Below are 144,179 nucleotides of genomic sequence, written 5' to 3'. Positions count from 1 at the left end.
AATAAGTGCCAGATATGATGGCATATGGTAGTTTACACTTGTAATCCTGACTCTTTGCAGCTAAAGCAGAGTTGTGAGTTTGTGACGAACTATAGAAAGAGTCTGTCTAAAGACGGGGTTGCTCAGTAAATAGATGTGTATAACACTGAAGTTAGGGTCTTGTAGGCTTGTCTGATGGAATTAATGCTGCATCTGCATGTCTAAGCTTGTTTTGCTTTTATGAGACAGGGTTTCTTTGTGTAGTCCTGGCTGTCTTGGCACTTGCACTGTAGACCAGGCTAGCCTCAAACTTACCTGCCTCTGCTTCCTCAGTACTGGCATTAAAGTCATGCACCACCACTTCCCAGCAACAATTTAGAATCTTGATAAGGGATTTAAGATAGAACGAGCTAAAGATCTGCTCTGACCAGAGAGATGAGTTGATATGATATTCTTGCCCGAGTGCCAGAGTTAGCATGATATTCTGGAAGGTGTGCTCAAGACATGTAAATAAGATTGCTGAGAATGGGGAGGAGGGGGGGATTTCCAGTAAGTGGATGGCTCTTTGTTTGGCCGAGAACCCAGGCACATCTGAGAAAGTGAGAGAGCATTGTGCTGTTTTTAAGCTCTTCCCACTTTAGCACCGGATAGAGTTGGGTGATGAGAACAGACAAATCCATGAGGGATTTTCCTGAGGTGTGTTTTGTACACCCTTCTTTCTACCTGTTGAGGAGAGGCTGCTTGTTCCCAGCTGCCCAGACTCCCAAAATAATCACACAGAAACTGTATTAATTAAACCACTGCTTGGCCTATTAGCTCTAGCTTCTTATTGGCTAGCACTTAAATCTTTAATTAACCCATTTCTATTATTTTATACTTTACCACAAGACTTGTGGTTTACTAGCAAGTTTCCAGCACATCTCTCCTGTAAAAGGAGCCTTGGTTCAATCCATAGCACTGCAAGAAATAAAAATAAAAGTCAATCTCCAGCCGGGCTGTGGTGGTGCACGTCTTTAATTCCAGCACTTGGGAGGCAGAAGCAGGCAGATCTCTGTGAGTTTGAGGCCAGCCTAGTCTACAGAAGCTAGTTCCAAGACAGGCTCCAAAGCTACAGAGAAACCCTGTCTTGAAAAACAAAACAAAACAAAACAAAACAAACAAAAAAAGCAAACAAGTAAAAAAAATCAAACTCCAGCACAATGATATTGGGTCCAAGAAGATAAGATTTTTTTTTCCTTTTAGTTTTTTTTTAATCTTATTTTATACATATAAGTGCTTTGCCTATAAGTGTATATGTGTGTGCCTGGATGGCAGAAGATATCAGGTCCCCTGCAATGGAGGAACCAAACCCAGTTGCTCTGCAAGATCAATAAATGCTCTTAGTCTAGCTCTTGAATAAGAATTCTTGAAATTGTACCATGTAAGCAAAAGTTTCATAAGACTAGGAATTTGTTATAAGGATGCTGAAGTTAACTTCTCTCTGTAGTATAAATTCCCCAAAAAAGTTGATTAATAAAATCCCTATAAAAGAATAGAAGTTAAGCAATTCTACTCATCTCTAGGGAGAAAGAAAATTAGATGAGCAAAATTTAAATGTGGGCCTTTCCAATATATGTCCCCATTTGACCTCTCCATCTTTGGCATCCTGTATTGAACTTGCGGTCCCCTAGGACTTGCATCTTCCCGGCCAGCCCTCATCCAGCCTCCACTTGTTCCTCTGAATATCTGTGTTCCCTTTCAGACATGGAAGTATTCTCAATTAAAACATCTTATACGCAGGGCATCTCATTTAACTCCCATAATTTGGCCAAATTACTTTCTAAAGTCCCTGAGATTCTTCTAGATCCCCTTCTTCATTTGCCAATGAATTAACCAAGAGAGATAAGGTCCCTTGAATGGCCATGAAGAATCACTCAACAGGCAATAGAGATGTCGTTCTGTCAGATAAATTCCAACAAGAACAAATTATGTCTACAAAACGAGGTTATCCAATAAATCCTATGATACCTAAGGATCTGTTTCGATTGGCAATAGAAAGGGTGATGGGGAAATTCAAAGCTTTGGGAGAACTGCTTCACTCAGATGGCCAGAGGAATAAGAGTGGCAGACCTGAAAGTAAAGCAAGTGAAGCTGCCTACAATGGCAATTCATGTGGGCGTAAAGGGAAGAAACGTGACATAAGGCAGGAAGCAGTGGCGGCATCTGAGAAGGAAATAGCAAGGCTGAATAAACACACGTGGAGCTGACTGAGTATCTACACCTGTACCCACACCTGAGAGCATTTCTGCCTCAGGAAAGCCGGAGTTTCTGTCAGCAGTACCTCGGCCTTACCCTTTCCTTCTGTGTTGAGTCTTACACTGTTGTACTTCCACAGCGCTCCAAGCCTTTCCCCTGAGGAGCTGATTAGGAAACAGAACTCCAAGGTCCAAAGGTACGGAGCATAAAATTACATTGGTGCAAGAGGTCAGTTTTTTTCTCAGATTTATTTTGTAAATTTAGACTGTTTACCAAATGAAAGTAGGGATGACAATGAGGAAGGTCACCAGAGAGTCAGTTACTGTTTGTTGGCAGAAAGAACAAGAGGGGGGAATGTGTTCTTTTTATCTCAGTGTTACTGTTATCTCACTAACAGCTTTAAATTTTCTCAGCTTTTCTTCATGCCAAATCTATTCCCAGCAGGTTTTAACTTCCGAATGTTTAAAAGAGAAAGAAAGAAGGAAGGAAAACCAGATAATCCTCGACTTACAATGACGGTTTCATCCTGGCTGATTTATAACATGTGGAAAATACCATAAATTGTTTACCACCCCTGACTTACCAAACAATAGAGCTGATCAGCACCATTGTTTCTTTTGATCACATGGCTGCCTGTGCTGGTCCTTTACAGCATCCTTTATCTGGCCAGCCTGGGGAAAGATCAAAACTCAAAGTCTAAAAGTATGATTTCTGCTGAATGCTTATCTCTTGTGAGCCACAGTCCAGTTGAAAACTGGAAATTAAGCCATTGTAAGTAGGGAATCGTGTGTACTGTTTCACAGAGGGGAAAATACAGAATCTTGTATTATTATTTACAAGTTAGTTTCACCTGATAATCAATTTACATTGTTTCCCAACTCTTTAGAATGTTGATCAGCCTTTGTAAATATAGCAGCTGCATCTCAGCTTGTGAACTTGATCGTGTAACAAGGCGATTTTGCAGCTCATTTAAACAATGACGTAGTTTTCTTAGTTTTCTGTGTTTACTCACACATACACAAGAAAACTTGTGTCTGTGAGGCTGGAGGTAATACCTCTGTAGATCACATGCTTAGCAAGCCTGGGGCCTTGCACTTGATCCCCAGTGCCACCAACAAAAATAGTGTAGAATCAAATCAAATATGACTATAGTCTAGGAACAATAATGAAAACAGATGTGCTCTTGTTCCTAACACTAATATTGAGATATCTTAAGCGGAGGGGGAAGACTAATAAAATAAGGTATTTTTGGACTAGCAAGAGTGCTCAGCAGCCAATTCTGAGGACCTGAATTCAATTGCCTGGATGCACAAATTCTTGAAAGCTTTCCTCTGACCTTCCAGACAGAATATTCATGAGAGGTCAAACAAATGACCCTGCCCATGTCAAGCTCAGTGAACTAATGAGTTTCCTGGGGTTATGTAGCATGGGTACGAAGGTGGCTGCATCACTGAAAGGCCCACTGTACATGGATGATGACTCACAGAAGCAGCATCCCCAGACATCCCTGACCAGCTTGCTGGGGAGCCCTCTTTGCTTAGCAACTGTTTGCTATCTTTACAACTTCAATGAAGAGCCAAGTGAGCCTCCGATCTCCAAGCTTTCTGAGTCTTCTAAGCCTCCTTCGCTTCCTGAGCCTTCTTCTTCCCTCCACAGAGGGAAGCGTTTGTTCAGAGGGAATAATGACACATCATGCAACAACCTGATAGTTCTCTGAGCCTGATGAAGTGCTGATCTACTCAATGGGGACTCTGCTTTCATGACCTAATCACCCTCTAATGTCCTACCTCCTAGTTAGTAATGTACAGGGGCAGGGTGAGTATTTCAACACAGAAATTTGAAATTTGAGGGTTAGGAGATAAACATGCAATCTATAGCAAGACTGTTAGGAATGAAGAAGTTACATATATCGCATGTAACTTTAACCTTTACTTTCAAAAGACTTTCCATTTTGTAAGTTAATAACTCCTTCATGAGACAAACACAAATAATCTAAGAAAAATTTATCTCAGTTTCTTCATTGATATATTTGGTGATTTGGATGAGGGACATTGTAATGGCTAATACAGATCACCTGTTTGATAGGATTTAGAATCAGCCTGGAAATAAACCTTGGGCTTGTCTGTAGTCGGACTGTTTCATTGAGACCACCTGCTGCCCAGTAATGACATGGAGACTTATAATTAATTATAAAAGATTGGCCACAGCTTACTTTTGTTACTAACTAGCTCTTACAACTTAAATTAACACACTCTATCAATCTATATATTGTCACATGGCCCATGGCTTTACTTGTCTTCCAGCTATCTTGCTCCCTCTGCGTCTCCTCGTGATGCCACCTTTCTTCTTCCTGGCATCCTCTGTGTCTGGCTATCCTGACTATATCTCCTGCCAAGCTAATGGCCCTTTACCTGTTTATTAAATCAATAAGAAGTCATCTTGGCAAAGACACATCTTTACAGTATACAAAAATATTATTCCACAATGCATGCCTATGAGAGAGTTTCAAGATTGCAATCATTGCAGTGGGAATACCCATTCTAAATGTAGTCGACACCATTCCATAGTATCCTAGACTGAAGAGAAAAGAGGACATGAGCTGAGCACATGCTCTCCTCCCTCCTCCCCTCCTTCTCCTTCTCCTGATATGGACAAACTATGACCAGTTGCCTCATGTTCCTTCCACTGTACCCTTCCTGCCATGATGGATTGTACTTTAAAACTGTGATGCCAAGTTAAAACCTTAATTCCTTAGGTTATTTTTGCCAGATATTATAATTATGACAGACACCTAATAGCTGTGGGACAATGGTTTGTACTCTGTGAATTATATTTTAATAAAACACTGATTGGTCAGTAGCCAGGCAGGAAGTATAGGCAGGAAAACCAGACAGAAAGTAGAGGCCAGGCAACAAGAACAGGAGAATTCTGGGAGGAAGAAAGCTCATTCTGTAATTGTGATTCAGCCTTAGAGGAAGCAAGATGTGACTACCTCGCCAAAAAAGGTGCCAAGCCACATGGCTAACATAGACAAGAATAATGGGCTAATGTAACTTATAAGAGTTAATAAGAAGCCTGACCTAATGCACCAATCGGCTTATAACTAATGTAGACCACGGTGTGATTTCTTTTGGACTTAACAGCTGCAGGACTGGGTGGGACAGAAAACCTCAATTAATAGAATAGCGCCATGTAGACAACTGCATCCACATAAAGCCTTAGAGAGCTTGGGGAGTTATCCTAGATAGAAAAGTATAGAGTTAAGCATGGCTTCTTGATAGCAGCATTTTCTCATGTGGACTCTGCTTGCTAGAGGCAAGCAGTCTCATTTAAGAGAGGCTTCCTGACTCAGCTTTAGCTGCAAAACCTTGCAGCCCTTTTAAGAGGCTCTGCCACAAAACACTTAAATGGTGTCTATGAATAGCCTACAGCATGCTTCATGGTGGTGGCACGGACTTTGAAATGCCATAGAGTTGTGGCAATAAACATGGCTCCAGCCGGTACCTCCGCCATGAGGTTGGAATCTCAGAAAGCTAAGGAATGGGCTGGATCCAGACAGCAAAACTACAGTTTTAATCCTAGCCATTTTGCTTGGCAAATTAAAGACTCATGTAGTCAGAAAAAGAGAGATATACAGTAAAGATAGATTCAGAGACAAAGAAAACCTCTAAATGGTTTATTGTGTTTTTAAAAATATATGTAGGCTTGGAAGGAAAAAAATAAGCATAAAGTTCTAAAAAAGAAAAAAGAGAGTAGTTGGGTGTGGTGGCACACACCTTTAATCCCAACACTTGGGAGGCAGAGGCAGACAGATCTCTGTGAGTTCAAGAATAGCCTAGTCTACAGCTGAGTTCCAGAACAAAGATACATAGAGAAACCCTGTCTAAAAAGCCAAAAATTAAAAATACAAGAAATAAAGTTTAAAATAAAGCCACATAAAGATGGAAAACACACAGAGAATCTGGATACTGTATGTTATTATATTCTCTTTGAATTGTTTGAATGCTGAGGCAGGAGCAACAGCTGCTAAAATATTTGTTTATAAATGCTGCTGAATTAATCTAAGATAAGTATTTTAAAAATACCTTGACTTCAAAATTGAGGTTGAAAAGTTATTACTTTGGAGAAGAGGTTTTGCTTTTGTTTCCACAGTAAATGAGAATCTGTGGATTCATTCTGAGTTAAGAAAAATCAGGTTTGATCAAGGAAGACCACCTAAGAAATCTCCAGTAGAAATAGATGGCCCAAATATCTGAGTTTTACATCCAGAACAGATTCAAGACTGCTGCCTGAGATGAACAAGCCTCACAGGATACTCCAGTCATGACTTGATCATAATTCTAATTTTTTTTTTAGGTTCCTATAAGATTATCAGTGCCCACAACCAGCAGGAAGAAACCTGGAAAACTATGCCGACATTTCCAAAATATGGGCTATGGATATTTTCCTTTGTTTAGCATGTTGGTTACAAGTTGTTATGGATAATAGTCAGGAGAAAAGCTAAACAAAGGATGTTATATTTAGAGTTCTTGTTTTTAAAATAAAAAGGAGGAGGGTGGTGCTGTAGGACAATGGTTTGTACTCTGTCATTGGTTTGTACTCTGTCAATTACCCAGTAGCCAGGCAGGAAGTATAGGCAGGAAAACCAGACAGGAAGTAAGCAGGGCGATGAGGACAGGAGAATTCTGGGAGGAGGAAAGTTCATCCTGAAGTTGTGACCCAGCCTTAGAAGAAGCAAGCCTTACCAAAAAAGGTACTAAGCCACATGGCTAATATAGACAAGAATAATTGGCTAATGTAAGTTATAAGAGTTAATAAGAAACCTGAGTTAATGGGCCAATCAGTTTATAACTAATGTAGACCTCTGTGTAATTTCCTTGGGTCTTAACAGCTGCACGACCGGGTGGGACGGAAAATCTCAGTCAACAGTATGAAACTTATGAACTACTTATAAACAGTTTTCATGCAAATTTTCATAGCTGGAAACCAGAAGTTGGCCAAAATCAGGAGCTGATATATAGCCCAGTCTACAAAATATTTGTGATGCAAGCAAAAGAACCTAAAGTTGATTCTAGAACACACAGAAAAGCCAGACATGGTGGCTAGCACCTGTAATTCTAGATATGGGCGGACGAGACTGAAGGATCCCTGGGGCTCGGTGGCCAGTCACTCTAGCATAATGGTGAGTTTCAGGCCAATAAAACACCCTGTCTTGAAGTAGATAGATGATGTCCATGAGAATGACACCTGAGTGTGTCCTCCTGCCTCCGCACAAATGTTAAGATTTTTGAAAGAAATAGTCAATCACTATATTTTATCTTATTTATAAAAACTTTTTAATGTTTCTTTATCTTACATGTGTATATTTGTAGACAGAGACCACTTTCATTCCCTGGCCACCCAGATCCAAATAATCATACAAAAACTATATTAATTATAGCACTGCTTGGCCAATCAATGGTTCAGGCATATTCCTAGCTAGCTCTTACATCTTAAATTAGCCCATTTCTATTATTTTATATTTTACCAAGGTGCTCATGGTTTACCAGTAAAGTTCTGTTGTCTTTTTCCTCAGAAACTATATTGTGTCTTCCTAATTCTAACATCTTTCCTCCTCTATTTCTGCTTGGATTTCCCACCTTACTATATTCTGCTCTGCTATAGGCCAAACCAACTTCTTTATGAACCAATGGTAATAAAACATATTCACACCATACAGAGGAGTTTCTCATATCATATGTTTGAGGTGGGCTGCCATGTCATATTGTAGGGGTCAGATGAAACTTCAGGGAGTTTTTTTTATCCTCCATCATGCGGGCCCTGGGAGTTAAACTCAGGTCATCAGGTTGAGCAGTCAAGTGCTTTAAGCTACTGACTCATCTTGCCAGCCTCATATTACATTACTGAAACATATGACTCACAAATTCAGATCTCATGGCTCTCATCATAATGGTAGGCCCATGCAAAACTAAGTGATTCACTCCAGGAACTGAGACCTATGCTTCTCTGTCACTCTCACCGTGGCCACCTTCCAGAGTGCTCTTGCGGTTTATGTGCCCACTATTTGCAATTCTTCAGTCTTCTTGGGACTATCAGGTAATTGGCTGTCACTTCTTCATGCAGTTGCTGCTCTAAGCAGTGAATGATGTAAATGAAAATCTCTTGTGTAACTGTTAATGCCTAGTAAATATGTATGCAGTTCTGGGCTCCTTTGGCCTACTGTGGGCTAAATAAAACCTGGTAACAAAGTTTATTATAATTGTGTCTTAAAGTAAATAGATGAGTGAGGGCCTACGTGTCTGTGATTTGTAAACTGACTTATTGCCTGAATCTCATGACATCAATTCTTAAATAGAGATTAAAGGAATTTTTCTTAGTTCTGGGTTCTAAATGTGAGCTGACAGGATAGGAGAATTTTACATCTGTATTATTCTGAAGAAACCACCTGTCTGAATCCACAGGGCCGGGCACCAAATACATAAATAAATATCACAGATCAGCAAAGGAATAAACAGTTTTCCAACTCCAAGACTCTCTCCGACCCATAAATTGAAGAATTAACCTCACCCTGCTTTGCAACTTAACGTGAAATTCTTTTGCTCAGAAATTTAAGTTTGCTGATCAAGGTTAGAAATTCAGCCAAGGAAAGAGATCTATTGTTGTAAAAAATGCACCAGAATAATTTGTTTTTAGCTACCATCTTAGCAGCTATGCATTAGAATATGTAATGATAAGGAAGTAAATGTGGTCCATAATCTGTCATCATCCACTCGCTGAGAGAGACCCCCTCATTTGCCTCTGCATTAATTGCATACCTTTTAGATCTTCCCTAAATCAACACCTTTGCTAAATTACTAGTCCAATCAAGACGGGGCTTAAGTCTTCACCCCGCCTGTTCTAGTCAAAAAGCTGCTGTCTGGTCCTCAGTTCTGCATCACTCTGGAATCAACTGGAAGCTGTTGACTGCCTTAGCCCCAGCTGCTGGCAAGCAAACCCTCATGCAACAGCTCTCTCGCATGTATTAAAAATAGCTAATAGGATGTGCTAACACGTCCTACACGAGTGACTAGGACTAGACAGCAGTGCCTGGGATTAGGACAGCAGAGAAGAGAATGTGACAGAAAAGGGCACAGTATTCCAAAAAGACTATTTTTCCTCAAAAATACTCTTAATCAGCACAGACAAATTGTGCAAGTTTCTGAAGTACCATGTGACATACTATAATGCTCGGAGCAGGGTAAATTTGTATGTCTATCACAGTAGTACTATTTATGTTAGGAATATTCATAGTCGGCCTATTCCAGTGGTTCTCAACCTGTGGGTCACAAACATCGGAAAACACATATCTCTGATGGTCATAGGAACTGAGGCATAGCTCAGTAGCAAAATTATACTTGTAAAGTAGCAACAGAAATAAAGTTATGGTTGTGGGTCCCTAAGACCATTGGAAGTCCGTGTTTTCTGATGGTTGCAACCTAGAGGTTGAGAACTGCTGTGACCCACTCCGTATTTTGAAGTATATTAATTGCTGTCAAGCAGAAAAAATACTCTAACTTGATTTTTATACTCAATCTGCCACAAGCATCCCTGCCCGTAAGCCCAGCAAGCTAGTGATTCTATCTGCCACGGAGTGGCCCTCCCTTGACCGGTTTGCCTGAAAAAAGCGCATCTTGAGACCCTGGTTTGGCTTGCACTGCACACTCATGCTTCTTCCTAAGTCACAATTTTCAGAATAATATTGTAATAAACTCCTGATTTCAAAACTAGTTTTTGTCAAACTTTTCTAACTTGGCCATATGGAATGTGCCTTTTCATTTATTCATTCTTTCCTTCAATTGAATAAGTCCCTTTATTTCTAATGAATTTATTTTTTATGCTTACCATTTATTCTTGCATGTGTAAGGTTTTGCACACAGTAGCAAGCCCTCTACCACTGAGCTGTATTCCCCAGGTGAATGAGTACCTTCTGTGGTAGACAAGGCCATCCTATTTCCCAGCCAGTGAGAACACCTTGCTAAGTACAATACCTGGACTTATTTGCCAAGAGAAGAAGTACAGGGAATCCCCGAAGTTATTTATTTATCAAAGGAGTTAGAAAGGCATGTATTACGTAGTCTTCCATCCCTGGACTTCCAGGAGTGATTAAGAAATAGTTTGAAAACAAGGCTATGGTGCGTTTGTTATTCATTCATACCTATTATTCATTCATTGGTGATTAACCCAGGCTTATGTTTTTCTTGGCCTCCATGAAGTAGCATTCTAGGTGTCTGGAGACTTCCTCTCCCTCCCCCATGTAAAACTAGTGTAGGCACAGAACAGGTAGAGATTCAAAACCAGATATAACCTGAGCAATAAAATATGCCTTCGTGTAAAGTTTCTGTCTTGTAAAAGCTGATAGCATTTATCAACCAACGTGCTAAAGTCCAACTCTACACACCACACAGTGTAGCAGACAGTATAAGCTTTGTGATCCAAGAAAATCAAGTTTGACCATTATGATCATTCCTTTTATTTTAAATCAAGCAGTGATGATAGAAAATTCTTTTTCTTTAACATAATTAAACCCAGAGAGCTAGAAAAGTCTCCCCACAAGATGTCTATGTATTATCATTTCTAAAAAGATAAACTCTCCTTTTAAAGCAATTATTTTCCTAAGTGACCTGTCATTAACTTTCATCTTGTCAGACTTTTCTAGTATGTGACAAAATTACTTCCACCTGTTGGATCAGAAACATGTTGCAGTTCAAGTAAAAAGGATTCTACAAGCAGAGAAATGTATTTTAATCTGCCTTGTACTAGCTATTAAGCAGCATTTTATGTTATACCTACTTGTAATGTGTATTGTCAGTTTGTGGGAGGGAGTGGCATTCAGAATCGTCAATATTTCACCCTTAGAAATACTATTTTAAGTAACCCTCACTGATGCTATTCTGTCTTGAGCTCTGGACAGAGAGTGGAGACAAAGACGGACAAGGCTCTGTCCACTTTCCCTAATCACACAACCCGAAAATGACAAAGAATAGAATCCAGAGGCAGATTAACAGACATTGTGACAGTGGATTAAATGGCATATCTTGAGAATGTGGGAAGATCAGTTCTAACTTGGGAATTAACAGTCACATGTGCATGTCAGAGGAATGAGGAAACAGGGAGTCAGTCTAAGGGAAAAGGAGTTTGGAATTTTTGAGAAAGGAGGACTGGTTGAGGAATTCAGGCTTGAGTCTTGGGAGGGGACATTCTTAGAGTCACATTTCCTTAAGGGCTCCCTGCTCCGTTTTCTACATGGCACAATCGGACATGCACTTTTTGAGGTCTGAAAACTCTCCCTGAAACCCTGACATCTGCTGTTGTCTTCTGCTTGCCTTCTTGACCCCGTTCCTGTAAGAGGAGTTTCACTTCCTCACTACAGCCTCTCTGACCTTCCACCTGTCCTATGCCCCTTCTCTCAAGCTTGGACACCAGCTGGGATTCTTCCCTTTTCTTCTCTAGCTATAAAATTTATACACTCAGCACTTACTTAAATTACATGTGTGTGCATAATATATAAAACAATATATAAGTATATTATACACACATATATACATTTGATCAGTCATACATTCATGCTTATTATAATCCTAGCACTGGGGAAGCAGAAACAGGGGCGATCTACTTAGGGTTAATGGGCCAGCCAGCCAACCTACTACGTAAGGAAAGTTTAAGCCAGTAAAACACCTTGCCTCAAACAGAGGAGGATGTTATCTGAGAACAACAAAAGGTTGATCTGTTCCACATATATCACAGGCCAGCTCCTGCACGTGAGAGTATGCGCACACACACACACACACACACACACACACACACACACACACCAAACAAGCAACCAAACAAAAAACATTATTTGAATTTTTTCATTATTTAGCATTCTCTCAGTTAAATACTGTTCAGTACCTTCAGAGCAAGGATCTCAGTTCAGCTTTCTTTCTTATCTAGAGAAACAAAATGAAGTGTTCAATGTTTCCTATATTATTGATGTTGTGTGTATTTTTTGATCTGCAATTAATCCTTACAAAAGAAGCTCACAAGTTGAACACAGTGGTATAAATCTTTACTCTCAGCACTCAGGAGGCAGAGGTGGGCAGATTTTTGTGAGTTCAAGGCCAGCTAGGTAGGGCTACAGAGTGTGCACTTGTTCTCCGAAATGAAGTTCACAGTAACTTTTATAATTTTTTTAAAAAAAGTGCTGCAAGATCCCCAGAGGCTGTAGGCAGCAGAAATGCTGTAGGTCCCAAATGGTGGTAGCGGGCCATGTGGCGGCAGACAGTGGGCCCTGGGAGCAGCCAGTCCCAGGCAGAGAGAGCTGCCGGTCCCTGAGCAGTGGCTGGTCCCAGGCAGGGAGACACATGTCAGGCAGGCAGGAGACAGAGACATGGATAGACACGACATGCAGAGTGAGGTTGAATATTTACTCAGGGGATTATGAAGGGGGAAGGGAGAAGGGGGAGAGACAGAGACAGAGACGGAGACAGAGGAGAAGAGGAGAGAGAGAGACGGGGGGGGGGGGCGGAGAAGTGGGGAGAGAGGCAGAAGCGAAGCTGCCTCTTTGAGAGGAAGATGGAAAAGAGAGCAAGCTCAGGCCAAAAGCTGAAGATCAGCCTGCCTCAGCGAATGGGGGAAGGAGTGGGCATGGTTTGTCTCTTAAAGGGACCAGGGACCAAAACCATAACAGTAATTTTTCAACATAGTGGGCCAGAGTGCTAAGAAGCAGCAAGTTCATTTAAAATTTATTTCCTCAGAAATCACACCACAACGTAGTTGCTAAGAAAGCAATCTATTAATCTGATATTATATATTCCCAATACTGGAGAAAAAAAGAATTCTTAATATAATTTGGAACAAATTACTTCAAAAATAAAGAATAGAATTTTAAATCAGGTAAAACATAGAAAATCACTACACTGTTCTAACTATTCTTATTTTTATACTTAAATCATTTAAGTGAAGTGTAGAAACTTGGGAAAAAGAGAGTAAAAACTAGAAGGAAATGCTCATAGGATCATGAACAATGATACCTTTGAGTGAGCTGGTTAATCGTCAAGCAGCAGTGAGCATCCCAGGTCCCACTTGACATTCAAGCCTTTATTCCCACAATCACCATCCACTGGAGGGGTTGGTGCTCCAGGATTTGCCTTAAACAGAAACAGCTGACCCAGGACCTGCCCTGCCTGATGACTGCCTAATGGATGAAAGGGAAGATACAGTAAACCCCAAAGTAATGGTTCCGTAGAAGCCGTCTTACATCCAACCCCCATCTCGGAGTGCTCCAGAACATACACTTGAGACAGCTGGGAATATAGCACTGATTAGACAACCACAGCAGAGAGGTAACAGCAACATAGAAGAGGAGGGCTTGTTATGGTTTAGATGTGGAGAGGCTTTCCGAAAATTCCCATATGCTAAGGTATCAATCCCCACAGTAGTGCTATTAGAAGGTGGTAGAACATTTGAGAAGTGTTGTCTCATGAGCTAGAGAGAGGTCCTTGGGTCACTGAGGTGTGCCCTAGATAGCGACTGCAGGATACAATCTTTCTTTCTACCCATGGTTCATTCTGTTATGGTGCCCAACCATTGTCACACAGTGTACTCACCCATCCAGTAACAGGGTCACCCATGCTGAACTTGAACTTCCATAACTGTGAGATAAATAAACTTCTCTTTACTTCATAGATACCACATATCAGGTATTTTACTTTAGTAATAGCAAACTGGCTACTAGACACATATAAGTTGAGAAAACAACAACAGAACTGAACTCAGCCAACAAGTATTCTTGCAAGCATGAAGACTTCAACTCTACTGATATCCAGAAACTATTAAAACAAGAACAAAACAAAATCGTGTGTGCCAGGCAGTGGTGGCACATGCCTTTTAATCCCAGCACTTGGGAGGCAGAGCCAGGTAGAGCTCTGTGAGTTCAAGACCAGCCTGGTGTACAGAGCTAGTTCCAGGACAGCCAGGACTGTTACACAGAGAAACTGTCTCAAAAAACCAAAATAAGAAAAAAACACATGTGTGTGTTGTTACAATCTTGTAATCCAAGTGTTGAAAAGTGAGGAAAGGAAAATTCCCCTGCTCACTGACTGGCCAGCCTAGGCTACCTGACAAGTTCCAATCCAGAGAGAGATCTTAATTCCAAAAATAAGGGAGGCAATAAACAGCACCAAGGGTTGTCTTCTGGCCTATTTACACACATGTGCACACACACATACACACACTCACATTGTCAAGCATGCACACAAATACACACAAAGCAATAATGACAACCTAAGACAGGCAGGGAACTATAACAATAAGAGAAAGAGAGAGATTATGCCAGAATAGAAACTTGTATTCCATACCAAGGAACTGATACTTTCTGTGGAACAGGGGTTTTCAAGATAGATCAAAAGTATGCTCAATAATGTAGAAAATATTTTTATATTCATATTTTAACAATGGTATATTTTCCTGCATGTTTTACAAGATATACATTATATTGATAGGTACATTATTTTAAGTATACAGAGAACTTTCATATATGATCTATTTTTTTTAAAAAACCAATACATATATTCAGTCAAACTTTAGGACATTCCAGGAGTGGTAATGTATGCCTATAACACCAGCACTTGAGAGGCAGAGATGGGATTATCATGAGGTTGAAATCTGTTTGGACTATACAACAAGTTCTAAACAAGTCTAACCTTCACAGTGAGACCTTACTGCAGACAACAGGAGCAGTGATCGGGTCTTTTCAGAAGTCTTTCTGTGAAGAACAATATTGTGTATGTGTGCTGCTGGATGACAAAATATACCATGCAGAGAGAGCTTGAGTGTGGAGTTTATTTAAGAAAAGGGCATTAGAGGTTGTGGGGGAGGGAGGGAAGGGAGAGATACAGGGGTGGGGAAGAAAAGAGAGAGAAAAGAGGAGAGGAAGAGGCCAAGACAAGCTTGCTTAGGTGGGAAGAGAGATGGGAGATGGGTGGACCTTGTCCCTTAAAGGGACCTTTGCACAGTGGAACTGCTTGCCATAAGCCGAGTGGAGACTGTGCCCATGGGGCAGGGCCACAGTGTGCCTGGAAACTAGCATTGGTCACAGCATGGAGTGTATGTGGAAGTCCAAGGTCTGAAGTCAGTTCTCTCCTTCCATATGTCAGTCCCAGAATCTCCAGTCTTCAGGCTTGTAGTGTCTTCACCCACTGAGCCGTCTAGCTGGTCCCAAGCAACCTGAACATATCAAGTGGGAGCCAACAGAAAATATCGTTTATGAGGATACAGCCCAAACTAATGGAATCAGCTCTCTAGGATGAGCCAGCATCAGTATTTTCCTTGATTCTAACTTGTCAAGTACAACCGAGCTGAGTTAGAATTGTGATGTCTGAGCTGGAAAATGAAACGTAATTGTTTATTATCTCAAACTAGTCTAGGGTGTCAAAAGCCACAAGTGAATAAAGACTTAAGGATCACTGTAAGAGTAGAGTGTGAATAATAGTTTTCTCTTAACTTTTTGTTTTTACTTCCTTGTGATCCATGCCAGGCCCTCACTGCGGGGGTGGGGGGGGGGGAAGTAATGAGTAACTCACTCATTAAACGACCTTTTACACCGTCACTTTCTTATCTGCTGGAATTTGAGCAGGCTCCCTGAGCCGCTCAGCTTGTGTTCCCAAGTTTACACAATAACAAAACCCACACAATAACCCCTCTTACTCTTCTCTTACCAGCCCATTATTCAGTACTGATTAGCTTGGAAATGCAAATAGTCCTATCAAATAGCGAGCGCTGGCTGAAGCTGCCCGAGGCCGGCCGAGTGAAAGCCAAAACCACTCTAGGTAAAGACAAAGTTGCCCATTCCAAAGGCCCCTATGAGAGCTCCAATATTTTCAGGATTAGGGGCAGGATATGAAATCTTCGTGCTGACTTGCAGATAATCTCTGCCACATTCTTAAGTTTCCAGACTGCCAATCTGCTTTGACTTGTGATTAACCCTTTGTTAACCATTGAACTTTCAAACTCGGTGTGTTTTCAGCATATATATATAGATATATATAGATATATATATGTATATATCTATATATATCATGCATGAGATGAGAATTACCACTATACGTTTATTTTGTTGTTGCTGTCTTGTTTGGTTTTGGTTTTTGACAAAGATCTCATCTAAACTATTACACACATTACAAACAATATTGGCTTTTCTTAAGCACAGAGTAGCAGCAACAGAGAGTACAAAAACCTTTAATATTACCTAATATATGGCCTTCAAAGGTAGATAAGCAAGAGGCCTGTGTGTGTGTGTGTGTGTGTGTGTGTGTGTGTCCTGGGTCAGTTGGGCTGAAAGAAAGAGAAAGCTGGCTTTGGCAGACACACGGGGTTAGAACAGCTGGAAGCTTGGGATTGAAACCTGAGACTTGACAGGAGTGAGAAGTTGAGCAAGGTTTAAGGCCAGCTCCAAGTCTTGGACAGATTACTTAATGCAACAAAATTCCACGGGGTTGCAGTAAGTATCCAAGTCCAGGCAGTATAGTCTAAGAAAATTGAAACAGAAAGGTACCGCCTGACACCAGTGATAGAAACAACATCCATTTCCTTTCTCATTAAAACTACCTTTTATCAGAAAGATGACTGAAAAATCTTTCTGTATTTGGGATTGGTAGTTGTTAGCATTCAGGCATTTCGCTGGCCTATCCTCAGGGTCCTCAGTTGCAGCCACTAAGAGCACTGCCTGTGCATATGCACTTGTTAGGATCCAGAGGCTGGTCTCTGCCTTGCTATCCCTCCCACTGAGTACTGTTGTGTGGTATGACTTTCTTTGCCTCTGGCCAGACAACAGCAGTACTTCCCAATAGCAGGTGGAAGGAAAATATAGGGCTTTCCAAAGAGGCATGATAAAGAATACCAAGTTAAAGAATTAAAGGCAGGAAAAACCTCTGAAACATAATAGGTAGCAACAGACAAATCCCAAACACCGGTAGAGAGAATCAGCAGTTGAAGCAGGCTCAGAGAGAAAAAGATCCTCCACAAAGTAGAGGTGGTCAGTTTGGAGAAAGACAGAATAATTGATGGGCCCAGAACCGCTGTGTGACATACCCTATTTCTACCTTAAACTTGCAGAGCCAATCACCTAGCCAGGCCCTGCTGGTGGGAGACAAAAGCCAACAAGGCCTTTGTTCAGAAGAGAAAGTCAGCCATCTTGAAAATTTGCTACCATCTTTCTTTTTAATTTAATTTATTTATATTTTGTGTGTAAGTGCTCAAATGTACACCTGCATGCCAGAAGAGGGCATTAGATCCTATTACAGATGGTCGTGAGCCACCATGTGGGTACTGGGAATTGAACTCAGGACCTCTGGAAAAGCAGCCCATGTTCTTAACCAGTGAGCCATCTCTCCAGCCCAAAATTTGCTACCTTTGTTACCTAGCCATGACCTCCTCCCTAACTGACTGTCTACCAAGAAGTCAGTCTAACTCCTAGTCTCTCAGCCTAGATTTCCACTTTGGGAAGATGAAATGATATCTGCACATGGATAGTAGCAATGGTTGTATTACTGTAGCAATAAGGACCCAATAAAGGCAAACACCTGGTCAAAAAAACAGAACTTCCATTACAGTTGGGCAGATCAATACCTAACCAATAGACCACAACTAGGAAGGAGGGAACTTCCCATAGGAAGGCCACGTTGTTATGGTTTTGGTCCCTGTCCCTTTAAGAGACAAGCCACGCCCACTCCCTCCCCCATCCACTGAGGCAGGCTGATCTTCAGCTTCCTGCCTGAGCTCACTCTTTTTTCCATCTTCCTCTCGGAGAGGCAGCTTCGCTACTGCCTCTCTCCCCACTTCTCTGCTTCCCCTTCTCTGTCTCTCTCTCTGTGTCTCTGTCTCTCTCTCTGTCTCTCTCTCTCTCTCTTTCTCTCTCTCTCTCTCTCTCTCTCTCTCTCTCTCCCCCTCCTCCTTCCCCCTTCATAACTCCCCTGAATAAATATTCAACCTCACCATGTCTCTGTCTTCTGCCAGCCCGCCACGTGTCTCCCTGCCTGGGACTAGCCATTGCTCAGGGACCAGCAGCCTTCTCTGCCTGGGACTGGCTGCTTACAGGGCCCACTGTCTGCTGCCACATGGCCTGCTACCACCATTTGGGACTTTATAGCATTTGCTGCTTGCCTACAGCTGCCACCTGGGACTCCGTAGCATTTTTAAAAGAACACAACACATGTTATAGCAATAGGCTATCTGGGGTGATTTCCACAATAACTAGCAACAAGGGTAAACAGATGTTAGAAGCATTTTTATCATGAAAATTTAGGGAAAAGAGATTCCTTGTTTTGGATCAAGGGGCAGGTAAGCACAATGCTGGCAAAGTCTAAGAACAGAAATACCCATAAGGAGAGGTACTTGGTGCTTTCATCGTGGTGGGGGTTAGTAGCCCAGCTCTCGTTGTGGGTTCTGGCAATTAAATTTGGGTCTTTACACTTTCAAGGCAAGCACTATAGCAGGTGAGCTATCTCCCCAGCCCCAGGAAGGTCGATTATAAATGAAAAGTGAAGTTTGGGTTCATACAACGTTCTCCTGCCATTTTTACTAACAGCTCCACACCACGTGTTTCCCAGCATGGTGAGAAGCTTTGGGGCACAGCCTGGGATGAGGACTGGTGAGGAGTTTCAAAGAAGTCTGAACCCAGAGTGAAGAAAGCAAACAGAGAACTATTTATCTTCCTGGTAGGTACAGGTTTCCCAAGGTTCTCTCTGAGCCACTGCTGAGCGTCTCCGCCCTGATGGTCACTCAGTGTCAGTGCCTTGGTTTTCACGTGTATCTTGAACTGTGTGGGGTACATATTTACACTAGAGAAGCCACATAGTCTCAGTTTTGTTTCCTGTGGCTGTGACTAAAGCAACTTAAGGGGAGAAGGGTCACAGTTCAAGAATATAATTAATCATGGCAGGGAACTCAGGGCAGCTCGGCTTGAAAATGCTGGAGAGATCACACCCACAATCATGGATCTCTTCCCTAGGCGATGGCCCTGCCCTCAATTAGGACAGATCTTCCCACAACAATTAAATGTATCTTAGATAACCTCACACAGCCTGCCTGTGAGGCCTGTTTCCTTGGTGATTCGAGACCAAAATAACACTAACCGGCACTCTAAGCCATAACTATGCACAAAACTATAAATCTGCATTCCAAGACCTGCTCATTCTACTCATCGGAAATGCTATCCTCATTTTTGTTTCCATTTATTTTATTTACTTTTTTTTGTTTTTTATTCTTCAAAATTCATTCTTGGAAAGACTGACTAACAAAATTTCTCCATGGACTTTGTGGTATCATTCTTGAAGCCATGCTGGTCACTTTTCTACCCACCTCACTGCAGCTATTATCAGATATGATTGGTCACTTCCAATATGAAAAATAATACCACGAGGTCAGTATTGGTTGAAAATGTTCATCCTGAACATGCAGTCATGATGTTCCACAAACAGTGTCTGATGCAGAGGACAATGTTCTTTAACTGTTCTACGAAGTCAGATGGCAGTGGTTCAAATTCCAACCTTGTCTTTCTCTAGGAATATTATTCCCAATATAGTCTCACATGTAAGTCAAATAAGACTTTTAATAGCCCTTATCTCAGAAAGCTGTGGTCATAATTGGATGAATAACACATGCTAATTTCTTGGTGAACGTCTATGGGATAAGTGCTTATAAACAAAGGAAATTAGTAGTCTTGCTATTGTTGACAAGGATATAGTAGAAGATACTCTGGGCAGTTCAGGCAATAAGTTACTTTTCCAGGTTTTAATCTATCGTTGTGGGCCCCTAACTTTATTGTTGTGAGAGAGGGCCTGCTTTTGGTGCCACTCTAGTAAAAGGAGCAGGTTGCATCCCAGCCACCCAGCTAGCTTAACCCCCTGAAGTAATCACACAGAAACTGTATTCATTAAATCACTGCCTGGCCCATTATATCTGGCCTCTTTGTGGCCAACTCTCCCATCTTGATCTAACCCATCTCTAGTAATTTGTGTATTACCATGAGATAGTGGCTTACCAGAAAGGTTCTAACCTACGTCCATCTCAGGCAGGAGATTCATGGCATCTGCCACACTGCCCTTCTTCCCAGAATTCTGTTCTGTCTTCCCCGCCTACCTGAGTTTTGCCCTATTAACTAGGCCAAGGCAGCTTCTTTAATAACCAATGAAAGCAACACAAATACAGAAGGACCTTCTACACCACTTTATAACTTATAATAACCCAGAAAGAAATTAATGACATATAGTGCAATGCTTGAACAAGTCTTCAGCAGAGACCCAGACTTAAACCAAATAGAACTTTGGTATCTAAGTGTTTAGGACATCTACCCACTTTATTAATTACATAATTCTGCTAAAATAATATTTTTTGCCTTCAAGTATCCATTAAAATTAATCAGAAAACTGGACATGGCATCAGAGACTATAGTATAAACACTTAGTTGGCAGAATCAGAACTGCATGTCTAAAGACAGCCTGGGCTACATAGTGAGACTCTGTCTCAGAAAAGGAAAGAAGCAAATAAGCCCTAAAATTTATTGGGAATTTTGCACATTGTTATGGAGGGCCCCAAAGGCATAGTATTCCATATAATGCCTGAAATGTATAGCAGGCTTTTTTTTTTGGGGGGGGCCACCAACCAGCTCCCAAATCACACAGTGACTTAAGCACTTTTCTGCCTAGCTCCTTTAACTTAAATTAACCTGTTTCTCTTTATCTCCCTTTTGCCTTGGGGCTTATTGCCTTTCTAACTTCTATTTATCATTTTTTTAACTTTGTTTTTAAATTTATTTTATTGAGCTATACATTTTTCTCTGTTCCTCTCCCCTCCCCTTCAACCCTCTCCCATGGTCCCCATGCTCCCAATTTACTCAGGAGATCTTGTCTTTTTCTACTTCCTATGTACATTAGTTCCACGTGTAGCTCTCTTAGGACCCTCTTTGTTGTCTAGGTTCTCTGTGATTGTGAATTGTGGGCTGGTTTTCCTTGTATTATGTCTAAAAGCCACTTATGAGTGAGTAATATGATATTTGTCTTTCTGGGTCTGGGTTACCCCACTCGAAATGATGTTTTCTAGATCTATACATTTGCCTACAAATTTCAAGATGTCATTGCTTTTTACCACTGAGTAGTACTCCATTGTATAAATGTACCACATTTTCTTAATCCATTCTTCAGTTGAGGGACATATAGGTTGTTTCCAGGTTCTGGCTATTACAAACAATGCTGCTATGAACATAGTTGAGAACATGTCCTTGTGGTAAGATTAAGCATCCTTTGGGTATATACCCAAAAGTGGTATTGCTGAGTCTTGAGCTAGGTTGTTTTCTAATTTTCTGAGAAATTGCCATACTGATATCCAAAGGTACTGTACCAGCTTGCACTCCTACCAGAAATCCAGAAGTGTTCTCTTTATCCCACATCCTCTCCAAGGTAAGTTGTCATCAGTGTTTGATCTTGGCCATTCTTACAGGTGTAAGATGGAATCTCAGTTGTTTTGATTTGCATTTCTCTGATGACTAAGGATGTTGAACATTTCCTTAGGTGTCTTGCAGCCATTTTAGATTCCTCTGTTGAAAGTTCTCTGTTTAGGTCTGTACTCCATTTTTTAAAATTGGATTATTTGTTCTTTTGATGAGCAATTTCTTGAGTTCTTTGTATGTTTTGGAGATCAATCCTCTGTCTGGTGTGGGGTTGGTGAAGATCTTTTCCTATTCTGTAGGCTGCCATTTTGTCTTGTTGACCATGTCTTTTGCTTTACAGACTAACTTCTATATATCTTACTAACATTGCCTCCCTATGTCTGGCTGGCTGGCATCTGCCTTACTTCTTGCCCCTGACATGTCCTTCGTTCTCCTTCTTCTCTCCTCCTTTTATGAGCCTAGGTTTCTCCTCCTATTTATTCTCTCTGTCTGGCAGCCCTGCCTATCCTTTCTCCTGCCTAACTGTTGGCCATTCAGCTCTTTTATTAGACCAATCAGGTGTCTTAGGCAGTCAAAGTGAACAAATGCAACACATCTTTTATAATTAAACAAATGTAATATGAACAACAGTAACACAACTTTATACAGTTGAAGTAATATTCTTCAGCATAAAGAAGTATAACACATCTTTGCCTTGTTAAAATAATGTTCAACAACAGAAATGTCATTGCCAACATATCTTTAGAATGTCATGAATTCTGGGGATTCATTTTACTAATACATGTACATTATGCAATATAAGTATGTGAACAAAGATGCTTAGTGCAGTGAAGGGTGTGTGTGTGTGTGTGTGTGTGTGTATGTGTGTACATGTGCATGTGTTCCTGATCATGTTCCCAAGGGTAGAGGAAATAAAGCTACTTCATTTTATTTATTTATTTTTAAATTTAATGGAGGCGAGGTCTCATGTAAGCCCATGGTGGCCCTCAATTTAGTATGAATCCAAGGATGGGCTTGAACTAATACTCCTGCCCATGCCTCCTTGTTGCTGGGATATCAGGTGTGTGACACTATTTCAGGCAAAGAAGATACTTATTTGTGTTGTTTCAGATCTGAGACAGAGAAAAAAATTATTTATTGATATTATGCACTTTTCTCAATTTGGTTTTTCTGACCAAATCTTGCTAGACTATATATACAAGGGCCATGACTTATACAAAATAAAATAGAACATAGTGGTACCCTATAATCCCAGAACACAGGAAACCGAAGCAGGAGGATAATGAGACTGAGGCAGGAAGACTATGACATAATAAACACTTGTTTTTTCTTTTTAAAAAAAAAACCAACAACAAATCTTAGTCAGGCATTGTGACACATGCCTTTAATTCCAGCACTTGGCAGGCAGAGGTAGGTGGAGGTCTGTGAGTGAGTTCCAGTACAGCAGGGCTCTTAGACAGAAAAAGCTTATCTCAAAAAAACAAAACAAAAAATGAAAAGAAAACTCTTTTTATAAGCTGGTAAGATGGCTCAGTGGGTAAAAGCACTTGCCACCAAATCTGCTGGTCAAATTTCATCTTTGCAACTCATATAGTGGAAGGAGAGAACCACCTCCCACAAGTTGCCCTCTGACCACATATGGTACACTTGTATATGGGCATGTGGTAACACAGAGAGAGGAAGGAGAGAGAGACAGAGAGAGACAGAGAGAGACAGAGAGAGACAGAGAGAGACAGAGAGAGAGAGAGAGAGGAGAGAGAGAGGAGAGAGGAGAGAGAGAGGAGAGAGGAGAGAGAAAGAATCTAAAAGTAGCTTTAAAAGGCTGTATGATTGGCTGGGCAGTGGTGGCACATGCCTTTAATTCCAGCATTCAAGAGGCAGAGGTAGGCATATCTCTATGAGTCTAGGCTAGCCTGGCCTACAAATTGAGTTCCAGGACTGTTACACAGACAGACCCTGTCTTGAAAACAAAAACAAAATAAAACAAAAAAGCTCTATATTACTGAAAGAGGTTGTGGTGGTTTGAATGGCCCCATAGGCTCATACATTTGAATGCTAGTCTCTACTCTGCAGAGCTGTTTTGGAAGTTTTGAAAGGCGTGATCTTGTTGGAGGAGGTGTATCACTGGGGTTCCAGAGCCCATGCCAGACCTGGTCTCCGTCTTCTCTGCCTCCAATTTGCAGATTAGGATGAAAGCACTTAGATATTGCTCCAGCACCTCCCTGCCTGCATGCCCGCCAGCCTGTGGCATACTCCTGATCATAAAGGTCATGGACTCACCCTCTGAAACCATAAGCAATCCCCCAATTAAATGCTGTCTTAGTTAGGGTTACCATTGCTGTGTTCGAACACCATGACCAAAGCAACTTGGGGGAGGAATGGGTTTATTTCATTCACAGTTCTGTATAACAGCTCATCATCAAGAGCAGTGAGGGCAGGAACTCAAACAGGGCAGGAACCTGGAGTGGGGACCTGATTCAGAGCCTGTGGAGAAGGTGCGGGGGTAGGGGGTGCTGCTTACCGGCTTGCTCTATACAGCTTGCTCAGCCTGTTTTCTTATCGAACTCAGGACTACCAGCACAGGGTGGCACCACCCACAATGGCCTGGGCCCTGCCCTGTCACTCACTGGTTAAGAAAACACTCTACAGCCTTGCCTACAGCCTGATCTTATGGAGACATTTTCTCAACTGACATTTCCTCCCCTCAGATGACTATAGTGTGTGTCATGCTGACATCAATCTAGCTAGCATAAGTGTTGTTTTTTGTAAATTGCCTTGATCATGATGTCTCTTGACAGCAACAAATGGTAACTAAGACAGAAATAATCATAATTAAAACAGAAAGATAATGATAAAGGTTAAGGTAATTGGAAGCCAGTCCTGGTGGCAAACAACTGTCTTTCCAGATACACCAAAGTTTGAAGCAGGAGGATCACAGGTTCTCGATGCAAGTGTCATCCTCCCCTGTCCTTGGATCATTCCATGGGCATAAGCCGGTGGCCATGACAAGGCCAACGAGAGAAGAAATCAAGACTGTGCTCTCGGTCCCACGCATGAGTGAGCCTTTTCGAGGGAATCCTGTGGCCCTATAAGCTGTGGGGCGACTACAGCCCTGGCCTGCAGCTGGAATCCAACCTAAGGGAAGACCTTGGCAAGATTGTGAAGTCAAGTCACTCCCGGATTCCAGATCCTTAGGAACTATGAAGAACAATAAAGGCTTGTTGGAATAAGTGGCTGATATTTCCAGTAATTCCTTTCATCCAGATAGATAAATAAAAGTCCTTCAAAAGGGAAATAGAATATGATCCAAAAATAATATATATTGTGACCCAGGAATAATACACTCAGATAAGATGTTATTCAAAAATAAAAACAAATATTTTCTTAGGTGAAAAACTTTAGGCGTGGCAAGATCCATTAACAAGACTACTGAACTTGTTAAGAAAACCAGCCAATTAAGACATACATCAGTTTTTAAGGAGCACTCATAAGGAGACTTGGTTATAAAAACTGACTCTTTTCAGTTGGAAAGAGAGCCCTAAGTTGCTATGTAAATTTTATTTATTTATTATTGGCTTTGTAAATTTTAATACTGAGAAGAAAACAAGCATTAAAGGCCAGACAATGCATGAGTAAAAATAATGTAAAGAAGAAAGTTAAGAATGCTGTAGGAGTGCTAAGTCTCTACATTATTTTCTAAAAGGATTTTAATTTTTTTCAGCTAACCTGTAAATATCTCATTAAATATTACGCAAGAGAAGTTTTATTCTTTACTGTTGATAGGAATTTGGACTGGTATAGCCAGTATGAAAACCAGCATGTCTCAAGAAAACAAAACAAAACAAAAATGAATAAATAAAATCAGAATGTAGCAAACTTTCATACGACCCAGCTAGCCTACTCTGGGCATAAATCCAAGGGACTCACTGCCAGTATACTAATACGATTGACATCTGTGATAGATAGGAAATGGATTCAGTCTAATTGTACATCAAATGATAAATGGATGAAGACATGTGGCATATACAATGGAATCTTAGACAGTCATACATAAAAATGAAATTGTGAGATTTGCAGGCAAATGAATATAATTAGAAATCATGTTAAGTGAAACAAAACAGATTAAGAAAGCGATACTGGAGCTGGGGAGATGGCTTCTGTGCTATTTTAATGATAGGAGCTGAAATTTTCTCACTTTATCTTTATACTTCCTTCTGTTTCATGTATACTTCTCTTAAGAAGCTCAGGGTTAGGGTAAGCCTCGGTGGGGGGGGGGGGAAGGGGCCACAGCTTGGTGCTTCCTTGGATCCAGTCATTTGCTCTATGTTGAATCCAGCTCAATCTTTCAAAATCATCCTGGGGAGAGTAAGAGACTTTTCCCATGACCAATTTGATCTAGTTCACTTTTACTTTTACATATGCATTTAATGCTTGCATAACAACAAGTGACTGAACGATTAGAGAGTGTTAAAAGCCCTAGCTTTGGGTTTTCTCTAAAAGGAAAATAGCAGTAAGTTCTGTGTAAAGTTAAAGGAAAAAAACATGCATTATGTCTGCAGTGCCAATACAAAAGTAGAGGTCAGTATACGATGGCTGTCTGTGTTATTCTAAAGCGCTGCATATACCTTACATATTTTCCATGAGTCCCGTGCAAATTACTCTTGTCAGGAGTGCTGTAGACAGATTTATGGAGCTGTGGATTATGATGGTTCTAAAGAGTGCTAAGGAAAATGACACAACACAAAATGACGTGTGCTTTAGCAGAAGCCACTTCCTGTTGTTCATGCCCCACATGTGCCTCCTGAAGCTGTTATTTGGATTTGTCCCGGTCAACTTCCTTTTGAACCTTTGCTATGATATTCACTTTGGAAAGAGGAGGACTGTCCGGATGTTTTTGGTAAATCAAACTCTGGAAATGTATTGGCATGAAAGATCTGATTAATGAAGGCAAAGTTAGAATGGTTTAAAATTACACTGATAGCCACATCATTATCTTGTGATGCTTTCCCCTTTGCATAGAAAAAAAGGAAGCCAAAAGGATAAATAACTGGGTATCCTCATTGATGTTTAACACCTTGGACCACTCAGCCATGCTTCCGCCCTCACTGGTCTTCAGATCATTACTAACATAGAGAATTAATTCGTTGCAAATGACACTATTTGTATCAAGTCATTGTCACATCCTCGCTGTGGCAAAACCATAATGTTGTGATGGTTTGAATGAGAACAGTTGAAGGCCCCATAAGCTCATCTATTTGATTCCCAGTTAGCGGGACTGTTTGGGAAAGTTTGGGAGTTGTCAACTTATTGAAGAAGGTGTATCACTGGCTTTCAGGTTCAAAAAACCCATGCCAAGTCCAAGTCTCTCTCCTCCCTCTCTCTCTCTCTCTCTCTCTCTCTCTCTCTCTCTCTCTCTCTCTCTCTCTCTCATCTCTTCCCCTCCTTCTCTCTCTTGCTCTCTCTGTCTCTCTTGCAGATCAGATGCAAACTCTTAGTTTGCTCCAGTACTATACCTGCCTGCTTCCACAGTCCTGGCCAACTAACACTCTCAAAGCTTGTTCCCTTGCATCCATAGTAGTCTTGGCACAGGTGCACTCACACATGTGCACGATACACACACACACACACACAAATAGATAAACAAACAAATAGCTTTTGACTGGTGACTCAGTCTTTTAATCACAGCATTTGGGAAGCAGAGGCAGAGGCAGAGAGGGGCAGATCTCTGGAAGTTCAAGACCAGCATGTTCTCGTAGCAAGTCTCGGGCCAGCCAGGACTACAGAGTAAGACTCTATTCAAAAACTAAATACTTACTTTTTTTTTTTAAAAGAAAATTACATTAAAGTAACTTAAATCCAGCACTTTCGTCACTCAAGAATTCCCTGTATTTATGCTATGTGAGGGGAAGGGTTTGATCACCTGGCCTATCTCCAATGTGGGCATTCCTGCCCACAATCAAGGCAGGACATTTTCTACTATTGGCAGCCATGTGCCCTCGGGTCTTCACTTTTGGTCACAGTACCTTTTTGTTCCCAGGAAATTGATCTTGAGAGCTATTTCCCCAAGGTCTGATTGTTAGCCCCAGGGTGAGGACAGGAGCATTTATACTCACAGGCCATTCTGTGCCAGCACACATTAAAAAGACAAAAGTACCCTGTCTTTTACTATAGCTTTTGTTCTATGTGATGCACAATGATGACTTCTTTTGTTCAGTTCTGTAAACTGAACTATGAGAAGTCACTGAATATAGCTCCAATTTTCAGTGCCTATATCCAGAGTAACTGTACAGAGATTGCTATTATTAGCACTATTGGCATCAAGCCCTTTGAACTGTGAAGTAAGGATCAGTCAGAAAGGAGCCACCAAGATTGCCTGCAAGCCTATCAGTCCTGCGTGAAATCCAGGATTCACAAGGTAGAACTGACTCATGCAAATTGTCCTCTGACTTCCACACATGCACTGTGGGATAGAGGCACCCCCCCACACACACAATAAAGCAAATTTCAAAAACTGTTAATAAAATAAAATTTGAGGTAGATTTGTAAGTGCAGATTGTAGGAGGAGACTGCTCTTTCACTTCCCAGCCACCCAGACCCAAATAATCACACAGAAACTTTATTAATTACAATATTGTTTGGCCAATAACTTAGGCGTATTTTCTATTATTCTGTGTATCGCCACGAGGCTGTGGCTTGCTGAGTAAGGTTCTGGCTTTGTCTGTCTCCTTCAGCAGCTACATGGTGTCTCCCTGAATCCATCTTCTCTCTCTATCTCTGTTCTAATATCCTGCCTGGCTTTACTCTACTAAGTCATTGTCCCAAACAGCTTTATACATAAACCAAAAAGCAACACATATACAGAAGGACATTCCCACATCAGGAGATATTTCCAGGTTAGCACTGTAGGTGTGTGACTCTCTTCTGGCCCTCCAGCCACCATTTCCTGAATGCTGGGATTACAGCTATGAGTCACCAAGCCATTTTATGAAGTATTGTGGCTTGAACCAGGATAGCATTTACCATCTAAGCTGTATCCCTGGCCCTATGCATTCTTTGGATTATTATTTTTTATTATTTTTTCAGTGCTGAGGATCAATGGCAAGCATTCTACCACTGAACTATAACACTAGCCACCCTCTGATTGTTAGTACTTTGTTTTTAATTCTTTAATCCTTGTATTATGCTGCTATGAAATGAACTAACCAAAAACAGTTTTTAAAACTGCCAACTAATTTTAGCAAAATTAGTTGCATCTCTGTAAAAGTTAGTAAGTTCCCCTACTCCAAGCTTAGCAATATTTGCAACGTAAATAATGACTGATTGCTTGTGTTCTGGTGTGTATGTGGAGTGTTCCTACCAAAGATTAATGTGTTGAAGATTTGATTTATAGTTGGGGAAAAGTGATTAAATCATGTGGGTCTGACCTGATTACTACATTAATGGACCAAAATCTCTTGGCAGTTTTGGAGATACTGAAAAACTTTCAGAGTAGGGTCTTACTAGCAAAGGTGAGTCTTGAGGTATATTATATTTTCTTGAGCTCTATATCTTTTCCTGGGCCCCTCTATGTCTTTCTTTGTTACCATGCTTTACCTCACCACAGGTCTGTGGGGGAGGTTTTCATCCTGCCCAGTCCTGTAATGAACATACAGAAACTATGTTATTTGCAATACTGTTTGGCCAATAGCTTAAGCATATTTCTAGCTAGCTCTTATATCTTTGGTTAGCCCATATCTATTAATCTGTGTATTGCTACATGGCTGTGGCTTACCAGCAAGATTCTGGTGCCTCTGTCCTGGGCGGTGGCTCCATGGCTTTTCTCTCACTCTGCCTTCTTTCTCCCAGAATTCAGTTTAGTTTTCCCTGCCTAGCTCTACTCTGCCCTATATCAGATCAAGGAAGCTTCTTTTTTTATTAACCAATAAAAACAGCACATATATAGAAGAACCTCTCACATCATTTCCCCTTTCTGTTTAAATAAAAAGGAAGGTTTTAACTTTAACATAGTAAAATTACATATAACAAAACAGATATCAAGCAAGAATTATAGTTACAATATTAATATCTACTTTATCTTTTATTATAACTAAGGAAAATTATAACTATCTATTTTTCAACTTCATCAAAGACTTCAGAAGGATATAATATTACCTAAGTAAATAGGAAGTACATTGTAAGTAACTTCCAAAACTCTAGAATTGACAGAGACATCCAACTGCCTGGACAGTCACCAAACTTTTTCTGTAACATTGGATCATCCATTTTTAGCCTACAGACCCATAGTATCTGGGAGACTTTTCCATGAAGCAGGAAATTTCAAAGATAGTTCTGCCTTTATTGGCAGTTTATCAGTCACTTTCTTCTGTGTCTGGCAGTCTCTTTCATGAAGCAGGAACCCAAAAGAACTCTCACCTTTTTAAGGCAATTTCAGCAGTCATTTTTCTGTGGATCCTGCATTTCCAGTTCATACAACATAACATCAAACAGTTCAGGCAAGAACAGTTTCTTGCCCAAATGGCTAACTAATGCCATAAGGAGCCTCTTTGGTGCCCATCATCCTCTTGCCGCCAGGAGAAGATGAGTCTCATTGTCATGTAAAGACCTAAGTTTTTAAAATATTTTAAATGCCATATTTTAAAGGTCTCTGAAAGATTTAAAGAATACCTATCTAACTGAAATAAATATCTATATATCTAGAAAACATAACTAGCATAACTACAAGCTTAACTATTATAGATGACTCTCTATTAACCTATATTTTTAGTTATACATTATATTTTTAAATGAGCTGCACAAACACAATACCTTAATCAAGAGCAGAAATAGACATGTAACAAAATTGACCTAAATTTTGTATCAATAGACCAAGATCCATACCAATGCAAAGTATTCATTTCTATATAATATCCCCTTTAAATATAAACAAACATTTATAAACAATCACTTAGGGAATTTGAGCATAGTTCTCTCCAAACTGCTTCTTGTTTTTTGTTGGGCAAAGTGTTCACAGCGCCATTTCAAGGGCTCTTGGTCCATCAAACCTCATTAGTCTGGAAATAATCCACAGGTTCTCATCTTTTGTGGAAACAAAAGAAGAACCTCTTTTCCAGAATAACATATCCTTAAACCCAAATTCTGAAATCAAGATATCTTTAAAATATCCATGATGGTTTAGCTTAGCAGCCTGTACAATGAAATGTCTCTCTGTACTTAGCTCCTTCACAGTCAAAACCTTCAGAGAAAACACAATAATACACATAATACAGACCCTCTGTGTATATTCCATCTTTACATGGCTTATTTTTATTTACTCCTTTTAATCTATGACTGTACTCTATCTCTTTAAAGACTTCGTTTTATTTTTTAAATGATGTTACTTTTTATAACTCTATACTCTTTTTATTCTCTTTCTTAAGCCTACATACCTTCATCTAACACTGTGACTCATTTAGAAGTCTTTTTTAAAATCTGAATCTCTCTTTATTGTGTATCTGTAATTATTTTCTGACCAGAAGCACTCTTTTTTGTAAATGCTAAGTGGGCATGGCTCAGGCCAACATGGCCCTGCCTGCTTGCTCTGCCCTGTCCAATATGGCAGAGGCATGTTTGTTGCCTCTGAGAGCCATGTACATCGCCCCATTTTTAGGCACACAGTGGGTCTATGTTGCCATTAAGCAAGTTGTAATAATCTGCTCAAAGATCCCATTTAAATGCTCCGTAGTTGGACCTCCCAAAAGAGTTAGAGCCATTTGTGCTGGTGAACCAGAAAACCACCTCTTTTTCTTTTTTAAAGAAGCTTTGCAGTTTTTAACTGCACCTCCCTTGAGAACAGAGGCTATCTGAAAAAAAATACTGTTGCTAAGAAGCTGTGCTTGGCACCCGTTTTTGTGGATCTAGGAGCCTTTTTTTTTTTTTTTTTTTTTTTTTTTTTTTTGGTTTTTCGAGACAGGGTTTCCCTGTAGTTTCTAGAGCCTGTCCTGGAACTAGCTCTTGTAGACCAGGCTGGCCTCGAACTCAGAGATCCGCCTGCCTCTGCCTCCCGAGTGCTGGGATTAAAGGCGTGCGCCACCACCGCCCGGCTGCCTTTATTTTTTTTTAAAGGTCCACATCATTGAAGCCAGCCAACCATGGGCAAAACCTCTGTCACTGTGAACGAGCCTAAACCTTTAACCCTTCAAATTGCTGTTCAGGACATGTTGTTAAAAAGACAGAAAAGCTGATAATAAATCTCGCCTCTCATATTCTCTGGCTTATTAATACAAAGACAGGAGAAAACAGCCCATGGTGACTTAAAGCTACACAGAAGAGGACACACCAAACTAAATATACAAATCGGGTACTTTATCCAACAAATCCAGGAAGACTTGAAAAACCAACCAATTCATGGTAACTTCTCAAACCGGCAGTCTGTATCAAAAGCATAAAAGTGGAGGCAGGAAAGCTGTTTTCTCCACACTACCTAAATGAACAGTTCAGAAAACAAGTTTTCAGGAGCAATGTAGCCATATTAATAACAGTAAAGGAACATCTATGGAACACTATGATTTCTATATATCTCTCCACCAGCTCCTGGCATCTTAGGCGCATGTAGACTGAACATCATATTGCCATAGCCAAATTCATAGACATCAACTATTATTTTTTTCTGTACTCCTCTTGTAGTAGATAATTAACTCTGGAATTGAAGTTATTTAATCACAGAAACTGGACTCAGTTTAGTATAGTATCGTTTTGGATGCTTCTCATGGCCTTCTAGCTGAGGGCCACACATTACCACAACCTGGCCAATCACAAATGCTCCCTGATTATTGCCCTTTGCCATTACTTCAGTGACCACCTCCCCGTCCTGGAATACTGAGATCCCTGTAGTCAATGGTGTCTTGTAAAGGCTAATTCTGATTGTCAGCTTGATTGGATTAAAATCAGGGAAACACACTCCTGAGTATGTTTGTGATGACAGCCTTAAATGGGTGACTGGATTCTCTGATGATGCTGAGTATGAAGGGATTATGGTGAAAGGTAGGAACTGTGACTCTGTTGGAGGAAGTAGGCCACAGAGACCATGTCCTGATGACCCACTCTCTCTTTCTCTGTGTAGCTTTTGGAGCCTGTCCTGGAACTCATTCTGTAGACAAGGCTAGCATCAAACTCACAGAGATCCGCCTGCCTCTGCCTCCCGAGTGCAGGGATTAAAGGCGTGCGCCACCACCGCCTAGCTGATTATGTCTCCTTTTCATCAAAAAGTAAAGAACAACACACTCCACCACCCACTCTCACTACTCGACGTTGCACCCAAGCGCATAGCACAGGCCATGAACTGAACCCATTCAGAGAATACATGATCCAAAATAAATCTTTGAATCCCATGAATTCATGATCCAAAATGAATTCCTTGCCAGGTCTTTGTTCACAGTGAAAAGAACGCTGACTCAAATAAACCTCTTATGCTCCATCACTATTAAAAGGACCACTTGTCACCCTGGTAACCAAGAGTTCTTGGATAACTCTTTGAATCTCTCCTTTCTTTCCGATATCTAGGTATGCCAGGAATCCTGGGGCCCCCTGTCTGCACTGCAGCCCAGCTGTTTTGTTTTTTGTTTTTTCTGGGAGAAGGGTGTCTTTTTTGAAATTTTGTTCTCATCCTGGAAGCTGGGGACTGAATCCAGGGGCTTCTGAGGCAAGCACTACACTGCTGAGCTGAATGCCCAGCGGCTTGCACTGCAGTCTAAAGCTCGTCCCAGTTCTCTTCCTGGCTCTCAGTTCACTCTGCCCCCTCTCCATTGTCCCTCACAAGCATTTCCCCCAAGAAAGTACTTTACCTATATTGTGAGTTAACATTACATTCTCTTTTCAATTTTTTTATTTTACTTTTTAATAAAATATATTTTAACTGGCACATAAAGACAGAAAATTATACACAGCCATGGGGCAAAATGTAATCCTTTCGTAGATGTATGCTGTGTATAACATTTCAAACATTAATGACTTATTTGTACTGAAAACTTTCTAAATACTTGCTTCTGGCTTCTGTAAAAGTACAGTGGGTTATTGTTCTCTATAGTCACTTTATCCTGCAACAGGAAACCAGAACTTTGCCCTTTCTCACTGCAACTTAATAGCTACCCACTGATCAATACTGCTAACACACACACACACACACACACACACACACACGCACGCACACATGCGCAGACACACACACACAGTGCCTGGCCTCTGTTAACAACCCAACAACCCATCTTCTCTCAGCATCTATGAGATCCATTTTTTCCAGGTACCACCTATGAGTGAGATCATGATGTATTTGTTCTTCTAGGCCTAGCTTATCTCACTTAACATAATGAATGATATCTAGATACACCCACACTGCCACAAATGAAAGAATTTCATTGATTTTCATAGAGGGATAAGATCTTGTTGTGTATATGTACCATATTTTCTTCAATTGTTTCTCAATGGATACTAGATTGTTTCCATGACATCAACGCCTTGAAAGATGTGAAATACCACACAGCCACTCTATCTCTTGCCATTACTGTGTACACATCTGTCCTCAAATGACTAAGGGCTAGTAGAGATAACAAATTTGCCACACACACACACACACACACACACACACACACACACACAAACACACACAATTTATATTCTAGGCCAAAGGCTAAAATATCAAGTCAACTTTAAGGAGTTGGTGTTAGAACTTGTTGGAGAGGATCCACAAACACTAGCAGCTTAGTAAGAACCAGTGCACAGAAAAATCTTTCTACTTATTCTTGTTTCTTTTTTTCTTTGTCATAGTTTATTTTCTTGCTTAAATGAATCATGAAGTAGGAATAATACCTATCATTTTCTAGTTCAGTGTTCTGAAATTCTCATACACTCCATGTCCAAAATTGTAACTTTGGCCCACTAATCCAAGTTTGTATTTCTCATTTTCCTATCTGGTAACTCGGGTACCATGTGAGAATCGTATAGATCGTACATTGTACCATCAAAATTCTCATTTGGTGCAGCAGGTCTGCTTGGGAAACAAAACCAGCATTCTTGCATCTTTAAGCCTTGTTTTTTGATAGCTCCCCTGTCTCAAACTTGTAGAAGAGAAAGAGTCTGTCTAGTCAGTGCTTCCTGCCCAGCCTGCCTGTGTATCTTTAAGCTGAACACTGTTAGTAAATCACTGGGTTCTCTAAGTCACCATCTATACACAGAAGATACGCAGTTAATGCCTCTTCCATCACAAAGAAACCTATGCCATGTGCTGTCTGTGCTAATCCAGAAATCCAACTGGTGAACCAAAAAGTCTTCCTCTTCCCCAGGGTCCAGAGTGGTGACCTGTGTTTGCTCGTTTTATAATGTTATTTATTTTCAATGTCTTGGTAACATAGTAGCAATTGTGGCTACTGTTTCAATAGTTCCTTTTCCTGGAAACCCTTCTCTTGCCATGCTAGAAACTGAAAGCAGGAAGGAGAAAGTCTAGATGTCTAACAAGAATTAGGAGGACAAACAGCTGTCAAATCATTTTGTATCTACTGAAGCTGGAATCATAGGATCATATTACCTACTTAACAAAGAAAATGTAAAGTGAACTAGATTATCAAGCTGTTCTTGTAGGAATATTAGATGGTTTGACTATCATCAAATTGAAGTTCACACTTTACCTAATTTAAGAAAGACATCCTTGCCCCTAGGACTCTCCTCTTCCCTCCCCGCCTCCTTCCCTATTTTTTACAATGGTGTCTTGGTTATACTGTTAATGGAGAGAGAACTGGAAAATCACCCTGTCCTTAGATGAGACCCCTAAATTTGGGATTGCCACCCCTAGAACACCTTCCCAAAGGATGAAGTAGAGACCAGGGGAAAGGATGAGCAAGCTTTTAAAAAAAACTGGAAGTGAAGAAAGGATCACACAGCAAGGAGGGTAGAGAAGCAGGTACCTCAAACATTTGCTAAGGTTCTTATTGATGTGGTGGTGAGCGCTACACTCTGACCAGGATGTGAACCCCAGGCTTGAAAGCCATGCTCCAGGCACGTTGGACCGGCCAAATAAGAAGTGACTGACCACATCCTATTGTAGATTTTTAGTTGCAGCCATTTTAAAAACTCCAGGTGGGTGCTTGAGATTGGAAACTGTTAACTGCATTTATTACCATGAGTTTTCTATTTAGTTTTTTTTTTTTCCTTTAGCTTTAGGTCAGGAAGGGTAACTGATTGCTCTTGCTGTAATCAGTTTACCCATTAGCTTTGTGGTCATTTTAGAACCTCCAAGCTGTTCCTTATTTCACTTTACCCAAGCAATGAAAAGCAGTTTGAGGAGTACTTGCTATGATTCTGTGAAAATATGTCTCCTTTCCCACTTCCTAACTCATGCTAGACTCTAACAACACTATCTGCCATCTTTGACTTTCTCTGCTTCCTATAGCCGAGTCCTAGAAAGACTACTGCCCTTGCTGCCATCCAGACCATGGGGCTCCATATAACAATAAGATTCTGCCATTCACATCTCATGATCCTTTCTCCTAAGCCTGACCAAGACTGGTAACTTCCTATCTGGCACCAACCACCCTATATTCATCTGACAATGCACTGAGATAAGGTTAAAAAAAATGTCTATATGTTCCCAAAGATAGTGGCCCTACTTCATATTTCAACTGTCTACCATCCACAGAGCATTAGAGGTGGTGGTAGCTTAGAAAGAATTACATAACACATCCTCATAATTTACATTTTGTGTGCAGCATGCTTATGTAAAGATGTTCAGTTGCCTGTGTTGGAGAAAAGAATAAACTGAATGATGAGAAGTAAGTTCACCTGCCTTACAGTGGGTGCTTAAGTCTTTAACTGACCTTGTTTTATTGAAGACCCTGGCCTACTTTGGATAACTCGTTTTTGTTGTCTGGGTGGTTTTGTTTGACAGCCTTTCTTCTTTCTGGCTTCCGTGATCTCATTCTTCTTAAGATATTAGTAGGAGCATTGGTTACTGTTAAAATGCCAGGCTCTGGAAACTGGATGCATGTTGTTTGACAGATTTTTTTTTGCAGTTCTGTGGGCAAAACCTAATCATCCGTTTTGATTCATCATCTGAGTTTCTAAGAGAGTTGCCAATATTTGTCAGTCTGACTTTTATCTTGTCCATTAAGCAATTTTATTGCATGGGAGAGCAGCTATACAAGAAGAATTTCTGAACACCATCAGCTATGTGCTGAGAGCAGTGTGGAATATCCCGGAGCTATTTGCCCAAGGTCCATTTCTGTCCTTAATCAAGCAAATAAGAAAATTGGAGTATTATACTAAATAATTTTTTTTAAAGATGTGGCTTAACATGTTCTGGAAAATACCTGTCACAGTAAGATTTCAGAATATGCCTGGAATGCACTGCCACTCACACGTCAGCATGTTTAATTTCTCCTTGAATAAACTCAAAAGTGCTGTATGCTTCAACCTTCTAAATATTTTTATTTAATGGGATTAACATGTTAATTGTACTTTCTCAGTTTATAAGAGTTTCTCCTTTAACGTTGCCATTAGTTACTATCCCCACATTTGCCACCCAAGACCTCCAGTGAAATCTGAAGTTTGATTCGCCGACACAACAGAATCTCTTCGGTTATAGCTTAGACCTTATGTCCCCATTTCTAGAGAAATAGAAAAACTAGAAACCACAAAGGAGAAAAGCAACCAGTCTGATATGAGACAGTCACTGCATGGCTAGTTCAGTCGGTAAAGCGCGAGACTCTTAATCTCAGGGTAGATTACCACATTGGGCACCAGGTAACAGAGGATGCCACTCAAGTCATGTTACAGTTTATTGGAAGCTACGGTCTCAGCTGCTGCACCGCCACTGTCCCTGTCACTGGCATCTCCTCATTCCCAAAGAGGATTGGGAACTTCAGCTAAGCCATGCGTGGTTGCTGCCAGTCCGTCCACCTTTCAAGATACCATGTGCCTCCTCTCACTCAAATTTATCCAGGCACAGACCTCCAGAAAAGACCACGCTTATTGGGGGGAAGCCCCCCCAATACCATCGACTTATAGTATCAAATTCCTAAAACAAACCCTTTTGTTTTTCTAAGCAATAATATTTACATAAAGGCTGGACAGCCACTGAAGTGTCTTCTACTGTTAAGAGATGTCTAAGTGTCTCTAATACCTTGTTTTAAAAGGGTTTTTTTTTCTGAGGTGCTCCAGTTTGCCTTGAGCTTCCGAGCACAAACCAGCCTCCTGCTTCAGTGCCCTGGACAGCAATGGCCATATCTATGCACAAGTGTACCTGGCTTCAAGGGCCTCCAAGTAAGCGATACTTAACTGACTGCTAAATCTAGGAAGCAGAGACAGGCAAGGTCACCTCTACAGAAAGTGTGAGTGGAAACAGGGCGGTGATGGCACACGCCTTTAATCCCAGCACTCTGGAGGTAGAGACGCGCTACCCGTGAGTTCAAGGCCAGCCTGGTCTACAAGAGTTAGTTCCAGGATAGGCCCCAAGGCTACAGAGAAACACTGTCTTGAAAGAATAGAAAAGGAAAGAAAAGGAAAGGAAAGAAGGAAGGAAGGAAGGAAGGAAGGAGGGAGGGAGGGAGGGAGGGAGGGAGGGGGGAGGGAGGGAGGGAGGGAGGAAGGGAGAGAGAGAGAGAGAAAGAGAGAGAGAGATGAGAAGAGAGAGAGAGAGAGAGAAAGGAAAGAAAGAAGAAAGAAAGAAAGAAAGAAAGAAGAAAGAAAGAAAGAAAGAAAGAAAAGAAAGAAAGAAAGAAAGAGAAAGAACTATTTGGTAAGAGAGTTCCTCCTTCATCAGAAGTTTATGTGGTACCTAGTTCTTCAGAGCTTGTTTTATGAATTATTATTTTTACAAACCCTAAATTAAACAAGCATTCTTATGAATGGTCATGGCAGCCAGAGAATCCCCTAGTGTCCTAAGAAGAACATTTTTTTTTTTGACTGACCCTAATAGGTTTTCTGTATCACGATAATACATTTCTCTGCTGATTACTCAGTAAGTCAGATCAAGCTGATCTGAAAAAGTAAAAGAACAGGTTTATTTGAGCAAAGCAACTTAGGGGTGAGTCGGAGAATTCATGCCCTAAGTAAAGTAGGGAACTTAGGTAGCCTGTAGGTGAGGGCTGATGGCATATCCACCGCAAGCCCAAGTATGGTCCAAAGCTGAGCACATTAGGCAGGGACTTGGGCTGCTGGCAATTTCAGGGGAGGAGCTGCCGTCGCAGCCAAGAATACAAAACTGGGCTTTTTGGAGCCTTTGCTTTGTTGGAGCTTTTCTGAGAGGGTGGGGTTTGGAAAGAGAGAAATGGGGTTTTCTGGATCATACAGGGTCCAGCTGGAGCTTCCAGCCGAACAGACCCTAGTGCTCGGGGCGCCTCTCTACTTCACCTCCTCTCTCATCTTTTCGCTGATTAGCATAACGCCTGGCTGACATCTTCCCCAACTCATGCTAAGGTCTCCTGAACTGCCTAGGGTGTGTGGTTCCTGTGCTTTCCTGTCTTTCTCATTCTCAGTCTTGGTACTCAATCTTTTATTAGCCGCCAAGGTCCTTTCCACCCCATCCCAACAGCATCTGCCCACGCCTCATCGCTTTCCTCGTGAAATCCTTGTCCATCTTCCCTTCCCTTTTGGAGCTGCAAATGTAGTCAGCTCTTTCTAAAACCCCAGACAGTGCTCGTTTCACAGGACAGGGTCTGCTCTGTTGTTACCAAGAGAAGAAAGAAGTCTGTTTGCTACCAGTTCTGTGTTGGAGCAAGAAAAGATGCTTTATTGAAGTTGGCCTAGTTACTTCAAGTCCCCAGAGTAAAGAAACAGTCTGATACATTTTATGATATTCTATCAGGAAAGATGGTAAAGCTAAGTGGTGTTTGTGGGCTTCCATGGGAAGGTACCCACATTTGCAGCATGGTTGCCATGGGATTTGTTGAGATTTACCACCAATACAAAATACAAACTAATTCCTCAAAGGCACGCAATCTAGGTCCCCAAACCTGGATCTCCAGCCAGTCTGGCTCTCCTGGTATCTGCACTTGGATATCCCCCAGGCACTGAAAACCTAGCATTTGCACTCCATCAAACCGGCTCTTCTTGCTCCTCCCTTTTAGTTAACAGCACCTTTATCCACAAGTTGCCCAAACCTAGAAACCTGAGACAGCTCCCATTGTCTCATTCCCTCCACCCCCACCCCTGCTGTCTTCATTCTAACATCCATTCTCTGCCACAATTGCTCCAGCTTCTGCCGGGACCTTGACAATAATTTCTTCATTGAGTTCTGTTCTTTGGCTCCTTCCCTCTCTCTTCAGGTGCCTTCCTGGCACTCTCTGAGGTGATCTTTCCAAAACACAGACAAGGTTATGATAGGCCCCTGATCTAAAGGAAAGGAGCAGCAGCGTGCACTGGGTGGTCCTTTCTACTAACCAGAAGGACTGACTTAGAAGAGGGGTTCTTGGTCATTCTGTAACACTTGAGCACCCGGTACACCCGAGGCTTTACTGACTACAACTGTCTTCAAGTCTCTTCAATGAGCCCTAGAGAGCAGACAGCTTTAATATGTTGCTTAGGTGCCCCAGGAAAAACTCCCGTGAGTCCCTTCTTCCTGGGAGACAGATCATGGATTGAATTGGTTTTCTGAGCTCCTCTCGGTTCATTATTTTCCTAATTTGTCTCCGTTCATCTTGCTAGACTTTAAGTGGTTTTAAATAAGTTGTTAAAGCATCTTATGTTTTTCTACTCAAATATATTAGAATAACAAACTAGAATAATTAGCATGTAGGTTATAGTTTTCAGTTGAAGTTCCAAGATTTAGACTCAGATTTCCAAGAAATTCTTTGCTAAAAATCAAAATCGATTTTCTTAATCTTCTCTGTTTTGAGCCGACTAGAGCCAAGCATTGAACTGACAACAGTAGTAACAGAAATCAGACCTATTCCCTATACTCATGGATCCGACAGTTGAGGGAGCTAGATATTAGTACATACTAAAGAATTAAATAATGTATATATCCAGGTATGAAGCTGTAACTGTTCAATGTGCTCTACGGGGAGTTCTCTAAACTCTTCACACAAAGTTAAATCATCCCACTGAATCCTGGATTCTATAGAACAACCTGTACTTCATTATCCATGCTCTAGAAACTCTAATGGTGGAATCTGAATTAACCAGGATACTTGTCATTGTCCCTTTGAGAAGAAACAATGGATCCAAAATGTAAAAGATGATGGCATCACTAGCACCTATAATGGTGGACGAGCTTGGAGACCTTTGAAGAGAAGGAAGATGTGCTTTTGGCTGCTGCATAATTAAAGAAAGGGAACTTGCTGTGCACTCCATCTCTGACTCCTGAACTGCCTGGCCAGTACTTAGCGCCACCTCCATTTTCGTCCAGATAATGTAAAGAACAATGAGTCATAATTGTTGAGTTCTTTTAACTCCTTGGATGAAAGATGCTTTATGTCTATAAACGTGAAGCATTGTTATTATCTATCAGACAGATGGCTGTCTCCAGCCTAAAAGAAACCAGTAAAATGTAGATGAGGATGTGTATACTACTATCATATTTAAATTTATAGGCGGGTATAAATTAAATATGTTTAACGCTGAATAAGCAAAGAATCTTTGATCTGTTATGCTCAAAGCACTGGACAAACATGAAATCATCTGGTCTCAAAATGCCCTAGGAATGTACGTGTCACACACTGTTCACGCCACTGCAATTCTTTTAGTTTCTTTGTAAAGCTTACTATCACATTTCTTTTCTCCCAAACAAGAAAATGAAAATGCTCACGTGGGCTGAGTAAGTTGCTAGTGGTAGAGAACTGGTCTATCATGAGTACGATCATGACCAGCGCTGGCCATTTGTTTTATTAATAGTCATCCTGTGTAGTGAGGGGCTGTGGGTAGGCCTGCTTTTCATCCTGCCCGGCTCCCGACCACCGGCTAGCTTATGCCCTGAAATAACAACACACAAATTGTATTCTTTTAAATACTGCCTGGCCCATTAGGTTCAGCCTCTTATTAGCTTATTCTCACATCTCTTGCTTTAGCCCATATCTAATAATCTGTGTAACACCACAAATGGTGTCTTACCGGGAAAGATTCAGCACATCTGACCTGGTGGCTGGCTTCATCGCATCTCTCTCCCTGAGGAGAGGCATGGAGTCTGACTAACTTAGGAGAGGCGTGGCATCTGACTGAGCCATCTACCTCACTTCCTTCTTCCTGTTCTGTCTACTCCACCCACCTATGTTCTAACCTATTAGGCCAAGCAGTTTTCTTTATTAATTAACCAATGAAATCACCAGATTGATAGAAGACCCGCCTCCATCATTTCCCCTTTTTCTGTTTAAACAAAAAGGCTTTCACTTTAACATAGTAAAATTACATATAACAAAACAGTTATCAAGTAAGAATTATAGTTACAATATTTATATCTACTTTATCTTTTATCATAACAAAGGAAAACTGTAACTATCTATCTATTCTTCAACTCCATCAAAGACTCCAGAAGAACACAATATTACCTAGGTGAACAAGAAGTAAGCTATTTTCAAAACTCTAGAAATGACAGAGACATCTTGCTACCTGGACAGTCACCCAAAGTTCTTTTGTACCGTTGGGGCATCCAGCTTTGGCCTACAGGCCCATAGTATTCAGCAGACTTTTCCATGAAGTAGGAAATTTCAAAGGCAGTTCAGTCAGTATCTGCTGTGTCCTGCAGAATGTCTCGCAGACTCTTTCTTGAATCAGGAACCCGAAAGAATCATCTCACATTTAGGCAAGTTCAGCAATCCTCTCTCGTTGGGTTCTTTGTGTCCACTTTCTGCAACAGTCCAGGCAAGAGCAGTTTCTTGCCCAAATGGCTATCAAACTCCATAAGGAGCCTCTTTGATGATTTTTATGATTGGTGCTGCCAGGAGCAGATGTGTCTCATTATCATGAAAAGCCCTGTTATTAAAACATTTAAAATGCCATATTCTATAGTCTTTGAAAGATATGAAGAATGCCTATTTAACTTAAATATATCTCTATATATCTAGAAAATCTAATTTACATGACTATAAGCTTTACTATTATCGATGATTATCCATTAACAACCTATATTTCTTAATTATACATTACATTCTTAAAAGAACTACACAATCACAGTACCTTAATCAAGATCAGAAATACATATAACAAAATTGACCTTAAATTAATATCATTAACCAAGATTCACAACAATCTAACTTATTCATATCTATATCATCTCCCCCTTTAAATGTAAAAGAACATTTATAAACAATATTTGGGAATATGGGCGCAGTTATTTCTCTCCAAACTGCTTCCTGCTGAATGGGGATGCTGTTAATCAGATCTTTTATGGTGTAAGCTGTGTGCCATGTTCATCTCAGTCATCAGTTGTGTAATTTTTTGAGGGTGTTCACAGCAACCTTCAGGAGGGCGTGGTCTATCATACCATATTGGGATAGAAGCAATCCATAGGGTCTCATTTTCTGTAAAAACAAAAGAAGAATCTCTTTTCCAAAGTATCATATCCTTAGATCCAAGTTCTGAAGTCAAGGTATTTTCAAGATATCTTTCTTGGATTAGTTCAGCAGCATTTGTAAACAAATATCTTTTAGCAGCTGTTGCTCCTTCCTCAGCATTCAAACAATTCAAAAAGAGCATAATAGCATACAGTATCAAGATTCTCTGTATTTTCCATCTTTGTGCGGCTTTATTTTAACCTCTATTTCGTTTATTTTTACTTTTATTTTTTGAGACAGGTTCTCTGTATATCTTTGTCCTGGAATAACTCTGTAGACCAGGCTGTCCTTGAACTCTCAGAGGTCCGTCTGTCTCTGCCTCTAAGGCATTAAGATTAAAGGCGTGTGCTGCCACACCTTGAAGTCGCAGAGGTCAATCTACTTCTGCCTCCCAAGTGTTGGGATGAAAGGTGTGTACTACCACAACAAACTACTTCCTTTTATTCTTTTTTACTTTTAAGAACTTTAACCTTAAGCCTGCATATATTTTCAACACATTGTAAACCATTTTGACGTTTTCTTCGACTTTGAATCTTTCTTTTACTGTATATCTCTCTTTTTCTGACTACATGAGTCTTTAATTTAACAAACAATATCTGTAGGACTAAAGCCGTGGCTTTGACAGCTAGATCCAGCCCATTCCTTAGCTTTCTGCAATTTCAGCCTTGTGGCTGAGATACCACCCATAGCCACGTTTATTGCCACAACTCTATGGCGTTTCAAGGTCCCTGCCAGCAAGCAAGCTGCAACAGTGTTAAACAACAATCAAAAGCTCCATAGTCAGGACCGCCTGCTTGAAAGAGTCAGAGTTTGCCCTGGCAGGATGGCCCAGAAAGCCGGCATTTTAAAACAGCACAGCTTTTTTCCTGCTACGGCTGAAAACCGAAAAACACAAGTTCAGACCCGAGAAATTGCTGCTACCAAGAAGCCATGCTTTACTCTATTCTTTCCCAAGCTTTCTCAAGCTTTCTGTGGATTCAGTTTTCCACGTGGGTGCCATTCTGTAGTGAGGGGCTGTGGGTAGGCCTGCTTTTCATCCTGCCCGGCTCCCGACCACCGGCTAGCTTATGCCCTGAAATAACAACACACAAATTGTATTCTTTTAAATACTGCCTGGCCCATTAGGTTCAGCCTCTTATTAGCTTATTCTCACATCTCTTGCTTTAGCCCATATCTAATAATCTGTGTAACACCACAAATGGTGTCTTACCGGGAAAGATTCAGCACATCTGACCTGGTGGCTGGCTTCATCGCATCTCTCTCCCTGAGGAGAGGCATGGAGTCTGACTAACTTAGGAGAGGCGTGGCATCTGACTGAGCCATCTACCTCACTTCCTTCTTCCTGTTCTGTCTACTCCACCCACCTATGTTCTAACCTATTAGGCCAAGCAGTTTTCTTTATTAATTAACCAATGAAATCACCAGATTGATAGAAGACCCGCCTCCATCAATCCTGATTCTGTGAGGTAAAAGTTCGAGTTTTAAATTGCATTTAAAAGGTTAGAGATGTTTAATATTTTTTTTAACTATTTGTTAACTATTTTAATTGAAAAAATGTTTTTTATACAATATATTTTGATCATGGTTTCCCCTCCCTTCATTTCCACCCAGATCCTCTCCAGCTTCTGTTTTAGTTAGGGTTAATTGCTGTGATGAAACACCCTGACCAAAGGAATTTGGGAAGGAAAGGGTTTATTCAGCTTACACTTCCACGTCACAAATCATCATCAAAGGAATTCAGGACTGGAATTTAAACAGGACAGGAATCTGGAGCTGATGCAGAGATCATGGAGGAGTGCTGCAAATTGGCTTTTTCCTCATGGCTTGCTCAATGTGCTTTCTTAAAGAACCCAGGACCACCAGCCCAAGAATGGCACCACCCACACTGTTATGGCCCCTCCCCAATCAATCACTAATTAAGAAAATGTCCTGCAGTCTAGCCTACAACCCAGTCATATAGAAGAATTTTCTCAGTTGAGGATCTCTCCTCTCTGATGACTCCAGCTTGTGTCAAGGTGACATAAAACTAGCTAATACACCTCCCTATCCATCCAACTTTATATTTTCTGTCTCAAAGCACAGCATACAAACAAAACACACATACATACAAAAAACTCTGAAGAAAATTCCACAAAAATGAAAATCAAAATAAGAAAAAAAAACAATATAAGAAAAAGCCAAAACAAAACAAAGCAAAATGAAACAAGAACTCCACAAAAATATTGAGATTGTTTTGTGCTGTCCATTTGTATTTCTTAAGGAGGGTCTGAGGTATAAGCACATTCATTGACATTGTGTGTATGTGTGTACACGCACACATGTTTAATTTTTGCACTTTCTATAGATTCTATTTGTTCATGCCCTATTAGATAGTTAATCTTTATTATCGACTTAATGGAATTTAGATTTAACATGGAACCACACTTCAGGGCACACCTATGATGGTATTTCCACCAAATTTGGGTGAGCAGGAAAGGAAGACCCACCTTGAACCTCTTTCTTGGGCCACGCTGTGGCTTGGGTCCCAGAGTGGATAGAAGGAGAGAGCAAGTTGAGCCCGAGCAGTCATCCCTCTCTGCTTCTTGACGATACAGTGTGGTCTGCTGTCTTGTGCTCCAAGCCTTGCCCCACTGTGGTGAACTGTGTCACTTTTTAAAGAGTGAACTAAAATACACCTACTTGGGTCTGGGGAGGAAACCATGTGACCCCATCCTTAGATGAGCACTATTGGTGGTTAATGGCTGCCGGGACAGGGATGGGTTCTTTTCTTCAGGGTGGATGCCCCTGCTCCAGTGTATGGTCTCATGATCATGTGTTTGTAGGCAGCATTACCTGACTGAGTGGGTTTAAAAAAAAAAAAGAATATAAAGGTGGGAGGGGATGTCTTTAAGAAGAAGTAGAATGATGGACTGCAGGGCTGGAGTAGGGAAAGGGGCATTGTCTGTTTAGTAGGTACAGAATTTCAGTTTACCAAGTATTCAGATATTCCCATGGCACTGAATTGTATGCTTACAATAGTAAAATCTGTGTAGTACATATTTACCATCACTGAACAGAAAAGGAAAAAAGCCACTTAAACCATTTAAGTAATTCATACTAAGCTTCCCAGATAAGTTAAAAATTTTAAAAAGCATAAAATACATGAAAAAAAAAGAAGCAAGACTCATCTGCACAAACATGAACACAAAAATGAGATGCACAAAAGCATTGATTTGGTCATGCGATTATTTCAGAAAATATGTGTATGCATTATATGTGTGTTTACTATTTAAATATATATTTACTATGTTTAAATATATATTTTACTATGTTTAAAGAGGCAGAAGACATAATTGGTAGCATACAAGTAGAAAACAAGAAACAACCACATAAATGTGAAACAAGAATTAAATATCTATAAAGAAAAATGTAACTTAAATGAAAACCCATGATATGGGTTTTGATATGGGATAGTTGTCCCTCGCCAAAGGTCATGTGATACAAAGAGAACTGTAATATACATTTAATAGAATAAAATTAGAGGTACTGTAGGAAAAGCAGTTTCCCGTGAGATTTGACTGTTGAGGTTGTTCAGCAGGACATAATCCGTAATAAAGGAAACTGATCCCTAGAAATGATTTGAGATGCAAGATGAAATAGTATACACAGACACATTGACTAATGTAACTGAATATTGATACTTAATACACAACAATGCATAACTTATAAGGTGAACAGAGAAAAATAGTTGGTTACATTATAAATTAAAATAACCTAAGTTTACTACTACTACTACTATTATTATTGTTTGGGAGAAATATAAAGATGTCATGTTATTTAGGATCTGTAAAAGTTCTTGAGAATATTTCAGAGATTGATGGCAGATTTGTGAAAGAAGGTAGAAAATAGTATCTATGCATTTGTCTCTATTCCTGAAAACATTAAAATTTAGCAAATGGGACTGAATTGCACATCAATGGTTAGAGCACCTTTAGATGCAAGAAGAGCTAGATTCTATCCTCAGCAGTGGGACTGAGGGGAAGGGGGCCTTCGGGTTAAGGGACACCTAGTAGAGTGTTAGGATAGATGGTATACTGAATACAAGGGTATTCAATAAAAATTCACATATAGGTATAAAACATGATATACCCAGTCTGCTTCTCATTGTATTTCCAAAGCATGAGCCCCAATGTATTTACACTGGAGACTGAAAGACTAATCATATTTTAACAAAACGCTTGACATAAACAACTTAAAAGTGGGAGATGTATGTTCAGCTATGGGTTCAGATATTTCAGTTCACAGTGTTTGACTGTGTGTACTTCTAGGGCGGTGGTGGGGTGGGACATCACAGCTATGGGACCACGACATAGAACCCGCTAACTTCACGATGGAGAGGAGCAGAGAGAGGTTAGGGACCATGTATATCCTTCACAGACACCCTTCTAGTGACCTGCTGCTTCTTGTAGGTCTCTACCTCCTAAAGTTTACACCACATGTGAAAAATCAGATACCAAGGTGGGTGCTGGTGGCGCACGCCTTTAATTCCAGCACTCGGGAGGCAGAGGCAGGTGGATTTCTGTGACGTCGAGGCCAGCCTGGTCTACAAGAGCTAGTTCCAGAACAGGCTCTAAAGCTACACAGAGAAACCCTGTCTCAGGAAAAAAAAAAATCAGACCAATCATTCACTACATGAAGTGAATATTTCAGGCATAAACCATAGCAGTAATTATCATGGGGTTCTCCCCCAGACTTTGCTTTTCCCTCTGTATCTTGGACTGGCCTGGTACTGACTTGCTGGTGTTGGCAATTCACCCGACTTAGCTTCCACAGTACATGAGTATGGTGCCATGCCTAGCTAGGTGATTTCAATACACTACTCTGCTTTATCTCTGAGCTGAAAACTATGAAGTACCAAAAATTGGAGGAAGAAAACAATGGTATTAAATGCTGGAGATTTGAGGAAAGAAAAGTAAGCAATTAGAAGAAACAGATTCTTCCTGATTAAGGATATTTTAAAATTTTATCCATAAGTCCTGAGTTTTGGTTTCTATAAATCTTGTAGTTGTGCATCCATTTTTATTAGAAATCTAAAGAAATGCTCAGAATTACCAGTACTAAAATGGATTAGGTATAATTTGTATAACATATGCATATTTATATTATGTGTGTTGCTTAGGGCATAAATAGGTAGCCTTTGTATGATATTTATGTATCAAACCAATGTGCTGGTAATATAAATACAACACACTAGTGACCAACCTGTTAGGTTTTTCTTAAGACGAGCCTCTCTACCGATGCAAATAATTCCAATCAGACCAAATTAAACTGAATTTAAAAATGCCCATGTTTAATACAATGCTTCCGGGTAGCCCTAGGAAAGCATGGAGAAGAAAAGAAAGAGAGAAGGGGAGAACATGCAAAACTCGGAGACCACATGTTCATTCTCTGGGGGGCAGTTTAAGTAGCCTGTGGGAGTGGTCTTGACCTTCCCTGGGGAGGGTTTACTGTTTGGTGGACTTTCCTGATCCTCCCTGGGGAGGGGTCACCGTTTGGCTGGCTTTCTCGGAGATGGAGTTTGGACTAAGACAACTTTCAGGGAGGGGGCTTGAAATGGGGTTGGGGTGAAGTCCCCAGGCAAACAATCCAGACTTTTTGTATAAAGGGTGTTAGGGAACTGGGGTGATGCTTTAAACCAAACACAACCTTGATTCCTAAGAACAACATCAGCATTTTCCAGAAAACATGGGAGTCAGAAGTCATGTGACAGAAAGTATCTAAGTCTGAAACAAAAGAAGTAGAAAATCATTAACTTCTGTGTAGATTAATCCTGGTTGTACAATTTTCATCACCTGTGGGTGTGTGTACACATCACCACCACTGAGCAATCCGTGCAAGGATAGATGGTTTATTAACCACAGAGTGGTTCATGTCTAATTACTACCTTCTCTATGGACCTCTATCACCTTTCTGCTGGTTTAGAGGCTACACAATACAGAGCTGTACTCAATGAAAGAGAAACCTGTATAATGGTTGAGCATTATTTGCTTGTTTGGTTTGAGTATACCATACAAAGAGTAATTGCACATTCCAGAATTAATGAGATTATTACACTATAGTTTCCAGGAGGCATTTTAAGCAGATGGGCAGAAAGGCATTTTAAGCTATCATTATCAGGTTTCAGTTACCTGCATAATCTTATTTAATACTTATGTGACAACATAGTCACAATCCAGAGCCTAAGAGTGACTTCATAAAACTTTGTGAAAAACAATAATTCCCAAAGTAAAATAAACTGCTCCTTTCTTAATTCATATTTTTAAAAATGCCCCCAAATTGGTATTTTGTAATATAAAGAAGCACACAACATTGATTCTGAAAAACCTATTTTGAGAGGAGGGCTTGGTTGAGACAGGGTCTCATGTAGTACAAGGGTGGCTTTGAACTTGGTATGTAGCTGAAGATGATCTTAAATTCTTGATTCTTCTGCCTCCACTTCCTATGTGCTGGGATTATACACCTGAATCTCCACATGGGTAAAATTTACATTTAAAAATTTTAGGGGCTGGCAAAATGGTTCAGCAGTTAGGAGCACTGGATGTTTGTCCAATGGACCTAGTTTATTTCCCAGCACCAACATGGAGGCTCACAACCATTAGTAACTCCAGTCTCAGGGGAGCAGACACTAGCTTCTGATATTGGAGGGTGCCAGGCTTATGTGTGGTGCAGTATACATGCAGGCAAAACCACCCATACACATAAAATAAATAAAATTTGAAACATACATTCTCAAAGATATATCAAGGTGCAATGATTTGTCTGAATATGTAAATGATTTAACATGATACAGAAAAGGTTCCATTTAAATGCTAGGGCATCTCCCATAGTCAGTTGTGGTAAATGATTTAATATGACATAGAAAAGGCTCCGTTTAAATGCTAGGGAATCTCCTATAGTCAGCTGATATCAACGTTAGAAATGAATAGTGTGCCTTTCTTAAGTTCCAGAAATATTAAGTGTAAGAGACATAACTAATAGATATGCAGATGCCCAACCCAGTAGTTAAAACATAAGGACTATAAGAAAAAAGTGCCAGGAAAGAGAGCCAAAAAAGTAAGTATAGCTTTGAATTAAATTCCAAGATCTACTCCACGAAGAGACCAAAAGTGGCATTGATTTCTACAGCAGGAGATGGGCAAGACAACATTATAACAAAAACGTGCTACTGTCTTAGTTAGGGTGAGAGCTGGTATGATGGAACATAATGACCAAAGCAACTGGGGGAGAAAAGGGCTTATTTTGCTTAAGCTTCCAAATCACTCTTCATCACTGAAGGAATAAAGGACAAGAACTCAAATGGGGCAGGAACCTGGAGGAAGGAGCTGATGAAGAAGCCACAGAGAAGTGTTGTTTACTGGCTTGCTCCCCAGGACTTGCTCAGCCTACTTTCTTATAGAACCCAGGGCCACCAGTCTAGGGATGGCACCACCCACAATGGCCTGGGTCATCCCACATCAATCTCTATCTTAGAAAATGCTACAGTGATGTGGGATTCTCCTCTGTATGCTATAAATACCACTGGTTATTAAAGAAGCGGCTTTGGGCCTATTGCAGTGCAGAATAGGGCAAGGTGGGAATTCCAAGCAGATAGATGTAGAGAGAGAGTAGGCAGGGTCAATGAGAAGCCATGTAGTTGCCACAGGAGACAGACACAAGATGCTGATGGAACCTTACCAGTAGACCACAACCATGTGGCAATACACAGATTAATAGAAATGGGTTAATTTAAGATGTAAGAGGTAGCTAGGAATACACTAGAGTCATTGGCCAAGCAGTGTTGCAATTAATATAGTTTCAGTGTGATTATTTTGGATCTGGGCCACCAGGAAATGAATGAGCGGTATCTGCCAGCACTACAGACTTACCTACAGCTCAATCTTATGAAGGCATTGTCTCAGGTGGGGTTCCCTCCTTTCAGATGACTCTAGCCTGTGTGAATTTGACATAAAATTAGCCAGCACAGCTACCATAAAGGTCAATATGAAGAAAGGTTCCCACAGCTGTGAAATGGATCCAAAGGACTTCAATATTACTCTTATTGGCTTAATTTCATAAAATATAAGGTGTTGGTGAGTCAAAATTTCATATTCCAGTACTATATATCTGCAACTATATAGTAGAAGTTCTATTTCCTCAGTTAATAGGTGGTCTGTAGGTGTTATTCACACTCTCCCATCTCTACACTTAGACTCCTTTTAGGTATCTAGGATTCTTTTCAAATCAGGCTAAGAAAGAATTATTGGCTTTGGAGAAACACAATTTTGGAGCGACAATACTTTTTATGGGGAGATGGAACCCACAAATCTACTCCGATAGGGAACTGACAACAAATCAAAGTACAGAAGCCACCACAGTGCAGTTCGGTAAACCAAAGGGTTTTATTAGGGTTACTTATAGTAATATGGGTGAGGAGGGGTTACTTACAGAAGCAGAAATGACTCAAAGACAGCCACATCACCACGACTTACCCCAGAGTGGGTGACAGTTTACAAAGCTGGGAACCGGGAGAACATTGTACAGTCTGCAGGCTGCTCAATGGGTTGGAGAGTGTTCTTTCCTGCCAGCTTTCTGGTTTCTGCTTCTTGCAAGCCAGGTCTGGCCTCAGAGTGTGTAGCATTGATCCTCTGAGAGTCTTCAGCTAAGCTTGGTTGAGCTTTCTTGGCAGCTTGGCCCATCAGAAAGACCTTGTTGCTGGCTCAGCTTTCTTTTCTTGCTTACTCTGGCAGGGCAGGGTCTAGTTATTCGGGTCAGTTTTAGAGATTTCCTGAACTATTCTCAGTTGTTTCCCTTCTTTAAATTCCTGCAGGATGGAATGCTTTAATCCCAGAAGTCACTGTTACAGAACTTTTTCTCTATCTCTTTTCCTTTCCCTCCCTCTCCCCCTGTGAATACACTACATCTGGAACATAAATTAACACATTTGTATCTGTATAACCTCAGACTTTATTGAATAAGTTCGCAAGTTACATCAGTTTTGTTGACGGCAATTTAGTACTGAATTCCCTTGCTACTTGCTGTTAGCAACCACAGGTTCTTTTAATCAAAAGTTAATTACTAACATTAACTGTTAGAGCACACATGGGTCTACACACACAGTGAGAGAGACAGACACACTCACACACACACACAGATCAAATCACACCATACCACACCATTACATAATGATTACAAAAGGGTAAAAGAGGCTCAGAGTTTAGTGAGAACTACTGGAGGCAGAGGCAGAGAACTGCAGCATGCAGAAGCCAATCCCAAAGCCTAGCTGGGCTTCAGAGGCTCAGGACTATGGGAAGGAAGTGCAGGACTTACTCCTTCAGATGCATGGGATTTCCCCTAGGTCGAGTTACTATTGCCATGGGAAAACACCATGAGCGAATCAACTTGGGGAGGAAAGGGTTTATTTGGTTTATGCACCCAAATCACTGTTCATCACTGAAGGAAGTCAGGACAAGACCTCAAACAGGGGGAACCTGGAGGAAGGAGCTGACAAAGAGGCTATGGAGGAGTGCTGCTTACTGGCTTGCTCCCCCTGGCTTACTCAGCCTACTCTCTTATAGAATCGAGGACCTCCAGACTGGGGCTAGCCAATCCACAATGGACTGACCCCTTACTCATCAATCACTAATTGGGGAAATGCCCCACAGGCTTGTCTGCAGCCCATCTTATGGAGGTGTTTTCTCAATTGAGGCTCGTCAATTACTTGACACATCCAGGCGGGTCAGTGAGATTGTCACTATCTTCATTTGTTGTCCTTGTTTTTATGGTGTCAAGCGAAGGTGTTGCACCTTTAGTTGATCTTGCATGTCTATTATGTTCTTAGGGTTTAGTTTTTTGCTTCATGATTTAATGAGCTGTCATGCCCAAGTGTTTCCAGCTTTTCTCTGGGAACTTTGCAGGTAGCTTTGACTTGCATACCTAAGTTATTTGTCTGTCTGTGCCTCATTCTTAGTGTTAGACATGATGTTGTCTACATGGAAAAACAAGATGTAAGATTTTTCAGCCTCTTCATTTGCACTCATAATAGAATCAACTGCTTTGTAAAAGGCATCATCACGGGCAAGGCACAGCCCAAAAGTCACTCTTTCACATGTCATGGAGTTACATTGCTCAGGGCACAGCCTAAGTCACCTTCTTCCTCCCTCCTTTCTTTTTGTGTTTTTGTTATTGTTTTGTTATTGTGGTTTGTTAATGAGAGTGCTGTAAAGAAGCCACCTAAGTGGCCACTCCATTAGGAGGGAATCTTTTATTGAAGAAGCAGACTAGACAAGGTCAGGACTAGGGAGGTGGGGGTGTAGAAAAGTCATGAGGGTTATAAGGTGGATGAGTACCTAGGAGTGAGCCTGGGAACTGAACCAGCTTGGGAGTTTAGGATAGAGGAGGAGGAGAGAAGGGCTAGAGCTGGCTTTGAGATTATAACAAGTAAGTGGGAATAGGAGCTGAAGGAGCCTGGAGTACATCATGGGCTTTGATTACCGATAGTCACCACAGGTATGTCTCTTAGAAAGCCATATGTCTCTTCTGTCAGAAGCATGGGTAATGACTGCTTTTAATGGACTGCCACATCTCCTTTTTTTTAAAAAAAATATTTATTTATTTATTATGGATACAATATTCTGTCTGTGTGTATGCCTGCTGGCCAGAAGAGGGCACCAGACCTCATTACAGATGGTTGTGAGCCACCATGTGGTTGCTGGGAATTGAACTCAGGACCTTTGGAAGAGCAGGCAATGCTCTTAACCTCTGAGCCATTTCTCCAGCCCCAAGGCCACATCTCCTAGAAGCACTGCTCCCTATGAGCCTGTAGGGGTCATTTTTGTTCAAACCACCACAGCTTTGGGCATGATTGTTTGTTTTGTTTTTTGAGATGGTATTTCTGAGTAACCCTGTCTGAAGGGGTACTTACTATGTATCCCAGGTTAGCTTTAAATATGCAGCAATCTTCCTTGCTCTAACCTCTTGAATTTAGGATTACAGTGCTGAGCAAGCCAATCCCTTAGCATTGGTACTAAATTTTTAAAAAGTTATCCACATAGTTTTTAAGACTTATATTTATCATATACACAGTGTTCTGCCAAAGGGGACAACAAATCTCATTACACATGGTTGTGAGTCACCATATGGTTGCTGGGATTTGAACTCAGGATGTCTGGAAGAACAGTCAGTGCTCTTAACCTCTGAGCCATTTTTCCAGCCCCTCTCCACATAATTTTAGCAGGGAGTTGGCTTGAAATTCCCTGGAATGAACTGCTATTGGATAATTTTGGTCTTCCTGATAACTAGTTTGCTTTCCCTGTTGTATTAATCAGGGTTCCTTAGATATATATAGAATGAATTTACACACACACACACACACACACACACACACACACACACACACACACAGGAGATTAATAAAATAACTTACAGGCTAAATTCTAGCTAGTCCAACAATGACTATCTATCAATAAAAGGTTTAAAAATGCAGTTGTTACTCAACTCATGAGGTTGGATGTGTCAACTGGTCTTCAGTATTTGCTGGAATCCCTAACAAGTAGGCTATCAAGCTATCAAGCTAGTGAGGGAATGGACTTGCCAGTGAGAGTGAGGGTAAGCAGGTAATGAGGGAACAAGTTTCCTTCACCTGTGTCCTATATTTAGGCTTCCAGCACAAGGTATGGCTCAAATCTACCTCAAAAGATCTAGATTATAGGTATATCTTCCCCCTTCGAAGATCCGGATTAGAAGTGGGCTTTCCTTTTTGGAACACTCAACTCTGTATATATGGGGTGCCTCCATCAAATTCCTTCCATCAGAGCTCAGGGAACCCCAAAGAAGAGGAGGCAGAAAGAGTATAAAATCAGAGGGCGTGGAGGACACCAGGAGAACAAGGCCCTTTAAATAAACTGAGCAAGGCTCATGTGAACTCACAGAGACTGAAGCAGCATCAAGTCCTCTCTCTACAGTTTATAGAGTTTAGTTTTTCAGTGTAGCTTTCAGGGTGTGAATGAGTGGGTCTCTGGTTCTTGTGCCTTTTCTTAGGCTCTTTCCCTTCTGCTGTTTTGTCTTGTCCAACTTCAATGTAATAGTTTTTGTTTTATCTTATATTTTATTTTGTTTAAAAAAGTGGGTCTTCCTACTTCAAATTATTTAAGAAAAACATCTTTCATAGGTACATCCAACCATTTGGATTTTAGGTAACTTCTGATGTAGTCAAGTTAACAACCAAGAATAGCCATCGCCAGTCCACCCCTTGTAAATTTAACACACAGTTGAATTATATCTCTTAATGTCATGCTTAATTTCCAAATGTAAACAATAACCATGTTACAGTTGTACATAACATGATATGACTATCACACATACAATTTCAAATGCATTTTAAATTTAGAAGATGTGGCAATGTTCCTGAGAGACATTCTCTTAACATCTCAAACATATCTGGTATCTCTTAGCTGATGTCATATTACATGATAAATAAATCATGGAAAGAAAACACAAATATCTGTACAAACACATTCTGAACAATATATGACAAAGAACCCATGTCAACTATAGTCCTTGTTTCAATCAGTGGGAACCTTGACCTTGGCTGGTATTTATAACTATTTTCCTCTACTACCTAGTCTGTACTTCCTCCATGGCACCTTTCCTGGAGGGGTGACTTATCCCTTCATTTCTGACAGAGGTTGTGCCCTTTGTCATCCTTCTTGGGTTAGGTTGGTGTAGTTTTCCATTAACTTTAATCACAGGACATGGGAGCACCAAGAAACACCCTAAAGGATCTCCTGCACTCCAGACAAATTCTTTTATACCTCTATTATGGAGAAGCAATCCAATTTCTCTTTGGTAATCTGGATCTATCACTCTTCCTAACACTGTTATTCCTTTCTTAGCCTGTTGACTTAAGGGCATCAGAAGCCCAAAGTGACCTAGGAAATCTGAACCTCTAGTCCAATGGAATGTTCAGAGGAAGTCTGAACTTCTAGTCTGATGGAATGTTTGCTGTGCTCCTGGCAGGGAACTCCCCATTCTGGAACCAAAACTTCTAGGCCATATGAACTTAAAGTTATTGAAAGACAAAGCAAAAAATTTTCTAGTGGGTCACTAGAGTGATAGTGAGTGGAACTATTCCTGACCCATAGATCTTGGTTATGAGAGAAACCGTACCATACCACACTGATTCAAAGCATATACTGCCTTCTGGGGAACCCTGACCCAGGCCTACAGGTTTCTGTCACCTAATAGGGACTATATAACTGTGTCTTCAAAGGGGCATTTCTATCATGCCAGTTGCTTCAGGATGGTGGGAAACAAGGTAAGACCAGTGGATTCCATGATGGGAGAATAAAGCATTCTGCAAGTCCATGGGAGGTGGTTTTAGCAGAAACATTACATGCAGGAAAGGCAAATGACCAGAATAAGTGCCTACTTCAGTAAGAAAAACCTGTTATCCTTATCATGGAGGACGTGGTCCGATATAATCAATCTGCCACAAGGTTGCTGGCTGGTCACCGCCCTCCCCCCAACACCCTCTCTCTTCTCTTCTACTGCTCCTGTCACCAGAGGCCAGTTTCCCCACTCCCTTCCCGCCTTTTCCCATTCCCTTTCCCCCAAGAATAATAATTTAAAAAACCCTCCATGCATGGCATCTTTCTCTCTCACACCATTTTTTTTTTTAATTACAACAGATGTGATACTGTTTTGATTGACTATTTTCCCTGACAGAGGCAAATCTAAAGGCTTCCACTTAGATTTTCCAACTATAACAGCCCTTACTCCACAGGTTAGGGAACTAATGTTGGAATTCTGACTTCTAAGTATATTTATCCCATTTATATATTCTGGGGCTGGGAGAACAATCACAAGAGGAGTTTGACGACCCACTGGACCTACTATGAGTGAGACCAGCCAAAACTCCATTAGTCACCTGACCTTCCCAAACTGCTACTTTATTGGGAAGGCCACAGTGTTTCTTTGGGGGGATCTTTGGTATCAGCATCAATTTAAAACCAGTATCCAGTTGACCACAGAAAGTCTGATTGTTTCCTTTCCCCCCAGTGTACAGTTATCCTTGTAAAAGACCATACGTCCCTCTGGGGAAGGACTATAGAAAGGCTAGCAGTAAAACTTTTTAGTACTTGAGGGAACATGGCCATCCCTTCATTCAAGGGGTTCTGGGTCTGCAAACTAGCTCAAGACTGGAAACTGGCTTACTGGGTTATATTCCCCTTTGCCACAATTCCAGTAGGCTTCTTACCTGTTCCATGCTTGGAAACACCATACTTAATAAGCTGGTATCAAAGGTCCACGTGAGTCAGGTCACCATAAAATCCACTTTGCATGTGCTGATCATGACAGGTCAGGTCACTTTGGACATTGCCTATGCATCCCATTACGCTAAAATCACCTTGCCTTTGGACAGTCAGTGCTGCCACCTGGCATCTGCTTCTCGGGGGCCTAATTAAACCCACTGCATTTAATTCATCCAACTGAACAGCAGTGTCTCGACCCTGAGGTCTGGCACATGGAAAGGGGCAACCCTAAAGCTATTCAAATGTGCTGGCGTCTCTCTCATAGTTTTGCATCTTACAGGATGACTGAAAGGCCTATCTTCTGGACCTTCCCATTGCGGAGGGTCAGGCTTTACTCAGTTTACCCATTCTAGCATTGCAGTTTCCCTGAGCCTTAAAATTGTCATATTACCACTTAGCCAAGGAGTACCAGGCATCTCCAACTCCTTTTGAGTAGGCCGGCTTTGGACAAATGCTTCAGCCAACTGTTCAGACTTTTGACACCTTTGTTACCTGTACAAGCTTCTGTATTAAACCGAGAATCCCCATGCAGGGGATCCATATCAATAAACTCAGCCTGATCTAGTTTTATGCTCCTTCTACCATTATCTCACATCCTTAAAATCCACTCCTACATATATTCCCCAGACTTCTGCTTGAATGAATTAGCAAACTCTTTATGCTGTTTAGTAGGGTAGTGCATCACCTCCTCCTAGACTACACTTTTCTTCCTCCTGTAGTTGCTTCTTTAGACTGAAGTTTGGTTATACTTCTATCTTAATCATTGTTCTGTGACCAAGGTAACTCTTTAAAAAGAAAGCATTTAATTGGGGCCTTGCCTGCAGTTTCAGAGGTTTAGTTCATTATTGTCACAGCAGGAAGCATGGCCACAGGAAGGTGTGTTGCAAAAGTAGCTGGGAACTACATCCTGATCTATAAGGAAAGGGAGAGGGGAAGAACCAGGGATAGGAAAAGAGGGAGAGAGATAAAGAGGGATGGGGGAGGGAGAGGGAGAGAGAGAATATGAATATCTGGAATGGGATTTTTGAAACCTCAAAGCCAGCCCCCAGTGACAAACTTCCTCCAACAAGGTCAGGCCTTCTCCAAGAGGTTGCAGCTCCTAATCCTTCTAATCCTTTCAAATATTGCCACTCCCTGATGACTAAGCATTTAAATATATGAGCCTATGGGGACCATTCTTATTCAAACCTTCACACTTGCCTGCTTTCCTTTCTGGTTCAGTAAACAATAAGCCATTCCCAATATTTCTTTATTAGTTGCTACTCGTTGAGCGCTTTTATGTGCTCTGTGAGGTGCCAAGCATTTTTCATGCATAATTTTGTCCTCTCTAGAAAACAACTAGTTCACCCAGACCCCCAGCTCTAGCCGTTGAACTGGTTGCTTCTATTTTCTATCTCCAGATAGAAATTCCACATCTCTACAGTTAAAAACAAACATTATCTGGGAAGAGCAACCAAGAACAAGCAGCAAGGAAAAGCCTGAAGACAACAACCTGGGAGAGCCACAGGGCAGGATTCCCGAAGAGTCACTCCTGTTCACCCTACCTAAGGCTATTCCCTGGCAGCCCCACTTTTAAAGCTCTCTTGTCCTTGTGGGCTAATTTCGGGGCGTGGTTAGCTCATAAACGCAAGGAGGAGAAAAGCCCAAAATATTTGTTAAGTCTGGAGCCTCATTTTACGGTTCGAGTGTACACAGGAGCGGAAGAAAAGCCTCTCCCTTGCCTTCTACAGGAACCTAGCAATTCAAAAAGAAGGCGACAGATTCGCGGAGCTGTCGGATCGCCCAAGGGCACACCGGTGGCGGGAGGCCGGCACCGGAGTCTACTAAGTCCGGCAGCTGTAGTCGGGTAGAGTGTAGGAGCCTAGCTCAGGGTCTAGGGAAAGGGAACAATTCTGGCCAGGAGCTGTCCCGGGGGGAGGGCGTGACGGACGGCAGTTTCAGTGGAGAGACTGGCAGGCTGGTTCCCAGTTCACAAAGCAGCGATTTCACCGAGGGAAAAAGGCTTGGGGGAGTTGGAGGTCGCTCCCAGTGCAAGCAGGTGCAGGGCACAAGACTGGTGAAGCTGGACGATTCCCTGGAGGGGGACGCCCGCTGCGCCTAGTTTCCATGACAACGCCAGGGCGCCAACACTGTGGGTTCTTGCCAAGGGGCTCCGGACTGCTGCCGGAAGTGACGCGTTCACCTGCCGAGCTGGGGCGGGGCGCAGAGGTGCCTTCGCTGCTGCCTCCGCCGGGAGCTAGTCGGGAGTGTACCAGGCTTTGGAAAACCAAGGTCCCCAGCTAAGAGCGTTTACCTGCAAGCTGCGACCGGGCAGCCACCATGGCGCTCCTACTGTGCTTCGTGCTCCTGTACGGGGTTGCGGGTGAGTGGGGCATCCTTCTGTCCCCAATCCCTTGCGCTCGCAGCCCGCGGCCTCCCGGGAACAATGGGGCGTGGGGGGAGGGGGTGGCTCAATTTGGGGCGCTGCTGTGGTGGTGGTGGGTACCCATGCATCGGGGTGATATGGCCCGGCCACGCGCACCAGCCGAGAGAATGCATCTGTACCAGGAGTCGCGCAGGGGGCGTGGGGCGGCTGAGCGGCAGCGGAGCGGGGACCAGATCGCACCGTAGCGGTGGCCGAGGCTCGTGGAGCGGCGTGCGGGGCGCGCCTCCAGGGCAGCTTACCCTGGGGGACCGCTTTGCTTTATCTGCCCTTGTCTCTTTCCCGCGTCTGCCTGGGTGTTTTGTTCGTCAGCATTCCCCGATTTCCAAGCTCCCGGCTGCGGGTGTTTAGGTATCGGGTAGTCCAGGCGGGGAGACTGAATTACAAACGCCATTATTGAGAGAAGACTGAGCCGTTCGGTGTCAGTAGTCCTGGCTACCTCTAGGAAAGGAGCACACAAGCTGCGCTAGCCGGGTGGATTTGGGTCTCCAAGAATAGGCTAGCTTGACCGAGCCACCTCTAGACTGGGTATTAGGGAGTCAGTGTTGGAGAGGAGTTACCAAGGGTTGGTAGTGAGTTGATTCATTTTTTTAAAGACGACGTTCAGGTGGTGAGTTGTGCGATGTTAGCAATCGCCTAGTATATCTTTCAGCTGCAGAACCTCTTTCCGGGAGAAGGAAAAAGGACATTTAAATAATGCCTGGATCCCAGGACGCACACACATTTTGACACTTAGAAATTGATCTTTTCCTAAGTGTGTTTTAACTGGTTGATCTCATTGACTATACTAAGCATTTGGCGGAATTTAAAAACCAAATGAGTCCTAAAAAGGATTCCCGGTACAACTCTAGAAGGCACACACACACACACACACACACACACACAGTGTAGTCGCTAAAGATGATTTTGGGGGAGGGTCCCGGGAGTTGGGGAGGAGGTTGGATCGTTGGCGGCTCTGTCTGTTGGGGTGACTCTCTGCTTCCTGTTGAAATGTTAATTCCATTGTTGGATGCCGCAGCTGTGAACATTGCTCATGGGATCAACATTCTATTAACCGTCTAATCTGAGGCGATCGCTCCACCTCCCCTCTTTTTGATACAGATCTTTTAGTCTTGGCTGAAGTTTGGAAAGTAAATCTTCTGGGAAACCTGAAGGGTTATTGAACCAGTCTACTGAGTGTATCCCACCTTTGTTTTGTAAAACAAACTCAAGTTGAGTACGTGAGGTTGTGTTCCCGGGAGGAAATACTGTTTAGACTGCGTCCAAAGCAGAAAGTGCAGGAGACCGACTACCTCCCATTCCCCCCCCCCACCGGCCCCCACCTCTTTTGTATTTATTTTTTGGTGAAGGAATGAGGTATTTTTTTTTCTTCTGAAATACCTCATTGATAGCCACTCTTTCCATTAAGGCTATTGTAATATACTTAGCCACTCATTTCACAGAGTGGGGGCTGGGGCATGGTGAACATGTTAAAGGACAACTGCTTTCACTCCAGTTTTTCTTTTCTTTTTTTTCTTTTTCTTTTTTTTCAAGACAGGGTTTCTCAGCGGCTTTGAAGCCTGTCCTGGAACTAGCTCTTGTAGACCAGGCTGGCCTCGAACTCAGAGATCCGCCTGCCTCTGCCTTCCCGAGTGCTGGGTTTAAAGGCATGCCCCACCACCGCCCGGCTCACTCCAGTTTTTCTGCTTAAGAACTCGGAATTCCCCGGTCGTAGTCCTCTCACCCGACCCCATACCATTCACCCAAACCAAAATCCCAGACACCTCAGAAACTAATTGATTTTTCACTTTGAGTATTGGCTCTTAGGTGTAGTAATGGTGAGAAGTCTAGTTCATTGCTAACACAATTGGTTCATATTTGCAAAATAAGCTTTATTTATTGACATACTGCCATGCTATAAACTTGTCTTTTCAAGTTTTTAAAAATAATTTATTTTTATTGAATGTTTATTAGTGTTTTTCCTGTGTGTAGGTCTGTGTGAGGGAATGGGAGTCAGATAGGTGTGTGCTTCCATGTGGATGCTGGGAATTGAAATTAGGACCTCTAGAAGATCAAGCAATCAGTGCTCTGAACCCCTGAGCCATCTCTCCAGCCCAGCCTTGGTCTTTGCAAATTTTGTGTTATGTCCTGGACACTGATGGGACTCTACAGATCTATTTACTGCCTATGTAGTCCAAAGTTATATGATTAGGAGCAATAGTGGAGCTGGAGCTGTAGTAGTAAGATTAAACCCTTGATTAAACAGCTATTAAGCATGCTGAGGATAACCTTGAACACTTGACCCTCCTGCCTTTTCCCAGTGCTAGGCTTAGGAACTCAGGGCTCCAAGCACTCCCTCGACTGAGCTACACACATTCCCAGCTGTAAGTGCCACTTTTCTAATGGCTAGTGGTGTTTTTTAAGGGTTCAAGGCTTGTCTGGAACTCAACTGCGTAGACAGCAAATTTAGCAGCAGCCCTGCTTCAGCTTCTACCTCCTACTGGTTGAATTTGCAGGAGCACACCCCTATACCTGACCTGTATATACATTCCTTTAATCCCTCAAGTGACCCTTGAGGGTATGTATCACAATCATCTCTATTGTCTGAGTAGAGAAACTGAGGCATGGAGTAGTTGTGTAAATGAATGTGCCATAGTCATGGTTTTGCTGCTCATTCACCTCCTGTCACCATGAGATTATACCTTTAAAGCAGCCACTTTCCTCTTTGATTACCTCTAATTGATAGCCTTAGTTCTAACGCTGGTCACCTGTCGCTTATGAAGAATCTGGTGTTGGTTTGACCATGTGTCAAAATATTGAAGGCTTTTATGACTAACCTTTTAATTTCATGGCCTTGGTTGAGTGCTTCTGAGTCACTGTGAGGAACCTAAGATTTTTCTGGGCTTAGGATACTGTTGGAAGCTAACATGGCTGAATGTACCCCATGAACCTGAACTAGTTTTGTTTTCAGAGTGTTTCACATACCCCCGGCTGGCCTCTAACCAAGGATGGGCTTTGAATTCCCAATTCTTCTTCCTCTACTTCCCAAGTAGTGAGATTACAGATGGGAACCGTGAACCAAGCCAGCACCAGAATTTTTCTTTTAAAAAACTCATCTGGGCATAATGGCACACGCCTTTATTCCCAGCAATCTGGAGGCAGAGGCAAGTGAATCTCTGTGAGTCCAAGGACAACTCAGGATGCGTGGAGAGACAAAAACAAAGTAAAACAATCAAAAAATAATAAAAAAAAAAACCCAGCGAAACCCAAAGCAACTAATTCTTTGAGGGTTTCATTCATGTATACATGCATTTTGACCTTATCAACCTCTCATTTGCTCTTCGATTCGTCCCTGATGACTCCCTTCCCCCTGCCACGTTCTCCTCCCAACTTCATGTCCTTTACTGTCCAGTGAGTCCATTCAGTGTTGTCCATATGTGTGTGGATGTGGAGCCATGCACTGGAGCATGTCTACATGTGCAGGGCTGTAGAACCATGCACTGGAGCACAGACCGCTTACGAAGGTCCATTCCCTGAACTGACTCCCTACTCGGGCATCTTCCAGCCGACAAGCTCCTCCGCTGCAGCTGAGACTTCACGAGCTCCTGTCTGCGATGGAAACCTGACTGGTTTGGCCTTGGTGTCAGCAGTTCAGAAAGTTTGTTCCCTAACAGGGCGCTGCTGCTTTTCGCTCTACCAGGGAGTAAAGCTTAAAACACCCTGATTGCCGGTCACTTGCCAGCCATTTGATGGTGGCTAAGCCACAGTCTGAAGAACACCCCCAGATGCTTTGTGTGTGCAGAACCGATGTACTGAGGAAGGGGTTGGGAAGGTGGTGGTCAAAGGATGCATTATTTTCAGTGGATCAGAGGAGTCCGTTTAGGAGGTGTATTTGAACGTGTTGACCTTAGTTAATAACATAGTCTTGAAAATTGCTGAGTAGATTTTAACTGTTACCACAAAAAAATAGGTATGAGGTAATTGTCTATTACGTGGCTAGATACAGTCATTCCAGAGCACACTGGTGTGCTCCTCCCTTCCATGCCCCCTCCTCCCACCTCTGCTCCCTCCTCCCATCCATCTCTGGCTCTCTTTCACTAGGTCATTGTACTGTTATGTAGCCAGGCTGTCCTGGCAGTCTTCCTTTTGCCTCAACTCCCTAAAAGCTGGAATTATGGGATTCTAGGCATTAGCCTCCACACCACCATGCCAGTGTTCTGCTCGAAGCTCTGTGCTGCGTTTACCATGAGCTTACCTTTTGAAATCCCCGACACCTAGTTTTGGTTTTCCAATCAGCTGTCTTGTCCCTTACTGCTCTCTGTGTCAGCTTTTCCATGGTTTGGCATAGCCCTTTTTACCCTCTGTCCTAGGCCTGAGTGACCTCATATCTACAACTGGTTGACACGCCCGCCATGAAGATGATTTCCAGCTCAACTCACTTTGGATTCTGAACTATTTCCCTTTTCTTTTCTTCCCTCCTTTTCTACCTCTTGTTTCTTTTTCTGGGCCTGCTCTCATCTTGGTTTTTTTTCTTTCATTCTTCCCAAAGTCTCTCTCCGTTGCTAGGGCAGGTTAGCCTGAAATGTACCATGTAGCCCAGGCTGGCTTTGAACTCATGACAATGTTTCTGTCTTGGCCCCTCCAACTGTTGGGATTATAGTAGACATAAATTGCCACACCTGCTTGAGTTACCATTCAACTGTCTGACAGTTCAAGTTTTCACTTGCATACTTCAGATTTTTCCAAGTCCCTAAGTAAATGTTTCCATTAATTAGAAGATGAAAGGGTCTATTCAGACAAGTATTTATGGCTTACTATATACCATGCTCTGTGCTAGGTGCCTCTAACATAGCGTATGATACAGATTGTAAAATGTATTAACGAAGATGTGTGGGATTTGCAATGAAGGATATGGGATGTGTCGGGGGATTGAGAAGTTCAGTTGATGTAAAATATGTTAACAAAGACTGTTGAACCCCTTATTGTATGAGTCATAAGATGGCCTAGGGTGGGGACCGAGGTCTTTTTTTTTTTTTTTTTCAAGTGCCATATGATGTCAAAGCTGACCATGTTTAGTGGACAGAGATGTAAAGGCTGTTTTGAGAGCTTAGCTGAAAATTATAGGTTGGTCAAGTTAGTCTTGCACACCCATGGTCCTGAGAGACTGGCTGGTGGCGTTGTGAAAGTTCTCGAATGGTAACAATGCGGTCATTCTGGAGGCAGGTAGAACCGCCGGCTCTAGCTGGACTCCTGCCTTGATCTGCACATGAATGGCCCCTGTAGCCATGCTGTGCAGCGGTGTTGGTCTTCCCCTTGGGTCTGGGAAGCTTCTTTGGGAGACATAGTGAAGCCTTCTGTCTGGTTCCTTGTACCAAAGGGAGAACTTGGAGAGAAGCAGTGCAATTTCTAACTTGATTTTTATGGTGATGTCACAGTCAATGGGCAGAATAAAGAAAAGTGCAAGGTGTGTGTGTGTGTGTGTGTGTGTGTGTGTGTGTTTGACACAGAGTATCTCTGTAAGGACCTTGGCTGTGTTGGAACTTGCTTTGTTGCCCACGCTGGCCTTGAACTCAGAGATCCACCTGCCTTTGCCTCCCAAGCACTGGGATTAAAGGTGTGTGCCACCATTTGTTTGTTTTTTAAAGACTCCATTGTTTTTACTTTATGTGTATAAGTATTTTATGTAAATTGTGTATGTGTACTTACTTCCTCCATGCCTGATGTCCGGAGTGGCCAAAAGAGGGTGCCAGGTCCCTTGGAACTGTATAGCGCTGTGTGGGTTCTGTTTCCAGAACCCAGGTACTCTGCAAGAAGCCAGTGCTCTTACCTGCGAAGCCATCTCTCCAGCCCTTGACTAGGATCTTAGGATGGGAAGTAAAAACAAAACAAAACAAATCCCCCAAGAAACCAGAAGGGAGATTTTCAAAAGATCTAATCCCAGGAGAGGCAAAGATCAGCAATCTTGAACTGAGGATCGCTGCTGAGAGATTGCCAACTACGAATACAAAGGTGACATAGGAGGTGGCAGAAACATCACCCATAAGCAGCGCAAGCACAGGGTGAGATCACGGAAGCATCAAGGTGTGATAAGGGCTGGACGGTGCGGTTGCTCGAGAGACTGATGGATAAATGAGGCTGGTCCTACTGCCAGCAAGCGGTTGTGAAACTGGGGTCAATGGATTCCACAAGGACAGTTTCTGTATTGGTGATACAAAAGCTGGATTTTAATAGGTTGCATGGGTGTCCGGTTAGTGGGGACTAGAAACTGGACTTTGCACATTGCCTCTTTAGCCCTAATTATAATACAAGAAGAAGCCAGCAGATCTTGCCTTTTCTCTCTTCAGATCAAAAATCTCAAAAACCGCGTTATTCGTTATTGTTCCTCCTGCAGATGAACTCCCAAACCCTTTGGATGCTCAGAGATGACACTCTGCTATCTCATCTCTTACTTCTTGACCTTGTCGGTGCTGAACTTACTCCTCTGTATGCTTTCAACCCCGTATTTCCAGAACCGTCATCACTGCCGTCTTTCCTGTCTTAACCAGACTTTGTGAAGCAGCTGCTGCATTTGCTGACTCAATTCTCCCTTTTCATGTCATGTCCTTCCTTCCCATGCTTCTGTGAAGCTGCCGTGGTTGTCCACACGCTGTGGCTGCGTCACACCTTTCCTCTTCAACCTTGTGGCAGAAATAGCTTTGTTCGGGCTGGAGAGATGGCTCAGTAGTTAAGAGCAGTGGCTGCTCTTCTAGAGGACCCAGATTCAATTTCCAGCACTTACATGGTGGCTCAAAGTTATCCATAACACTAGTTTCTGGGGATCTAATACCCCCTTCTAGCCTCTGTGGGCACTGCATACTCGTGGTGCCTACACAGGCAAAACAGTCATGCACATAAAATTAAAAATAAAAAACCAGGGGCTGGAGAGATGGCTCAGAGGTTAAGAGCACTGACTGCTCTTCCAGAGGTCCTGAGTTCAATTCCCAGCAACCACATGGTGGCTCACAACCATCTGTAATGAGATCTGGTGCCCTCTTCTGGCATGCAGGCAGACATGGAAGGAATGTTGTATACATAATAAATAAATAAATCTTTAAGAAAAAAAGAAACCAAACCCTGTTAAACAGTCTGGTGCTTATTTTCCTCCCTGCTAATCAATCTCTGTCTTGATGTGCTGTGCTCGGTTTCCCACTTGTAATGTAAGCGCAGGGTTCCCAGGTTTCCTGGCTTTGGTTACCATTCCAACGCTCTCAGCCACTGGTCTATTTCTAGTTTCTCACAGCCTTCGCCCATCCCGTCTCTCCACTTAGACTTCACACTTCACTGAGCATATTCCTTCTGACATTATCTCAGGCAGAAGTGTGGCATTTGACTCGACTCTCTCATCCTGTTCTAAGACGTGTGTCTCTCCAGCCCCGAGCTGCTTAGGTCATAATATCATAGCATCTTCACAGCAGGCCTTGATTGGGTGAACCTCCCCCTGTGCTCCAGGCCTTTCCCTTTGACACCAGACACACCTTATGACTGGGTTTCTCACCAGACTGATGCTTTCTTGAGATAAAGACTGTATTTGCCCTCTCCAGCTTACACGGATGCTGCACACGCTCATTGGATGTGTGCAGAAAAGTCCTCAAGGCACTTGGGAAGGACCTAGGATGGCAAGAGCATTTGAAGGTCAGAGGGGGTTGATGGGAGAGGTGAGCAAGGCCTGGTGGTGTCTCCCCACCTGGGCAGCTCTGGGTCAGCTTTGCCTGGTTGCTCAGGAATGGGCAGCCCGTTTCCACTCCAGCCCAAGCTCGAGTGTTCTGTTTCCAGTCTGTTCTGTCCGTCTCCTGGTTGCCACACGTCCCCAGTCTACCCACGAGACACCAGCGGGTGAAAACGGATCCCTTTGTCAGAAAATAAAGGAAATATTTAAGCTGGGGATTTTGACTGTGTCTGTTCAGTGGTCAGCAAGTTGTGGATGTGAACTCTGAAATAATTATTGGAGTAAACCAGGAAGCAAGTAGCAGCTAACCGGAATGACCTTAGAACCTTGGCTTCCTGGCCTTCACCTAACTCACGCTCCTTAAGAAAAGAAATGCAATAGTCTTAAACAGCAGTTCTCAACCTGTGGGTCTCAACCCATTGGGGTTGTGTATCAGAGAGCCTGCATATTAGATATTACGTTACTGTACATAGCAGTAGCACAACTACAGCTATGAAGTAGCAATGAAGATAATTTTCTGGTTGGGGGTCAGCACATCATGCAGAACTATACTGAAGGGTCACAGCAGGAGGAAGGTTGAGAACCAGTGCTCTAAACTTATTGTTAGATTGGTTTTCATATTTAGGTTTTCTTCTTGAAGCTGGAGAGAGAGCACAGTCAGTAAAAGTGCGTGGCATGCAAGCATGAAAACCTGAGTTCAGTCCCCAGAACTCATAAAAAGCCAGACATAGGCACCGAAGAGGCAAGGACAGGGGCGTCTGCAGCTCCTTGACTGGTCAAGCGTGACTGTGAGCTCCCAGGCCAAGGGACTGTCTCCAAAAGTCAAAGTGGATGGTGTGTGATGTACGACACCTGAGACTGTCTTTTTCCCTACACACACACAAACACACACGACCACATGTATAAAAGATGTTTTCTTTTTCCTTATTCATAGTGTCTTGTTAGGCCTCACCTCTCCAAAATGATGGGATTATAGAAATCTTCCATGGTGGCTCTGGGGGTAGATCATTTCCTAGAGACTAGATAATAAAAAAAAATAAGTTTTCCAACTCTCCTTTCTTTTCTACTTAATTTCTAAGTTGGGCTGAAGGTATAACTGGAGGAATGGGAGAAGTGTTGGTGACCCCTTGGCATGGCGATAGGATTCCTTCTGAACACCGGAACCAGCTTCATGGTTCTTTTGGCACTCTGTTGCTCTTGCTTTTCTGCGGATTTACTTTTCCCAGCCCATTTCTGACTCCTGGCTAATGGAGGACAAAGCAGTTAAACAGGGTTTCTGTTTAGTAACAGGGATGATGAAGGTGGAGAAGGTAACTATTGATGGCCAAGGAGTTAACAATGTATCTCCGATGCTTTCTGGCTAGTTACTCTGGAACTTTTCTCCTTTCCTTGTCTCACCCATTGTGATTTGGACTAAGGGGTTGGCTGGTTCAGAGCTTTGTCCTTAAACGTCTCACCTGGAGTCAGCAGTGTTTACAGTTGATTGTAATTGACAGGGTGCATGGAGAAGGCTGCTTTTTGCTCTTGCAGGAGGGAAGGAAGGAAAACCACGGCGGTCTGGTATTGACCACGGCAGTCTGGTATTACCGGTGTTTGTTCTTCAGTATTTGAGAAAAGGGCTTGGCACAGTTAAATGAACTAACACGTTCATACTGAGGAAATACAGATGTCTTTGGAAACAAGTCCATTTCCGTGACATGAAAGATGTTTAGGCTGCAAGAAGGAAGGAGACTCGTGGATACGGCTGGACATTCTGAAGCCACAGGTCTGCTTTCCCGGAAGCTTTCCAGGTTTCTTAAAGAACAAATAGGTGCTTTGACTCCAGAAGCAGTGAGCCAAATGCCATGAGTCATCTTTGCTAAGTCCTTAGAGTGATGACGTCACTAGTGTCTTCAGACTCACCAGTAAACAATGTTTTGAACTTGAAAACTGGGAAAGTTCCCATGTTTTCAAGTGGATGGATATAAACTTTCACCTTGTTTTGTACTGGAGTAGTGTTGTAAGAACTGTAATTATTCCTTACTTGTTCATTGCAAACTTGACCACTTCAGACCAGTCTAGAGCCAGACGTGATGGTGCATGCCTTTAATCTCAGCACTCTGAGGCAGAAGCAGGTGACTCTCTGAGGCCAGTCTGTTCTATAGAGCAAGTTCCAGGGCAGCCAGGACTGTTACACAGAGAAATCGTGTCACAAAAAAAAAAAAAAAAAAAAAAAAAAAACAAAAAAAAACAAAAAAAAAAAAACAGGGGCTGGAGAGATGGCTCAGTGGTTAAGAGCACTGACTACTCTTCCAGAGGACCCGGGTTCAATTCCCAGCACCCACATGGCAATTCACAACTGTCTGAAGATCCAGTTGCAGGGGATCTGACACCTTCACACCAATGCACATAAAGTTAAATAAACCATTAAAAATATAAAAAAACAAACAAACAGAAAACAAGCAAGCAAACAAAACCGACCAAACAAACAAACAAACAAGAAAATAACCTAGAATGAGTTGAGTCCAGGATAGAAAAGTGAATATACCCTGTTTTTTGTTGTTGTTGTTGTTTGTTTCTTTGATGTGTCTCTGTATAAACCACGCTGGAGTTGATCTCCCTGCAGCCAGCCAATCACAGTCTCTAGAAATCTGTGACTGCAGTATTGGGCCACCACTCAGGGTTCCTTGTTTTTGAAATTTTATTTGAATCTATCCTCTTAATAGCCTTGAGATAAGAAGGACATCCACCATTCAAAATTAGAGGAATCAAAGCTTGCATTCACTTGATTGTGGCCATGACGTCAGACAGTGCGGTACAGTGAAAATGTCAATGCTGCCTGCATTTGCCATTAGAAATTCTCTTCCAGCCATATCTAGAGAGGAAAGATGAAGTTAATTGAATAACTTTTAACCTTGTTTATAAAAAACACATTTCCATATATGATCAAATTAAACATTGAGATAGTGAATATTTCTTTTCCAAGTAGTCTTTGAAATTTAGTTAGTGTTTCCATTTATAGCTCATTTCAGCTTGCCTTAGACACTTGTCCAGTAGCTGGCAGTGACCATAGTGGCCAGCATAGATCTAGAATGCAAAGCAATACTTCTGCTATAGCCAACCCTGGAAGAAACGCTCACTCAGAAAATGCACAAAAGCAGTGTGTCGTTAAAGCTAAGGGAGTGTGCCTTTGTATTACTCTTGTGAGGTTTTACCTTTCGAGTAATTATGCATGTCACATAGTATTTTCTCTTGGCAGTGAGCTAAATAAAGTCTCTTGTTTCTTATTTAGTTTCTCTTAATTATCAGAGCAATTGTTACATGGACACAAAATGATGTCAGGTCCCCTTATTTGATAATTATGAAGACTGTGCATTTTACATGGAAGACAGAAAAAACATATATGCACAAATGTATATCTTAAACTTGCCCATAGAGAAATATATGCATTTTGTGGAGGATACCAAATAAACAGGATACCGTGACCCTGGTGATGGATGAAGAGTTTGAATTCACTTTGGGACATTGGGAAGGCATTTATACCATGATTAAAGCAGCCAGTTTAGACATGCATATCACAGGATGTAAGTGACCTTTTCTGTAACAATTTAGGAGTTTTTTTTTAATAAGGTGAAACACTATTTACTGATTTTAGTATGCCAATTTGCTACGTTTCTCATTTCATTTGAGTGTTTTCTTACTGCTTTTGCCAAGTAGCTCCTTTCCAGGCTTACGTTAATGAAAAGGGAAGAAAAGGCAGCTGAGGTTCTTATAAGAAGGCTAGGAGATTTCCTAAAATGGAGTGATACATTGCATTTCATGAAGGTGATGAAAATATTCACCATGGCAACCATTCTGCTTTTACCCATAATGCAAGATAACCTATTTGCATTTGTTTTGTCGGACACACGTGAAATTAGCAGCCGTGTAGTGGAGTCCGCGGGGAAGACAATGACTGCTTAGACAGGACAGGGCTGGAGTCACTGGTCAGAGTTGAAATGTGAATGCAGCCTTTCAAGAGGGGGTCTTTGTGAGGGGCTGGGAGGGGGAAGGGTCCTTGTGAGGAGCTGGGGAAAGAGGGTCTCAATCTAGGTCAGCCCTGCTTATATCTGCGTGCTCCTCGCCTGCCTTCCCGTGGATATTTACATGTTCCTTAGTCCTGGCTTCTATATTAGATGCTTGTCACAAGCAATCGCAATTCCTGTGGAAGTTTGAGGGAAGTAATGTGTAGTTTTTGCTGAGGAGCTGCAGTGGGCCTCAGGATAGAAATGAGAAGACCCTGTTCTGGGGAGGAGTCAGACATTTTCTTCTTTAATTTCTCGCACCCCAGTGTAAACTAAACCAGAACTCTACTGTATATTTCCAGTCTTCCAGGTGTCTTACCCTGTGTTTCCAATAAGGTTTTACTTGCTTAAATCCAGGTGTTCTAGTGCATGTCCCTTCCCCCCCCCCCCTTTTTTTTTTTTTACTGACAAGCATGCTCGAAATGCCTCATTTCGTTTACTTGGACAGGATCTCAATCTGTCTACTGTTCCTGTCCTCTTCTTGAAGGCCACGTTCCTCAGAACAGTAGTGGCTTCTGTTTCTGCTTGGGTCCCCTCGTCATTCCAGTCAGATGTATCCTATTCCACATCCACACAGCTGTGCTGGAGTTTACCTAGGCAGCCAGTGATCATCAAAACTAGTACAAACCTTCTATTGTCTTGTCCTTTCATAGTAAGTGTTGAGTTCCTACTGTTTGGAAAACCCTGATACTAAGTGTTAATAGATAAAAGATCCAGAGGGGGTCTACATCCTAACAGGAGGGGTGGGTTTGGTGTTTATTCATTATATATTGTGTTTTATGTCAACGTGACACACAAACTAGCATATCGGAAAGGAGGGAACCTCAGTTGTGGGAATGCCTCCATAAGATCCAGCTGTAAGGCATTTTCTTAATTAGTGATTGATGGGGGAGGGCTCAACGCATTGTGGGTGGGGCCATCCATCCCTGAGCTGGTGGTCCAGTGTTGTGCAAGAAGGCAGACTGAGCAAGCCAAAAGAAGCAATCCAGTAGTATTGTTCTTCCACGGCCTCTGCTCAGGTCCTGCCCTGACTTCCTCCAGTGATGCACAGGGCTGTGGAAACGTAAGCCAAATAAACCCTTTCCTTGACAACTTGCTATTCGGTCACGGTGTTTCATTGTGGCAATTGAAAGCCTGACTAAGTAAGACACATTCTGTAGGCATGCACCACCGTGTCCAGTTTATGGCATGATGGCGATCTAATCTGGAGCTTCCTGCACGCTCGCCATGCCACACCCTGCTAAGTAAGCTATAGTCCTCATCTGAGATGGGCTTTTATGATGACAATGACCTGCCTATTGTCCTCTAGTTATTGAAGAGAGAACTCTGGCCTGCTGGACTCTGTCCCTAAACTGTGTGCCTGAGAGTTTGGAAACATTGGGTACACTGAGGTAAGCTGCTTGACAAATATGCTGGGAACAGAACTCTGGGCCCCTGGAAGAGCGGTACGTGTGCGGTCGGTTGCTTTTATTCTCTACTCTTTGGGTGGCTCGCCACCCAGTTCCCAAATAAATCATACAGAGGCTTATTCTTACTTATGAATGCCTGGCCTTAGCTTGACTTGTTTCTACCTAGCTTTTCTTAACTATTACCCTGTCCTATCTTTTACCTCTGGGCTTCTATATTTCTCTATTCTACATACCTTTCTTGACTTCATACTCTATGGCTTGCTGTGTAGCTGGGTGGCTGGCCCCTGATGTCCTCTTCTCCTCCTCTTCTCGTTCCTCCACCTTCCATTTCTAGATTTCTCCTTCTATTTATTCTGTCTACGTGCCAGCCCTGCCTATTTCATTCTCCTGCCTAGCTATTGGCCATTCAGCTCTTTATTAGACCAATCAGGTGTTTTAGACAGGCAAAATAACACAGCTTCACAGAGTTAAACAAATGCAACATAAAAGAATGCCACACATCTTTGCATCATTAAACAAATATTCCACAGCATAAACAAATGTTTATGCTAACAGTCAACTAACAGTTGTTTATGCTAACAGTTCAACTAACAGTCTACAACAGTATGTGTTCTTAACCACTGAGCCAGCTCTCCAGACCCTGACATATATGCATTATTTTATTTGATCCTACTACAGTAATGAATGCATTATTACAATTTATTCATTTTCCAGCACAAGGTCTCACTGCATAGCCCAGGTTGGCCTTGAACTCACAAATATAGAGTAGGCTAGTCTCAGACCCTTGGTGATCCTCCTGCCTCAGCTTCCTGAAGAGTGCTGGTTCTAGGGATATACCACTGAACTTAGACAGCATTGTTACTATTTATTTTCATCTTAAATGTGAAAACATTTAGTCACCATGAGGCTATAAATTGCTTACAGATAATTTTTATAAACGAACTTTGAATTTGAACTCAGATCTGACCTTACATCCCTGACTGTTCGTTGGATAAGTTACTTCTATGATTCAGGCTGTGAATGTTTTCCACCACACTTATTGAGGGGTAGATTCTGAGGTGCTAAGTTGTTGACGTGCTGACGGGTGGAGTGGGAGGAGATGATGGCAGGCAAAGGCGTCTTTTTGGTTGATTGATGGACTACACTTAGAGAGCATTTCATTCTGAAACAGATAATTTAGTTTAACACATTTAATTTATGCCTGCGGCCCAGAGAGTCAACTTGTCCAAAGTGACGCAGACAGCTCTCTCTCTCTCCCTCTCCCTCTCTCTCTGTCTCTCTGTCTGTTTGTCTCTCTCTCTCTCTCTCTCTCTCTTCTCGTGTGTGTGTGTGTGTGCGCGTGTGCGTGTGCGTGTGCGTGTGTGTGCGCGCGCGCTGCAGTTGACAACAAATAACTAGTCTGGTATTTATTTCTCTACTAAAAAGAACCCACTCAGACTCTGAACCAAGTGCTTGAAAGAAACACTACTTGGAAGTTTAGTGTAGAGGTTGGGGAGCTGGCTCAGCAGTTAGAAACAGGTACTGTGCAGAGTCAAATTCAGGTCTCAGTATCCATGTTTTGTGGCTCATGACTACCTATAACTCATCCGGGTCATGTGCTGCCCTCTACTGGCTTGTGTGGGCACTGCACTCAGGTACACAAACCCACACTCACACAATTAAAAACAAAGTATGGGTTAAAAAAGAAGCTAGCGTAGAAGAGACTTTGTGCATGTTTCAGCCCCTCCCCACTTCACAGATCCGGAGGGGTTCTGATGGTGGAGCCTGCCCTTTCTAGGGATTTGGGATTCCTGCAGGACGATTGTAGCTGAGAAGGCCTGGCCTGTCCCCACCTCCATATGGGTTGACTGTGGCTGAGCTGTTTAATTTGGCCAGCCTGTTTGATTTGTATTTTGCTCCATTACAAGTTAAGCTATCTCTCAATGGCTCTGATTCTGTGCAAAATAGGGATACTATTAATACCTCTGTTGTGATGTCGTTAGTGAGAATTCATAGTTAATCTCTAGATAGTGGTTCTCAACCTTCCTAACGCTGTGGCCCTGTGATAATACAGTTCCTCATGTTGTGCTGACCCCAGCCATACAATTATTTTCACTGCTACTTCGTAACTGTAATTTTGCTACTGTTACAAATCGTAATGTAAACATCTGACGTGCAGATGGTCTTAGGCGGCCCCTGTGAATGGGTTGACTCCCAGGTTGAGAACCCCAGCTCTAGAGCGCTTTGAAAACTGCGAGGCATTTAGTGAGTACTCTTCCTGTTTAGTAAGACGATGGCTTCGAGCTGGGTGTTGTACACAGCTGTATTCTTAGCACCCACAGTCTAAGGTAGAAGGATCTCAAGTTTGGGGTCAGCTAAACCATGAGACCCTGTCTCCTTTCCCTGTGCTTTCCATCTCACTGTGTTTCCGGGGTACCTGGTGTTCGATTCTCCTCACTGTGGGGTGTCGACTCCTGCCGTTTATAAAATACCAAAGTATCCGTGTGCTAGTTCTTACTGTTGCTAATTTATCTATTAGCATTCTTATCTCGGCAGATAGAAGTGATAATTGAACTACTAAAATATAGCAGCTCCCACCCTTGTGAGATTTCCCCACAGCAACATATAAAAGACTAATTGAAGTAATTAATTAAGACATTTAACCACTCCCCTGCCTATCTACTGCACCTCCCTCTTCCTCACCCAGGTCAGGTCTCTGTTCCACTCAGTGTGACTTGAAATTTCCAGTCTGGCCCAGGCTGTCCTCAAACTCAGTCTCAGCTGCTGAAGTGCTGGGATTACCTGTGTCTGCCACTACACTCAGCCCAGCCCACCCCGCCCTGCCCCACCCCCTCTCTGGGTGAAAAACCAGGACAGTCAGGTGACTTTCTAAAGCATGACTAATACCAGAGGAACTTCCTGGCAAGAAGGTTGGCACAGATTGGTGAAACAGGAAGGAATCAATCCAAGAGCATAGATAAGCAATTCCTTCTGGCGCAGGCCTGACTTGTCTGTGATGTGGTCACCAATAGCAAGTCTGCAGTATTGGTGATTAAACTACAAAATCCTGCTTGTCCTTATCTGTTGACTGAGGTTTCTGTCCCACCCGGTCCCACAGTCATTCAGTCCCAAAGAAACATGGCCTATTAGCTCAGGCTTCTTATTAACTCTTTTTTTTTATTGATATTTATTGAGCTCTACATTTTTCTCTGTTCCCCTCCCTGCCTCTCCCATTCCCCCCGCTCAATCCTCCCCTAAGGTCCCCATGCTCCCAATTTACTCAGGAGATTTTGTCTTTTTCTACTTTCTACTTCCCATGTAGATTATATCTATTTAAGTCTCTCTTAGTGTCCTTTCTTATTAACTCTTATAACATATATTAGCCCATAATTCTTGTCTGTGTTAGCCATGTGGCTTGGTACATTTTTCGGCGAGGCAGTCACATCTTGGCTTCCTCTGTACCTGGGTGGGAACTGCAGACTGTATCTTTCCTCTTCCCAGAATTCTCCCATTCTCATTGTCCCACCTCTACCTCCTGCATGGTCGCCCGCCTATACGTCCTGCTTGACTACTGGCCAATCAGCATTTTATTAATAAAGCAGCATTTTATTAAGACACAAATCTTTACAGGGTAAAACCATTGTCCCCACAGCACCTATCAATCACTTTAATGTGTGCGTTGCTAGTTTATTTAATTTAGTTCTTGAAATTCGACCAGAGATTCACCGTCTTCTTTTTGTCTCTGTAGTCTTCAGGATGCCCTCTCTATAAAGCAGTTTTTGGGCAATGGCTGGCTGTTCACATAAGCGTGTTGTTTAACAGTTGCCACACACAGATCCCGGCTTTGAGGAAGTGAAGGGAAAATGCCAGAATTATCAGCCTGAAGATCAGCAATCTTCTAGAAAAGGGACTGCTGCTCTCCTGAGGGCTACTTCGGCAGGATCACATGAAGCCCAGATTGCCCAACATTGTGCAAACCCGCTCCAGGCCCCAGCAGGTTTCTGATTTTAAGGGAGTTAAGACTATGTTGATGGTTGAGGGAGGAGAAAGGAGGACATAAAACTGCATTTTGAGTCCTCCACACTATAAGGCATTCTGTGCCAAGGTGGCTAGGTGAGTCAGTCAGCTTCAGAGTCCCGGGAGGTAAGAATATTATCATATTATCTGGCTTGGGAGACGTTGTATGTAACTATGTAACTTCCCCCAAAGAACAAGGAAAGGGATATGAGGGCTAACGAGGTGACTTTAATTACAAAAAAAAGTAAAACAATTCTTGATTGTTACAAAACTTGATTAAAAAGTAGTATTTTCAGTGCGTTGTCTTGTGCCACCTGCGGCTGTAAAAATGCATGCGTTTCTCTTGGTGCCTCAGCACTCACAGCTGTCTGGTTCATTTTGGCACATCCGCATTCTACAGGGCTGCTCCCATCGGCTTCACTCTCTTTCTTCTTCCGGTATCTCCTGTCCCATCTCTGCCGGGGCCTTCTGAGACTCAGGCTCTGGCAGGAGTAGCAGACAACCCTTCAGGTCTTTTCTGTGGCAGGTTCCTTGGTTTGGTCTCCTTTATCAGCCCCATCAGCAAGGAGGCTATGGGGAGAAGCCCTGCTGGGGAAGGCAGTCTGGGTTTCTCCCCAACTGGTTCGGCTGCTGTTTCTTTTCTTTTACTGTGTTTTTAACTGTATAGTTGAAGTTGTGACTTAACTCAGCAAGATTACTATGTCCTCTCTTTAAAATGGCCACCATGTCGATCGTGTTTCCAGCACTCCGGAGGCAGAGGCAGGTAGATCTTCGTGAGTTTGAGGCCAGTCTTGTCTATAGGCAAGTTCCAGGACAGCCAGGGCCATTACACAAAGAAACCCTGTCTTGGAAAAACAAAACAAAACAAAAACAAAAACCAGCAACCTTCAGGCCATGCATTGACATTTCTCCAAAAGAAGACTACTGAGAGAATTCTTTATATCAGTTGGCATTAAAGCTGTTCTAACACCCCTTCCCAAGAAATTAAATAAACATGGAGGATATTTGAAAGTTAAAAAACATTTTTTTTTTAATTAAACATAGTTTTGGTTTTTCGAGATCTCCCTGAGTTCATGACCAGCATGGACTACAAAGGGAACTGGGAAAAGTCCAGAAAAGGGACTGGGAATGTGGAGTCAGAAGAACATTAATCTAGCTTGTGCAAAGCCCTGGGCTCAATCCCCAGCAAAGCATAAATGGGGTGTGAGGGTGCATACCTGTAGTCCCAGTTCTTAGGAGGTGGAGGCAGGACGCTCTGAAGTGTGAGCATCAGTCACTCTAGGCTATGTGGGTAAACTCACGACCAGCCTAGGCTGTCTGAGACTAAAAACAGCAACCAGAACCCAGATGTTTTGCTCTTGTTTTACAATTTTGAAGTGAGGACCGGCAGTGGGAACCTTGCAGTGAGGACCCAGCACTGGGGACCCTACAACAGGGACCCAGCAGTGGGGACCCGCGCAGTGAGGACCCTGCAGTGGGAACTTACAGTGAGGACCCACAATGGGGACCCTGCCTGTGTGTTTTTTCCCCCATTTACTTCCTTTCCTTAGGAAACCAGGAAGACAAATGACTTTTTTTCATCTGATCTAGAATAACTCATATAAGTTTTTTCAGCACCTTCTTTCCTGTTAAATAGTTGGATGTAAAGTAAAAACATGCTAGTTTCTTTCCAGATTTGCTAACATTTCCTTTAAGTAACAAGTGTTCTGTCTGTGTCTGAGCATATGACCAGGCTTGCCTGCCTGTACTGTTCATTTATCTATGTCCTCGTGGTTTTTCCAAGTCCACAGCCTTCTGCTTTTCTAGAAAGGTCTGATGGTCCTCACTTTCATCACCTCGCTTTCCAATAGCCACCCTTTCTTTCACCTGCCTTTTTTCAAAATCTCCCTCTCCACTTTCAGCTCAGCAGCTTTATTTACTTGGTATATCCAGAGATGGCCGAGCGAGATCTGGGACACATCCTCCAGCAATGTGGCTCCAAGGTACTCGTAAGTCACTGAAAATAAGTGCTTCGGGGAAGGACTGACAATTACTTACAGTGAAGGAATTGGGTAAGAGCAGGAGAAAGCAGTGGACACCCACTGCCTGTGGAGACCAGGGATGCTTCAGGGAGGAGATGACAGGTTAGATGTACTCTCTTAAGAGGTTCTGAGGGAGAAAGATGGGAAACTGAACCAACATGGTGTTTCTGCACCTCGGTCTACCTGCTGTGTCTTCCGGGTTATTTCTTCTAGGGACAACAGACCTTTGAGCTTCACTGTGTATCCTTTCTGGGGACACTGGACCAAGGAGTTTCACTGTGAATTCTTCTGAGACTCCTGGACCAGGGAGTTACACTAATGTCTTCCGTCTTTAGTAGAGAACAAACCTCGTTCTCCCCCATCCAGTTGCACTTCTTTGTCCCCTCATTTTGAAATGCGCCATCTTTCCTCTGTGGTGGTCCCTCTGTTTCCCTTCTCTAATTCAAGTATACTTTGTACCAGTGAGCTCTCCTCCCCTCAGCACCTCAGAATCGCGATCTGTTTACCTTTAGACATTCCAAATTGCTTTCTTTCTTGATTGATTAGACTGCAAAATAGGTTATGTGGTTGCCAATTTCAACTGGTAACCCCTCTCAGTACACAGATGAAAAAGATCTTACTTGTTACTGCTTGAATTCTACAGGACTTGATCTTTCAAATCTCCGTGTATGCCATCAATGGTCAGACTTCAAATGGCGGGTACAGGCAGTCTCTTTATTTAACCAGTGAAAGTAACACATAGAAGACCCTCCTACACCATCAGCCCCCAAACCACTGGCGACTTTCTCATTTTAAATGGTTGTATAAAAGGTGTCTTAAGCAGTATTTTTGCTTCCTGTTCTGAATCCTTTTGCTTTATTTCATCATTTTTCCTTCTGCCCGCGTGTCTGTTATCTTCTGTCGCGCCCCTCTGCGTCATATATTAGTGTTATGTGACAGTGCTATTTAGTATCAACCAGATTTGGTGTCATTGTTTGTGGTGTTTATTCCGTAGGCTTTGTGAGGGATGAATCAGATAATTCACTTGACTTCATTCAAATGATGCCTGACTGAAAGGAAGTTAGTAAAGTGTAACGAAATAAAATTAATAAAGTTCCTCTATATCTTCATGGACATAAATTACTTCCCGCTTGTCTGGAGAGGCCATCTTAGATGGTATTGCCAATGCGTTGATGAGGTTTGTGACGTCTCAATATACTTAGGTCATACTTGGGAGTTTTTGTTGTAATAAATAGCACACCTGTTCCATGGATCCTTCTGAGGCACTCAGCCTGTATTTGTTTCTCCATGTTCCCACAACAGGATACCAGAGAGGATGCCTTAAGTAAAGACACTTGTTTGCTCACACATCCGCAGGCTAAGGAAGCCAGGGCCAGGTTGGCAGCCATCTTGGTTTATGGTGAGGAGCATCCCTGACTTGTAGGCAGACACCTTCTCTTCTCTGTCTGCACAAGGTGGATTCATGGCGATTCTTCCTCCAGTGCTTAGCTCATATCTTTACCTTACAGGCCATAGCTTCAAGTCACAAGTCACAACTTGAATTGTGGGAGCATTCAATAGCCTAGTTCCCCATGTGTTTATTAGTGTGCTGTTTTTATTCATGTTGTACTTTCTGAATGATCTGATTTGACTAAATTATTAGGTAAATAAAATGGTACCTAGAGGGCAGTATTTAGCTATACTTTTATTAATGTGAGTGAGATTCAATTTTACCACCTCAAACAATTTGGCTAGGTTTCCTTTCTTCTTGGAAGAGACTGGTTCCATCCGGTGTACCCTTTGTAGATCTCTGTCTTGTGTAGATGATCTTGCCCAACTTTCCTGCTTGTTTTTGTGCAACAAGATTGCTTTCAGATGTTTTCTTGCTTCATAGTACTTTAGGCAATAACTTCTTGGGTGAAGGATATCCATGCACACGGAAGTCTTCAATATAGGGGTTTTGCCACAATTCCCAAAAGTGCACAAACCCATTTCCAGGTCATCTGTTGTTTCTAAGATAGGATGTACTACTAAACTTTCAGTTTCTAATGTTTTGTTAGTCTTGGCGTTTATTAAAACTCCTTCTTTTTGTTTGTTTCTTGTGGAGCTGGGAATCAAACATAGAGCCTTGTGCATGATGGGCAAGTGATTGCTCTACCGCTGAGCCACAAGTTCAGCTCTTGGTGTTTGAGACTGAATCTCTCTATGCAGCTCAAGCTTAGCTTGAACTTGCTATGAAGCCGAGGCTAGCCTTAAACTCTTTGAACTTGCAGATGCTGGGATTATAGGTCCAAACCTTCATGCATGACAATGTTCTTTAAACACTACCAGTGTTATCTGTGGAATACAGTATCACATTGCCTTAATTTATGTTTCTATAGTTCTTTATTTACAAATGTACATTTTAAAGTAGATTATATTTTAGAACTGTTTGAAATATACAGCAAAATTGAACACAGCAAAATTGAACACAGCAAAATTGAATATGTACAAGAAATTCCCTTATACCTTAACTTATTTCTTTTAACATAACTTTTTTTTACTGATTCTTTGGGAATCTCACAACATGCACCCCAATTCCACTCATTTCCCAGTCCTTCCATGTCTGCCCTAAACCCTTTGTAGCCTCCCCAACAAAAGAAAATTCCTTAGACAGGGATATGCATATGTTAGACCCCCCACCTCCAACCCCACCCCAATTCCTCCCCAATCTGCCACAACAAGGTTCTTCTGTAACAGCCCTGACTGTGCTGGAACTCACAGAGATCCGCCTGTCTGTGCAGGCATTAAAGGCGTGTGCCACCACTTCCTGGCTGCATATGTTAGACTTGATGAACCTGAGACATATTTCTATCATCCCAGAGCTACAGTTCTGTTTATCGTACAGCTCTGAACAACGTCACAGTGATGGGTCTACCATTGCAACACCGGGTATCGGAAGGGTATCGGAAGAGCTTGGCGGCTCCAAGAAACCCCTGCCCCACCCCTCCTTCCCTCCTTCCCTCCCTCTCTCCTTCCCTCCCTCCTTCCCTCCCTCCTTCCCTCCCTCCCTCCCTCCCTCCCTTCCTCTCTTTCTCTCTCCTCTCTAATCATCTTTTTAACTGGGTTAAATTATTCCTTTTGTAGAAAGTCATATATGGTTGTAATCAGACAGAACACCCATCGCCTTTTCCATTGACTTCTTTTCTAAATGCACCTTTTGTTTTGGTTTGCAAGATGAGGTCTCACTATGTAGCCTTGGTGGCCTGGAACTTATATGTAGACCAGGGTGGCCTCAAACCACAGAGTTTGTCCCCGAAATACTGGGTTTTAAGGTAAGCACCCCATGCTGGGCCTTGCAAATACAGTTTAAAGGTGTTCCTACCGTCTTGGTTAGCTAATACACTTTTAACTTGGTGTGCATCATCTCCAGCACAGCTCTGTTTAAATCAGGAGGCACACTCTTTCCATGCTGGCCTAGTAAAAGTGATTTGATCATTTGGTCAAGGTGGTCCATGACTAGAAACTTCCATTATAAAGCCACCATTTTCCCTCTGTAATTCATGTTACCTGAAATTTTGTGACACCCCATAAGATACTCTGTTTCTCATTTGATACTCTTGTTTGAAGCTTTTTCTTCTGTGGTTTTGTGAAGTGATATTTGCAACTTCAAGTGTTTAGAGTAAAAACTTTTTTCCCCCCAATCATAGCTTTTTCCCCTTTTCTTAAACAATAAAAAAAAAAACCCACTTTTCTCTAAGGCCTTCCTTCTCAAAGTAATCTAAAACTCTCATCTTTACTTCTCTTTAAAAAAAACCATTAAACTTCCTTAGCATTTTATACCTTTGCATGATTGAAAAGTAAAGCTCACTGCCGGTCACCCACATTGACCAGTTAAAGCACTTGGGACAAGGCACGCCATCCGTCCAGAGCTCTGTCTCCCCTCTGTCTCTCCTTCCATTTCCCTACTCACGCCATTCTCGGTAGAATCTGATCTCCTAAGGGAGCTTAGTAGGAGGTGACATCAAGGGCCGGAAAATACTCTTTGATGTCACATGACTTTGATGTTCAGTTAGACCAGGCAGCAGAAAGTCTTCAGAGACCCAGATTTAGAAATTGGAGATAAGAAAAGCAAGCAGGAGGCTGAAAGATGCTATTCCAATTAGTGTCCCTGTGGGATGGGCGGCGATCTGTTTATTTATATGCTCCGGTTCTGAGCACTCATAACTGACCTCTGCAAGGACTTGGGGCTTGAATTTTTGTGCCATTTATCTCACTAAACCCTGCAAATGAATTTAAATAAAATCATAAGATTTGATATTTGATTTAGTTTTCAAACTCTGTTTGAACCTGCGAGTATTTTGCGAGTTAATTTGTTGCTTAGCTTACTTAAGTATTAGCAATTTACAGAGTCACTCCATGAGACCAAGCATGTCTGTCTTTTGTTTTATACAATTTTGACTGTTTCATACTTTAGCACTTGGAAAAAGGATGCCTCTTCAGAGAGAGCTCTCAGCGTTGCTAGGAAACCCAAGACTTCTTTGTGAGGACCTTGAGATTTCAGTTCATTTTTAGCACAACACAGTGAGGAGCAAACCCATTTCAAAAAGGAAATAGTGAAAGTCATTTCTGGGACTGCTTAAAATATCTTCAGCAGAATCTCATCTCCTCGCGTCTGGGGGGCCCACGTGCAGGTGCACTACCACGTGCGGGTGCACTACCATGTGCGGATGCACACTTAGTGCACATATAACATAGGTGGTATCTGCGGCCTACAGCCTGAGCACATGGTCCACCAGCAAAACGAAAATCAAGACAGACCAACCACTTGAAATGTAGGAATCCCTTCTGGTAGATTTTCATATTTCCCTGACATTTCTAAACTTGATCAGAATACAACTCAATCTCAAATTCTTTTCTGCAAATTATAAGGTGCTGTTTTAAGAGACAAAGGTACTTGCGAGTTCCCGACCCCTAATGAAGCCAATCATGATACAGTAAATCGGGATTTCTGCCTTTAAGGGTCCTATACAGGGTAACATTGGTAAGAAAAGTGCTGACTGAGCAAATGCGAGGGAAGTGGGTGCTGACTGAGCATAGATGTCTAAAAGAAAACAGACACCCAAGTCAGTGTGTGCTCAAGGAACAAGGTGACCCATATAGACAGGTGAAGTACCATGGATGTTCTTAGGAGGAAGGACAGGCAACTCACTGGAGGGTGGAGACGTAGTAGAATATATGTATTTTTGAAAATGAGGCAGGCATAGGACTGAATTTATTAGACACTATAAAAAGGATCCCAGAGTTCCAATAGCTAGCTCTTCAGCAGGAACTCTAGAGTTGTCAGACATCAGTGTCAAAAACCATATTTTAATACAATAAATATGTAGGCTGAAACAGACTGATGGCTAGCATACTTTCAGGACAATGGTAAGCCACTGCTTGGTCTCAGTCAGTAGGTTTAGATGGTGGATCATTAACTTTTGCTGTGTGAAACACCAATCCCCCCCCCCTTTAGATATTTAACACAGACATTGTGTATCTACGGTCCCTCGGGTGTTGGTTGGGATAGGCTTGCATGAGAAAGGAGACTGTGGGCCCACTCAGAACGCAGCAGAAGCTGGTCTAGACAGGGGTTGTTGGTGGGGTGATGGGGTTGCATCTTGGGGAGTAATGGATGCTGGCCACCCACCTTAGTTATTTCCCGTGTGGATCGTTTGCACAGTGGTAAGAGTTCTCAAGAAGGCGAGAATTGATTTAGCGAGGAATCTGGAGGCCTTGCCCTGGGTTTTACCCGGCACATTCTTGTTACTCTTCACTGGTCCGATTTCAGAGAGGAATGCAGAGGTTCTGCACCCATTCTTTATTCAGTTTGAGGAATGTCCTTAGATATTGTTACAAGCTTAGGAAAGGAACTTTTAGTTCTTATTCTTTGGGCTTCAACTCTACCAAAATAATATTATTTCTGATAGCACATTAATTCTCACCTAATAGAAAAGATAATACCATACGTGATTGGAGAAACATCATGGAATAGTTGCTGTGCAGAGTGAGGGCTTGGGATTGATTGACTTTTTTTTTTTTTTGGTTTTTTGAGACAGGGTTTCCCTGTAGTTTCTAGAGCCTGTCTTGGAACTAGCTCTTGTAGACCAGGCTGGCCTCGAACTCAGAGATCCGCCTGCCTCTGCCTCCCGAGTGCTGGGATTAAAGGCATGCGCCACCACCGCCTGGCCTGGGATTGATTGACTTCTAATTTTGCTCATTGTATTAATCAGAGGTGCACAATGAAGAGAGGGGGAAGGAAGGAGAGGAGAAAGGATGGAGGTGGGGAGAGTCAGGCCCTGGGTACCATTCATAATCTCATCCAACACCGAACATCCGGGTTGGGAAGTGCAGGAGTTCAAGGGGTAAAGCTGCTTCTTAACCCCAAATGATGAAGCTTAGTGTCCTGAGCAATGAGGTGATTGAGTTAATGGTGATTGAGTTAGGAAACCCACTAGGGTGTGGAGGCTCGTTCCTGTAAAATACTCGCACTGGGGATACTGAGGTAAGAGAATTGTCTAGAGTTCAAAGTGAGTTCCAGGCCAGGTTGGCTTAACGAGTGAGACCCTGTTTCAGAATAACAAAAGAAAACAAAAGCTGGTCACAGAGAGACCAGTAGATGTGACAAGTTCTGCAGAAAATTTTGTGTTGTAAATGAATCTTAAAAGACTTGTATTGGATGATTCATTTATAATTGGATTTGTGCTACAAATCAAGCTAATGACCAGACTCTTCATACCTTTGTTCTTGATCTGGAGCACCAACTTTAGCTTTTCATTTATTCTGTTTGTTCGAGACAGGGTTTCTCTGTGTATGGGTTCTGACTGTGCTGGAACTCATTCTGTAGACCAGGCTGGTCTCAAACTCACAGAGATCCACCTGCCTCTGCCTCCTAGGTGCTGAGATTAAAGGCATACTCTACTATGGCTAGACTGGTTTGCTTGTTTGCTTGTGCCCTCTCTCTCTTTATCTCTCTCTCTTTTTATGGTGCTGGGGATCGAACCCACAGAGCCTTTTAAATGTGGTGTATTCTCTCTGCCTGTTGTTTTGACAAAGGGTCTTGCTGTACCTTTGGGTGGGTGCTCAAACTCTGTGCTCCTATCGGCTTCCCTCATGCTGGGTTTCAGGAATGTGATGGCAAATCTTTTTTTTTTTCTGTTTCTGTTTCTGAGCCAGGGTCTTGCTGTATATCTCAAGCTGGCCTCTCACTTTTGATCCTTCTGCTTCTGCCTCCCTAGTGCTGCATTTAACAATGTGTACCACATGCAGTGCTACAAACAACAACAACAACAACAAGAACAACAAGAATACAGCATAAGGCTTTGCGTGTGCTAGGTAGCCGAGCTGCATCTTCAACTCTAGAAAACTAGTTTTACAGTTGGGCTTGGTGTACTTTTATAATAGCAATACTTGGCCTGCCGAGAAAGGTCTATGAGATCAAAGCTTCTGCACACAAACAATGTAAACTCATTTTCTTTGCCTCTGGGAAGTTCATCGTCTCAGACACCACGAGTGGCTTCAGCAGCGAGGAGCACGCCGTGCCCTTCACTCTTTTGAGTACCGCCATCTTCCTAAAAAATGAGAAAGGACAGTATATTTCTCCATTTCATGATAATCCGATGTATGCAGGAAAGGATGTATTTCACATGGTGGTTGAGGTTCCACACTAGTCAAATGCTAAAATGGAGATTGCTACCAAGGACCCATTAATCCAGTTAAGCCAGAATTGAAGAAAAGGAAGCTCTGCTATGTTGCCAGTCTGTCCCTTACAAAGGATACATCTGGAACTGTGGTGCCATCCCTCAGACATGGGAAGACCCAGGGTACAGTGGCAAACCCTGGCTGTTGTAGTGACAGTGACCCAATTGATGTTTGTGAAATTGGAAGCAAGGTGTGTACAAGAGGTGAGATAATCAAGGTGAAAGTTCTGGGCATATTGGCTATGATTGAAGAAGGCGAGACCGACTGGAAATCCATCGCCATTAACGTGGACGATCCAGATGTGGCCAATTATAACGCTATTTCTGATGTCAGAATATTTCTGAAACCTGGCGACTTAGAAGCCACTGTTGCCTGGTTTAGAAGGTATGAAGTTCCTGATGGAAAACCAGAAAATGAATTTGGGTTCAACGCGGAATTTAAAGACAAGAATTTTGCAGTTGACATTATTAAGAGCACTCAGGATTATCGGAAAGCTTGAGTGCCTAAGAAAACAGACGGGAAAGGAATCAGTTGCGTGAACACCGCCGTGTCGGAGAGCCCTTTCAGGTGTGATCCTGATGCCGCCAAAGCCATTGTGGATGGAAAAGGAAAGGAATCAGTTGCGTGAACACCGCCGTGTCGGAGAGCCCTTTCAGGTGTGATCCTGATGCCGCCAAAGCCATTGTGGATGGAAAAGGAAAGGAATCAGTTGCGTGAACACCGCCGTGTCGGAGAGCCCTTTCAGGTGTGATCCTGATGCCGCCAAAGCCATTGTGGATGGAAAAGGAAAGGAATCAGTTGCGTGAACACCGCCGTGTCGGAGAGCCCTTTCAGGTGTGATCCTGATGCCGCCAAAGCCATTGTGGATGCTTTTGCCACCACCACCATGTGAATCTGCCTGCTCACTACCGACAGATGTGGATAAATGGTTCCTTCAGCAGAAAAACTGACGAGATGCCCTGGAATCCAAGTGATCCTGCGGCATCTTGTTCACCTGGAAGCATTAGGTGCAAAAGTGTAGTAATGTTTCAAGGTTTTAAATTTCTGTAACTTTCCTACTGAAGCAGATTCTGCTGTGGCCAGTCCGATATGTTCAGAAGGTTGGCCATCCAGACACTTCACATCTCAACCAAGACAGCTTTTACACATGATAACTCTCAAAGCCATTGTCACGGAAGTACCACGTATTGGATGTATATGTTTACTGTGTTAGGAAATAAAGTTATTTTGCAGGAAAAAAAAAGTTATTGTATGGATGTCTTAGGATCAGTGGGCTCATTACAAAGGCACCACATACCCTAAATTCTGTTGCTTTGAGCCCAAACCCCATATTACTGTGCTCCCATGAATGGCCACAGACAGGGTCATGCAACAGAACAACCGCTGAGCTTTGTCCCACGTATGTGTTTCTTTCCGCAGATGTCACCAGAGGTTTGAGTATCACTACTCCTGAACAGAGTATCGACAGAGCTAAAGGGGAAACCGCTTATCTACCCTGCAAATTTACACTTGGTCCTGAAGACCACGGACCCCTGGACATCGAGTGGCTGATATCCCCATCTGATAACCAGAAGGTGGATCAAGTGGTGAGTTGGATCCGTGCTGGTCAGTGGGGATGTCGGGTGTGTCTTCACATAGCCTGGCGGTGGGGGGGGGGAGAGGGGAGAGAAAGCACCCAGGTAGCTGCTCAGGTGTGGTAGGAGTGAGGGACACAGTCATGCTGTGTGTTGACACAGCCAGGAGATACTGTGGATGCAATGGTTGAAGTAATGAAAGGCTACTTCCGGGACCCACGGAAGCTCCTGAAGGTCTGGATATGCATGTGAGGGGCCAGAGCAGGGGATACAGGGAACCAGGAGCAGGCAGGCAGGGAACACACACAGTGTCAGGGATTATGAGTAAATCCATTTTGTTTAAGAAGATATACGATATAATATACTGTAAGGAAGATGTACAGTGTTATCACTACAGCCTGTTTTCCAGATTTCCTCAAATTAAATGTCCTGTACAGTGAATTACTTAGCAAGGGAATGAAATTTTTGTTTATTTGTTTTACCTTTTATTTACTTGTGGCCTGTGCACATATGAATGCCATATGCGAGCCAGTGGGGGTTAGAGGTAACTTTTGGAGGCCGATTATTTTCTTCCACCATGTGGACCCCAGGGGTGGAACTCTGGTTCTCATTCTTGGTGATCGGTTCCTTTCCCAAGAGCCCTTTGCCTGGCACACAGAATGATCAGGAGGGGTGAGGATGCGGGCCGACAACATAAAACCCTATAACATACTTGCTTACATGCTTAGCTCAGGCCAGAGGTTAAAAAGTAAGTTCAAGATTTCACGGGGGTTTAGTGATCCAAGTCTTTGTAAGAGCTGAGCACGGTAGTGCCCGCCCGCCATCCCCACTCAAGAGGCTGTGGCAGAAGGCAGCCTGCACCACGTAAAGTGACCCCTTCAAAAGACATACTTTTTACTTACTGTTCAAATAAGAGGGAAGGGGTTATTTTATAACTGAAAATGAAATTCTTCCATTTAGTGATTGAATTAGTGCAGTCCAGAAATGAGTATTTTTGATAAGTCCAGACATTTGTGAAGGAGATAAAGAAGCTTCTGTAGTTGTCAGCGATAAGGGCTACGGACTGGCTTCTCCTGATTCAGTGACCAGAACAATCTGTTTCCTACGCAAAAAGAACCCCAGCTACAGAGTTGTCTCCTTTTCTCTCATCATCCCTGATACCCTGTGGCTCTCGCTGCTCTCACTCTCCCCTCCGCCCCTTCTCTCTGTGAAGATGTCTGCACTCTGAACACACATTTCTAATGAAGGCCCAGCACTCTCTTCCCTAGTCCTGCTCGGGATTCTGAATCTGGGGTTAACCCAGGAGAGTGTGAGTCTTCAGTCCTGAGTTACAGGAGAAGGTGAAGTCTGTGAGGAGGTGTCTATAGAGACCAGCAGGCACAGTGTGCCCACGCTTGGTTCATGGAAGGAGGGTCCCAAATCTCTCTAACCAAGGACAGAGCACAGAATTGTAAAATGGATATGACACGGCGGGGCACTTGGTCTGGAGCGGGCATTTCTGGGTTAGAAACCTGGCCTCAGATTTAGTGCGTAGTAAGAGCGGATGAAGAGGAAGATGGCAGGTAAAGAGAGAAGAGGGTGCTTCACAGAGATCTAGCTAGGCTACGTTAGCTGAATTCCTGTTGGATTCGAGTTAGCTTGGCGGGTGGTACTTAAGGAGCTGGAGTTGGAAGGCTGGGCTGGAGAAATGTCTAGTATTGTCCCTGTGTGACGCTTTACTGTGTACCATGCCTGGTCAGTGTTGGTGTGCTTTCACATAAGGTTCTTACAGTCATTTGAACATCATGGAATGCACCCGCACAGACATAAGATGGCAATGAAGTGGTCTGATGGCCCTGCTCTTGTACATACACCCTCCAGGGTTGACAGAACCCTCTGCACACAGCACGTGACTATATATACGTATTTAAGCCTTAAGATGACTCTGTAGGATGCACATGGTTGTGCTTATGAAAGCGAGGAAACAGGCTCAGAGATGCGAAGGGACACACCCAGTGTCATCCAGCTATCAGCTGGAATTTGAGCCCAGACATCTGCAGGTCTCACACCTGCGCTTTTGTTATCCTTTGTGTTGTCCTTCCCGTCTCCTCCCATGTTCCGTAAACCCAGTTCCTCGTGTGTCTGGTAGGGACATATGTCCTAGCCACCTCTTAGAATGTAATGACATGCTGCATACTTAAGTATTTCATGAGCTTGGAAGGAATACAGAAGCATTGGTTACATGTGGTGCCCAGTGAAAACAGGTCCGGCTCATAGCTTAGCTGGGTGGCATAAATTTATGTGACAAGAGCCGGTACTATCATAGTATAGATGTTACAAGGGGACAATCCCAGCATCCTTGCCACACTGCAGGAAATCAATGAAGACATGTAAAGTTGTCAGGTAAATTCTAGTCATCCCATTTTTTAATCCAGTTCTCATAAGAAAGCACTAAGTTGGTGTGTAGTGAAGAGGTACGGGCCGGCTTCCCGCCGCCCAGCTCCCAGCCACCGGCTAGCTTAAAACCCAAAATAACAACACACAAATTGTATTATCTTAAATACTGCCTGGCTCATTAGTTTCAGCCTCTTACTCACATCTTGACTAACCCATATCTAATAATCTTTGTAACACCACGAATGGTGTCTTACCGGGAAAGATTCAGCACATCTGACCTGGTGGCTGGCTTCATCGCATCTCTCTTACTGAGGAGAGGCATGGTGGTCTGTCTAACTTAGGAGAGGCGTGGCATCTGACTGAGCCATCTACCTCACTTCCTTCTTCCTGTTCTGTCTACTCCACCCAAGGGCCGGTCTATCAGATGGGCCAGGCAGTTTCTTTATTAATTATCCAATGAAATCATCAGATAGATAGAAGACACACCTACATCATTTCCCCTTTTTCTGTTTAAACAAAAAAGAAAAGCTTTCACTTTAACATAGTAAAATTACATATAACAAAACAGTTATCAAGTAAGAATTACAGTTACAATATTTATATCTACTTTATCTTTTATCATAACAAAGGAAAACAACTATAACTATCTATTCTTCTTCAGCTCCATCAAAGACTCCAGAAGGACACAATATTACCTAAGTAAATAAGAAATATGCAATTTCCAAACTCTAGAAATGATAGAGACATCTCACTGCCTGGACAGTCACCCAAAGTTCTTTTGTATTGTTGGGGCATCTATCTTCAGCCTATAGGCCCACAGTATCCAGCAGACTTTCCCATGAAGCAGGAAATTTCAAAGACAGTTCAGTCACTATCTGCTGTGTCCTGCAGAATGTCTCGCAGACTCTTTCATGAATCAGGAACCCCGAAAGATCATCTCACTTTTAGGCAACTTCAGCAGTCCTCTCTCTGAGGGTTCTTTGTGTCCAGTTTATGCCAATAGTCCAGGCAAAAGCAGTTTCTTGCCAAAATGACTATCAAACTCCATAAGTAGCCTCTTCGATGCCCATAATTCTCTTGAAGTAGCTTGTGCTGCCAGGAGCAGACATGTCTCATTGTCATGAAAAGCCTTAAGTTATTAAAACATCTAAAATGCGATATTCTGTAGTCTTTGAAAGATATGAAGAATGCCTATGTAACTTAAATATATCTCTATATAGCTAGAAAATCTAACTAACATAACTACAAGTTTTACTAATATTGATAACTATCCATTAACAACCTATATACATTACATTTTTAAATGAACTACACAATCACAATACATTAATCAGTATCAGAAATACATATACATATAACAAAATTGACCTTAAATTTAAATCACTAAAGCCAAATCCATATCAATGCAAATTACTCATCTCCATATTATATCCCCCTTTAAATGTAAAAGAACATTTATAAACAATATTTGGGAATGTGGGCGCAGTTATTTCTCTCCAAACTGCTTCCTGCTGAATGGGGGCGTTGTTATTTAGGTCTTTCATGGTATAACCTGTGTGCTAGGTTCCCCTCAGTTGGCAGTTGAGTGAAGTAATTTTTTGAAGATGTTCACAGCAACCTTTCAGGAGGGCGTGGTCTATCATACCATATTGGAATAGAAGCAATCCACAGAGTCTCGTCCTCTGTGAAAACAAAAGAAGAAACTCTTTTCCAAAGCATCATGTTCTTAGATCCAAATCCTGAAGTCATACCGTTAAGATGTCCATTCTGGTCTAGCCTGGCAGCCCATATAATGAAATGTCTCTCTGTACTTAGCTCCTTTACAGTCAAAAAAATCAAAGAAAACACAACAAAATACATAATCCAGACTCTCTGTGAATTTTCCATTTTTACGTGGCTTATTTTTACTCTATCACTTTACTTCTTTTAATCTATAACTATCTGTACTCTGTCTCTTTAAAGACTTTAACCTTTTTTTTTTTAAGGCATTAACTTCATTCTCTATATTTTCTTTTTCTCTCTTTTAAGCCTACATGAGCCGTTTAAAGGCCTTCTATGTCTGAATCTTTTCTATTGTGAATCTGTAATTTTTTACTATCCAGGAGCATTTCTTAAAAGGTTAAGCACTTCTTAAAAACTTAAGTTGCGCCACTTATAGGTAATACGGTACTGCCTGTTTACAGCCAAGTCTAAACCTTAACTGCGCAGTTATTGTGGTAATTACGATAGATCCTGCCTGAGATCAGCACAGTTCAGCATGGCGGAGCAGAGCCAAAGCCGCTCCTGCCTCAGTCATTTGGTGCCCCTGAGCCGCACACAGTTCCAGGCACACAGCAGTCCACATTGGAGCCGCACTCAGCAGTTTAATTCTGAGACTGAGCGTGCAGCACAGAAACTCTTTTCATCCAAGTTACAGCCGAATCTGACGCGCAGAGCACCGTGCAGTCTGAAAACACCTCTCTCTCTATGGCGGCAGGAATCCGCAAATGCTGTCCCGCTCGCCTAAGCCTGATTCCGCCATCTGCCCAGGTGCAGGAAGGGAGCAGTGAGCCATTGGCATGGTCTCAAAGTACTTTCTTTCCGATCCCAAGCGGGCAAGGTTTTTAAGTGGATTTAGCACCACGTTGGAGCGCCAATCTGTAGTGTGAAGCGGTGGGGCTGCGTCCCGCCACCCGCCGCTGGCTAGCTTTACCCAAAATAATTACACGGAAACTGTATTCTTTTAAACACTGCCTGGCCCATTATTTTCAGCCTCTTATTCACATCTTGACTATCCCATATCTAATAATCTTTGTAACACCACGAATGGTGTCTTACCGGGAAAGATTCAGCACATCTGACCTGGTGGCTGGCTTCATCGCATCTCTCTTACTGAGGAGAGGCATGGTGGTCTGTCTAACTTAGGAGAGGCGTGGCATCTGACTGAGCCATCTACCTCACTTCCTTCTTCCTGTTCTGTCTACTCCACCCAAGGGCCGGTCTATCAGATGGGCCAGGCAGTTTCTTTATTAATTATCCAATGAAATCATCAGATAGATAGAAGACACACCTACATCATTGGTGTACATCCCTCACACTGGGGACACATCTTACCTGTCTGGTGCTTCTTAAGACACCAGTGAGATGTGCGTGTCAAAATGTGCTTTGGAAGGAGAGTTGTCTGAACTCTAGCTTTTCATAATGTGAGTGAAAAGTTTAATAGACAGGAAGCCGGAATGTCTTCTTTGTAGACGCATGAACGTTGATTGGTGTTGACGAGTGGGGGTGGCAAAGTTAAGGAGCAAGGTGACGGCTAGTGCGCTTAGGCCCCGTGCTGGCTCCTTCAGCTGCTCTGTGCATTTGCTCAGCAAACTGGTCTTGACTGGTGATGGGCAGTTGACACGCGCACACACAAGTGTTTTTGTGGACTCAGGTTGGGTTGGGGTGGATATGCTAGAAGAGGCAAATACAGAAAACTCAACAAAACAATATCCTTGGGAGACATTTTCCAGTACTGTACAGTACAAAATTAACATCCCAGACAAGAAGTTTGTGTCGATCATGGTTGTGTTTGCGGGTGGAGTTTTTTGTTTGTTTCTGGCTAGTATAGGGCACATTATGCAATCCTATTCCACGTTGGTTTACCTGTTTGAAGTGGAGCATGAGCCACAGCTCAGTCCCATTTGATCTCTTTGGCTTTCTTATCTTGTATATTAGATAGCTGGCATTTCAGAATACAGCAGTTTTCTGGTTTTGCATTTTGCATTAACGTTGGGAGAAAGCAAGATATTCTTGTGTGTCATTTCCCCATCCTGCTCAGTCCCCATCCTGCTCAGATAAGAAAGTCACCAGTAGAGGTCCCGACTGTGGCCCTGCTGTTTGAGTCTGGATCCACTCTTTGCCCTTGAGTCTCAGAACAGGAAGAGGGGATCTTATTGGGAAATGCGGATAGTTATGAAATGAGGTAGCTTTGGCCTTTTGATATCTCTTTGTTTGATTTTGCTTTTTTTTTTTTAGATTATTTTGTATTCTGGAGACAAGATTTATGATAACTACTACCCAGATCTGAAGGGACGAGTGCATTTCACGAGTAACGACGTCACGTCTGGTGATGCATCTATAAATGTAACGAATCTGCAGTTGTCCGATATTGGCACGTATCAGTGCAAAGTGAAGAAAGCTCCTGGGGTTGCAAATAAGAAAGTTCTGCTTACTGTCCTTGGTAAGTTACCATTCCTTGTGTCCATGGGAGCCACATGGGTGCAGGGAAAGTGGCGACAGCCTGTAGTATCAGCATTCGCGGAAGACAAAACTGGTTTCATGACAACATGATGTCCCCAGGCAGCGAAAAGCAGAGTTAGTCCTTATATTTCTCTGAATGGAGAAAGGAAGAGGTCTGCCTACTTGTGAAGTGACTGAGTGAAAGGGTCGTAGGTAATGGAAGAAGAACTGGGCTATGGTTTGAGTGTGTTGCAACCAAAACTCATTGAAGCTTAGGAAGTGGGTATATATTTTAGATAATTATGTTAAGGAGCCTCCATTCTTGTGAAGGGATTGATGTAGTTCCAATGATACTAGGTCAATTACCGTGAAATCAAGTTATTCTGGTTGATTAGCTTCTAAGCATAGATGAGATTTCTATGATTGATTACCGAGAGTATTTATTTATCTATATTTTTAAAGATTTGTTTTATTTTGGCTTATGTGTACGTGGGTGTCTGTGTGTACCAGTGCCTATACAGGCCAGAGGCATCAGATGTCTGTGGAGTTGGAGTCAAATGCAGTTAGGAACTATCAGATGTGGGTGCTGCGAATTGAACTCGGGTGCTCTGCAAGAGCTTTCATAAGTACTGAGCCATCCATTCAGCCCCAAGTCCCTGGAGTGTTTCAATTGGAGGAGATAGACTGTGCTAGAAAGAATTGGGATAAGGACTGAGACATTATTTTCCTCCTTGATGACACTGTTTTCTGTTCTTCAGCTGAGGGGATCAGTTTTTGGGATGCCTCATAACTCTCTTTGATTAGCCACTTAGTAAGTGTCAGCTTCTTAGTAAGCTGTCAAAGGCTGCAGAGGCTGTTCATTCACCTTTAGAATCTGAGATGGTGTGTGCAATTGATCTCTTCAGTTTGGGAGGCCCTGAAAGGCTATAACTCACACATATCTCTACAACTTCCTTGTGGTAGGCTGTATATGCAATGCGGCTGATTTCCTTGAAGTACAACACTGCAGTCAGCTGTTTTACGATAGGAATTTTCCTGCCTTGGGACTCAAAGTCTTAGGTTCAGGGAGATGCACTTTTTGTAGAAAATGCTGATGACTAGAATTACTTAAGATAGTCTTCGGAATAAATTAAATCAGAGATTTAACTCTTGTCAAGCTCTATGACTTGGCTTTAGTTTAGGGTAGGATGAGTGTTCCCAGCCCAGGCCTCTGCTAAAGCATGCCTGTGTGAGCAGTCAGGGACTGGGAGCTGTGACTGCATCCTAATGGCAACTGGTAAGGTTGTCTTAGTTGCTGGCCTCCTCATTGGCTTAGCACCCAAGGGGTCCTCATCGTAAAGACACTCCGTCTTAAAATGGCTCTAGTTAAAACTATTTTCTATGTGAAAGTGAGCCTGAATATGGTTCCAGAGAAGAGAAGATGGTATATCATGTAAACATGTTCTGACCTTTATGTTTGTAAATGGCTACGCTGGTAATGGTTCCTTTAAAGCGGAACTCTGAACTCTTTCTCATATCCTGATGCAGATGCCGGGTGACTCTGTGTATCCCTTCTTTCAGCACTATCCTGGAAATACTGAGTTCAGATACATTGTAGAGCATCATACTGGTGTGCATGTTGTTCACAATGGGATTGACGGCTGGCTATCAAAATTTGGGACAGGGTACATTGGGAAGCAATATGATTTACGTAGCTATTCTCAGAGTAGCTGTGGACAGGCGTGCTTTCTGTGGGGGGAACAGCCGTGATGGCAGTGTAGCTAAGCACACGGATGACAGCAGCAGGAATGGCCTGTAAGTTAGTGTGTGTAAGAGTGTTCCAGTACCCACTTTTATTAATAATGGTAAAAGAGGAAATGTCACGTAAGACTGGAAGCATGAGAATCGATTTAGACTGGGGGTCAATCACCAGCCCTGGCACTTATCAGCCTGGCAAGCCAGATGGTAAAGCCAACCACAGACTTCATAGCAAACATGGTGTTTCCCAAGGTCTTAGAACAAAATGAAAAGAATGCCTTATTGTTTGGTTAGCACTGCTCCCAGACTGATCCTGCGCCACCCCCTCACCAGGGTCCCTCCCTCCTGACAGTTCCCACTCCGTGTTTAGTCCTCTCTCCCCTGTTCTCTCCTCAGAAATATAGTTGCCCGAGAGCCTGTGTCTGCTTTTCTAAGAATATCCCCAAATTCTTTCCAGGTTTTTGCCTCTTATATAGTCGTGTTGTGTAGTACTTCCCTGGCTGTTCAATCTGATTTTGCAGACTCCATGCTTGCCCCTGTCTGTCCCCAGACTCCAGGTTTCCTCAGTGGCTGACTGGGAAGCCACACTCAATGATGTATTGCTGCAGTGGCACAGTAATCATCTCTCCCAAAGATGATTTCTCATACACACAGCATTGTTTACTCATAAAAAACTTAATGCAATGAAAGACCTCAAAGTACATACCATTCTTCACTACAGTCATGGATCCGGAAGAAGGAGAGATTATGCTATAGGATAAGAAATCTGACTGGTCAGCCAGCTGGCTGCAGCCATGACTGCTGCTCAGTAGGTCTACAGTCAGCCTTTTGTATCCCTGGGTTTCATACCTCACACTGAAGCGACCATGGATCAAAAAATATTTGGAAACATTTATGTACATGGAGTGTACAGACTTTTAATGATTTTTCTCCAGGCATAAGCACTATAACAACTAAGTATCATTTATATTGTAGTATTACAAACAATGTCTAGGTAATTTGAAGTCTTAAGCCATAGTAGGTTAAGTGAAAAACTATGTTATTTTATGTAAAATAGTTGGAAATCCTCATATTTGTATACTTATAGGGTTCTGAAATCAGTTGCCTACTAGAGTATGAAACAATGCAATATAAACACATTTGTTAAATCCATTTTACTAACATATCAATTTTACTTCATAAATGCCATGCCTCAAATGGGCTGCAGAATGGCGCAATACCAGGATATTAGGCCAGAGCTGGGGTAAACTGCAAGTAATGAGATTAGTTGTTGCTCTAAACCTTTGCTCCGAGGTCGGAAAGATAACCTCCGATTTACTCTTTGTGACTCTGCTGTCTGAATGGATTTGAATTCATGTAAATACCTAAATTCAATGGTCTGTGCTGCACTAAAGTGGATTGTCCCAGTTACCAGCGTTGTTAATAAGTGTCGATTGTCCAGTAACGACACCTAGAGAGATATGACTTGGCACGTACTCACAGATGGCTGCATTTCAAGGACAGAGACTAGGTAAGGAATGGAGGGTAGCTTCCGGGAGCATCATCACCCAGCCTCATCCCCCTGCTTTTTTGACGTGTGCCTATGGAATGGCCGTGCACAGAGCTGAGCTGCATTTGAGATGTCGCCAACCTTTATGCAATGGCTGCTTGCCTGAGCTCATTACCTGTTTGTGTTTGATAAAGCTGCGTAAACTAGTGTTGACAACATGTCATCCTTTGTTCCCTTGTCCATTCCGAGCCCAGCAGTGGCTGATAAAGGAAGCAGTGGCTATGCATCGTACTTTGTGCTTAAGTAATCTGTTAGAAAAACCAATCCCATTTTCTTAGTTAAAGCTGTAATTTGTTTCCTTCTTGTTCAGTTAAGCCTTCCGGTACAAGATGTTTTGTGGATGGATCAGAAGAGATTGGAAATGACTTCAAACTCAAATGTGAACCAAAAGAAGGTTCACTTCCATTGCGGTATGAATGGCAGAAATTGTCAGACTCCCAGAGAATGCCTACTCCATGGTTAGCAGGTACTGCTTCTGACACAGAATGGTGCCCTTGGGCTGCTGATTTGTATTCAAACCTAGTAGTGTTTGTATGTATATGTTACATTTTAAATTCCCTGGTCTGTGTAGAATGGTCCAAGTTACCATGAAAGTTATTTAGTATTTTATAATCATAACCAGCGTCCTCAAAGAAGAAATATTAGGATATTTACTAATCTGATATTTACTGTGGCAGATTGTTCTTTTGTTGTTGTTGTTTGTTTTTGTTTTCATGTTAAGAAATGTTCAAGGCCAAAATTCAGTAGAAAAGCATCAGAGTGGGGTCACGGTTCTGCCCAGCTTCTTACTCTGTTACAGTAACTTACCTATAGGTTTAAACCAAGAAACATATGGGAAGTGATAAGAGCTAAAAAGTCTCAACTTGGCTAAATGTAATCATGCATCCGATAATAAAACTGCTATACAGTAGAACAAGTGGCTAAGGGATCGTGGTAACTGTAAGCTTGCTTGTAGGGCCTGCAGGCTGACTGCATGAATCTGGACATGTGCATCTGCCTCTGGCAGTCTGTTTGCAGCAACATTGTTTGTCTCTTAACTGCTTTGTCAAACTTCCGTAAGGTTTATTAGCTTTATTAAATTACTGAGCGTAATACAGCCTGTAAAAACAGATTTGCTTCCCTGCCTCTTCTTCCATAGAAATGACTTCACCTGTTATATCTGTGAAAAATGCCAGTTCTGAGTATTCTGGAACATACAGTTGCACAGTCCAGAATCGAGTGGGCTCTGATCAGTGTATGCTGCGTCTGGACGTGGTCCCTCGTAAGTGGCGTTTTTCATCTGGTTTGCTTCTGGCAGAATCTTATAGCCTCGTTTAGCTTAGTCAGCAAGAGTGTATTAAAGGCAAGGATGCTCATCTTGATTAGAGAACTGTGGGGTTTTACTGACTCTTTTAGTGCGTGCAGAAGACAAGACACTATACTTTATCAATAAGACCATCATTTTAGCAGCTAAAAGTCATCAAATCAGCCTTGGCACACTATTTAGCCATTAAAGTACAAGACACTTGTAACATTTTTCATGTGTCAATCAAGATGACTTTGACTCAAATGACATCAGTTTTTAAATTTTGGTGATACAACATTCAAAAAAAATGTTTTTACACATTTTTTCTTGCTAGACAAAAGCCTTACTGATCTGCCTTCTAAAAGTTAATACATGCAATGAAATGAACCTATGTATATAGGCCATATTTTCAGTACTAAGCCATGTGTTCTTCTTCCTACTAATTCTGTTGAAATCATATTCTAGCTTCAAATAGAGCTGGAACGATCGCGGGAGCCATCATAGGGACGCTGCTGGCTCTCGTGTTCATCGGGGCCATCCTCTTTTGCTGTCATAGAAAACGCAGAGAAGAGAAGTATGAAAAGGAAGTCCATCATGACATCAGGTAATGAGGTGAAAGTAGACTTGACAGGTATACAACAAACGGCTACATTTGTAAATCAGTTCTGGAAGCACTCGAATGAGCAGTATTATGAAAACTGGGTACCAACTTTGGTTCCTCCCTTCAGATTATTTCCAAGCATCCATGTTCAAGTGCATCCATCCGACCACCATTCAGATCTTCTTCTCCTATTTTGAGAAGCTCACAAAATGGTTGTCTCAAGAATGCCTGACCTTTCTTGTGAAGGGACTTGATTGTCACAGTGACGGGGATAGTTGGTGAAACCAGTAATACGGTGCCGTTGTTTTTCTTCTTGAGACTGTCTCACCAGGATGCCCAAGCTGACCTTGAACTCATAACCCTTGTGCTCCAGTCACCTAATGGTGGAGCCACAGGCACACACATAGCTTATTTTCTCAAGTATTCTAATTGGTAGGTTTGAACTAGAATTACACTTTAAGAAAAAATAGATATGACTTAAATAGATTAGCTATTGGGTCTGGAGCTCAGAGATTGGAGCACTCATTTTTTTTAAAGATGCACCCAAAGTGTTTGGAGTTTATCATCATGTCAGTGCTTGATGAAAATTCTTAGCTAGGAATTCTCAGGTTTTGAAAACAGAAATATGTCATTTCTGGCTCTAGTCTTAAGAGAACTTTTACAGCAGAAAGGGATTCTTTCCTTCCTCTGGGGATAGAAATCTATGTCTGCCAGTGCTTTATTTACTGTAAATGGAATGGCTAACTTTATGATCAGTGATGCTAGTATATGAAACTGAGATTCCTTCCTCATTAGATATTACCAAAACCATATGCATTTATACAAAAACCATAGTTCATTAACTGACTTTTGTGCTTTGACCAAGATAATATATTGGGGCAGGCACACAATTAATGATGCCAGGCCTTGCTTTGCTCATTTCTTTTCTTTTCTTTTCTTTTCTTTTCTTTTCTTTTCTTTTTTTCTTTTTGTATTTCTGTACTTACCCTTAATGCGTAGCTTAATTGTAGGTTTTTAGAAACTAGCTTTATAGCATGTGTTGGGAACTTTATTTTGCAGGGAAGATGTGCCACCTCCAAAGAGTCGGACATCCACTGCCAGGAGCTACATTGGCAGCAACCACTCCTCCTTGGGATCCATGTCTCCTTCCAACATGGAAGGGTATTCCAAGACTCAGTATAACCAAGTCCCCAGTGAAGACTTTGAACGTGCTCCTCAGAGCCCGACTCTGGCACCTGCTAAGGTAGCTGCCCCTAATCTAAGTCGAATGGGGGCGGTTCCCGTGATGATTCCAGCACAAAGCAAGGATGGGTCTATAGTATAGAACTCGGCGTCTCTCTCTTTTGTGTCCCATGGGTCGTTTCTTCTCTTTATATATCAAAACTTATTCTTGTTAAATTTTGTTAAGAGCAGCCCCAATACACACAAACACACACACACGAAGTTAATTAGAAACTATAAGAAACACGTTCCACAGATTTTATTTAATTATAGCGGAACAGTAAAGACTTAATAGTAATGGCATTTGTCATCTGGAAAAGATGAGATTTCTTAAGTCGATTTCAATAACATCTGAATAAATAATGCTTAAGAAAGATATGGCACTTTGAATATGATGTTATAGGTGAAGAAATTTGTGAATTTACATACTTGCCAAATTAATACTTGAATCATCTAAAGATGGTATTTTGTAGTCTTATTTAGTTATGACCAATAGTATCCCCTAAATTTCAGAAACATCCATGGAAAAATGTCAACATTTGAATTTCTTTTATAATCTTTCTGAGAATTCTAAGTGTATTTGGGATATCTCTCTAAGAGTAGGAGACACTACAGTGTTTTAGAAATGACTAGTTTCATTTCTGAGTCATTCATAAACACGAAATGATTCCTTTCTTTCCTTTTTGTGTTTTGTTTTGACATAGGGTCTTAGTATGTAGCCTAGGCTGGCCTCAGATCATGATCCTTCTGCTTCAGCTTCTTGAATGCTGGGATTACAAGTCTGTATTACTATCCTGGCTGTAGAACAGTTTCTTAAGTATTTAACTGATAGACCGCAGAGGCAACAGGAAGTAGTAACTTTTTATGTGCTATAGAAAAGAAGCACATTTGAGATTTGGCAGAAGCATCTGCTTCTACCACATACAGAGATGAAACCCTGAGTATGTCCGGTGCATCGGGTCCTGTGGACGTCTGTAAAACTGACCAGACAGATTGAAGATACAGGATTTGTCAGTCCAAAACTGAACACTGCCCTTCCACTTTAGGTGATGTTTTGCAATTAAAAAAAGAAAGACAACAAAAAATGTTAATTTATCATCTGGCAGTTATAGATGAGAATTCTCTAATTCCTGATTTTTAAATTTGTATTTTTGTTTTGTGGCAGACTGTACTGAACATTTTATGTTGTAGAGACATGTAACGTAGGCTGGACTACAGTTCTGGGAGGTTATTTTTCTCCAAGACTCAGTGAACAAATGTACTTGAGGCAAGTTAAGTGTCTTCCACCAGCCCTGAATTCCAGACTTGGGCAATGTGCTTGCTGTCCTGTGGCCAAACCTGCCTATTAGTTCTCACAAATCAAGTTTGAGTCTTAATTTTGTGAAAGTGACTTACTCTTAAAAGAAATTTTAAAAGGAGTAAAGGGAATACTCCTATCTGCCAAATGTATTAAATATAGTTTTTGTAGAGAAAAGTGAATTTATTGTATTTCCCTTAAGATTGCGAGGGAGTGTGTGTAGAGTATAACGAGCCAGCAGTTTGTTTATAGTAGATAGAGTCTGTAATATAAGATTTCATTAACTCTAAAACCTTTCCCCCAGGGAATCGTTTTCTGTTAATCTCTTCAGGTGCTGCGCTGGTAAATGCTACATTAAAAATTAATGTTGCATGCATTTACAATTTGGCAGAGTATTGCGTATACCTTTTAATGGTGAGTTTAAGCTGAATGTCCATGTAATGGATTAGTGTACAGTTTTACATATTTGGAAGCATTTTGTAAAGTAGGTTCTAACCTTACATGAAATTACTTTTTATATTTGTGTCGTTTTCATCTGTGCCTTTTTGGGTAATTTACTTTCGACTATGACTTCCTGGTGCCTATGAGCTGGCTATCACCTACCTGGAAGGTGCTAGAGGTGAAGGTACTATTTCCAAAAGCACATCACTGTGACCCCTTTCCGCCTTTACACTCTCAGACTTGCCTCTTCTCCTCTGCTCTGTTTTTGATGTCACTTGAGTGATACCATTGTTTATATAAAGATTAAAAAAAAAATCACATACCCAGTACTCTTTGATTGTTTCTGATTTATAACAATTGTTTGGCTGTCAGGTATTTGGCATTTTTATAAGATCTAACAAGAATAAATTAGAATGTAAATTCTAATGATTTTTACATAATGGTGATTATGCTAGGTAGAAATTACTATAGAAAATAGATATGTGTAATCTTTCTCCTTTCCTTATACTTTGTATTTATTTAAAGATTTAAAGGCAAAGAAAACCTAGAGTATCTGAGTATTTCAGTCCAGATCTGTAGCAACTAAAATCTGAAAGACAAGCTTGTTTGAAAATAAAAAACAATAAAAATCTGAAGGGGGGAAAAAAAAGAGGCCAATAAGATATAGAATCAGTGATACAGTTAAATTTTACACTTTGGTGTGCAGTTATTCTCATTGTAAGTTTCAGTTAGTTTCCCAAACAATTCTCACTGACGGTTTTAACTGAACCAGGGAGCAAGTATCTCAACTTAATACTTGTGATCAAGAGCTCAGCATCTTAATCAATGTGGTCCAACTTGAGCACCAGCAAGTCAGTGTCAGCACTGTCTTCACAGCAGGCCTTTTTTGATTCCACTTTAGACGTCAGAGACCTAGAACCATATTTTAATATTTTAATGTTACATGGGGCAGTCTGGAGAGAAATGACACTGGATTACAGTCTGTGCTTGGAACACAGAAATTTGAGTATTGTTATTGATAATCTCACCGCTATTTTCCTGTTGGAAAGCCTTCCCTGCCGCTCACAAGTCTTGATTTCCCTGACCAGTTCCATAGACAAGCATTTCCTTCAGTTTGAGTTATCTGCCAAGAATTAGAATAATAAATAACACAGACTGAGTGTGTTTAGGGGCAAAGATCCATATTGACAATGGAAATGCCTGTGATTGTACATGTATCTTTGATCGTGAACTCTAGAGGTGCAGGAAGATCTTGGATTTGAGGCCAGTAGCCAGTTGAAAGCAAGCCTGAGCTGCACTGAAAGACCCAACACCTGGGGCTTGAACTCAGTGATAAAGTGCTTGGCCTCGAGTGGCAATGACTGAGGTTTGAATCTGAATTCTTTTAAGGAATTTCAGATTGAACCCTGGGAACTTAGAATTTAAGTGAAGAGGCAAGTAAACTTCTGAGAAAGAACTGAATGCATGGAGTTGGCTATTCTTTAATGTGTGACTTATTAAATACCTATTGTCTATACACAGCATGTAAATTTGAAGCTATGTGAATGTTCATAGGTTTTTGTTTTCTTGAGTTCTGTTTCAACAATGAGTGTTTAGAGTGCTCTGCCTTATTTTATGTGGTGAATGCTTTAAATGTGTCACTTGCAGAGTAGTGTGTAGAAAAATGCTGGCACAATTTTAAGTGGTTTGTGACATATATATTATATGTGTACATATCTTTATAACATCCTTGTGTTTGGTAGTATAAATGTTCTGGGCAAGTTTTAGTATTTCAAATGCCTCTGGATATTCCAGCAATAAAGGCAACATGTTCTGCAGTAGAATTTGTTCTTTGTCTACTTTGACTCTAAAATAATACATGTTTGAGCAAGACTCCTTTTGAAAATATTACAGAAAGGGAATAATAATACATAAATTTGTGAGTTGTGGTTATTTCTCTTTTTGGAAGACCCAAGCATTTAACTTCTGGAATCTGATGCTAAGCTCTAAGATCAAGCTAACAAAATATATGTCAGAGTTTGTAGTTTAGAATACAGACACCATCAGCTGGCCTTGGTATTAGACACCAAAGGCTTTGCCAAACATGAGCTCTGTGGTTTCTGCTCATTTGTTTAATGACACCGGTGTTAAGAGGACCACAATTCACCGATTGTCTTATTCTTGTCCCTAATTGTGAAATCTGGCAATAAATACAGTTGTACCAAGAATACAATTTGACACCCCACATTTGCAAAGTACAGTATGGGTAGTGTCATTTTCGGATTTTGTCTTACAAAAATTTCTGGCTCACATATCCAATGATACAGATTTTAAAGTTTGTAAGAACAATTTTGTTTAAAAACAGCAACTTGCTCTTAGTTTTGTGACCTTGTGTACTTTTGAAATAAAATCAAGAAAGTAGTCCTCTGCCTTGTGGTCTGGCTTTATTTTGCTTTTACAGATATCTACTGAAGCTCCAGTATGCTTTCCAGCACCTTCCACCCCCATATCCCTTGAACAAGAACAAAGGCTTATCATCATAGATTAAACACATATATAAGCCCTTCTAGTTTATGTGTTTGCTAGTATACAAAATGAAGCTTCTGGAATGCCATCATTTTGGAAATAATCCCGTTTTTCAGATGAATCAAAAGTGTGTATAAATACATTTGGCACATGTTTGGTCCCTCCTGCTGCATTAAAGGATTATTTTATACTGGCCATTTATAAAGAAACTCTGCTAAGTTCTGGAGGCTGGGAAACCCACGCCATAGCCCCAGGAGAGTGTGGAGGGCTTGTTCTATCATGTCTTCCCAAGATGGAATGGGACAGAGGAGTTCATTCATGCCTTTTCATAAGGACATTCACTCCAATCAAGAGGGTGGAGCCCTCATGACTTTCACTTTCCAAACTCTTACTTTTCTATCACGTTAGTCACTGAGAGTTCAACGTAAGAATTTCAGGAGAGCATACACATTCAGGTCACAGGAACAGCCCTTATGGCTTAAAGCTATGTTTCATAGGCTTGAAATGTTGATTTCAAGAAAAGGGGGCTACTGAAGTTCCTGTAAGAATGTTAAGGAATAATTTGGATATTGACTAAGTTTTCTCAGCCTCAACATTGTCAACATTTTGGGCAGGATAGTTACATGTATGCAACTGTCCTGTGCACTGTTGTGGCTCCTACTCAGTAGATGTCAGTAGTGCCCTTGCCTCCATCCCAGTTGTTACAATGACATGTCTTTAAACATTGCCATTTTCCCTGCACTGCCTAGGGTAGAAGTCTAATGAGGTTTACACTAAACGTGCAGTTTTCTTCCGGGGCTAACATGACAAGCACAGGATATAAGGAAGTCACGTTGAATTCTGATTACCGCTTGCTTCACTTAACTGCAGGTTTCATGGAGCTTAAGATGGTGATAGTCACCTAATTCATGAGATGTCAGGTTTTAAAGAGAACTGACATGATTGAGAATTTTTGCATTTATCATTGATATGAGATGCTGACAATGATACACAGAATTTCAAGTCCGAATTTCGAAGTCCACATACAATAAAATGCCAAGTGAAACTACAGTGCATAATTGAATGTCTTTAATTTATATCATACTGACTTAATAACTCTAAAGATCATATGATACTTCTGGCTAATTGAGTCAAAGCGAAACTGACTAAAAACTGAAACACTCAAAGTAACTTATTACTAAAGAAAAAAATGGTCTAGTATATGTCTAATGCATAACTGAATATAAGTCCAAAATGCAGTAGTGGCAAGAGTCAAAAGATCAGGTCAGGCCCAGAAAGCAAGCTCGGGTTTAGTTAGCTTTGCTGGTGTTTCTGAAGTAGAAGTGAAGTCACTTCACTCTTTAGCGTTGATAAGCATTTGTACGAGAACAGCAAAGAAGTGCTTTCCTTGGTTGATTTAAGGAGCTAATAAAGGGTTGAGAAATAAATGCTAGTCAAGGTAACGTGTAGGCTGATTTTGATAGCCTAATACTTCTTTTGATATAAAAATCTAGGGAGGCCTTCTAAGATGCCCAGAACACTACTCCTTAAACTCTAGTTTTTAGAATACACTCGAGCACTATGTCAGTGGCCTTCAAGTCTATGACTGGTCTTCTGGAATAGTTATGAGTGAGTTCTCTTCATGTAATTGGACTTGTTTGCTAGGGCTTTCTTTCATAACTACCACAACTGGTAAGGCTTAAGTAGCAGACTTCATGCCTCAGAGTTTTGTAGACCAGAGGGCCAGTGAAGGTGGTAGCAGGGACAACCCCTTCTGGGAACTTGGAGATGGATGGTTCCAGGCATCAATACTTGGCTTGTCCATAGGTCTTCTCTCAATTCTCTTCACATTGTCTTTCTTCTGGAATTCCTGTCTCTGTCCATATTTCCCTTTTATTGTTTGTTTTTCAAGACAGGGTATCTCTGAGTAGCCCTGGCTGTCCTGGAACTCGCTCTGTAGACCAGGCTGGAATTTCTACCTTGAGCAGCTTTATAAAATCTGCACAAACTAGGTGAAAGTATGAATTGCTTTGCCCTTGAAAAGAAAATATGATTAGGTGACATATTGGGTTAGTTGTAACACACTATTCCAAGAAGAATTTTGGCCTCTGGTACTGTGTTCTTTTAATGTTAAAGTAGGGCACGTTCCCTATCACATAGTCCCAGAACTGTCAAACAGCAAGAACGTTTCCACATGCAGCAGACAGAATCAGCAGGCTACTTTATCATGCAAGCCCGAAGCAGGTTTCACTTGCTAACATTTCAGGTGATAGAACTAAAAAGCTGAAAAAAAATTAAGAGAAAAAAAAAAAAACAATTTGAGAAAGGCCTTTCTTTGTACTCTAGTTGGCCTGGAACCCATTACATAGCCCTGGCATTTAGAGAACTCCCCTCTCCCAGCCCAAGCTGGAGCTCATACCCAGGGCCTCACACATGCTAGGCCAAGCACATCTGACAGTCCTCCAGGTCACTGTACTTTTACTCCTGTGGAAGATGCACTTAGTTGTTCTCTATAATATGGAAAACCCGTGTTCGTCCTTTCATGCACAACCCACATTTGGCTGTCTGGTTAAACTTTACTGCTTTAGTTATAATATAAAGCGGGCAGTCAGGAGATGAATTTGTGTTTCTGGACTGTGGAGGGGATACTCCCTATCACCACCAGCCCTGCACTGTTAAGGGACATACCGAGACAATTGATGCCAAAGTTCTAAGACATCGGCAGCTTAACATCTAACGACAAAGGCTCATTAAACCAATTGAGGAACATACATAATGGCAGTTTGAATATGAAAACTGAAACATGTTTAGAAGGAAAAATGCCCCCCTCTACCTTCTACAATTTCAACAGTGGCTATATGAAGTGGTTTCTTCCTTTGGTACATATATTTTATTGAACAGAAACTACTTCTGTTAACATAAAAACAACTAATAAAGAAATGTTTATTCTACACAACCATGGAAACTTAAAAATTCCTATTACTATAGGAAGGGTTGCTTCAGACTGTAACCACTAACTTTTCATTGATCAAGGGGACATTACTTGGAATCCAAACTTTAGCGTTGACACTAAAGAGAATATCTGATGCCCTCTTGTGGCCAACTTTTGTAGGTGTTTTATTTTTCATTGAAATCTGGCCTAACAGATCAGAATAAGACATACCTCATTGTTTCCTTTTAAAAAAAAATCACATAGTATTATTAACAGTTTAAGACTGCGTAAACTTCTATCACCCATCTTTTAAAATCATGTGTCCTAGAGTTTCAATGTCCGAGTTTAAAGTTCCATAGCTACTGTACCTGGACAGCATAAATACTCAGCTTTCTCTTCTGTATAAGGTGGACAGCATTAGGACACACACAGGTTTATCATGAAATGGAAATCACGTACAGTACTTAATTCCCAATAGGTTAGGTGAAATATTTTGTTACATATGTGCATACACATGAACTACCATAGTAATGATATTGATTCCCAGGTTGCTACAACTTTTTTTTTTTTTTTTTTTTGAGGTAAGAGCCTAGTGTAGGCTGGCCTTGAACTTGCAGTCTTCCTGTCTCTGCCACCCAAGTGCTGAGACTTGATGGATTTACCACCCTGGAGAGCTAATAAGGAGGGACTATTAGTCCTATTTTCTAGACTCACTTTCCCCCTTAAACATACCAGGTATTAATACTCACCAGGTAGGCACCAGTGTCTTACATTAGTCATTTCATAATAAACAAGTTGTAAACCAGGCCTGCTGGCTCATGCCTATCATCCCAGCACTCTGGGGTAGAGACAAGGAATTGGTAGTTCACAGTCATTCTCAGCTATACGGCAAGCCTGAGGACTGGACTGTCTGGGACACTCAGATCCTGTACCAAGAAGCAAGCACAGAGGCCTCTGAGGCACACTCTATGCTTATCACCTTTTGAAAGTATTTTCACCAGGCCTCTCCTAGTACTGTGGACGTGTCTTCTCTTCAGTAGACTCAGGTCATTCTTTCACTGGCTTACAGATGGATGGATTACAGTCCTTCACTACTGCACATTTCAACAGAGCATTCTGTATAGACTCTTTCTACAAGTATTTCCATAGGCTAGCCCATCTTGCATTCATTAATAATAAATCCAGTGAACTTAAAGCACTTTAAAAAAATTGTCTTTTCCCCCTCCAGTTAAAGAGTTATGGAATCACAGCTTCCAGTTTAGTGTTCTGTGGGATTTCTGAGTGTGTGAAAGAGTGGCCTCTGATGCTCGTGCCTTCTTTCGGACTCTTTCCTTCTGTCCGTCTTATCTTGTCCAACTCCAATGTATTAGTTTTTGTTTTATCATAATGTCATAGTATATTATCTCTTAAAAATAAAATTAGCCTGGCGGTGGTTGTGCACACTTTTAATCCCAGCAGAGGGAGGCAGAGGCAGGTGGATCTCTGAGTTTGAGGCCAGCCTGGTCTACAGGAACTAGTGCCAGGACTAGGACAGGTTCCAGTGCTCCAGAGAAACCCTGCCCCCTCAATCAAAAATAAATAAATAGAGAAATAAGCAAGCAAGCTAGTTTAAAAAAATTGGAGAAATAATGCTCACCAAAAAAATCCAAAGAAATAAGACGCAGAGTAGAAAAATAAAATTGTCTGCATTTAGCCCTTCTCCTTCCTCTGAATATACCGTCCAAACTTTATTCAGACAATGCACGCACAGGCGGGACATTTTCATGTTCCCACCACCAACACTTTGGCATTATAACCCTTTCCCATAGCCACACAGCACTTTCCATGTTAACTTGAATAGATGTTTTACATTTTATTTAGTTGCTCATTTACTATGGCTGCTATTTTTTTGTTACCCAAAAATATATTAGACATTTTACATAGTAGATATAGCCCCCCCCCCCATTTAAATACTAAATTTCTCAGAGTATAGCTGCTAGGTGAAACCATGGGGTTCAAAAGTCTACTTGCCTTATAAAAGGTTAGATTCCTCTAAACCTCTACTTATCCACAAGTCCTCAAAAACAAGGGTCATTACCTTTAAAATTATATTTAATTTTAACTGATATATCACAAAGATGTGTGTATTTTTAGGGTACTATGGGATATTCCAATAAACAGATACATTTATGTTTACACAATAATGGGGATTACTAATCCTGCATGTCTAAATAAATCTTTCAACCCTAATTACTAGTGAAGCTGATACATACTGGTCTCAGTACTACAGAAGTGATACATGCGACAGCTAATAGCAGAGATGGTTTTCAACATTACAGCTCACCGATTTACATTTTATGACCTCTACTGATGTGTGTGTAAATCAGAATAGTGTTTAAGTCCTATGAAATTTATAAGTTCTCAATGATTATTTGTAACCCTTATGTAAGTTCTTTCTGTAGCTATTCCATTTAGAGGGGGACAAAACAATTAAGATTTTTGTATAAATTGTTTTATGCAATAAACATCAAACGACACTAATAAGAGTGACATTATTTGCTGTAAGTCCCCATGCTTATGATGAGTATTAAATGTTTCTTTTTTGGTGTACATTGAAGATGGCCTTCTGCTATACACAGGTAGCAATTTCTGCAGTGTTTAGAGTATACACATTTTACATGGGAACATCCGCATTAAGAGTCTAATTCCAGAGAATATACGGGAAAATGTTGGTAAAAGTAATGCTAACATTGTATTCCAGACTAAGTTACTCAAAAATTGTTAATTAGGAGAAAAGCAGAAGTGCTCATCTTGGGCATTGCTCCTTTTGTGTGTGATCTTTCCCCTGGGCCAGTAGCTTTCCTGTCCTCTAGGCCACACTGCTGCTCAAGTTTGATTTACAGTTGAAACAAAACTGCTGTCAAATTTTTAGCACCCTTTCTCAGCTATAACTGGACAGCTTGTAACAAAGAACTAGTGGTTAATATAGAAATTCTCATGTCTTGTATTAATCATAATCTCTGCCTAGGTTTCTCTGTCCAATCTTGGTCTGATACCTGCCCCCCGTTCCCGGGTAGACCTTACACAGGAAACATATAGTAGTGTTGAGGCACCACGGGGCACAGGCATTTAAGTCCTATCTGTTTTAAACATTTGCTGTCATCTTGGACATCTTTTGCTTTTCTCAGAGTCCTTATTTAACTGAAATAAAAATGGCACAAATCATGAGATGATTATGAGGAATAAAACAAATTATCACAAAACTGACGGATTAGAAGTAAACAGAAATGCTTTACTTTAGATTAAAATCATAATGCACTCAGCCAGGCAGTGATGACATGCGCCTTTAATCCCAGCACTTGGGAGGCAGAGGCAGAAGGATCTCAGAGTTCGAGGCCAGCCTGGTCTAAAATTGAGCTCTAGGACAGTCAAGGTTAGAGAAAACCTGTCCTGAAAAACAAACAAAAATACAAAAAAAGGGACTGTAGTTTAGATATAGTTAAAACTATACAACATAAGCACTTCATTAATGATATTGTAGAATTTACCAAAGAACATTTGTTTTCAAACATCCATGTCCAACTTTAACCTCTAAAAATTTAGAGCTTTGCTGTTATACCTACAAATACAAAATGGGAAATCAAACAAATTATCATTTTTTTTTCTTTCACAAGCCACTCCTGCTTTGAAGTCTCTCATCAGGTTTTTAAGCTGTCAGTCTTCATTTAGATCAATCCTGTAAGGGAAACATTAACTTGGTCTTAATTTCCATTACGGAGTACCCCATGCCTACCAGAACTTAAAAGCCAACTGCTGAGTGGTAATTTGTTTTCAATAGTTAGAGACTGCAAAAGCTTCACTATATGAACTTAAACTCTAAAACAAGCTAGAATAAGAATAAAGGTCAAAGTCTTACATCGAAAATTATCTAAAATGCCTATAAATTAAAACTTAGCTTTCCCCAGGGCTGGAGAGCTGGCTTAGTGGTTAACAGCACTTACTCCTGCAGAGAGCCCACATTTGATTTCCAGAGCACACACAGGATGGTTAAGAACCATCTGTAACTCCAGGGCCAGAGGACCTGATGCCCTCTTCTGGCTTCCCTAGGCACGGCACATACAGGCACAGACATTCTTGCAGACAAAAGACCCACTTACATAAAATTAAAAAAAATCAATTTAAACATTAGCTTTCCCCAAGTATCATCATTAGGTTAGGTTGGCAGGGCTGATTAAGGACTCACTTCTATTTATGGATTTCTGTGTATGCACATGCATGTACAAGTGCCACAGTATTCATGTGGAGTCAGATGAGAACTTGCTGGAGTTGACTCTCCTAACGTCATTTGGGTCACCTGTTTTGGTGGCAAGTGCCTTTATCCACTGAGCCATCTTGCTGACTGTATTTTGCAGTAATAATGTGCAGAGTTCAATTTGGTGAGTGCTAAAATTGATCCTTCTCTTCCTGAGTGGCTATCAAATTTCCCAAGAAGCTTATATGCCTGTAATATAAGCAAACTAGTAGAACAAATGCTGTCTTCCCCTACAAAAGTATTCCAAACTTTCCAACCTTGTAACTGCCCATAAATCTGTCACTATTTCCATTAAATCCAACAATGACCTTAATAGTTAAGCTTATTTTTCAGTAGGGCATGGTGACAGTCCTGAAGTTCTAGAGCACTAGGGTGCTGAGGTGGGTTCATTTGAGATCAGCAATTGGGAGACAAGCCAGGCAAACAGAGCAAGATTCCCCCATGTCAAAATATTTTATTACCTCATTTTAAAACTAATCTTCCTTGTGATGCCAATTACCAGTAGGAAACATCTGGAGTAAAGTTGATATTGTGCATTAGAAATATGCTAAAATTAAGGCTTAAAAAGTCAGAACACATTGAGATTAAAACTAGAAATTTCTGCAGATTAAAATATGGTTCAGAATGAAGTTGCAAACAAAGTAAACTGCAAAATAAAAAAAATGACTTCATGGGCTGGAGAGATAGCTCAGTGGTTAAGAGCACTGTCTGCTCTTCCTGAGTTCAATTCCTGGCAACCACATGGTAGCTCACAACCATCTATAAATGAGATAAGGTACCCTCTTCTGGCCTGCATGCAGACATACAGACAAGAACACTGTATATATAATAAATCTTAGAAGACTTCATATTTCACACCACTGAGCTTTAACTTCACTCTCCCCACTTTCTCTTCTTAAATAGTAAATTCAAAAAACTGAAAAAGAGCTAGGCTTGGTGGCAAGCACCTTTAATCCTAACACCCAGGAAGCAGAAGCAGGTGGTTCTGTAAATTCAATGCCAGCCTATTCTACACAGCAGTGAGTTCCAAGACAGCTGGAGCTACAGAGAGACCTTATCTCACAAAACCAACACAAAATAAATGAAACAAAGAAATCCGACAATGTGAATGCTTGGAAAAGTCACAGCCTTTTAATCAGTTATTAGTAAGTTGTGGTCACTCTTGGTTAAGTTGAATAATTTCAGAGTAAAGATTTGAAGGTTAGAGCAATCAGCAATTGCTGATCTTAGTTATGTTTTCCTTTAGAATACCCAAACTCATAGATGGTTTTCCTTTCTTTTTTTCTTTGTAGTTCACTTACAAGACCGATGGGATTACAGTGGTATAAATACGAAGGACTACTGAAGAATCTGAAGCACCATAATTTTTTACATTAGAACTCTAGTAAAGACTAATGCTTTTTTGAAAAAAGCACACCCCCCCCCAACCCTTTATTTTTAGTTTTTGAGACAAGGTCTCATCTCACTCAGGCTGGCATCAAATCTGATGTCTAGCTAAATAAGCCCGGACATCCTGCTATTTTTGCCTCAGCCTCTCATGAAATGGGTTTATAGGTGCTTGCCACTGTACCTAGTTTACAAGGTGGATTAAGAATGGCCACGAGAATATTTCTACTTTCTCTAATGATATAAGGCATGTAAGTCAGATGTCCTAGAAACTACAGGCCAAAATCCTGGTGACAAAATTCCCATATACTGATTATGATAGTTCAAAGTTATTTTGTTGTATTTTATATTTTCAACTAGTTACTGCCAGTAAATATAATTTTTTTTTCATGTATATTTTGATATGTGGGTTTTGGAAAACATGTTCAATAAAAAGTTGTTTTTTTAAAGGAACATTTTAGATTATTTTCTTATGTACAGAACAAAATCACACGTTGTCATGCCTCAGACTACTTTTTATTTGCAACTACATGATTTCACACAATTTTTCTAAATAATGACATAAAATAGATTTCCTTGTGTATAAATAACTTACTCTCCATAAAGTCAATGCTCAAAGGTGCTAGAACACATCACCCACTCCTACAGTGTTTTTGTATCCAACAGAGTCAATGCACAATATATAAATACTTAAGTCCAATATTAAAAACTCAGGCACTTGACTAACTTTAATAAAGTTTCTCAAACTATTTCAATATATCTAAAGTACATATATATATATACATATACATATATATATATATATATATATATATATATATATATATATATATATATACCTTTTTAAGAAAGATTATTCTCAATAACTTTTCTATAAAAATAAGTTTGATGGTTTGGCCCATCTAACTTCACTACGAGTATGAACTTTTAGTATATATAGAAAGGTCTATTCTTCCTTTCTGTCAACATGACAAACAAATCAAAAGGAGCTAGTGAGGTGCTAACATGTGAGGGTTAATCCAGTGGTTTCGGTCACAATGCATTCCAGGAGGAGGTACCCATGTCACTGGAATTGGACGGTATGGTTTATTCTTCCTTCCTGGATTTGGATAACCAAATGGAACAGGAGGAGGATAGTGACTCTGATGGCCATTCCCTCGGTACATTCCTGGCTTTTTTCTGGGCAATGGATGCCACATTGGAAGAGGTGGGAATATCAGTTCTGAAATCTGTAGGAAAGAGAAAGTATTAAGTAAATTCAAAGGAAAAAAAAGAATACATGTTTTAAGTAAAGACTAAGTTTCAGGCCGCTCACTAAACACAAACTACCAATCACCCTAAAAGTAGGTCTCAGGGACATCCTTTGGTTACGTTTAAATATGTGAAGAAAAACCCTCACCTCATTAATAGGTCACATGTATTTTCTGAATGAAAAAAAAGTAAATAAATTAAAGATCTTCATGCATCAAAGATGCAAATGCAGAATGAATGGTAACTTCTAAGAACACAAGAGGTTGGAGGTTCCTTAGTTAAGCAAGGAGTCACTCAAGGAACTTAGGAACATAATTTTCATGCTCCAGCCCACGGTCTACTAAAAAAATAATGGAATCTTAGAAACAGAGACCAAGTATTTTGACATAACTTTCCAGACCATTCTGCTGTAGCCTGTGTAGTACTTGGGCTCAAAGATCTTAGAGTATACTATAAATCAGGTATGGTTCACATGGTTTAAATTCTCATTAGTGATTTTCAACTTTTTTCTTAGAACATACAGACTATGAATTTCAGATTCTCTGATTCTAACCTGTCCCTCTAGGATGGGAGATGTTTTCTTTAACAGTTAAAATTCTGTAGATCATTTACTTCAGATGGTGCAAATGACATGGACCAATTTTGTAGATATTTTGGAATTAATTACATTTCAATCCTCGAAAGTTTAATTTTTCATACTCAAAGATTCTTAATTATTAGGTACAAGTTTTTGTATCATTCTAACACTGATCTAACCATAAACTTGGCACATTAAATTACATCTAATTTAGACTAATATATGAAGGTATATTTTAAAATATACTAAAAATATGGGCTGGAGAGATGGTTCAGCCATTAAGAGCACTGGCTGCTCTTCGAGAGGTCCTGAATTCAATTCAATTCAATTCCCATGGTGGCTCACAACCATTTTAATAGGGCCCAATGCCCTCTTCTGACATGTAGCTACATGTTTGTATTTGAAATACATTAAAATAAATAAAATTGTAAAGTACATGTAGAAAGAGTAAAGCTCCTCAAAATATTTTTATAAATGTCTGACTAAAAATATTTCTCCTTTTGTTAAAGAATATCGCTAGTCAAATTTCTAGAAAGTAATAAAATGCTTTCTAATATACAAATATAAAGTAAATGAATCTGTGGTGCAAACACATTTACTATACAATGTTTCCATGGTAAGACCAACAAGGGCAACTTTCTTTTCGTTTTTACATAAAAAACAAATAAAATTCAGTAAAATTTCTCTTAAATAATGTAAAAGGGGAATAGAAAAATTATAAAAGTTATTGATTTTTTTCTTTAAATGCCAATCTGCTTCTCTGAGAAGCAGCTTCCATTAGTGTGTGTAAAAGATTAAAGCTGATTCAGATATTCAACAGAATCCCTGGGAAGCATAAGCATGGCTAGCTGCAGTAACTGGCAAGCCTACCAATGCCCTGCAATCTACCATCCAGTAACTCGAAGTGTTCTGTGGTTACCTGGTACACTGGGCTCGGTGTTGCAGTCACTGAACTTGGTTTCACTTCCACTTCTTTGCTTGTTTCTTCATCTGAAGAAGATGATCCTGAGTGATAATCAGAGGTCACCTTATCAAGAGCCCTGCTAACTTTCTTGGAAATCTCATCCTTGTTTTCATCCTCATTTTCAAAGCTGGCAACGATGAATGCATTGTTTTTTTCTCCATACCTAGTTATACACAAAAAAACTTAAAAATCATATGAAAAGCAAGAAATGGTTGTAAAAACAATTAAACAGGTCTGGTCATGCCATTATTCCATGGCAATAAAGGAACCATTCCAGAACTGGACTGTGCACATTAATATCCAAAGCACAAGTAGGCTGTAATTTTCTAGCTAGTCTATTGAAGTATTAATAAAAGTGGCTATTTTCTTCTCTACTGACAAAAAGAACTGAAACATCAAAAGGGATCTATCTTTTTATTATGTTCTGTATGTACCTCACAGATCACAGAACTACATCAGGCCACAGAGAAGAGGTTGTTCGTTCATAGTACAGTCATGGAGCAGTGAGGATCTGCCCACTCTAATGAAAAGCCGGCCTAGTTGTATCTTAGAGGCAGGAAAATCTGAGTTTGAGGCCAGCCTGATACATAGTGAGTATCAGGGCAGCCAGGGCACCATAGAAAGACCTTGCCTTAGAAATGGGGTAGGGGAGAGGGAAGGGGAGAGAGAGAGAGAGAGGGAGAGAGAGAGACAGAGGGAGGGAGAGAGAGAGAGAGGGAGGGAGAGAGACGGAGAGAGAGCGAGAGAGGAGGGATGGAGGTATGGGCTGAAGAGATGCCTCAGCATTTAAGAACACTTGCTACTCTTCCAGAAGACCTGGGTTCAATTCCCAGTACCCATATAGAGGCTCACAACTACCTATAACTCCAGTTCCAAGGTCCCATTGCCCTATGCTGGTTTTTTCAGGCACCAGGCATACATACAATGCGTAGACATACATTTGGACAATGCATCTATCTTGTATGATATATATATATATATATATGTATGTATATATGTGTATATATATATACACACACACACATATACATATATCTAGCATTAGGGATGTTTAGGTCTTTATGGAAAGAAACTGAAGGAAATAACACAAGCAATTAAGAAGAGTTCAAATAATGGGGTTTATGGCAGTTATACACAAAGATCTGTACATATCAATGACCCCAAAGATTGTAACATCTGATAAGGAATAATATCCCAGAGTGCTAGGATTAAAGGTGTGCACCACCACTGCCTGGCTTGGAGTAAATGATAAGGTCACTTACTGCTAATACAGCTTTAAGTGGCTGGCAGTATTGACACAAAAGTATTTTAAAAGATTAGGAGGGATTGGCTGTCTATCCCAGTGACACTGATGGTTCATTTCATGCAAATTTGGGTCTTTAGCAGATTTCAGTGGGTAAAGTCTTCAAAGTATAACACCCAAGCAACACTTCGTTCTTCATCCCAGTCTAAAAATGTTTTGACTGTCCCTGATCAAAACTTAACATGGCTTAGACAAAACAAAACAATGTCCTTCCTTCCTTTTTTCTTTCTTATGCATACAATGTTCTGTGGGCATGTACATGCCAGAAGAGGGCAGCAGATCTTACCATAGATGGTCACGAACCACCATGTGGTTGCCTGGAATTGAACTCAGGGCCTCTGGAAGAGGAGTCAGTGTTCTTAACCTCTTAGCCACTCTCCAGTCCAAAAGAAGACAATTCTGAAGACCCCCACTTTAATGAACCTGTACCTCACCACAGTTTCCCAAGGCAATATCCTTATATCAAGTAGTTATCTGGAGTTTTCCTGATAAAATTTAGAAGAACATCCATGCGGTTCTTTTTAGCATTACTACTTATCTTCATTTTCATCTTCATTACATATGAGGTTAAAAGCTGTGTCCATGTCTATAGCACATATATGGATTCATATCAAAAAAGAAACTTCACCATAAAATAGAAGGGCCAAGAGAATTGCACCTTCAAAACAAAGAGAAACTCCCACAACACCACTATAGGAAAATTGTGGGCGCTCAAGCTGGCTTATCCTGCTTCTCCTTCCTGGAGAAAAACAGCTTCCCAATCTTGTCACCTTGTCACCCTCAATCCACCGTTCACACAGCAGCCCAAGTGTCACCCACTAGGTAGTTGTGCCACCTAACACTGTATTTTGCAGGAATTTCTAGTAGGGCACAAATAATAGTCTGTTGTAATTTGCTTACTGTTTCTTCTCCCTTATTACCCTTTGAACTACCTAAGAATGTTGTTTAAGTTCTGAAAACTCCAGAGGTGCCTAGTTAACGTAATGTTTTTATTAATAGGTTGAAGACAACACCTAACACCCTTTTACAGTTGTTTGAGATGACAGAATTTCTATTATGAGAATAAAAATCTTTAAAATGTTCCTCAGTTGTCTGAAAACAGAAACAAGAGGCAGAGATGAAGCCCGACTAAAGATCACTGTCCTGTATCGTCACTTGAGCTTCCCCTGAGTTGAAAGGGAGCATGAGTGGAACACAGTGGCAGGACTAAGTTCGACACCACCTCTTGGTGTACAATCAAATGCTTGGCAAAGTTCTAGGAAACCTGTTTGAGTTCTTCATGGTATAAAATAGATTCACCACCCACCTTCATAGCCTAATTTCATAACCTCTGAGAAAGCCAAACTGCCAGCTCCTGGCTGTAAAGAGTTATAGGTGGGACACACAGGAGCAAGTTTAGTAAAACTGGTTCAGCTGCTAAACATGAAGACTCACCGACAGCACACCTCACATGGATCCACCCAGAGTGTAAGTTCTTTTGGCAAGCCTAGGTCACTGTACAAAATGCAGCTGTTCTCACAGGCTTTCAGGACATCGGGATCAACTCTCTGAAACTTATTGACACGAATGCATCTACAACAAAATAGAATTAGACTAATAGGATTGAATCTCAATCATAAATCCCAATATATATGAAAGTGAGTAGTAACAAAATACTCTGATGGAGAACCTTGGAGATTCTCAAGTCTGAACTTTCAGGCAAGAGAGGCAACACAAAGGCTGCCTAGAAGTACCTGGGTGAGCCTAGAGCAATCACCAGTCCTAAGCAGAGACCACTAAACAGCACATGGATATCAAATAAACAGAGAACAAAATGGTTACTTATAATTCTTATTTTTTTTGGGTGAGGGGGAGTGTGTGTGTGTGGCATGTCTTATGTGTCCCAAACTTGCTATGAAAACTCATTATGTTACTGGAACTTGAGATATTCTCACTTCTAACTCTCAAGTGCTGGAATTAGAGATGTAAATCCTCACACCTGGTTTACGGCAATGCTGGGGATCAAACCCTAAACTTCATGTTAAGTACTCAACCAAATGAGCAATATCCCCAGCCCTGACATTACAAAGTTTTGTAGAGTAAGCTGATAAAATCTGCAACTAGTAACTAATAAAAGACTCCATCCAGTGCTAACCGGAAATTTTTGTGACAAGTTTTATTGCCACTAACTTGTTTTTACATCCCAGGTGATAAGTTTAACTCTTAAGGGAGACAGCTTTTACTTCAACTATAATCTTTTCAAAAATAATTATTCAAGGACAGTAGAAGCATGCATCACATACTTACTAACATGTGACCCTAAAACATTTTTGCTTTATTTGATGTAAATAACATCTTCCTTTTATCTAAGTTGCCAAAATAAGTTAGTAAAGATAGTAAAATAAAGCTCATTACATTGTAAGCTAAGAAAAGCCATGTTCACAATGGAATGCAGACATACAGGCAGCAGCAATAGGTAGCACCCTACTCACCGCCTAACTTGTTGCCTCCTTGTACATTACAAAAAAGTTTTTCTCCAAGTGATTAAATAGTAGCACAAATGCAAAAATGTACCTCAAAACATGCATTCTGTTCGAGTAGAAAAACAATTGCTACAATAGAAAATATGAAATGTATTTACTGTTTTCAGTCAAGACTCAACCAAAACAATCTAGCATTAGTACTATTCCTGGAATTTGTCTACTAGGTTAGCTTACAGAAACTGTTTCACTTCTCTATCGTACCTGAAGATATGAAATATAGAAATATAAATTAACTGACAATGACACTATCCTAATGTGCTTTGAGAATGTAGTGGATATGGCTTAGTGGTACAGCAATTGCCCTGAGTTTCTACATTACAGGGTTCAACTGCAAGCACCCAATAAACATAATGATTAAATCTATAACTAGTCCTCTCAACCAGTGTTTCAATTACTGGTATAGTACTAATGTGATATTTAGTTTTAATGGTCCCCAAGTTATTTCATTAGCTGATTTTGATCTTCATTGAAAAAAGTTCTCATAATTCAACAACTAACAATAAATATTTCTAGAATGTAGTCATTCCTTTTGACCATATACTATGCAACAGACAGTTTCCTATTAACTGTTTTGTAATAACAAGACCTCGTTATTATTTTAACCTTGTAAGGGGAAAAAAAGGAGGCAGTTTTCCAGTATCACACAGCAGTGAATCTAGACTGCAAATACAAGCTAACAACTGTAAAGTTCATGTACAGCTTAGAAATGGTGTGCTTGCCTCATGTGTATGACCTACAGCACACAAAAACCCTCTCACCAAAACTCAACCACAGTTCCCAATCTTTTTTTTTTTTTTTTTTTTTGTCTTTTGAGGGTTTCTCTGTAACAGATTTTGCTGTCCTGGAACTCACTTTGAAGACCAAGCTGGCCTCAAACTCACAGAGTTCCACCTGCTTCTGCCTCTGGAGTGCTAAGATTAAAGTTGTGCACTACCACCACCCACCTTGGTCTCTGATTTTTCACAGGTGGTATAAACTTTAGGAGGTGGAGACCTACAAGAAGCAGCAGGTCACTAGAGGGGTGTCTGTGAAGGATATACATGGTCCCTAACCTCTCTCTGCTGCTCTCCATAGTGAAGTTAGCGGGTTCTATGTCGTGGTCCCATAGCTGTGATGTCCCACCCCACCACCGCCCTAGAAGTACACACAGTCAAACACTGTGAACTGAAATATCTGAACCCATAGCTGAACATACATCTGCTTTTAAGTTGTTTAAGTTAGGCACCACCACCCCTTGGCAAACTTGTCCATTCACTCATTCACTGAAAGGGTTTCTCTGTCTAACAGCCCTGGAACTCAATCTGCTGACCAGGCTGGCCTCCAACTCAGATTTACCTGTGTCTGCCTCCCAAATGCTGGGATTAAAGGTGTGTGTGTTATGACCACCCAGCCTCCACACCATCATTTCTTAATGGTACTACTAAAAATAGCAAACTCAGAGTAAAAAAGTTATTTTATGGTCTGTAAGATGTTGCTTAATCTTTGTTAGTTAGATGGACCCATCCTAGGGATCCTAACGTTATACAGGATTATTTAAGTCCCATACACCAAGTCCAAAAGCATCTGAGACTGTGGAGCTCTTCATGGTTACATATCATAGTCACGAGGGTAAAAATCAGATATAAAGTCACGAGGCTTTAAAATCAGATATAAAGTTTGTTTTAGCAAATTTAGGCACATTACGTATTTTAATGCATTTTATTAGCCTACATACTGGGATTACTTTTATTAACTATTCTTCAAATGCAAGATTATAAAAGTTGCATGAAAATAATATATTACGGAGCTGGAGAAATGGCTCAGTTGTGAAGAGCACTGACTGCTCTTCCAGAGGTCCCAGCGAACACATGGCGGCTCATAACCATCTGTAATGAGACCTAGCACCCTCTTCTTGTGTGCAGGCATACATGTAGACAGAATACTGTATACATAATAAATAAATCTTTTAAAAAATAAAATAATATTATTTACTTAATGCTTAAATTTTTGGCAATTACAATATATAAGAGACTTCTGTACTTATCCATATTTATCTACATTTCTGATTATCTGTTTCCAGATTAGATTCTGAGATCTAATGTTCAGAATATGAATATTTTTACAGGTATTATATTGTCAAACAATCTTCTACAAATATTTCATTTTTATAAAAATGTACAAAAATGTTTTTAACTTATATTTTTCCTTCTATCATGAAGTCTAATAGTGTTTTACTTAAATGGAAGCTTCAAAATGATCCAATGATATTTCTGATCACATTGTCAATTTAGTCTTATTTGACCTTTTCCTCAAGTTTTTAGAATTAATGGAAGTGAAATGGCACACTCTCTAACCTTGCTGTATTTACCTGGTAGTGCTTCTATTTTTCAGCAGCTTGGCACTTCCAAAAGCATCCATTTAACATCAGTAAGACATGTATAAAAAGCAACTCTTAATTCACAAAACCTGTTCACTATCAAAAACCAAGATGTGTAGGGGAAAAAGGGAATAAAATGAGAAGTTAAAAAATTATTTGAGCCTAAATTAAAGGCTACATGTGTACTTGTATTCATAGTATTGACCAACTTAGTAGGAAACTTTTGAGTACAAATTAAGAAAAAATACAGAAACTACCTGAGCTTATTCATGTCACCAGACTATTAAACCTCAATTGGCTTTAAGCAAATAAAAAATAACAATAAAAATTGTATTTTTCCACTTCAGTCTTAGATTTCTCAAGTAGTTCTATACTTTGATTTTTTTTTTTTCAAGACAGGGTTTTTCTGTGTAGCGTTGGAGCCAACCTGGCCTTGAACTCAGAGATCTGCCTGCCTCTGCCTCCTGAGTCCTGGGATTAAAGGCGTGCGCCCAGCAGCTCTATACTTTAAAGTATTAACGAAGAAGACCTTTCATATAAAAGCTCATTAAGTATTGGTCTGTGTGACAAACAAGGGACAACAAATGTGCAAAAATGAAAGAATTTCTGTAGCTGTCACAAGCTAACCGTGTTTCACTTTAAATTCTGAGCCCATGTCCACAATGTAGACCCGTTATGGTCCGACAGCTAGTTTGAGGAAGTTACTTCTCAGTAGATACATCTGTGCCGAAGTGAGCATGCCAGGGCATGTTCTTCTTGTACAGCTTACGGAAAGTCTGCTCTTCTAGCTGTGCATGTAACTGACGATCAGAATACAAGTCAGCTGCAAGTATGAACTCTCTTCCTTCTTAGTGCCAACACTGCAGTGTACATACAGTGATGGAAATCTGGCAGCATCCAAGACCATTTCAAATCCCCAACTCAGTATTTACCACTTGAAGTACATAGATGAGTTACCTTCAACTGGCTTATACCACAAAGGAGATGTACAAATATAAAAGATCATCACTATAAAAGCCAAGGACATGTTATACTAATTATCTTTTCCTTTGTTTTTAAGACAGGGTCTTTTAATATAGCCCTAGCTATCCTTTAACTAGGTAAACCAGACTAGCCTTGAAATCACAGAAATCCAACAGCCCCTGTCTCTGGAGCACCACGATTAGAGGCATGTGCCACTATGTCTGGCTCCATCTGATTCTTATTTTATCTTCTTTTTTGGGGAGGGTTTTCGAGGCAGGAGTTCTCTTTGTAGCTGACCTGGAATTCACTCTGTAGACCAGGTTGGCCTTGAACTCAGAGATCTACCTACCTCTGCCTCCTGAGTGCTGGGATTAAAGGTGTTTACCACCTTGCCTTTTTAAAAGAACGGGCAGGACGCACTTTATCTTTAGATACAAAGCAACTAATTTCCCTCAACTCTTAATTATCATGCTCATTTAGGAGAGATTAGGAATTCTAGATTTGTGAAAAACCCTGAGTACCCATGGTAATAAGAAACGAACGTTGAGCAGGAGCCAGACTAGGCAAACGAAGCTGACTGATAAATCTAGAGCTCTGGCTTCAAGACCAAACAATAGCGCCCATCAGCAAAGACTTGTACTTTAAAATGAACAAGAAAATACCATGACACCTCAGAGTTTCATATTTTGCAGATAAAATCATGACAGGCACGTCTAAACCTTCAGTCCTCTGGCCTGGTAGCCATTACACAAATTGATCTACACGCAGTCCAATTCAATCATCCAATCTAATTTTTTACCTGTAGGCCTGTCCTTTTGATGGTTTTTCTGGGTACCAGTGGTTTTTGTATTTTTCTTGAAGTATTTGAGTCAGTTTCTCAGCAAATCTCTCAACGGCTTCTTTTTTCAACTTATCATGTTTTCGAACCAGCCTTGTGAAGAAGAAGACAACAGCAGCAATTTCGTTCTTCATTTTTCCCTGTAAAGATAAAAGTTTTCTTAAAAACAAAACACAAATCCAAACAACAGTGTCAACAAAAAACTTCACACACACAAACTGGAAAATAAAGTTCTGCACTATATGCCCCTTAGAGCTTTCCCTTCATGTCCAGTAATTACCACTAATGTTGTTTAGTCCTCAGAGACCTTAGGAAATACGACTGGGATTACTACTTAGTTTTAAGTAGTAGTTCAGTGATGAACACACCACATTGCTTCTGAAGACTAAAATAGAACCAGGTAACACCCCAAAAGAATGACTGTAATAAATACCACACAGCTTTTACTAAGTAAGTCAAATTCTAACTCGAAACAGAAGAGTCCATTGTCAAACCTAGCACTTAGGGCTGGAGAGAGCTCAACAGTTAAGATCACTTGCTATTCTTGCAGCAGACTTGCATGGTGGTTAATTGTAGCATGATTAATAAAAACCCAGAGACAGATATTGGGGTTCAACCTCAGAAAAGCAAAATACCCAGCCTCTGGTTCTTACCTCTACCTCAGTCCAAAATGGCGATCCTGCCTGCAGGAATCTCAGAATGAGAGTGACTGAGAGCTGTCTCCTCCTGTCTTATATTCCTCTCTAGTACTGGGATTAAAGGTGTGCACTAACTAGTGTGGTTACCAGGATTTAAGGTGTGTGTTATCACTGCCTGATCTGCAAGCCTGACTAGGGTGGCTGTTTTATTCTCTGATCTTTAGGTAAGCTTTATTTATTAAAACACAAACAAAATATCACTACAGTTAATAACTATCTGTAACTCCAAAACCAGTGGGCTCTTTTAACCTTTGAGGGTACCAGGCAGACATGTGGTGGCCAGACATACATGCAGACAAAATACCCATAAACACAAAGAGAAAAATCTTTAAAATCTAGTGCTATAGCTCCATTTTGGAGAAGTCTGTGTAGTTCTCCCAAAAGATTAAAAAACTATGACAGTTCCAGTAATTCTACTAGCTATAAGCCCAAGAAAACAAAAACATTATGTCCCCACAAAAACATATAGTTATGTCCATGGTAGCAATATTCATACCAGCTACAGAGTAAAAGCACTCCAACTATCCATCAAACAATGAATGGACAAATAAAGTATGATATACAAGTTGGCAATTCCAAGGGATAAGCATTAACACATGCCACAAGATAGGTGAACCATAAGCACAGTAAGCAAAGGAAAAGAAGCAACACACAGCATCACATATTGAGATTTCCTTCATATATTATGTCTAGGACAGGTCAGTCTATAGACAGAAAACAGACTGGGTGGCCAAGAGGCAGGAGGTGGGGTAGAACAGGAGGAAAAATTCTAGTTAAGTCCAAAGTTAATTTTCTGTTATGATAGAAACTATTCTAAAACAGTACTGTCCTGGCTTTAAAACTCTGACTATGCTAAGAGCACTCCACTGTTTATTTAAAATGCATAAGTTGTATATGTGAATTATACTTCAATAAAGCTGCTAATGCATTAAAAGTTTTTCTGCACTGAGTGTTTTGTACATATTCTTTCAGGAACAGATATATCTTCCTAAAAAGCTAAGACAAAATAGTATTAAAACACATTCAACAGAACATAAATTCAGGATCACTCAAAAAATTAAATAATTAGTTACGTTTTGGAACTGCATCAAAGACTCTTAAAATAGAAGATCTGATTTGTCATTGATTAATCCACCAAGGTTGTTCTGGTTTTGAATATACATATGTTTTGAGATGAGCTCATTCACTTGGCTTATGAAAGTAACTTGGGAGATATTTAGATGTAGCATTTACTAAGTAACATCATCTTTCTGGGTGCCAACGACAGGCCCTTCTGTATTGATTATACCAGTGAACTAGCTCAACAACAGACTGTTCTAAAAAAATCAAGAATGACAAAAGCCCAGAGTCACCTGGTTCTTTTAGCTTTCTTAAACTGTTCTTGTTTAAGTTTTTCTTTCTTTTCCTTTCTTTCTTTCCTTTTTTTGTTTGTTTGTTTTGGTTTTTTGAGGAAGGGTTTCTCAAACAGCCCTAGCTGTCCTGGAACTAGCTCTTGTAGATAGACAAGGCTGGCCTTGAACTCACAGAGATCCTCTGCCTCCCTGAGTGCTGGGATTAAGTTTCTTGTCAAATGTGAATCTTTTACTGTGTGCAAATGCTAAACCAAAATGGGACCTCACTGAGAGTCAAATTCTATACAGTTTTCTGAGACTTGTCCTGACAGCCATATTCTCTGTCATCTTTCATGGGAAGGTAAGATACCCAAACCTACCTCTTGGACTCTCAGAATGCCAAATTCACCTACTGGTGGATGGAATCTCCACAAGGCAGTGTGTGAACACACAGAACTTCAATCTACAACAGCTGTAAGCCTCCCTTCTGGAAAATGTGAGGCATCCCCCACTTTATGAAGCTTCATTTATACCTCTCACTTCAGAGTACCCATGAGGGAACTGAAAACCCACTGGAATGTAATACACGACTGGGGAAAAAGAGTTGCTGATTTTAGTACAATAGCTCTACTCCGAACGAAACCAAAGACTCACACTAAAGAAATGGACTGATCCTTAGACCATTCTCATTCATCCAGGCGGCCAATATGTGCTACATAAGAGTTTGGGGATTTGCTTTTGTTTGCTCAATTTCGTATCAAAAAAATAAAGGAAGGAAAGAACCACTTAGTGGTTGCTTTTGGTTTGTAACAGAAGATGACTCATACGGACTTATTTTTTGTTTGAAGGAACGATGACTGGAACAGCTGAAAAATTCATCCCCTTTTATCAGTGTTCCAGGAGTGAAGCCCGGGGGGGGGGGGGCGAGCCACCACAGGGGGGAACCATTAGACCTTAGGCGCCTAATGCCACCCACACTCCCCCCCAGCTCCCATTTTAAACACCGCTGGTGACGTCATCCCGGACCGTCGTCACCGCGGCGGCTGCTCCTCAAGTTCTACTTTGTTCCACAAGCCCGGCCTTCTAGGAGTTTGTAACTTTGTAGGCCCCCCCACCCCACCCCGGTAACGAACAGAGCCAGTGGCAATTTCTAGAAACAAGTCTTTCTCCAGGTGGACGAAGCCAAGGTGGAGGGGGTGGCAAGCGTGGTCGGGGCGAGGCGCCCTGACCGCCCGGGCGCTGGTGGCCAGCGGGATCCAGATGTGGCCGGAACGGGTGTGTGTGTGGGGGGGGGGGGAGGCGCCCCCCACGCACCCCAGAGGGGCCGGCCTGCGCCGCGTCCAACCTGTGCAAGCCGGCTGGCCCCTGCCCGCCACCGGCTCTCCCGCCGGCCCGACGCCCGCTGTCGCCTGCCCGGAGGCGGTAGGCGACGTGGCACGCGCCCGAGAAGGCGTCGCCTCCCCTCCAGGACCCGCTGCCGCCGCGCATCCCTCGGCCGCTCCGCTTCCGACGTGGCGGCGGCCGCGTCCTAGCCTCCCTCCCCGATGCCCTGGGCGGGGGGCCCCACCGCGTCCTCCGCGTCCCCTCACTCCAGGCCCGCTCTCCTCTCCGCCACCGCGTCCCCCCCGCGGCCCGCTCTCCTTACAGCCGCCGCTCCGGGGGCTGCACCCTCGCCAGCTGCGACCTCCTTCCGTGGCCCGGAGAGCCGAGCGCGAGCGCGGAGACTCTGGTCCGCCGAGTGCGGCTGCTACTCCTCCTCTTGCTGCTGCTGCTGCTGCGTCGTCGGACCGCCGCTGAGCGCGCGCCGGGCAGACTGGCGGGCGACAGAGCGCGCGGCCCAGCGAGGCAGCGAGCGAGCCGGCGAGCGCGGTCCCGATGCGGCGCGCGGGGGGCTCGAGGCCCGGAAAAAGGGAGGGGCGGTGGCTTGGAGAAGCCCGGCGCTGCGCCGAACCAATGCGCGCGCCCCGGGGGCGGGGCTTCGCCGGGACCCGCCCCCCCGCCCCTGTGTGTGTGTGTGTGTGTGTGTGTGTGTGTGTGTGTGTGTGTGTGTGTGTTTGCGTGCGCGCGCGCGCGCGCGCGGCTGGCTCCTGCCTCGGGCCGCGCTCCGAGCCTGGGTTCCGACGGCCGGCCGGCACGAGGAGGCTACGCCTCCCGCATGAGCCCCGGGGGCCTTACCGCCCGAGGTGGGGCCGGCGGGCTGAGTCCTCCCGGCTCTTCAGCCACTCCTCCTCACGCGAGTCTCGCTCCCCCCCGGTACCACCCGCCTCCCTGCTGCCTGAGGGCAAGTTCAGTCCGGCTCTCCACCTGGCTTCGAGCGGTCGCCTAGGGGAGCTTGGCACCAACTCTCCTCCTCCTCCGTCCGGCTGTGAAATCACTGGCTGCTCCCTCCCCACCCTCCCGTACGTGAGATAGTTTGGGTGAGATAACTCTTACCTGGGCACTTTCCTGACAGAGTTGGTGTCTCCATTCGAGCATGGCAGCCTCCTGTGGAGTATTGTGAAGCAATCCTTGAGTGGCCAGGTTTCCCATTTCTGAGGCACTTTAACTCAAGGACTTCCCAGGAATAAAGCTAAACCTTGGCTAAACACATAAGAAAGGGGCACATTTCATTCCATCTCTTAGGCTGAGCTGGCAACAAGGTGTCAGTGTTGTGAGGAAGTTGATAAGTCAAACAGGCCAGAAAAACACGGGACACTCATAGGAAGACTAAAAAATGCAGATTAAGAACAATGGTGGCTGCAGCCTTTAATCCCAGCACTTGGGAGGCAGAGGCAGAGGCAGGGAAAATCTCTTGAGTTTGAGGCCAGCCTGGTCTATCTTATGCGCAAATCAGCGAAGGCCCCCAAAAGCCAACAAGGAGATTGAGTCCTGTATGTAAAAGCAAAGAGCCTTTATTTTATGCAAGTTTCAAACTCGGTCTCTCTGCATGTCCAACATTTTGGAATAAACAAAGAGCCCTGAGCTCAGTTACAGTAGGGTTTTTATTGTAGTGAAGATGGGGTGAGGGGTTTCTGAAGTTCAGGATCTCTGATTGGCTGACATTTGTCCTGGTGAGTGTGTGGGGCAAGGTGATCCTATCTACAGCAGTTGGAATGTTAGGCATTTCCTTTGGATGGTCTGTTCTTGGGTGGTGCTCAGGTAACCTTAGTTTATGGTTCTTCCTGCAACCAGGTATTGCTTCAGGGTAAACTACTGAAACTCAGGCCTCTTATTAAAGTTATCGATGGCTGAGTCCTACACTGGCAGGCGGTAATGGCTAGAAGTAAAGAACATCCTTGGGTGATCTGTTCATATTTAGCTTATCATGGCTGGCTCGTACAATCTACAAGAGCTAGTTTCAGGACAGGCTGCAAAGCTACAGAGAAACCCTGTCTCAAAAAGACCAACAACAAAAACAAAAAGAAAAAAAAGGAAAGAAAGAAAAGAAAAAAGACCTAATTGTTAAAGCCTTCTCCAAATTTCTTGTTGTTTACTTGAAGCTGGTAACGTTTGTTAGCCTTGTTCTGTGAATATTTAAACTTTTTATTACTGATGTTGATGATTATAGCCTGGTACACTCAAAAAATAACTTTTACCAGTAATATACACCACTCAAATCATTGTAAAAGTAGTGTATTATGCTTTTATTTGTAGAGAATCATGTGTATGTGTCCTATTAGAAGAGACAGTGGAGAGACTATCACTCTTTCTTCTTTGCTAGATGACACACTCACAAGACGGACAACAAGCCAGGAAGTGAATCCTCACCAGGTCCAAGGATCTTGATGTCCCACCATCTAGAACTGTAAGAAAATAATTTCTATTATTTAATCAGCTCCGCCTTTGGTTTATGTTATAGCAGCATAAACTAATAAGGAAGCATGGCTGATGGAAACAATTAATGTTTCTCTTTCATAGCTGCCACAAGATGGTCATGAAAGTGGTTCTTAGTTCCTACCATATATGCTTCAGTATAAGTGATTTCTTTTTGAAAGTGAACCACCCTGATAGAGCTGAGACCAAATAATCACATACACCCTCCAATTTGTATGTGAGTTCTGAAAATTGTATGTGGTTTCTGAATAAGAAATTGCACTTAAACAAATCTGTGGATAACTTTTAAAATCCCATTTTCACTAAATAACAGTACTGCTTTAACTTCTGTTTAAACAAAACAACCTTTGCTTCTTTGAGCTCAGGAAGTTCTGCATTGATCGGAACAGTCTGGAGAGATGGTCCAGAGGTTAAGAGCACAGATCTGCTCCTCCACAGGACTTGGGTTCAATTCCTAACACACTTGTGGCAGCTCACAAACTCCAGTTCCAGGGCTTCAGATGCCCTTTTCTGGTCCCCAGGAGCATTGCACACACATAGTGCGACACACTCATACTACACATAAAATAATAAAATTTCAAAAAGGAGATATATCTGTTTCAGGTACAGTCTTTCCAATCTGTATGTTTAATTTGAATCTGAATATACATCCATCACTTTTATATTGAAAACTGAGTTCTGTTGTATTATGTAGCAGCAGCATGGCCCTAGGGGACCATTAGAGATCAAATAAGGTGATCTAAGAATTTTTAAGTATAAGAATAATATGTTTGTGGCAGCCAGTGTTCCATCACTGTGATGAAATCCCTGAGAAGATGAACTTCCAAAAAGAGAAGCTTTATTTTGGCTCACAGTTTTGGTGCTGCTAGTCCAAGATCAGGTGACACCACTACTCTAGCCCCAATAGGTGTGCTAAGTAGCACTGTCCCAAGCTTGGGATACAGTAAACTGCTCACCTCAGGTCCTGGAAACAAAAGAAGAAGCTAGGTTCCCACAATCACAGTTAGGGGCATGCCTGCAGTTGAGAAGTAAATATTTTGATGAGACATCTCAGTTACTTTATTAATAAATTTAAGCATGTGTGAACTAGGTAAGCATATTGCCTAGGTGGGCTAGGTACACTGGGCCCAGTCAGAGCTTCATACTGGACGTGTCTGATGGAAATGTCCCCTCTTCAACAGGAGAGGAGTTCTGTTTGCTATTAGCTTCCTTGGTTACTCACCTATTTTCCAGTGCATCAAAGAAACTGAGCTTTATTAGTGAGCCTATGTGTACACATCTGTGCACACACACACACATACACACACACACACACACACACACACACACACAGAGAGAGAGAGAGAGAGAGAGAGAGAGAGAGAGAGAGAGAGAGAGAGAGAGAGAGTTAAGAATTGGTATGTACTGTTATGGGAGATGGAAAATTCAAAATCTATAGGGCCAACAGTCTAGAAATTTATCAATAATTGAAATCATCACATGAGCCCTAATCTTGTATCTAGGATTTCTGTGCTAAGGTCTTAAGGCAAAATTTCTTATTTGAGAAACTTCAGTTTTTAGTTTTGGGGCCTTCAACTGATTGAGGCACAGATCTCCCATTGAGGTTAACTTCCTTTACTTAAGGCAACTGATTTGAATATTAATCATGTGTTGTAGGAGGCTGCTTGTTTGTGTCTCGGCCACCCGGCAGCTCAGACTCGAAATAATCACACAGAAACTATATTATTTAAAAACACTGTTTGTCCCATTAGCTCTAGCTTCTTATTGGCTAACTCTTACATATTAATCTAACCCATTTCTAGTAATCTGTGTATCGCCACGTGGCTATGGCTTACAAGGTAAATTTCACAGCGTCTGTCTCTGGAGGGGCTACATGGCTTCTCCCTGACTCCAGCATGTAGTTTAGTTTTCCCTGCCTAGCTCTGTTCTACCCTATTAGGCCAAGCAAGCCAGTTTCTTTATTAACCAATGGTATTCACAGCATACAGAGAGGAATCCCACATCAATCATGTTTACAAAATATCCTTCAGTCTGACTTCTAGACTAGTGTTTGCACAAACTGAGTACTGTATTAGCAAATTGATGCAGAAAGCCAGCTACTAAAACAATTGTTAACTAATAATGTTTCCTCAAAGACATGCTGATAAGTAAAATTAAAAATGTTATTTTTTTATTGAACCACAGAAAGCATGTATTCATTAAAAAAACAAACCCTTGGGTTGGGGAGATAGCTCCTCTGTAAAGTGCTGTGTTCACTTGGTACACCCAAGTTCCATATCCAAAAACTAGGCTAAAAAATGCCAGGTGTGCTAGTACAATTGTAATCCCAGTGCTAGAGAGGCAGAGAGAGATGGGCAGCCTTCTTAGTCTCACTGGCCAGCCAACCTCCACTAACTACTGCCCAGTTCCAGACCCTGTTTCAAAAACCAAGGTGGATGGCACCTGAGCTTCACAGCCCAAATTGTCCTCTGGTCTCCACAGACACATGCATACACATTTACTCCTCTCCCTGCTGAACGGTCACATACATATACAATGAAAACAAACTCCTTCAGTTATTTAAATATGGTCTTTTTAGGCGGTTTCGAGGATGTAAGAGTCGGTAGGTATATCAGTCATTTGTCTGTTAAGGTGAGGAGACACCATGACCAAGGCGACTTATAGATGGAAGAGTTTCTCTGGCTTATAGTTCCCGAGGGATAGGAGTCAACATGGCCGCAGGAACAGAAAGGGGAGGACTCACTTCTGGACCATGCTGGAAGGAGAGAACTGGGAGTAGCCTGAGGACAGGAGCTCCCCAAGTATGGCCTGCTAAAATACTTTCTCCAGAAAGTTCACACCTCCTAAGCCTTCTTAAACTGTGTCATCAGCTGGGAACCAAGGGTTTAAGGGCCTGAGCATGTAATGGGAGGGGAGTGAGATAGTGTGTGTCATTTAAACAGTCATATCAGAAGCAGAGAAGGGAAGATCAGTGTCTGATTTAGAAGCTATCTTCTCTAGAACCAAATATTTGGTGGATCACTGGGGACAGTACAGCCATTAAGAACAAAAGTCGAACTAGTATATGGGTGACTATGTCTTCACAGGTAGAAACGTGCTAGTATGGTTTCATTGTGTCCCCTCCAGAATTTGATGTTGCCAGAGTGATAGTATTGAGAGGCTCCTGAGAAGACTTGGTTCCTAAATGAGAGTAGTGCTGATCCAAAACATGGATCCTACCTTAAAGAGAATAAGAGATCGTTTATCTTGAACCAAATATGAGTGACCCTGCTCCAAGAACACAGATTCAAGTCTGTGGTGGCTTGAATGAAAACTGCCCCCATAGGCTCATATATTTGAGTGCATAGTCTCCAGTTAGTGAAACTGTTTGGGAAGGGTTAGGAAATATGGCCTTGTTGAAGTAGGTGTGGCTTTGTTGGAGAAGATGTGTCTCTGGGGGTGGGCTGTGAGGTTTCAGAAGTCCATGTCAGGTCTAGTCTCTCTCTTTCTGTCTGCTGCCTATGGATCAGGATGTAAAGTTCTCAGCTACTGCTCCAATGCTATGCCTGTGTGTTTCCTGCCGTGATGACCATGAACTAATTCCTCTAAAAGTGTAAGCAAGTGCTTTCTTTTTATAAGAGTTGTGTTGGTCATGGTGTCTCTTCCTTTATAGCAATAGAACAGTATTACTCTATAATACAAGATAACATTGTCCCAAAGAACATTTTTCCATGCAGAAACAAGTTCATGAGTTTTTATAGTTAAAGAACAGAAAGTCGTAAATCAATACATTTTTCCAAATACGTCATTGGAAACATTGTAGGTGAGTTACATCAAAGTGAGAACTCTCAACTATAGGTCTCCAATGCTATCTGTTGGCATTCTTAGCTTTTGGATTAGTGAACACTACTCATCCGTTAATGTAATACATTTTCAAAAGGTTCAACATTTAGGTCAGAGGCAAAGGTGGACAATGAACTATTAAGGGCCTGAAGATAGTCCGAGATAGTTTGGCTCTGGATCTGCTTTCTGCAGTCAATCAGCCTTGTGGAGACATTACCATGGGCGTGACCCTCCCCCTGCAGCTTCAGATCACAGCAGATACCCTTATACAATGACTTAGTGGAGTTTGTCTCCTTTACCCTTTTGTCTTCCACAGAGTGAGAGCATGTGCCATATTGGATGCAGAAAAGCCCTCACTAGACAGCTCTTCCTGCTGATGTCTTGATCTTGAGAAAACTAAATTTCAATTTTTTAATAAGTTATTCAGTCTCTGAGATTTTGCCAAAGCAGCACAGATACACGCAAACACTCCACATTTTACAGGTTGAGTTATTAAGGGCCAGGTGAAGAAGTAAAGGCCGTAATGGTGGTATGGTAGAGAGGCATATCAAAGTGCCTGGATGGGAGTTTTGCAGATGTGTGAGGACACTTTGCCAGCCTCCCTCAGTACCAGCAGGTAGCCAGGCGCAGTCATAAACAGAAGGAAATTGCTTCCCAGGCAGAGTCACGCCTTTAATGCAGGCAACATCAGTTCCACCACAGAGATGGCTAGAATTAATGAAATTCACACAGCAAGTCCTGACACTTGATGGCCTAATTAGAATGATTATGGGTAGGCTTTACAAAGGTGCTTTGTCAGCAGATGCACCAATAAGATGTTCCCATAACGAGCATGTTCCCACCCCGCCCCATCCAGCAGGAGCTTAAAGCAAGCACTAAAGTTAGCACATTAATAATTGTTTGTGATGTGGTTAGCAAAAGTATTTTCTAATGGTGTGCTTATAGGAGTGCTTTTGGAGGTAACTGCAGCAGGACAGTGTTTTAAGTTGGAGTGTTTCTACTCACTGCCGTGACTGTGCGGACTTGAAGGGGAATGGGAAGAGAATGTATAACAGAGATCTGTTGTCAGTGTTTTTATACTACCCTAAAGTGCTCACAGGCTTGTTTTCCAGAAGGACATCGGTGAAGGTACTAAGCTAGCTGTGACACAGACTGCAAGGAAGGCGATAGTAGAACTCAGGGCCAAGTTGGTCATTTCTTTTGTTTTGTTTTTGTTTTTAACTGTATACATATAAAAACCTAATTCTTATAACTCTGAGGAACTGAAATGAATAATAATATTTCTTATCAGATGGTCAACATAAATGTTGCATTGAAAGTGTACAATTCTGAGATGTTAGAAAGCCCTAGGATGGCAGCAGTTGGGGGAAATACAATTTACTAGATCTTTAATGTAGCTTTGGATTTTACGTGCATTTTCAACTGTGTAAGCTTTGTTTTTTGTTTTGCTTGTTTGTTTCTTTGTTCAATTTTTTAAGCTTTATTTTTTTTTTAAATGTGAATTGGTGTGAAGTCATCAGATCCCCTGGAACTGGGGTTACAGACAGTTGTAAATTGCACGTGGGTGCTGGGAATTGAACCCAGGTCCTCCGGAGGCACAGGCAGTGTCCTCAACCTCTGAGCCATCTCCCCAGCCCCTGTTTGTTTCTTTGAGACAGTGTTTCTCTGTATCTTTGGAGCCTGGCCTGGAGCTAGCTCTTGTAGACCAGGCTAGCCTCAAACTCACAGAGATTCGCATGCCTCTGCCTCCCAAGTGCTGGGATTAAAGGTGTGAGACACCATTGCCTGGCTCTGAACTGTGTAACCTTAATTGCAGGACTCAGATAAGTAAGGCTTTGTTTAATTTTATTATTATAAAGAAATTAATTCAATAAATACATAAACAATTTAAAATATATTTTTGGGGGGCAGTGAGATGGCTCAATGTATAAAGATGCATGCATGCTGTTAAGTCTGATGATCTGTATTCAGTCCCTAGAACTGACATGGCAAAGGAGAGAGCCAACCTCTGACCTCCACATATGGATTATGGGTTGTGTGTGCACACACACACATGAACAAATAATAAATATAATAATAATACTACTCTGTTTTGTTGAAGCTGGGCATGATAACTTGCATCTGTAAACTCCGCAATTAGAAGGAAGGAGGGTTATAAATCCGAGGCCAGTGTCAGGGCTACATAGCAAGATATACACCCCCCCCCACACACACACACTTGTACTCACATGAAACGTTCATGAAGAGTCAGTCTGGAAGGGCCAGTTTTCTCTGAACTGCTCACCTCATGACTTGGAGAGAACTCCACTCCTAACAGCTCCAGTTCCAGGTAACCCTCTGACATCCAGACTGCATATTTAGCAGCTGGATGCATATGCTTCTCCTTGTGGCTGCCTGACAGGCATTTCATACATAGCAAATCCCAAGTTGAACCTGTGTCTCTTTCTGTCCCCAGCTTGCACCAATCTTGCTCCCCTGCATTCTTTGTTACCTCAGTGTAACTCTTCTACCCATGGCTCAGGCCCAAGACCTTGGTGCCAATAGTGACTCCTCTCATTCTACAACACCGCATAAGCCGCCCATCATTGTATCTCTTACCTCATGATTTGGTTTTCAACCTTGGATCCACGTAAGTGGAGATTTAATATGCCTAAACTTAAAACAATCTCCATTAGGATTTCTTGCTGCATGAACTATGGTGACATCTGTCTAACTGGATTCTACACAGGGTCATTCAAAATGGTCTCTATATAATGTAAGTATACCATGTTTCTGCTCCCAACACCCATTGGCTCCACCTTTTCCTCCAATAGCAGACAAAAGCTTTCTAGTGGCCCCAAAGCCCCATGAGCTTCCTCCTCATTTGTCCTTGTATCATGCCTCAGGCCCCTTCTTCTCTTTCCGGGCCTCCCACCATGCTCCTCCATCATTTCAGTCTAGTGTTATGATCTATATGACTTTGGTATGGCTGTCATAACAAATGATCACAGATTGTCTCCAACTGCACAGCTTAAAACAACATCCATCTATTGTCAGGCTGTTCTGGCTGGAAGTTGGAGTTGGCTTAGGTATTTTCTCTGTGTGTCAGCAAATTTCAGAGCCTGAAATTTATACAACTAAGGTCCCCATATCCTTTCTGGCTGCTACACAGAGCCTGTCCTTACGTCCTAGAGGACTCTCATAAGGCTTTCCTGGTGGTTCCTATGTTTCCAAATCAGCAACAATGGTATCCTCCTCCTACTTATCATCTCTGATTACCTTTTGTGTTAAATAATTCTTGCTGCAGTCAGAGAATGTTTTCTGTTTGTAAGGGCTCATGTGACTAGATTACATCCATCTGGATAATCTGAGATTATCTCTTGTCTTGAGGTATGAAAGAATAGTCTATCTCCAAGGTTCTTTTGCTTGTAATCCAACAAATTCGTATACTCCAAGAAGAAGTGTCTTGCTGAGTTATGAGTTCAGTGTGTCCCTTAAAGCATGTGTTGAAATGTAATCTCCATTATATGGAATTAAAAAGGTGGGATGGATGTGTTAGCCCTACCTTTAATCCCAGCTATCATTTGGGAAGATCTTTGTGACTTCAAGGCCAGCCAGCAACATAGCAAGTTCCAAGTCAGACAGGGCCACATAGTGAGACCCTGTATCAAACAAACCAACAAAAGGGTAAACATATAATTCATCTCTGGTATTTGGAAATGGGTCCTTTGGGTAGGGAACAGGAATAGGTAAATCCATCAGAATGGGGTCCCGTGATTGAATGCTGGTTGTTTTGTAGGAAGAGAGAGTGGCCAGGGGTCACATACACACTTATGTGCACTCTTTGTTTCTTGTCCCGTGATGGCATGCATTCCTTAGAACTGCATTAAGCAAGCTGCTGTCATCTATGGCACCTTGACTTTTTAGAACTGCAAGCTAAACAAAGTTGTTTCCTTATGAAGTAATACAGTCTCAGGTATTTTTGTTGCAGTCGTTAAGAAAAATAATACACTCATGAATGTATTTGGGGAATTAGGCTTCTGCTATGAGATACAGTCCCTTAGCTAAGCACATTTCTATTTCAGATCCATATGCTCAGGGTCCTACAACCTGAAATAGTCTTCCTTCGGATAATTCCACAGCCAGTTCCATCATACCTCCATGTCTCTGCCCAGCTATCGTCATGCGCTGCTCTCGGTCTTGTCTTTGAAGGACACATTCTCCAGTTACCCTTTATTCACTTTCAATTCTTCTTTCTATTACTGCGTTTTGTCTTCTTACCTGTGTCTCATGAGAGGAGAGACTGTAATGTATGCACCATGGATCCCCACTGCCTACACAGTCCCTGATAACTGATAAAATGCACAATAAGTATTTGTTGACTGAATGAGAATTACCGATAATGAAAAAGAAAGCCCCAGGGACCACAATTGCTAATTATTTCTGACAAAAATGAGGCAACTAACTCAGGATTGACTTCAGAGAATCACTTGAAAGAGATCTTATTCACAAGAATATCATTAGTTTGTGAGATGCCTATGAAAGGCATGACTAGCAAATTTTTAAGTATCTCCTGGTCCGTAACAAACAAGCAAGCTGCCTGGCAATGCTGTCGTTGGTGTGCTTATAGTAACTTAAGGCTCTTACCACAAAAGCCACAAAGGTCTTAGTCCAATGTGCTAAAAATCTTGGTGGAACTAAAGGTCAAGTCTGCAGGCCTTAGAATCCAACTTTTTACTTCTTTCAAAGTCAGGAATGGACATGTTTGCCAATTCTTGATACTTTATAAAATGTCTCTCCAGATATTAGAGCCCTGTGCCCTGAGTTTACAAAGAGCTAGACTGGAGAACAGCTGCTCAAATGGCTCTGCTTTCTCTTTCACACCATTCCTTGGGATATTAGCTCTGTTGTTCCCTGCTTCGCCTTTCCTGGAAGTAAAGAATGAGAGGAACAAGGACCTGCATGTTTGCTTGTGTCTGTGTCTGAACTTGCCTCAGCAACTGCTTGTGGCCAGCCAGCTCTGTCTGACATTTTGCCTCTTGTCACCATTGTCATAGGTCCTAGTCCTTGCCTTTTGTGCCTTTTGTGCCTGTCACTGACCTGTCAAACAATACAGTGTCTCATGTTCTTTGTGTGTTCAGCATTTTCTCCTTTCCCTCCTATGATTTTTTTAATACCTGCCTCTTATGACGCATTTGCTAGTTTGGATCTTTGTCAACACAAGTATTAGTATTCCTTATACCAAAACATACAGTTAAAAAAATAAATTTGTAGTCTATGTAAGTACATAGAAATGTGCTGTATAGCTGGGCGGTGGTGGCACATGCCTTTAATATCAGCACTCGGGAGGTAGAGGCAGGCGGATCTCTGAGATCGAGGCCAGCCTGGTCTACAAGAGCTAGTTCCAGGACAGGCTCTAGAAACTACAGGGAAACCCTGTCTCGAAAAAAAAAATGTGCTGTATATAGATGGAGTGGTTGTTTTTATCTTAGAGAGTGGTTGATGGAGCGCCTGAACCAGAACCATGGGCCAGGGAGGGAGTTAACCTATGATAATATAGGCTACTAATTAATAAGTCAGAATTGAAAGGGATAGAGGTTTGGAAATTATATATTTTTCCAGCAAATATATCAGGTTACATTTTTCAAAGTCTGAGAACTTTATTTTTTGGAACATATATAGAAGCCCAAGTTTAAGAAACTATTATAGGGCCTGAACAATAGCCTAAAAGGTAGAGCTGCCTGCTGTCTAGCCTGACCACCCGAATTAGATCTTGGGAACTTGCATGGTAGAAATGAGAGCCAGATGTTTATTGCTCAAAAGAAGTACTCAAACCTGTTTGTTGTATTAATAATGAAAGTCATTCCAGAAAGTGAGTATCCGTTCCTTTAACTGAAACTAATGTGTCTTTCTCCATTATCAAGTGGACAAGGAAACTGAGTTTCAAGGACTTCAATTGACAAAATTGCCCTTGTGACAAACCACAGTGGTTTAGGAGAACTCTAGAATCCAGGTCTCCAACTTCATTCTTTAGTGCTTGAGATAATTGACCTTGATGAGAGGGAGGTGGAAATGCTCTGAAATGTAGGCAAATTTAGTTCTGTGTCAGTTATATAGGAAGTAGTAGGAAGGTTGGAGCGTTTGAGAGACTGATCAAAGATGAGCCTGAAAAATATATGGTGATCATATTGTGAGTGTCTCAAATAGGGGTTTATAATTTACTAAAGTAAACAGAAAAGTAAAGGTGTGAATGCTGAGTAGTTACTAAACCTTTGGGGCAACTGAAAGGGACGTAGTAGGAATATGAGCTTGCCGCTGCTCCAGGGCAACCAAAATGAGAGCAATGACAGACAGGAGACACAGAAGGATGAACAGGCTCCATGGTCTGTGAAGACGAAAGTAAGACCCAGACTGATGGAAGGGTGTATGTGTGAACAAATTCAAAGTTCAGATCAATAAAATACATAACATGCTTAGTTCTAGCCTAGCTACATGGTTTCCTCTTCCTCTTAGATCTCTGTAACTTTATGGTTGCATTATTTTTAAAAGCAAATAATTCACTTTTTCTCATATCAATGCATAATTTGACTTTTCTAAACTTTACCTTAGTTTTCTTCCTGTCTTAATAAACAAAAAATACTAAATAAAATTTAGAACAGGAGATTATAAGAATACTGTTTCTAATTTATTTGCCATACCTTGAAAAAGAAGTATCTGCTTTTGGTTAGACATTATGCCAAATTCTGTGATGTGGGAGAGTCTTCTGTTTGTGTTGATTTCATTCGTTAATAAAGAAACTGCCTTGGCCCATTTAATAGGCCAGCCCTTAGGTGGGTGGAGTAGACAGAACAGGAAGAAGGAAGTGAGGTAGATGGCTCAGTCAGATGCCATTCCTCTCCTCAGTGAGACAGATGCAATGGAGCTCTGACCCAAGATGGACGTAGGCTAGAATCTTCCCGGTAAGCCACCCCTCGTGGTGCTACATACATTACTAAATATGGGTTAATCAAAATGTGAGAGTTAGCCAGTAAGAGGCTGAAGCTAATGGGCCAAGCACTGTTTAAAAGAATACAATTTGTGTGTTGTTATTTCAGGGCATAAGCTAGCCGGTGGCTGGTAGCCGGGCGGGATGAAAAGCAGGCCTGCCCGCAGCTCAGCTCATTACTACAGTTCTGGGTTCTTAGGATTAAGCGATTTTGTGTCAGGGTTCTGTAGAGACCCAGACTTGTAAGGTGCATAGAAATATGTACAAATTACTTGTTTAAAAAAATTAGCTTGTTAAGCTCTGGCAGCTGCAGGATGAACCAGGAAATTGAGTTCCAGGGCAGCCACTGGGATAGATCTTGTTTGTATCCAAAGGCTTGGCACCCAGGAGAACCCATGGTGCTCTTCTGTTCTGTTGCATTGAGAAGAGCTGATGTCTGTTAAGTCTGGATGTCTGGAAAAACCAAATGTCTTATTTTAGAGACAGTCAGAAAGGAAGGAAGGATTCTCTCTCAGTAAGATGAAGGTCAGTACTTTTTTCTTCTTCAGGCTTCAGCTGACTAGATGAACGATACCCACATCTTTGAGCTTTATAACCTATAGATTCAAATATTAAGCCCATTCAAACCACCCTTATAGGAATACCGATAAAAGCATTTGACTAGCTATCTGAGGGGCCAGTCAAGTGTATCCATACATTGAGTCATCACAGTTTCTGTCCTTAACGGGTTTATAATTTACTAGAGTAAACAGACAACACATAGTTCTAATGATGTTAAGCCCAGCTCCTGAGATCAGGAGATGTATGTTGAGAGATTAGAGAGAGATACTATCCAGGACAAGCGAGAGACCTGGGACAAGTTCCCGGAACTCCTAGCAGTACTTAAAGATTTGAGAAGGCAGAACACTTTTAAATGGGAGCAGGAGCAGGAGACAGCAGCTTAGTTATAGTGGACTTACACTTTCCTGTTGACTAGAGGGTGGCCTCATCAGAACAGTTTGGACAGAAGGACAGTCTACAAAGGGAAGTCACTATTGCCTCTGGGCTGGTTGGTCCTGTAAGTGGTTTAGAGTGGCAGCTACAGCATCACGTTAGCACTTGACTTAAAGTTTCAACATACACTCATGATTCCAAGCCAAATTTATTTTTTTAAAAATAAAGAGCTTGTTGTTCCAAACCCTTCTTTTTTATTTATCCCAGCTCTTTGTCATTAAATTTAGAATATCTTAGGTTTTTTTCCTCATCCATGCACAAATAGAGTTATTTAAAAATGTTATGAAAACAGAAATGGCAGAATGATTAAGTCAACCTGTGGAGAAAGGTGAAGTCAATATAGTCACAAGCAAAGCAATATTTTTAGTAAAACTGTGATGTGCCATTTTCTTTATGGATATTAGGTCTCTTGCCATTGTGAGACTATCCAGAGTCTCTTTACATTCTTCTGCATGGGAAGTAAATGAGTATTTGAAGATAGAAGACACTACAGTGAAAAGTGAGAGTCTAGGGAGAAATCAAGATTGCCCAAAACATGGTGGACTGATTTATTTCTATAATTTTTATTTAAGAAAATTACTTTTTATTTTACATACCTACCCCAGTTTCCCCTCTCTGTCCTTCTCCCACCCTCACCTCCCCCTTTCGATTCCCCATCTAGTCCTCATTGGGTAGGGCTTACCTTGGGGAGTCAACAAGGTTTGGGATACCAACTTGAGGCAGGACCGAGCCCCCTTACCAACTTCCCCATCCCTGTATCAAGGCTGAGCAAGGCATCCCACTATAGGGAATGGGCTCCAAAAAATTCGTGACTTTCAGCCACACACCCACACCCCCCCACAACAGATCAAGTCACATAATTGTCAGACACATTCAGAAGGTTTAGTTCGGTTCCATTCAGGTTCCCCAGCTGCCAGACCATACTCTGTGAGCTCCCACTAGCTTGGGTCTCTGTGGTTTTCCCCATCATGCTCTTGACTCCCCTTGTTCACAGGATCCCTCCTCCCTCTCTTCAATTGAACTCCAGGAGCTCAGCCAGTGCTTGGCTGTGAATCCCTGCATCTGCTTCCATCAGTTACTGGAGGTAGGTTCTATGATGGAAATTAGGGTAGTCACTGATCTGATTAAAGGGTCAGGCCCTTTCAGACACCCTCGCCACTATTGCTAGCAGTCTTAGCAGGGGTCATCCTGTGGATACCTGAGAATTTCTCTAACATAGGTTTCTCCTTAACCCCACAATGGCTCCCTCTATCAAGATATCTGTTTCACTGTTCTCCCTCTCCATTCCTCCCCCAACTCTGTCTTCCTGAGCCATCATGTTCCCATCCCTCGTCCCCTCCCAGTTTACCCAGGATTTCTTTACTATTTCCCTTCCTGATGCTCTCAATGTGTGTCCCTCTTAGGGTTCCCCCTTTTTACCTGGCTTCTCTGGAGTTGTGAATTGTAGCTTGGTTATCCTTTGCTTTACATCTATTATTCACTTCTGAGTGAATACATACTGTCTTTTTCTTTCTGGGCCTGGGTTACCTCACTCAGGATGTTTTTTTCCTAGTTCCATCTGTTTACCTGCAAATTTCAAGATGTCATTTGTTTTTAACCACTGAATAATATTCCATTGTGCA

General features: G+C 41.7%; 2 protein-coding genes and 1 pseudogene across 4 annotated transcripts; 2 read left to right on the top strand and 1 right to left on the bottom strand.

Moving 5' to 3' along the window:
• The first annotated feature begins 59,702 nt into the window (after window positions 1–59,702).
• On the top strand, window positions 59,703–114,615 carry Cxadr (CXADR Ig-like cell adhesion molecule). 2 transcript variants are annotated; one of them, XM_038344331.1, is made up of 8 exons: window positions 59,703–59,874; window positions 88,208–88,374; window positions 94,735–94,939; window positions 98,535–98,690; window positions 99,363–99,485; window positions 99,975–100,113; window positions 101,170–101,353; window positions 114,069–114,615. In XM_038344331.1, the coding sequence occupies exons 1-8, from the start codon at window positions 59,832–59,834 to the stop codon at window positions 114,102–114,104; spliced, it is 1,053 nt and encodes a 350-aa protein (XP_038200259.1). In that variant the 5' UTR covers window positions 59,703–59,831; the 3' UTR covers window positions 114,105–114,615. The 2 variants fall into 2 exon arrangements, with proteins under 2 accessions (XP_038200259.1, XP_038200258.1); XM_038344330.2 differs by lacking the exon at window positions 114,069–114,615 and having other exon boundaries at window positions 101,170–105,469.
• Window positions 63,389–87,738, top strand: LOC119824953 (annotated as a pseudogene).
• Window positions 114,616–114,970: 355 nt separating the features above from the next.
• Window positions 114,971–128,841, bottom strand: Btg3 (BTG anti-proliferation factor 3). Of its 2 annotated transcripts, none has more exons than XM_038344333.1 (5): window positions 124,898–125,009; window positions 123,127–123,231; window positions 119,692–119,829; window positions 116,910–117,117; window positions 114,971–115,391 (listed from the first exon to the last, which is right to left on the bottom strand). In XM_038344333.1, exons 2-5 carry the CDS (start codon window positions 123,174–123,176, stop codon window positions 115,152–115,154), a joined length of 636 nt encoding a protein of 211 aa, XP_038200261.1. In that variant the 5' UTR covers window positions 123,177–123,231; window positions 124,898–125,009; the 3' UTR covers window positions 114,971–115,151. The 2 variants fall into 2 exon arrangements, with proteins under 2 accessions (XP_038200261.1, XP_038200260.1); XM_038344332.1 differs by lacking the exon at window positions 123,127–123,231 and adding an exon at window positions 128,611–128,841 and having other exon boundaries at window positions 114,974–115,391; window positions 124,898–125,076.
• Window positions 128,842–144,179: the final 15,338 nt, after the last annotated feature.

This window comes from Arvicola amphibius, chromosome 10 (genome assembly GCF_903992535.2).
Source record: "Arvicola amphibius chromosome 10, mArvAmp1.2, whole genome shotgun sequence".
Classification (NCBI taxonomy): domain Eukaryota; kingdom Metazoa; phylum Chordata; class Mammalia; order Rodentia; family Cricetidae; genus Arvicola; species Arvicola amphibius.
Note: the sequence above shows the minus strand (reverse complement) of the source record. Positions and strands in the feature narration are given on the sequence as shown.

Bases quoted from the DNA above. Each gene is read 5' to 3' on its own strand.
- Btg3 (XM_038344332.1), bottom strand. From the start codon at position 125,070: ATGAAGAACGAAATTGCTGCTGTTGTCTTCTTCTTCACAAGGCTGGTT. The intron at 117,118-119,691 runs GTGAGTCTTCAT...GTGTATAACTAG, and splicing joins CCATGTGAGGTGTGCTGTCG to GTATGGAGAAAAAAACAATG. The intron at 115,392-116,909 runs GTAACCACAGAA...TCTTTCCTACAG, and splicing joins CACCGAGCCCAGTGTACCAG to ATTTCAGAACTGATATTCCC.
- Cxadr (XM_038344330.2), top strand. From the start codon at position 59,832: ATGGCGCTCCTACTGTGCTTCGTGCTCCTGTACGGGGTTGCGG. The intron at 94,940-98,534 runs GTAAGTTACCAT...CTTCTTGTTCAG, and splicing joins AGTTCTGCTTACTGTCCTTG to TTAAGCCTTCCGGTACAAGA. The intron at 99,486-99,974 runs GTAAGTGGCGTT...ATCATATTCTAG, and splicing joins GCGTCTGGACGTGGTCCCTC to CTTCAAATAGAGCTGGAACG.